At 43.2% G+C, this 144,179-nt stretch overlaps 1 protein-coding gene across 1 annotated transcript; it reads right to left on the bottom strand.

Moving 5' to 3' along the window:
- Positions 1–25,672: 25,672 nt before the first annotated feature.
- tfpi2 (tissue factor pathway inhibitor 2) lies at positions 25,673–93,270 on the bottom strand. The gene is made up of 5 exons (XM_080207980.1): positions 93,100–93,270; positions 39,423–39,602; positions 36,090–36,269; positions 35,804–35,977; positions 25,673–26,770 (listed from the first exon to the last, which is right to left on the bottom strand). The coding sequence occupies exons 1-5, from the start codon at positions 93,170–93,172 to the stop codon at positions 26,664–26,666; spliced, it is 714 nt and encodes a 237-aa protein (XP_080064106.1). The 5' UTR covers positions 93,173–93,270; the 3' UTR covers positions 25,673–26,663.
- Between the last annotated feature and the right edge of the window lie 50,909 nt (positions 93,271–144,179).

Raw genomic sequence — 144,179 nt, 5'->3', positions numbered from 1 at the left:
TTGAAGCCTCTGACTTATCAAAGCCACTGTTGTATCACAGTCATCCATGCTGTCATGTCCAGGGCTTTCCGCATGAACATCACTGTGTTCCCTTACCTCATCCTCAGATGAATGGTGTCTATCTCTGCCCTCACGACTTCTGCATAGCAAGGTTATGGAGGGTGCAGCACACCATGACCATGAGGAACACACTTGATGAAGTGTAATATAAAGCTTCATATTTATAATATGAAGCCCTACTGATCTGTCCAGGCACCTGAACCTTATTTCAATAGCCCAGTTGTGTGTTCCACAAAGGCCCTGCTGCTTATGTTGTAATGACTCTGAGCTATGAGGAGAGGCTGAATAAATTAGGCTTGTACTGAGCTATGAGGAGAGGCTGAATAAATTAGGCTTGTACTCGTTAGAGTTTAGAAGAATGAGGGGAGATCACATTGAGACGTATAAGATGATGAATGGGGTGGATAGGATAGAGGTGGAGAGACTCTTCCTGCTCAGAAAGGATAGTAGGACTAGGGGGCACAGCCTCAAGATAAAGGGGGGGTGGTTTAGAATGCAGTTGAGGAGGAACTTCTTCACTCAAAGGGTGGTGAATCTCTGGAATTCTCTGCCCGTTGAAGTGGTGGAGGCTACCTCGCTAAATATTTTTAAGGCACGGGTTGATGGGTTTTTGATAAGAGAGGGGATTAAGGGTTATGGGGGGAGGGCGGGAATGTGGAACTGAGCCACGACAGATCAGCCATGATCTTATTGAATGGCGGGGCAGGCTCGAAGGGCTAGTTGGCCTACTCCTGCTCCTATTTCTTATGTTCTTATGTTATGTTCTCTCCATGTCTATTCTGGGTGTCCTCACTGGCGTCCTGAACCATCTCTTCAATGGATCATCCTTTCCACTCGGAGGTAATCTATCAATGCATCAGGGTTGCTGAATATGTCTGGCACCAGCCAGTTGCACAGAATGAAGAAGTCATAGCTGCTGTCTGGGTAGCTGGGGGAAAGCTGTATTATCTGTTAATGTTCACAGATCAGCTGGATGTTCCACTCGTGGAAGAGCTACCAGTTAATAAAGGTGTGAAATGTCCAGCAATAGCCTTTATAGTGATGTGTGTGCAGTAAGTGGAGTCCTGTACCTTATGGAATATTGCAATATCCACAAACCCTCTGGCTCTTTCTCATTGACACTGGGTGTCCATTCTGAAGGAGATGTAATTTCCTCTCTGAACATTGTACAAAAGGAAGACCATGATAGGGTATTGTGCAGATGGCTACATTATTCCACTAAGGCCTCCACATGCTGCTTCAAAGGATCCGACCACAAAGAAGTTCTGCAGAACACAGCTTCACAGCTACAGGCATTGCATGACCCCAAACACAGTTGGATGAGATCTCCCCTGTCAGTATGTCACAAAGGAATGGGACTGTGGCTCGTGAGAATCTGAGTCTCCTTTTGCTTTGTGTCTTGTAAATGAGCAGAGAGCTCAGGTGGGGATGGATAAATCCTTGAGCACCTCCACTGGGGACTCATAGTGACCCATATCATCCTCTGGGTCTAGTGCAGTTGTAACACCCTCCTTCTACCCCAATGCTTCTTGGAGTTCCCAAATTGCCCTCCATCCTATCACTCTCCTCCTCACTGAAGGTTGAGTCTCCCACAGGGATGAAAATCTCCAGGTGTGGCCTTGTGTGAAGACTAAGGTGGTGATCAAGGTTGAAATGGGCATCAATTCAGGATGAGTAAAGCCTCCAAACAAGGTCAGTTTTAAATGGAAACTCGGCTTCTTGAATGAAACATTTTCAGTGGTGACAGAATTCAAAAGTGCTGAGCTAAAACTCAGAACTTTTAAACCGATTCCATTAAGCTACCTAAAAAACAGAAAACCCACTTGGAATGAAACACTGTTTCAGAACACCCAGTCAAGTTTATTATCAAATTTACAGATTAACCCTAGACTATAGATTATATCCTTGAACGCACAGGATCTCATATTTGACATGAAATGAGTAACCTTGAAGGATTCCATTGTAGATTCATTTCTTCCTCTTGTCACTTTCATAATCCCACATTAAAGCAGTACCTTCAGCTGGGATTATCTTCATGTCCAGCATTCTCTTGGTTACCTTCCACCTTCTATTCATTGGAGAACATGTGAGGAACATCACCAAGCACACACCTCTCTGCCTGAGAAACATCACAGTATCCAAACATCATCTGCCTGAGCAATATCACTGTGTACACACATCCTCTGCTTGAAGAACATCATTGTGTACATACATCCTCTGTCTGAGGAACATCACTGCATACACACATCCTTTGTCTGAGGGACATCATCATGTACGCACATCCTCTGTGTGAGGAACATCACTCTGTACACACATCCTCTGCCTGAGGAATATTAGCATGTACACACACTCTCTGCTTGAGGAATATCACCATGTACACACATCCTCCGTCTGAGGAACATCACCGTGTACACACATCCTCTGCCTAAGGAACATTATTGTGTACGCACATCCTCTGCCAGGAACTAATCAGTCCAGTAAAAAACCAACACAAGAGAAAAGGACTCCACCAATAGCAGTTTTCCATTCATTTGATAACCTGTTACTCTCCACAAAACTTTGCAAAAGCGAATGTGATGCAACTTCAGCTACTCATCATTGGAAAGTGAACCTCAGGAACATTTCTCCTTCTCCTTCAGGGACTTCTGCTCTCCAGCCAGCTGAGCCACAAGGTTGACTACAAAATGTAATTATTTAGGGAACAGTCCCAATGTGTAAATTCCACATCAACACTTCCTAAATAATTTCCATCAACATTTCTCTGTGATATCAACCAGAAATGCAATTGGGAGTGTGAAGGGATGAATTATTGTTGACTGTAAGAGGCGCAACGTTATCAACGGAGTAAGAAGAAAGTGCAAAACTGCGAAGCTTTGCAATACCTTCTCACCAGCAACCAGCTGAGAAAACTGAGGCTCTGAGACATTGCAGCTCCCATCTAGCTGAGTAACTGTGGGACAACAGGGCACAGAAGTCTCACAACACCAGGTTAAAGTCCAATAGGTTTATTTAGTAGCACAAGCTTTCGGAGCGCTGTTTCTTCATCAGGTGATTGGGAGTTCTGTTCACGAACAGGGTGTATAAAGACACAAACTCAATTTAAAGATAATGGTTGGAATGTGAGTCTTTACAGGTAATCAAGTTTTAAAGGTACAGACAATGTGAGTGGAGAGAGGGTTGAGCACAGATTAAAGAGATGTGTATTGTCTCCAGCCAGGACAGTTAGTGAGATTTTACAAGCCCAGGCAAGTCATGGGAGTTACAGATAGTGAACATGACCCAAGATCCCAGTTGAGGCAGTCCTCATGTGTACGGAACTTGGCTATAAGTCTCTGCTCAGTGACTCTGCGCTGTTGTGTGTCATGAAGACCGCCTTGGAGAACACTTACCCGAAGATCAGAGGCTGAATGCCTGTGACCGCAAGGCAGTCTCCAAGGCGGCTTTCATGACACACGACAATGCAGAATCGCTGAGCAGAGGCTGATAGCCAAGTTCTGCACACATGAAGGCGGCCTCAACTGGGATCTTGGGTTCATGTTACACTATCTGTAACTCCCATGATTTGCCTGGGCTTGCAAAATCTCACTAACTGTCCTGGCTGGAGACAATACACATCTTTTTAATCTGTGCTTACCCTTCTCTCTACTCACGTTGTCTGTAGCTTTAAGACGTGATGACCTGTAAAGACTCACATTCCAAACATTATCTTTTAAATTGACTTTGTGTCTTTATATGATTGTGAACCCAACTCCGACTCACCTGATGAAGGAGCAGCACTCCGAAAGCTTGTGGCTTATGCTACCAAATAAACCTGTTGGACTTTAACCTGGTGCTGTGAGACTTCTTACTGTGCTTACTCCAGTCCAACGCCAGCATCTCCACATTATGAACAATAAGGTAGCATTGACTGGAGGAAAGAGAGATGCTCGCTTCAATTCCAGTAACTGGTTCATTACTGATCTTGACGACCCCAGTGAGTGACTTCTGAATAGCAAGGCAGGCTCTAGACATTTAACCCAGCCCATCTGTTGCATATCGGCTCTGGCGAGATGACATTGTGAACCTGACGGCAGATTATTGCGCTCAACAATACACTGCCACTGGAGCGGAACTCTCCCATCTCGGAGCATATTATTCAGTCCATTGCCTCATTGTTGGATATAATGAGTGTACACAGCGCTGCCGTATATTTCTTATCCTCGACTTTCTGTTTCCTTTTTGGCAGGTGACAGGAAAACAGTGAAAATGAAGGAAGTTCCTGCTGGGCCAGAGAGAATGATCATTAAAATACAATCAAAAAATCAGTTCCTAAAAAATCTAAAGATGGGAAATGAAATGTTGATTATTCTTAGTGAGAAAATCCAGGTCTTGAGTTCTGACATTTTAACCTTGATTAAAAATCCAGACCGAGATGCATTTTTCCTCCACATGTTTTGATCATGAAAAGAGAAAATACAATTGACATCTGCAACTCCTGGTGTATTCACAGAATAAAGATCTTTCCAAATTTTGATTCCATTGACACGAATTTCACTTAGAAACTGTTGTAACAGGACAGGAAATGAGAGAGTTTCAGCAACATTTGTCAGCAGAGTGAAATCAGGGAACTCGAGCTTTGCTTTAAATAGAAACCTTTTCAACAGGAACTCATAGAATCTCTACAGTGCAGAAGGAGGCAAGCCCACATCGACAGCAACCCCACCCAGACCCCACCCCTTCAACCACACACACTCAACCTGCCAACCTCCCTGATACTAAGGAGCAATTTAGCATGGCCAATCCATCTAACCCACACATCTTTGGAGTGTGGGAGGAAACCGGAGCACCTGGAGGAAACCCACACAGACATGTGGAGAACATCCAAACTCCACACAGTTTCCCAAGGCTGGAATTGAACCAGCACAGTTCCATCCTTGATGTTCTTCATTGGTTCAATTATAAAGACTAAAGAACAGTACAGCACAGGAACAGGGCCTTTGGCCCTCCAAGCCTGCACCAATGCCATTGTCCTACCTAGATCAACTACCTGTATGTCTCCATACCCCGCCTGTTCATGTACCTATCCAGGTAAGTCTTAAATGTTGCTAATGTATTTACCTGAACCACTTCACTTGGCAGTGCATTCCAGGCCCCCACCACCCTCTGTGTACAAAACTTCCCCCACACATTTCTATTGAACCTTTCCCCAATTACCTTGAACTTGTGCCCCCTTGTAATTGTCACTTCTGCCCTGAGAAAAAGCTTCCACCTTATTTATGTCCCTCATAATTTTATAAACTTCTATCAGGTCGCCCCTCAGCCTCTGTCTTTCCAGGGAGAACAATCCCAGTTTATTCAATCTCTCCTGTAGCTGATATCCTCTATACCAGGCAACATCCTAGTAAATGTTTTTTGTACCTCCTCTAAAGCCACAACATCACTCTGGTAGTGTGGTGACCAGAATTGGACACGGTATTCCAAATGTGGCCTAACAAATGTTTTATATAACTGTAGCATAATTTGCCAGCTTTTATACTCGATGCCCTGTCTGATGAGGACAAGCATGCCACATGCTTTTTTCATCACCCTTTCCACCTGTGCTGCCACTTCTAAGGACCTGTGGACCTGAATGCCCAGATCTCTCTGTTATGCTCCTGATGGTTTTGCCATTTATTTTATAGCTCCCACCTGAATTGCATCTACCAAAATACATCACCTCACATTTGTCCAGATTAAATTACGTGATTCTTCCAAGATGTCCTCCCACTATATAGCTGTAATATGTTCCCTAACCAGTATTGCAAATCCATGAATGGATTACATTATTGTTTGAATGGTTAGACTCCCTTTAAATCCTATAATTCTTTAAGGGCCTCAGAATTATTTAAGAATTTATTCTTAGAATAAGGGAAATTTGATAAGTGATGCATTAATTTGGAAGATGTTGCCCTGGTGGAATAAATGTTTTATTGCAACTGTTATGAACTTTAATTAAAAAGCATGTAACATATTCTGAAACATTAATAAATTAAAATTGATTGAATTACAAAGGACACGTGGATATATATCTACAGGTTATATGATACATATAACTTAATATAATATTTGTACATATAATAACTCTACGTGACAGTTTTGTCTTTTGGTGAAGTGTTCTCAGTGGTTTCACAGTAGCTCAAATATAGATCTTGTTTCCTGTAAACTGCAGGTTGCAGTTTACTTTGTAATCTGCCCTTCAAAGAGTTCATCAGAGAATTAAAGATTACTTGTGTGAATTGTTCACTGCATTATGAATACTTCAATATTGAAACACGTCAGTTCAGGATGGTATACGTCTATCCCAATTTTACAACAAATCATCTGCTTACTTATAGCCAAGGAGAAAAATAAAATTAATGGCTCAAATACTAACAGAACAATAGAAAATATAAATATCTACTGTTCAACAAAGTTATAACTTGCCTTTAACAGAAATAGTTCAGAAGAAATATGAAAAAGCTTTGAGAGTTTTGTCTTCTCACACCGCTATTATCATCAGTATCTCACTCATGGCATCACTTGAAATCATACCAAGTACAGAATTGAAATAATTTTTGGATTTCATCCATTTAAATCATTTGACTTTAGACAAATTGAAGGACTTAATGTACAAATAGGACCTTCCAGTGAGGATTAGTGTCAAACAAAGGCCTAATCAGGGAATCACGGGTAATACAGTCTATGGTACTTCAAGCTGGTGCCCATGGAATCTTGACTTTTGCTCCCTCTCAATGTTGTTCGTCAATTCTGCCTTTGGGAGTGTCCAATGGCAGAATCAGTCCTTGATTATTTTAAAATCAGAAATACGCAATAACAAACACACATATCAATAAGTAACATAAACAAGCACTGCTTGAATTGGTTGTTGAGGCTGCTTTCAACTCATTGAAAAGGCACATAGATCAACACGTGAAGCACTGTATCCTGCAAAAGGTATGACCAGGTGTTAGGAATCCTGCAGCAATAACACATTCCCTGAATGCCCAAAACTTATCCATCTTCTACAAAACTCAAGTCAGCAGTGTAACGCCAGACTCTTCATTTGCCTGGATAAATGCAGCTCTAACAACTCTCAAGAAGCCCAAAAACCATCCAGGACAAAGCAGCCTGCTTAATTGCTACCCCTTTCACAAACATTCAATTCCTCCATTACCAGGAAATAGTGGCAGCCAAGTGTACAACCTACAAGATGCTCTACAGGAACATATCAAGTTTCCTATGACAGCATCTTACAAACTCATGACCACTTCTGTCTAAAAGGACTAGGGCAGCAGATACATGAGAACACCACCACCAGGAGCTCCCCTCAAAAGTCACTCACCATTCTGACTTGGAAATATATCACTGTTCCTTCGCTGTCACTAAGTCAAAATCCTGGAACTCCCTTCCTAATAGCATTCTGGATGTGCCAACACCTCAGGCACTACAGCAGTTCATAAAGGCAGCTCATCACCATCTTCTCAAGGCCACCTAGGGATGAGCAACAACTTCTGGCCTAGCCAGAAATGCCCACATCCCACAAATTAATAAAACGGATGTGGGAAATGGAACCACTTTGCTGAGTTCTGCAGGTCCGAACCACAGCAGCCCTCGTCTGTCATCAGCAACATGGCAGCAACTCGATCCTCCAGGGGGAGGAGTGTCAGTAAGGGGATTGAATGGGAGTGCAACAAAAGCAGTGAAACTATAAGCCTCCAACAACACACTGTTGCAACAGCATTGACAACATCACAGGAAAGAGTGAGATCTTCACACCGAGTAGCAGTAACACCAGCCTTAAAGTCAAGGTTGAAACTGGAGTCAAGGGTTACGTACTACCAACCAAATGTTATGAAAATTGGACCCCTATATAACACCAGATCCCAGCACTCAGATGCTCCTTGTGGCTTATTTCAGACAGACAATCCAAACCAAATATGTAGCAATCCTCCACTGCACAAAGGGAAATTTCTACTTCCATATAGACTTGAAGCCATTACTAGGGCTTTGAGACAGCTTTGCTCTGGGGCTCATTCAACTTATTCCAGAGGTGCATGCTGTACATGTCCAAATTCCAGACACGAGAGTGTGTAGAGATTGCTTCAACAGTGACATTATTAGTAAGCTACCAGTTGTATCCCACATGAGACTAGACACTTTGTTACCATCAACAGTCTGTGCTCTGAGAGAATACCAGTAACAATGAAGCACAAAGACATCAATGAGCTCATCAGGTGACTGCACAAGGTACATAATTGCTATGAATGAGGCCATGGAACAGGTTTCAGCAATGGTGACCACACAAAGCAAGTCTCAGCCACATCATCATATAAAGACAGTGGAACAGATAATAGCAGACATGCTAAATGCCAAGATGTTCAGCTTTCTCGATGCAAAATGTAGGTTCTAGCAGACCCTGATAAATGAGGAATCCTCAAAACTCATCACATTCATAGAACCATAGAATGCAACAGTGCAGAAAGAGGCTATTCGACCCATCTGCACCGACTCTGTGGAATAGCATCCATGCATGCCGCCCCCTCCGTTGCATTCCTGTAACCCAAATGTTTACCATGGCTAATCCACTGAACCATCATGACTCTGGTTGGCAGATATTATTGACTTTGGGACCTATGGGGCCCTATGGGACCTCATGACAGTGAGGTTTTCCAGCAGTGCATGGAGCAACTCTTTGAACGTTAACCTTGCTGAATCATTGTTAATGACATCCTTGTCTGGGGTCGTGCTGTACAAGAGCATGATGCATTTCTTTATTTCTTTCATGATAAAAATAGGACCATCCAATTAAAGTTTAACTCTGCGATGAGCACATTCAATCAAACAGGTGTTTCGGTCCCAAGCCAGAGCCCCAAGACACATCAGGATGCCAGCTTAGACACAAATAATTTTTCTATTTGTCTATTTATTCATGTTGAAATTAAAAAGAAGGTAGTATTGGGATTCTGGAGAAACATTAAGGTAGACAAGTCCCCAGGGCCTGATGGGATGTACCCCAGAATACTGAGGGAGGCAAGGGAGGGTATTGCTGCGATCTTGAGAGAAACCTTTATATCCTCATTGGCTACAGGGGAGGTCCCAGAGGATTGATGAATAGCCAATGTCGTTCCTTTGTTTAAGAAGGGTAGCAAGAATAATCCAGATAATTACAAACCGGTGAGCCTTACGTCAGTGGTAGGAAAATTATCGGAGAGGATTCTTCAAGACAGGATTTACTCCCACTTGGAAATAAGTGGGCGTATTGGCAAGAGGCAACATGGTTTTGTGAAGGGGAGGTTGTGTCTCACTCAGTTGATTGAGTTTTTTGAGGAAGTGTCAATGATGACTGATAAGGATAGGGTAGTGAATGTTGTCTACATGGACAAGGTCCCGCATGGCAGGCTGGTGCAGAAGGCGAAGTCACATGGGAACAGAGGCTGGCAAGATGGATACAGAACTGGCTCAATCATAAAAGGACGGTAGCAGTGGAAGGCTGTGTTTTTGAATGGAAGATTGTGACAAGTGGCGTTCCTCAGGGATCAGTGCTTTGTTGTTTGTAATATATATGGCTGATTTGGAGGAAAATGTAACTGGATTGATTAGTAAGTTTGCAGACGACACAAAGGTTGGTGGACTTGCAGATAGTGATGAGGACCATCAGAGGATACAGTAGGATATAGATCAATTGGAGACTCGGGCGGAGACATGGCAAATGGAGCTTAATCCAGAAAAATGTGAGGTAATGCATTTTGGAAGGTCTAATAACAATAGGAAATAGACAGTAAACGACAGAACCCTTAAGATTATTGATAGGCAGAGGGATCTGGGTGTACAGGTACACAGGCCACTGAAAGTCGCAACGCAGGTGGGGAAAGTAGTCAAGCCATGTGGCATGCTTGCCTTCATTGGCCGGGGTATTGAGTTTAAAAATTGGCAGGCCATGTTGCAGCTTTATAGGATCTTAGTTAGGCTGCACTTGGAATATGGTGTTCAATTCTGGTTACCACACTGCCAGAAGGATGTGGAGGATTTAGAGAGAGTTCAGAAAAGATTTACCAGGATGTTGTCTGGTATGGAGGGCATTAGCTATGAGGAGAGTTTGAAGAAATTTGGTTTGTTCTCACTGGAACGATAGAGGTTCAGGAGCGACCTGATAGAAGTCTACAAAATTATGAGAGGCATGAACAGAGTGGATAGTCAGAAGCTTTTTCCCAGGGTGGAAGAGTCAATTACTACGGGGCATAGGTTTAAGTTGTGAGGGGCAAGGTTTAAAGGAGATGTACGAGGCAAGTTTTTTTACACGGAGTGTGGTGCTGCCAGAGGAGGTAGTGGAAACAGATATGATAGTAAGTTTCAAGGAGCGTCTGGATAAATACATGAATAGGATGGGAATAAAGGGATATGGTCTCCGAAAGGTTAGGAGGTTTTAGTTCAGTTGGGCAGCATCATCCGTGCAGGCTTTTGGAGGGCTGAAGGGCCTGTTCCTGTCTGTAATTTTCTTTGTTCTTTGTTCTATTTTGGTATAAAGGTAAGGAAACAATGCTTCACTCCAGCAGCAATTCCACTGACAAAAATAAAAAGAAAGTAAAGTTTATTTATTGATCACAAGTAAGGCTTACATGAACACTGCAATGCAGTTACTGTGAAATTCCCCCAGTCACAATAGTCCGGCACCTGTTCGGGTCAATGCACCTAACCAGCATATCTTTCAGAATGTGCGACAAAACTGGAGCACCCGGGAGAAACCAACACAAACAGGGGGAGAACAAGCAAACTCCACACAGACAGTAAGCCAAGCCAGGAATCAAACCCAGGTCCCTGACACTGCGAAGCAGCAATGCTAACCACTGTGTTACTGTGCCGCCCATCTCGTAGTAAAACAAACATTATTTACTAACACAATGTAAATATAACTCTAACGAATGAATCAACTTAACTATTAGCAGTTGAACAATAATTAAAAATCAAAGGAAGCAACTTTACTTTTAATTTATCACTATGTCAGTTCTAATTAAGTTTCATTCCTCTTATAGACTTAAAATGCTACTTTAAATGCAATTAACAAACTCAGGCATACTTGTTTAACATTTGTTAATAACCTTGGAGCTTTCAGAAAGAGGTAGAGTTCCAAAAGCCTACAAAATCCTTCTGGCTTCAACCAAGCCTCAGCTGCAAACTCCAATTCCGTTCTGTAAAAGTTGGTTTTCTCTGCCACAGAACCACAGAAGGCCAACACTGCAGAAAGAGGCCATGTAGCCCATTGAGTCTGCACTGACTCTGTCCAGGAGTACACAAAAACCTCACCTTCATGTAACCCTATCAATCACTCAAGTCCAAAATTACAGAGGAACTTAAGTGAACAAAAATTCATCAACTCTATGAAACCTAATCACTGCAACATTGTAATGAGTAATTATCCTGCTCTCCAAAATCTGAGCTGTGTTCCAGCCAGACATACCAACTCCCTGCAGTATGAAGCTAGATTTTTAAGCATGCCCCTTAAACACAAAAACAATAATGTATATATATGTATCTATATCAATTGCATGACTATCATCACACAGGATCTTTAGGGGAAACATTTATTCACAGCTAATATGTAAAGCCTGACCCATTTAAGACAAGGGCTGTAAGATAAATGGCCATTTCTGTGTACAAGCACACTTTCAGCATCTTCTCAGTATGACAGATTATCTTTCTCAGTTTATCCTACATTATTGTGAGTTCACTGGATCTCTGCATCAATCTTTCCATCAGGATGTCAAATGGTGCTGGCAAGAGAACCACATAGCAGTCTTCAACAGACTCAAACAAGCACTCAGAGCCCCAGCAATGCTACAATATTTTAATGTTCAAGCGCCTGTACTTATATCAGCAGATACTTCCCTGCACAGACTTAGTGCAGTCTACATCCAGGATGGCAGATCAACAGCCTTTGCCTCACTGACACTGATACTTATTATTCACAGATTGAAAAGAAATTCCTTGCTTTACTCTTCGCCTGTCAGAAATTTATGACTTCATTTATGATCATCCTGTAGCTGTTGAAACAGATCACCAGGCACTCACAAGGAACTTAAAGAAGCCTCTCCACACTGTGTCTGCACTGCTGCAGTGAATGGTGCAGAAGTTGCAATTCTGTTCCTTCAGCATCTCCGACAAGCGTGGCGGCGATCTGTACTTGGCTGATGCCTTCTCCAGAATCTTCTTACCCACCACAGATCAGATAGACCGTTAGGAAGACATAAGCATTATGGCAGTTGAGGTCCTCGAATCAAACAGGCCTTAGAGTTTGAGTCATATGCAAGTAACTATATAACATCCTGATAAGGAGTTGGTCAGAATCCTTAAAGGAGCTTCTCCACGAGCTCTGGACAATCCTCACCATCAGAGATGGACTAACAGTACAGGATGGACTGACAATGTATGGCCAGTGATTCATCATCCTGAGGAAACTAACCCTACAGCTGACAAACACACAGATGAGACGTACAATGTTGCTAAGAGTGAAGACACTGGTCATAGAAAGACTACAACACCACCAACCAGAATAATCATACGCTCAGGGAACCTGACCAGGCAAAACACGAGAATCCAGGACTTTAAAAGCCTTTAACTGACTTTTGAAGTACAACTTTCTTGCCAACAGAAAAGGGATTTGGAAATGGAGACACTGTTTGTTATGCTTTAGTTGCTACAGCCTAATCCATGCCTCAATCTATGTAAATAGTTACGCACTATCATTTTGCTTTATTGATGTCACACAACAGTCTGTACATAGTTTACTATTGCGTACACTGGTACATCACATGCCACCTGGCTCTGCCAAATAAACAGACAAGAATTAGATCAAGTTGTCATGTGATAATGTAATGAAACAGCTACATATGAGGTTGTATGGTGGAAGCAAGGGCTTAGCACTGGGATCTCAGGCACAGCACAAGTACTGTATGTAGTGGCTGAGCTTAGGAATAAATGACTGTCCTTGATGTTGATGATTTGAGGGACACACAAAATGCTACATAATCTATGCAGCCAATTATTTTCACATATCTGCATTGTTTTGGAAATTGCACAATATATAAATTACATGAAAGGGATATTTAAAAATTGCTTCAATTCTAGACTGAAATAAATAGCCACAATTAACATCGATAACATAACTGTATAGAGCAAATATAGCTATTTTGTTTAATTTATTTTGTTTTGCAGTAAAAAAACTAGGATTTTAAACATTGCGGAAGTTATCTGCATCATTGACTGCACTTTATTATGGTTTGAGAAAAGGTAACATGGTTAAAGTTGGCGTCTTTGGTTTTCCAGTTGGAATCACACTGAAGCACCTCTGAGCCAGGCTGAATGCAGTGACCAGAACACCCTGTATACAAATATACCAGGTTCGAGCTTCATCAAAGAGTAAAGATTCCACTTGGGTCCGCTAACCTAGTGTAGACTGAAGTCACAAGTGACAGCGAGGAATCGACAGCGAAACAACACAACTCACTCACTCTGTCAGCATCATGAAGTCATGATGTGGAGATGCCGGCGTTGGACTGGGGTAAACGCAGTAAGAAGTCTGACAACACCAGCTTAAAGTCCAACCAATTTATTTGATAGTAAATTCACAAGCTTTCAGGGTTTGCCCTTCATCACCTGAGCTATCAGGCTCCGGTGTGAATAGACCCTGCCCCCCGGGTATTTAATGATATTCCTGATTGTGATCTCTGCATTGCACAGAGTGCGGAGATTCAGGTCTGAAACTGCACTGAAAAAACAGTCTTGATCTAGAACAGTTTTCTCACTAATTCAGCATTTTTGGGACAATCACCCCTTGAATGTTAGTTGAGTAGTGAAATGTGTTAATAACAGAGATCTGCTGTTCGAGGGCAAGAATTTACTGTCAGCTTTGCTGATAAAACTGTGGAAATGAATAATGGACAAAAATGTGGAGTGAATTTTTAACATCGTGAGCTGTGAGCGTTGCCGACAAGGCCAGGATTTGCTGTCCTCCTGAATTCTGCCATTATCCTCATCGGTTTTATTTTATTATAATTTCTGGGAAATGGGAATTGCTGGAAAGGTCAGTATTATTGCTCAGCCCAAATTCTCCTTGGTGATCAGGTGATATCCTGAACTGCTGCAGTTAACATAGAGCACGTACCCTCAGATTTTAACCCAGTGACAATGACAGAATGATGATATAGTTCCAATGTCTGGTGGGGAACTTGCAGCTGATGGTGTTCCTGAGCTTCTCATGCCTTGTCCTGTTAGGTGGCGGAGCTTGTGGAAGGGGTTGCTAAACTCACTGTGGCAACTTGCTGCAGCATTTTTACAGATGACACACAACGCTGCCATTGTCCTCACCACCTGCTGCAGGTCAAGTCTGGTCCACACATGAAACTACAGACCGTAGTTTTAAAGTTTATTTATTAGTGTCACAAGCAAGCTTACATAAACATTGCAATGAATTTACTGTGAAAATCCCCTAGTTGCCACACTGAGGTTCGGGTACACTAAGAGATAATTTAGCATGCCCAATGCACCTAACCAGCATGCTTTTCAGACTATGGGAAGAAACCAGACCACCTGGAGGAAACCCACACACACATGGGGGAGAACGTGCAGACTTTGCAGACAGTGAGCCAAACCCAGATCCCTGGCACTGTGAGACAGCAATGCAAACCACTGTTCCACCCTTCTGCATCCATAGGAGCAGAAAGAGATCATTCAGCCCATCAAATCTGCTACCATGTTCAGTGAGATCACTGATCTAATATGATTATCCTCAATTCCACTTTCCCACTTTATCCCCATAATCCTTGATTCCCTTGCTGATTAAAAACCTGTCTAACGCAACCTTGAGTACTTAATGATCCAACCTTACTGGACTCTGGTGAAGAATTCAACAGTTACACTACTGTCTGAGAGAAGGAATTCCTTCTCATCTCTGTCTTATATAGGTGAATCCTCACTCTGAGATTATGCCCTCTTGGTCCGAGACTCTCCCCCTCTCAGCATCTACCCTGTCAAGATCACAGACAATGTTATATGTCTTAGTGAGGTCAACTCTTATTCTTCTAAACTCCACTGACTACATTCCAGACAACTCAACCTCTCCTCATAAGAAAATCCTTCCATATCTTCTCTGGACTGCCTCCACAGCCAATATATTGTTAAGACCCAGGTCAGAAATTCCAAGGTGTTTTATGAAGGTAGCCTAGACCCTAGGTTTTTACATTTGAATTTGGCATGGGTGAGCATTATCTGTTTCATTCCAGGTAAGATTCAATTGGCCCACTAGGCAGCTTTTATCAAGTAGCATTTATTTATGAACACCGTTCAAATATAATAAAAAGATTTAGCATAAATTTTATGCTAAATTACAAGAATCAAACATAATACAGTGTAAACCTTAACAGCTAGCTATCTATGTTGTTCCAAGTCAAACAACACTCCAAAAAATATATACCCCTTTCTAGACTTGACACTAATAACAACTATGCCCACATGATACTACATTTTGCAACGTTTCAACCACCACTGTGAATTGATCCTTTGAATATCGGATTAAAACTCTGAGACTTCCCTGTCCAAGAACATTCCAAAAACCCTCCAGAGAGAGAGAAACAGAGACTGAAACAGATTGGTTATCAATTCCGCCAGATGCTTGTCACATTGTGAGCCACAGATTCCAATCTCCACCCTCAAAGAACATGCCTTGGAATTCTCTTCCAAATGTCTTACCAATGATCCACCTCGAGGGTTTAAACCTTTCCTTGTGGGATTCACTGCTTTGGATCATCCTGCGCATTCAGGCTTCCTTTCCTCACAATCTGTCAGATATCCAGCTGTGCCACACTGCTGCACAGGCTGCATTCAAGTGTCATCAATCTTCTGATCGCTTTGGATCCCTGACTTCTCAAAAACCTATTGCCTTCCCTCTGCTTTGTGCAGCTTTGCCTCTTAACTTTGGGACCTTTGCTTCACAATCTCAACTTCACTGAAAAGAACCTTTTGTCCAAGATTCCCATTGTTTGTTCCTTTGACTTCAGTTTTCCTGGAATTCTCTTCTGTCCCTTTTCCTGGTTTCTGGGATGTGCTGTTCTTTAGCTTGGGACCTGCTCACTGCTGTCTCTTTTCATGTCTAACATGCTCCAGCAGACCCTTGACAGCTGCTCACTCCTGGGTTCTCTTCTTTCAATGACTCAGATTGCTCTTGCTTTACTGTGTTTCAAAACATTGGTTCTGCTTTCCTCCACAAATGCTGTCAGACACTGAGATTTTCCAACATTTTCTGTTATTGTGCAGCATCCGCAATATTTTTCTATTATCATTTCCAGTTAGCTAGTATAACATCAGACAAGCACCTCTCTGAGTCTTGCCAAGTACACATTCCAGTTTTGAATGTGTGCAAGGCTTATTGGTCCTTCACTCTCTGGTAATATATAGCAACCAACATACACTGGTATCTCACCTCAGCTGACAGGTTACACTAAGTAAGGCTATCACCAGCTTTGCCTGATGTAGATAAACATCCCTCCAAGCGCAGAAAGTTTGAAATGGTAGAAGAGGCAGACGATCCTAGCAAGAGGACAATGGACCTGAAGCCGGCACCAGCATAGAACAAAGAACAAAGAACAACCCAGCACGGGAAACAGGCCCTTCGGCCCAACGAGCCTGCGCCGCCGCATCCTCCTACACCTATTCTACCCTGCGTGTCTACGAATGGAACCCCTAACTTAGCCAGATTCAGGGGAGAATAGTGTCAATTTGGTAAAACCAATCAGCCTAAGAGCACATCTTTGTGAGACAGAGCATGTTGTGAGACAGATCAAGGACACTCTCCTGATGAAACAGCCATGTGGTCAGTCACCTCAAAGAATTAGGACCTGACCAAGTGTTACCACATAGTTAGCAATGATTGCAAAAAATGCTATAGCTTATAGCTGTATAGAAACTAGGAGTAGGAGTAGGCTATTTAGCCCGTCGAGCCTGCTCCTCCATTCATTATGAACATGGCTGATCGTCAAATTCAATATTCTGATCCATCCATATCAACTAATACCTTGAGCCCCATGAGCTATATCTAATCTCTTCTTGAAATTACACTAAGTTTTGGCCTCAACTACTTTCTGTGATAGTTAATTCCACAGATTCACCACCTTCTGGGTGAAGAAGCTTCTCCTCACTTCAGTCCTAAAAGGTTTACTCCTTATCCTCAAATTATGATCCCTTGTTCTGGACTCCCCCACCATTGGGAACATTCTTTCTGAATCTACCCTGTCTAACTCTGTTAGAATTTTATAAGTTCCTATCAGATCCTCTCTCACTCTTCTGGACTCCAGTGAATACAATCCTAACTGACTTAGTCTCTCATTTAAAGCAGAAGTTGCTTGCAAAAACCCCTCAGCAAGAGGAAGGAACTTGAAAAAGAATAATAATATGATGAAAAAATGGATTAATATTTAGGTTTATAACCAGGAGTTATTGCAATGCATGGTTTGATTTTACAGTCTTAAACCCCATTTAATTAGGAACTAGTTGATCAACAGTGTAGCACAGCTAAAATTGCTATTTAACTCCTATCTCACCTCAAAAAGCAAGGTCAGCAGAGCAATTCCAATTTGTACTAAATATTGCCTTTAATGTAGCAGAATGTCTCAAAATGTTTCAAAGAGTGGGAGTTGGACCTGAGCAGGAGATAAAAGATAGGTTAAAGTAACTGAAGATTATGGCGAGGAAGTTGTTTTGGGAGAATGAGAAGAGCTCTTAGTCCAAAGAGGTCTGTGAGGGAGCCAGAGCATGAGGGAGCGCAAGGGAGCCCAAGCACGAGGAAGCCAGAGCGCGAGGGAGCCAGAGTGCGAGGGAGCCAGAGCGCGAGGGAGTCAGAGCGCGAGGGAGCCAGAGTGCAAGGGAGCCAGAGCACGAGCATGATGGAGCCAGAGTGCGAGGGAACCAGAGCATGAGAGAGCCAGACCGTGAGGGAGCCAGAGTGCAAGGGGGTGAGAGGGAGCCAGAGCTCAAGGGGGCATGAGGGAGGCAGACCGCAAAGGAGCCAGAGCGTGAGGGAGTGCGAGGGAGCAAATTTAGATAATTACATGGGTATAGAGGGATAAGGGCCAAATGCAAGCAATTGGGATTAGTTTAGGGGTTAAAAAAAAAGGGCGGCGTGGACAAGTTGGGCCGAAGGGCTCGTTTCCATGCTGTAAACCTCTATGACTCTATAACTTCATATGCCTCATTGAAGTCATTACAATATATATGAGATGGGGTCCAACGAGTGGAGTCTGAAATGCAGTGTGTATAATGTGAAGATTTAGAAACCCACGTGGGAAGGATTTGCTCTCTTATGAAGGCACTAATGTAACAAAGTTTCTGTTCATTTAAATTCCAAATAATTTAGAAGGAAGTCATTCATTGGGTGAATTTCTCTAAAAAATGGCAAAGTATCAGATTCTGTCTGAAAACTCCTTCCCAGAAACACAGCCAGCGTTCACTCCAGATCTTCTGACACTTTGGTCTAAATCTTACCTCTGGTGGGAAAACCAGTCCCCAGCACATTGGGTTTTCACACCAGACCTTCTGTCACTCTGACAAAAAACAAGTATGTTTCATGTTATCATACATGGGGCTTACTTCAGACATGAACCTACATACGTGGACTTGAATAGATTTTAATACAATTAATCCACTTCTCATCAGATAGTGACCCTGTGCCACATATTCACAGTGGGCTGACATCATGTCATGTTGGCATGGTTTAAAACAGGTTCACACAGATGTAAACATGTTGCAGGTGTCTCCCCTGGGTAAAATGACATGGCCAGGCGGTGGCCTGGCAATGTCCCATTGCACTATCCCTTGGCACCATGCCCACACCCACCTTGCACTGCCCATTTGCCTCATGGGAGAAGGGAGGTTAATTTAGATGTGGTGGTGGCCAGAGTGGGTGGAGGAGCAGAAGATACTGGTAATGTCCATTGGGGATGGGGAGGTGGAAGGGGCCGATGATCAGCGAGAAGGGGGGTTGGGGGAGAGAAGTCCTGACTCTGATATGGGTTGGGGAGGAGCCCCTGAAACCTCTGTGGTGGGTTGGGTGGGGAGGGGAGGTGGATTTAGACATTTTACAGAGATTTACACATTTTGTACATATCCTGATCGGGCGCCCTTTAAAGATGGCAGCCTGATTCTGAATGAATGTGCAGCTTCCAGATTATAGGATATTGAATTTCCTGGATTGGCTTGAATTCCCACTCCTGAGTTGAGAACACAGAGTCAGAATTCCCAGGTTTGCAAATCTGACTCCTAAAAAACTACCCCAGAAATCCCAATTTTCATTTTGGCCAGGTGAGATGTAATGGGATTCAGGTCTGGCTTTCAGCCCTCACACTCTCTCACCATGCAGAGATTCTCCATGACTGATAAATGCTAACTTTATGCCCCTCTACCTTAAGAACATAAGAACATAAGAAATAGGAACAGGAGTAGGCCATCTAGCCCTTCAAGCCTGCCCCGCCATTCAATAAGATCATGGCTGATCTATCGTGGCTCAGTTCCACATTCCCGCCCTCTCCCCATAACCCTTAATCCCCTCTCTTATCAAAAACCCATCAACCCACGCCTTAAAAATATTTAGCGAGGCAGCCTCCACCACTTCAACGGGCAGAGAATTCCAGAGATTCACCACCCTTTGAGTGAAGAAGTTCCTCCTCAACTCCGTTCTAAACCGTCCCCCCTTTATCTTGAGGCTGTGCCCCCTAGTCCTACTATCCTTTCTGAGCAGGAAGAGTCTCTCCACCTCTATCCTATCCATCCCATTCATCATCTTATACGTCTCAATGAGATCTCCCCTCATTCTTCTAAACTCTAACGAGTACAAGCCTAGTTTATTCAGCCTCTCCTCATAGCTCAACCCCCTCAACTCCGGTATCAGCCTAGTAAACCTCCTCTGCACTCCCTCCAAGGCCAAAATATCCTTGCGCAGGTGCGGCGCCCAAAACTGCACACAGTACTCCAGCTGCAGCCTCGCCAATGCCCTATACAGCCGCAGCAAGACCTCCCTACTTTTATATTCAATCCCCCTCGCTATGAAGGCCAGCATCCCATTCGCCTTCCTGACCACCTGCTGCACCTGCAAGCTGGGTTTTTGCGACTCATGCACAAGGACCCCGAGGTCCCTCTGCACCTCTGCAGTTTTTCTCCAAGTAAGTAATAATCCTTCCTACCATTATTCCTACCAAAGTGGACCACCTCGCACTTGCCAACATTAAATTCCATTTGCCATTTCCTGGCCCATTCGCCCAGCCTATCTAGATCCTTCTGTAGACTCTCCACACCCTCTGCACAATTTGCCATTCCACCAATCTTGGTGTCATCAGCAAATTTTGACACCATACACTCGGTTCCCTCCTCCAGATCATCTATATAAATGGTAAATAGCTGAGGCCCCAGCACCGACCCCTGGGGCACTCCACTAGTCACCATCCGCCAATCCGAATAGCACCCATTGACCCCCACTCTCTGCCTCCTATTTGACAACCAATCCTCTATCCACGCTAACACCCTACCCCCAACTCCATGTCCCCTGACCTTCTGCAATAACCTCTTGTGAGGTACCTTGTCAAACGCCTTCTGAAAATCAAGAAAGACCACATCCACCGGCTCTCCTCTATCCACCGCCCTAGACACATCCTCATAGAACTCCAGTAAATTTGTCAGACACGACTTCCCTTTAACGTAACCGTGCTGCGTCTGCTCTATCAAGCAATTCCCCTCAAGATGCCTCACTATTTCCTCCTTGATGACGGATTCTAACATTTTACCTACAACAGACGTTAAACTAACAGGCCTATAATTCCCCGCCTTTTGCCTGGCACCCTTCTTAAACAACGGCGTAACATTAGCCGTTTTCCAATCTTCCGGCACTTCCCCGGAATCCAGCGACGTCTGGAAAATAACCACCAAGGTATCCACTATCACCTCCGCCATTTCTTTCAGAACCCTCGGATGCATTCCATCCGGTCCTGGCGACTTGTCCACAATCAGCCCCTCCAGTCTGTCGAGCACCTCCTGTCTAGTAACAGTAATGTCATTAAGACCCTCCAGTCCTACCACCTTTCCATCTCTAACACCCGGCAAATAATTCACGTCCTCCTCCGTGAAGACAGAAACAAAAAAGTTATTCAAGACCTCAGCCATATCCCCATCCCCTACCACTAAGTCCCCCTTCTCATCCTCTAAGGGACCAACGTTCACCCTAGCCAGCCTCTTCCTTTTTATATATTTATAAAAACTCTTGCTATCCTTTTTTATATTAAGCGCTAGCCCAGCTTCATAGTTTCTCCTACCCTTCTTTATCAACTTTTGTCAATCTTTGTTGACATTTAAACCTGTCCCAATCCTCTTCTCATCCACTACTCTCAGCTACTCTAAACGCCTCCACTTTTAATTTAACACTTTCCTTCACCTCCTTCGTTATCCACGGCTTATTACCTCTCCTCCTACAGTCCTTTTTAACCATCGGAATAAATTTCTGCTGAGCACCAAGAAAGATCTCCTTAAAGATCCTCCACTGCTCCTCAGCAGACCTACCTTCTAACGCACTCCCCCAGTCCACATTCGCCAATTCCTCTCTCATCCTACCATACCCCCCTCTATTCAAACAAAGTACGCGTGTCCGGGAACCCACTTTCTCCTCCTCCATCTGCAACAGAAACTCCACCATACAATGATCACTCTCTCCAAGAGGATCCTTCACCGCAAGGTCCCTAATTCTACCCGCCTCATTACATAGCACCAGATCCAAGATAGCTCGCTCCCTCGTCGGCTCCAACACACACTGTTCCAGGAAACTATCCCGGCAGCATTCCAAGAACACCTCCTCGAGCCCACCGCGTCCAACATGGGTTGACCAATCAATATGCAGATTGAAATCCCCCATAATTACGGCCGTCCCATTCCTGCACGCCGCACTTATTTGCGCGTTAACAGCCCGCCCCACCTCCAGATCATTATTCGGGGGCCTATAGACGACACCCACCAGCGTCTTCCTCCCTTTGCTGTTCCTAATCTCTACCCACAACGATTCCACTTTCTGCTCCTTGGCTCCAATATCATCCCCTGCTACCACCCTGATGCTATCCTTAATCAGCAGAGCTACGCCCCCCCCCGCCGTCTTTCCTCCCGCCTATCCTTCCTAAACACTTGATACCCCTGGACATTCAGCTCCCAGTCCCTGTCACCTTGCAGCCACGTCTCTGTAATGGCCACCAGATCATATCCATTTGTGCTGATCTGCGCCACCAGCTCATCCACTTTATTCCGAATGCTTCGTGCATTCAGATAAAGTGCCTTCATCCCAGCCTTCACCTGGACCCTATTTGCCGTAACGCCACCAACCATACTCACGCCCCCTACTCCCTCTATTATTGGGACATCCTCGGCCTCTAACCTCACCTGTACCCTCTCCTTCACTTTAGACCCCGTAATGTCACCTACCCTCGCACCCTCCCCCCCCCAATTAGTTTAAAGCCCTGTCTACAGTCCTCTTTACTCGATTCGCCAGCACTCTGGTCCCAGCACGGTTCAGACCAACCCCATTCCGCCCGAACAGGTCCCACCTACCCCAATACTGGTGCCAATGCCCCATAAATTCAAACCCATTCCTCCCACACCAATCCCTGAGCCACCCATTCACTTCCTTAATCCTATCAACCCTACGCCCGTCTGCACTCGGCTCAGGCAGTAGCCCAGAGATAACCACCTTGTCGGTTCTACTTTTTAATTCCATTCCCAGCTTTTCATACTCCCTCCCCAGATCCTCAGTTCGCCAGGACTCTTCTTATCTTCCTGCCAACATTTAACCATTACCACCCCATGACCCTTTATAACATCCTACGTCAAGATAGAGCCAAATCATGCCAACCAATGCCCCCAATCACCCCCTTTACATTTACACCATCCATTTCAACTCATTCAGTATTCACCATGGGCAAACTTCAGGACCCATGCCGAGAGGAAATATATTTCTCAGTGTTTTTTGATATATTTACTATATAAAAATACTCTCATTGATGAAATCCCATTCACTACAGTTAAGTTTCTTCAGCCACATATTTGCTTATAACAAGTATCTGCATTATGGTCCCACTTCAAACACTTCATAAGCACTTGGAGTTGTCAATCAAATGGTGAACTGACAGTTATCCTACTGCAATAATGAAGGTTTGTGTAATTAATAATGCAGAACTAATTGCATAATGATATATCTCAGGCTTATGTCAACAATCAGCATGAAATAGCAAATTTTTGTTTTTTTTTTAATTTCAGGCAGCTTTTTTAATTTTTGAAGGGAAGGATATTTAAATGTTTGGACTGCTCCATTAACAGCCCTTTTGACAGTCCCAATTAGTTTATCCACTCTATATGCACATTCATGTCTACTTTTAACAATCACAAAGGGACTTCATGGTAACGTACCTTTATCAGAGAGGACCTTATATTCCCAATGATGTCCAAGGATCATATCTCTAGATCTTCTCCTGAAACATGTGCACAAGTTAAATTTTGGATATCATAGAATAGAATTTCTACAGTGCAGAAGGAGGCCATTTGGCCCTTCAAGCCTGCATCAACAACAATCCCACCCAGGCTCAATCCCCATGTCACATATTTAATCTGCTAATTCTCCTGACAGTAAGAGTCAATTTAGTATGGCCAATCAACCTAAGTGTGGGAGGGAACCAGAGCACCCAGAGGAAACCCACACAGACACAGAGAGAATCTCCACACAGGCAATCACCCAAGGCCAGAATTGAACCCCAGTCCCTGGCACTGTGATGCAGCAGTGCTAACCGCTGTGCCGCTAATGAATATTGGATTGAAGACACCTGAACTTTAACATGTGCACTTGCTTCCATGAACCGCATATGTGCACAGTCCAAACAAAGAACAAAGAACAAAAACAGCCCGGGAAACAGGCCCTTCGGCTCAACGAGCCCGCACTGCCATTTTAACATTACCAGTCCCCCCCTCTGCCATTTAGCTGCACATCTACCGCTCCGACCACCACCATGGAAATGGTGAGGATGGGGTTCAGGGAAGGGAATTCCAGATTTTGACCTCTAGCGCCATTTTGGATAAGCTGGAAGCCAGCCTGCAAAAATCAAGCCAAAGGTCAACATTGTTGTAACATTGATCCTTATGCAACTTGGTTAGTTCAAATACTTAAGGAAAACATATCTCTTAAGATGACATATGCAAGTCTCCTGTAAGCTGATGTGAAATTGGTATTACAGAATCCAGTACATCATGAAAATCTGGAGTCATGTTTCACCACCAGTGGAACATGGCTCTTTTCGCTTGATTCTTAACTGAAGTTCTTTTTCAGGCTTTGATGTAGGCGTGGAAAAGTCAGACTACATGTAAAATCCAAACACTTTGCTCACTTCTTTTCCCTCTCCTCATAACTCTCCCTCACCTTCGTGTTTAGAGACAACAGAATTGTTGTGTTGTTGTATAGATATTTTATTGATTGTTGCGAGAGAAATATATATTTTGTAAGAAACTTGAAAAGACAAGGCAATTAAACATATCAGTGCAACTGCTAAAATAAATTGTTTAATTAAAAGTTACCATGGTATCAAAGTTTTGGATTTATAAAATTTTTTGTGAATAATGATTTTCTATTAACTACAAAAATTTCCTAATGCTTTATTGAAACAAAACATTTAAATATGAAATTATACAAATGCTTTATTGAAACATACAGAACAGTTAAGTATGAGAATTACAAATAAATTAAACAAGGCAGAAGAATACTAATGATAAACACGTCAAGATTTTCCGTGGCCCAAAATGTGAACCCTCCTTTGATCAATCTCATGCAGGTATCCAAATCATGGTTCAAGATGTTCTGACCTCTCATCTTCCCAATTAAATTTTCAATTATCATCATCTAAACTAAACAACATGAAAACATTATAACTTTTATAATAATAGAACGCAGATTTAAAATAGTTTCCAGATTTAGAATATTTTAAACTAAAATATACGAACACGTATAAGCATGTATAATGCAGATTTAAATAATAATTTCAAAGTTAAAACAAATAAACATGTATTTATACATATTACTCATGTTCAAATAAGATAAACTTACAGTTTGAGTGAACCAATAACAGCAGTATTAATTGCTTAAAAGAAGTAGCAAAAAAATGAAAACAAGTGTCAACATACCTTTATAACAGCAGGGCAATCCTTCTGTTTTCAATGCAAAACTGTCTTTTGGAAACTGGACCGTCATGGGGCATTCCCAGTTTTACCTCATCATAAGGAGCATGGTTCAGATTCGATTGCATTGCGCTGGGGACTGGGGAGATGGCTGTGCTGAAGGTCAAAGGCTGCTCCTCCATTCGAGAGTTTCTGCACAATTTCTCATCAAAGGTAAATGTGCAAAAGTTTCTTCTATCTCTAGAAGCCCACAGCTTTCCGACAGTGATCAGAGGTTACAGGCCATTAATTTTATATTATCTATGTAAAGGTTATAATGTTACGCACAAGACATTCAGAGCTGTTATCATATAATCTGCAGAAATAAATACATTCACTCAGCGCATCATTTGTTTTTCATTCAATTTTATTATTTTAAAGATTCAGTACATAAAATGTTGCCTGCTTTATAATTACATTTGATAACAGGGAGTTACAATACAGAGTTTATTCCACCAGGGCAATAACATTGAAAGTTACCAGGTTTCCTTATTCGGATAATAAATTCTAGTAATTCATATCTTTAATTTGGCCAATATATAATTAATTTCAAAAAAAGCCCATTAAAATAAAGTAATTCAGTAGCCATTAAATAATTATAGGATTTAAAGTCAATCCAACCATTTGAAGCAGCAATGAAATCTTGCTGACTCAAAAACAATGGTTTTGCAAAGATTCTTCCCTTTGAAGCAGAGCTTAAAATTTGTGTTATATAATTCTTCTCACGAATAGTGCTGACCTCTATGTCCTAGCCTGTCAGTCACAAATAGCCTAAATTCGAGGTGAACACCGTTCAAATACAGTAGCAGAGTTAAATTGAAGAGATAATATGAAAGGAAGAAATTAATCTGTGGTTGTGTTTATTTGAACTGAAATAACTCACTGAAAAGGCAAGAAATGGGTATTTTCCAATTAAATGGTCATTTAAGCAGAAAAAGGTGCACAAATCTTCCAGCAAGATATTTAATAAGATCAACATCTTCAATTCCACTTGAAATATATGGCATTTTGCATCCAACCACCAGCTTCCACTAGAATAGCAGAAAAGTGTGAAAGGAGAAATATTCAGTTGATGCATCAAGTCATTCCTTCCTGAATTTCCTGTCCTTTATACAGTATTTCCTTAAACAAAATTAATGACACCCAAATAAATGTAAACAAAAGCATAATGTAGAAAGATCTCTACTCTAAGAATATTTTGGAAGACTTAAATGTCAATTGCCCCTCCCCTTCTTCCAGGTTCCAGTAATATGAAGAAAAACTTGGCCTCAGTTTGCTTCGTTATTAAGGTTAAAATAAACTGGAAGATTGCTGGATTTGTGCTAAGAAAGGTGAACACTTTAATTATATCTCTTTGGATTTCTTAAGTACTGCTTTCTTCGATTCTTTATTCTCCGAAGCACTGTTGCAGGAGGAGAGCTCTCGATCAGCGTTGGTTTCCTGTCACCTGCAAAAAGGACACAAAATGTCAAGGAAAAGACATATATGGAATCCTACAGTGCAGGAGGAGGCCACTTGGCCCATCAAGTCTGTACCAACTACAATCCCACCCAGGCCCTATCCCTGCATTCCCCATGTATTTACCCTAGCTTGTCCACCTGACACTAAGGTGCGTTTAGCACGCCTAATCCACCTAACCTGCACATCTTCGAACCGTGGAGGGAAATCAGAGAAAATCCATGCAGACACGGGGAGAACGTGCAGACTCCGCATAGTGATCTAAGCCAGGAATCAAACCCATGTTCCTTGTGCTATGAGGCAGCAGTGCTAATCACTGGGCTACCATGCTTGTTTGGTGTCCTTCACAGCTATTTGATCCAAATAATCCTATGACACAAATTTTGTTTTGTTTAACATGGAACTGACTTTTTAAAATTCTATTTTGGTATACGAGGAATGCTGTTTATTTTTTGAAAAATGGTTTCTCCCACAAATGAACAACATCCGAGCAAACTTAGAAACGTGTACTTAAAACTAGTAGGAAAGTTAGTTGTGAACAACACAGAAGGCGGCTGAAACAGGATAAAAGAGTGGCAAATATCTGGCAAGTGGAGTATAACATGGAAAAATGTGGAATTGTCCATTTTGGCAGGAAGAATATGAAAGAAGCATTTAATCCACCAACTGTGATAGATTGTAGAGTTCTGAGATGCAGAGGGATCTTAGTATCCCAGTGGATGGATCACAAAAGGCTAGCACACAAGTGCAACAAGTAATTAGGAAAGTTAATAGAATGTTTTCATTTATTGGGTGGAGAATTAATAGAATTGAGAGTTATAGGTATGTCTAGTAGGTAGGGATATCATCGGTGCAACTGGTGGGCCGAAGGGCCTGTTTGTGCTGTGGTTTTTCTATGTTTTAATTGATTGCAAAGTAGGGAGCCTATGGTATATGGGACATTGGTGAGACGAGGTGTGGAATACTAGATCAGTCTCCTTCTTTAAAGACAGAAGTAAATGCATTGGAAGCAGTTCAGAGCAGGTTTACTGAGCCAATACCTGGAATGGGTGTCCAATGAGGGAAGATTGGACAGATGAGGCTTGTATCTTCTGGAGTTTAGAACAGTAAGAGGTGACTTAATGGCTACATACAAAACCCTGTGACACAGTAGATGTGGAAAGGATGGGTTCCCTTTTGGGAAAATCTAGGAGACTAAGGATCATTGTTTAAAAGTAAGAGATCGCTCATTGAAGACAGGGATGAGACAATGTGCATCTTTGGAACTCTTCCTCAAAAACAAATGGAGGTGATTCTCCCCAAAAAATTCTGAGTGTCAAATTTGTGTAAACACTGGAGTAAATCCCTTGTTTTTTCAGTGGGTGTTTCAAAATGAATCTCCCTCACTCTGTACACTGCAGTGTGCACTAGCCTGATAAACTCCAGAAACTAGTGGGCAGGGCCTATCCCTGCTGGAGAGGCCAGCAGCACAGTGCTGACCAAGCCACTGCGCATACGCCAATCTACCAGCATGGAGATCGGAGCATGCGCAATAGTCCTGCACTGCCAGACTTTTGATCGCTGGCCCCTCTAACATGTCCAGGCCAGCCTGGCCCCCCTGCCCCAATCGTCCCTACCCACAGTCCTGATCTTCCTTTCCACCACCAGCAGCCCTGACCCCCTCCACCTACCCCCAGCAGGCCAACCTCCCCCCCATGCTCTGATTGTTGGCCTCCCTCTCTCTGATTGCTATCCTTCTGCAGGGGTCCCCCCCATTCCCACTGATTGTCGCTCTCCAGAGGCCCTGCCTCCCTCTGGCCCCACCCCCTTGTAACTGCCTGATCATTAGTGGGGTAGTGCTAAGGTACCCCTGGGCATTGGCACTTTGAACTTTGGGCAGTGCCAGAGGGCCCAGGCTGGCAATGCCAAAGTGGCATTGCCCAGGGGCCCCTCCATTGGCGCCCAACCCTCTGGGAGGGTGTCGATTGTCCCCCTTCACTCCAGCGGGATTGGGTCACCAGCTCCCCTCAAGTGAACTACTCCTGGTCGAGGGTGGTGTGGGGGATATGACTAGTGGGCCAGGGGATTTCAGTCCCAGGCCCACTAATGATGTTTAAAATGCGCATTTAAATAAATTATGCAGCATTGTGCCAGAAAGTGGTGCAGAGCTGATGGCGCTGGAAATCTGGCGATGCGTGGAGGCCATGGCACCCAGCATCTGTAAAACAGCCTCTGCTCAAGTCTCCTCACTCACTGACCACAAAAGCAGCACAGCAGAGTGGAAGAATCACTCCCTTTGTCTTTGAATATTTTGAGGCAGAGGTAGATAGATTCTCAATAAGGAAGAAGGTGAAAAGTTATTGGGGTAGGTCGGAAGGTGGATTTGAGGTTAAAATTCTTACTGAATGGTAGTAAAGACTGATGGGGATGAATGGCCTATACCTACTCCAAATTCACTTGTTCATACATCATAGGGTTTAGTCATTTTATTTCACTAGGTGCAGAATTTTACAATTTAATCGCACCGATTTTACTGCTGGAAAATGCCGTAAAATCACGCACGAAGCAACTAGCTGGAATGCCACCGGCTTTCACATCCATTCCCATTTTATCCAACAGAAAAAAAGGCACGATCGGGACCCTACCCAAAATGGGCAAAAAGTCAATTTGCATTTTTTTTGCATTCATCACAATGTCATTAGCCATCATCCAATTATCCCAGCTCACCTGCCTCAATCACCTTGTTCAGCTGGATCGGTTAGGAAAACACCTCAAGTACAAAAGTCTCATTCAGACACTTGATCAATGAGGATAAGTGAGGAGATAAGTCTCTGCTTTCACAATGCTCAGTGTTGCTCAGACGGGGTTGTTTTGTTGCAGCCAAGTAGTGTTTCGGTCAGGACAAGCCTGACAGTGTGTAGTGGGTGCTGGGCTATTGTTTCTCACGGAGTCCAACCTCCAGCACAGGTCCGGGTCAGACCACTGACCTCGGGTCTTAGAGATGACTCTGGGTCCTAGTGCTGGCAGTAGCAGCACTGTTGCTGATCGGGGTTGGGCTGGAAACTGTCTGAAGTGGCAGTTCTACAGCCTCAGTGCTGTCAAGCAGCACTATATGAGGCCACTACTGCATGGGTTCTGGGTGTGTGTTTGTGAGGATGGGGAGTTGTGTTGCCATTCTGGGATCTGTGGGGGGGAAAGTACGGGATGTGCATGTGTTGCTGGCCTGAAGGTGAGCAAAGTTCTTTAACCTTGCCATCTGTCTCTCCCCTTCCCCAGATTCATCCAATAAATTATGTAAATATTGATTTCCATGTGTTTAGTCAGCCTGGCGCTAAATTGTGTGGGCTTGTTTGCCTTTATGGCCTTGTTGGGAGAGGTGTTCTGCGGCAAAGAAACTACCTGCTCCTCATAAATGGGAAACAGTCATGTTGGCCTTACCAGTGGAACCAAAGGCCCTGGAGACCCTCCCCAGGGAGGCCGAGTGAAAGGCCGGGGTGCCCTTTGAGCAGTGGACTGGCAGTGCCAGCCTGGCACCTGGGCAATGCCCACTAGGCAGTGCCTGGGGGCTGCAATCAATCTGAATAGTGAGGACTGGTGGCTGTATCTCTGGCCACTGGTCTCCGTGATTGCAGGGTGAGGGGAACTAGTTGAGGCTGCAATCAGTAGCAGGGGCCCAACTGCTCTCTTCTTGTCTGTTAGACTCTTGCTATAGCTAGTGCACATGTGCAGCATCAGAGGCCTGCACATGCACAATAACTCTATCTATAGGCTGTCTGGCAAGTTAAACCCCACCCACAGCCTCTCTGACTAGCCCATCTTTTCAGGCAGGGTGCATAAAATCGGTTGTGAAAACTTGCCCAAAAAATGCATCTGGAACTCTCCAGATCCTGGCTGGACATTGAGAAAAAATCTTGTAAAGTTTCACCCTATGTGCAGGTTCTAACCATACATGTACCAACTTGGTACATGCATGGTTAGACAAAGAAAGGAATTATAATACTAAAGATATATTTAAAATTGATGTTTTAGGAGGAAACAAATACAATTTGAGCTTGAACTTATCTATGGAAGGGAAAATGACAGTAAGAAATAGTGAGGAAACATCACAGGGACCTTTTGTTTTCAGAGGTTAAGATGTTTCTGCCATGGAATTAATTGGGACACAGAAAGTAATCAACATTGTCGGTAAAACCCATCATCTCGATATTTCAATTGTTATTTTCCGTTATTGCAGAGGATCTAGAGGTCATCTGGAGTTAAAAACAATGTATCAAGCAAAAGAAAGGATTCCCCAAAGGAAGTGGAAGGGCGAGAAAGGAAACAAATTATTTCCTTCTGCCACTGGGAAATTTTACTACTGTATTTTTATAATGACTGGAGCACTTTACAGATCAATGGTATTCACTATATTTCAACGTGAAATCTACATATGGCTGTACAGGTTCCAACACAAGGGGACCCACATGCAAAGGTATATAGTAGGTTGTAAATTTGACCAGAAAACAGTTCACTACAGGACAGCAAGTCGACTGTACCAAGTTAGATATGTTGCAAAAGAAAGTAAAGTATACTCCTGTGGACAAAGATCTTTTCATCAAAATGGGTAGATGGTTTGTCTGTATCTAAAAATTCTTCAAAGGTTAGACTCATAGCATAGAAGGAAGCCATTCAGCCCATTTTGCCAATGATCACTCTTTGCAAGAGCAAGTTGTCTTGACCCACTTGCCTCCTTTTCCCCCAGAACCCTGAAAACTTTTCCAATTCATGTATTGATCCAATTCACTAATGAAAAATTCAAGGTGCCTTTGTCAAGCTTTCAGCTAGTGCATTCCAGATTCTAACCATTCGCTGTGCAAAAGCATACTTCCTCTTCTTACCATTGCTTCTTTTCCGATGACCATAGATCAGTGTCCTCTCATTCTTGATCCTTCCACTGACAGAAAATTTCTTCCCATCCACTCAGGCAACACCCCTCAGGGATTTGAATATGCCAATCAAATCTCTCAACCTTCTCTTCTCCAATCTTCTCACTGCTGCCTCACAGCGCCAGGGCCCTGGATTCAATTCTTGGCTTGGGTCACTGGGCAGAGTTTGCACATTTTCCCCACGTCTGCGTGGGTCTCCTCTGGGTGCTCTGGTTTCTCCCACAGTCCGAAAGACGTACCGGTTGGATGCATTGGCTATGCTAAATTCTCCCTCAGTGTAACCCAACTTAAAAAAAGCCTTTGAATTTCCTGAAACCTAATAATGTGTGCCTACTTCTGTCTTTTTAGCCATAATAATGGTGCTTATTCTCATCTCAATGAGTGTGGGCTAGCCATGTGTATTGAATCTCAATGATCAATTTGGCTATTAAAATCACCTAACCTAACACAGATCGAAATATTACAAAAAATATACAAAAGTCATGATCTTGAATGAGGCAAGTCTACAGTTGGGATCTATTTATTGAGTTGTTCAGTTGCTGCCTCCTGCTTGCTATTATTTAGGGAATAAATAATTAGTTTGAAAAGAACAAGGGCCTAAAAATGTGATTTTCCCCAAAGAAAGGCACAAGGATAATGATATGCAATTAATTTGCATTCCTCCAGACTTCAAGCTGCCTGCTAATTTCAATGGTAGTGGTGCACAGTCCACAGTTAAACATCTCAGCAAATAGCCCAAGTTCCTCTGAGTCTAACACCATGTACAGCAATCCTCCAAATCTTAAAAGGCAGATGAATTCTGGCTGCACTGAGTGTTAAAAGTCATTAACAAAAAGTTTATGAGCAGAACAAATGGTGCAACAGACCAGACAGCAAGCTCAAAGGTTCTTTAATTTCAATCCTGGAGGTTTTGTTTCAGTAAGCGGACGGAAGGAGGGAGGTTTCCATTGCTCAGGGAATCACAGATGTTCCAGCCAGACTCTGCAAGGATGGGTGGAGCAGATAACCATTGTGAATAATGCCAGCAGTCTAACCCTGAGGGATTGGATTTCAATCAATGCTCAAGGAACATGAATACATTTTCATATGGAATATCCTTACAAGTGAGCCAATAGCTTCATGCACTACTCGCATTCACAATCTCCTGCTTCACGCACCTCCTACAATCAAGCACCATTCAAACCCAAACACTTCCTGCCTCACATTTCCCTCACACTCAGCAATGTTACAAACGTCACTGTCACACCTTGCACACACTGCCAACAACTGGCCACATTACCAAAATCCATTGTACCACAGTTGCTAACATAGGCAAGACAAGGTAAGCGTAATAGGTGAGGGGGGGAGGAGGCGGTTGGTCGGTGGCAACAGCACTTAACAGGCAGGGACTGAAATTAATGCATTTCCTTAGTGTAATAGAATCATAGAATTCCTCACCTGCAGAAACAGGCCATTTGGCTCCTCAAGCCTGTATCGACAACATTCCCACCCAGACCCTGCTAATCCCCCTGGCACCAAGGGTCAATTGAACTTGGCCAATCAACCTCGCCCGCACATTTTTGGACTGTGGGAGAAAATCGGAGCACCTGGAGGAAACTCATGCAGATAGTTACCCAAGACTGGAATAGAATCTGAGTCCTTTTTGCTATGAGGCAGCAGAAGTAACCACTGTGCTACCCATAGTAGTGTGGGAGTTCTGTACAAATTGCATATTTGAGAGAGAGTGTGTGTGTGTGTGTGTGTGTGTGTGTGTGTGTGTGTGTGTGTGTGTGTGTGTGTGTGTGTAGATAAGAATGCAAGAAGCAAAAAGTGGGAAGAAGGGAGAAGATGACACAACTGGGGATCAGTCCATGTCCTGGACAACTGGGTGCTCCATCATAGCAGTGCCATTCTGGACACATCAAAGGAACAATGCAATGTGAAGTTGACTATTTATTGAGAAACAAATCTTAGCGTATTACTGGAAAATCTGACAGTCATTATGGGGAAAGTTTAGTTCCAGTAACAGGTGGGTTGAGGTTGGAGATGGAATTTAAAATTTAAACTAACCCAAACTAACTGGAGTCCATCCATTTCCAGATTTAACGGTGATGTGAATAGGGCAAGTGGCCAATCTGCTGTCAAGGGACAGCTCAGTTACTAACAGCTTTCAAGGAAGGTTTGAGCTTCTGAATTTTTTTTAAAAAAACACTGGCTTTTAATTCTTAATGTTTTTCAGCTGGTTTGAACCTTACTGAAGCTGGCAGGTAAGGGGAGATGAGATGAGATGTGATGTATATTGACAGCTGAGGCTTTGAGTCAGGAGAAATAGAATTGTTTCCTCGCCTGCTTCCAGCTCTACTACTGCCAACTCTCATCATTCCCCACGTTCTTTCCCTCCTCCAACTATAATCTTTTCTTCCCACCCTGTTTTCGCTGCTCAGCAGTGGCCCTGTATCATAGCATTACTGGCTAACAAGTCAATCAGACAGGAAACGTGAAGAAATAAATGGAAACGATGCCACATATCTACATAAAAAGCAGGACAAATCCAACTTGGCCAATTACCACTCCATCAGTCTACTCTCGATCATCAATAAAAAGATGGAGGGGATCAACAACAGTGTTATCAAGCAAACAGTTGCTCAGCAATAACCAGCTCAGCTTGTGTTCTGCCAAGGTCACTCAGCTCCTGACCTCATTTCTGTCTTGGTTCAAACATCGAGGGAACAGCTGAACACCAGAGGTGAGGTGTGAACGACTACTCTTGACATCAAGGCGACATTTGACGCAGCATGACATCAAGGAGTCCTAGCAAAACCAGAGGCAGTGGGAATCAGGAGGAAACATCTCTGCTGCTTGGAGTCATACCTGACACAAAGGAAGGTGCTTATGGTGGGTCAGTTATCTCAGTTCCAGAACATCACTGCAGGAGCTCTTCATTGTCCTAGGCCCAACCATCTTCAACAGCTTCATTAATGACCTTTCTTCCATCACAAGGTCAGAAGTGGGCTTGTTCATTGATGAATGTACAATTAGTGACTCCTTAGATACTGAAGTAGTCTATGTCCAAATGCAGCTAAACATGGAAAATATCCAGACTTGGGCAAGCAAGTGGCAAGTAACATTTGTGTCACTTAAGTACCAGTCAATGAACACCTCCAACAAGAGAGAATCCAACCATTGCCCCTTGTCAATGGCTTTACCATCACTGAATATCCCACTGTCAACATCCCGGGGGGTTACCATTGACCAGAAACTGATCTGGACTAGTTATATAAACACTGTGGCTACAAGAGTAGATCCAAGGCTAGAATCCTGTAGTGAATAAATCATCTCCTGACACCCCAACCCTATCCACCATCTGCAGGATATGATAAAACATATTCCACTTGCTTGGATGAGTGCAGCTCCAGCAACATTCAAGCAGCTTGACACTATCCTGGACAAAGAAGCCGGTTTGGCGCCCCTTCCACAAATATTCATTTCATCTACCACTGACACACAGCGGCGGCAGTGTGTACCATCTACAAAATTCACTGCTGTAACTCACCAATGTTCCTTCGGCAACACAATCCAAACCCATGACCACTACCATCTAGAAGGGCCAAAGCAGCATGAGAACATAATCACCTGGGAGTTCTCTCCAAACCACTCACCATCCTGACTTGGATATATATTGTCATCCCTTCACTGTCAAGGGCAAAATCCTAGAAATCCCTCCCTAACAACACTCTGTATGGACTGCAGCAGTTCAAGGCGGCATACCACCACCACCTTCTTGAGGTCAATTAAGAGTGGTGAATAAATGTTCTTCTAGCCAGCGACATCCCACAAGTGAATAAAGAAAAATACCAGTAGAACATCCGGAAAAGCCATACTTTCACATTTCCTGTCCGGAACACCTCTGCCTGCCCACTGCAGCACCCCCCGTTCTCCAAAGATGTGCGGTTTAGGTGGATTGACCCTCGTATCAGGGGGATTAGCTAGGGAAAATGTGTGAGGTTATGGAAAAAGGGCCTGGGTGGGATTGTGATCAGTACAAACTCAATGGGCCCATTGGCTTCCTTTTGCCCTGTAAGATTCTGATGATATATGCACATTTTCCCAATATGAGTGCCCATGATCATGTGACATACCTGGCTGACATATTTTTTGGCAAAGATTAAGGGAAATAAAGTTATTGTCATTTCCACCACAGCCAGAGTAGCTGAAAGTCTCACAAGTGCCGCTCTGTTCATTGAAGTAAAAACGCAGGATATCAGCTGAACAAGATCCTCTGTCTTTGGGCTTGCTACAGAATAAGGGTACAGCTGTAAAGAAATCAAGATCATAATTTTGAAAGTATCCACATTTCTGCAAGGAAAACTATTATTTCATTTTACATAACTTAAAACAAAGAACAACACATTTTAAGTTAATTACCTGATGATGGTTTGCACACCTTCTGGCAAGTTGAAATGTCGTTGAAGTTGTTATCATTCCCAAAGCAGCCGCCATATTCAAAGTCCTCACACTGTTGCGTTGTAAAGTTATAGAAATATTTGGTAAACATACCACGGCATGGTCCTGCATCGGCCTCCAACCTGCATTTTTTAGGAACCTCTGCAATTCAAAACAGAATGTTGTTAAATGTGTTATACGATGCATTTATCCACACTGCTTCCACCTATAAGAAATCACGGGCAATATTACTGTCAGCTATATAGGTAAAATGTAGTCAAAAGAAGCATTGTGAATTTTTCTTACCCCAATTCCCTGATGGATATCAAGGAATATGGGGATAAGAAGATTTCAAAATATCAACATACATTTATATAGTGCCTTTAGTGCAATGAAATGTCCCAAGCTCTTCAAAGGAGGATTACAAAAATAAATCAGTCAGTGACCCAGTAGAACCAGAAATTTTCATCAGAAGTCAATCTCCAAATTTCCAATTCTGCCCATGACATTTCCCACCATTTGAAAAATCCTGACCATAAGGATGGTGGCAAAATCTTATATAGAGAAGTCAATGAGATTCAAGATGTATAGAGTGACAGTGGTTAGTACTGTTGCCTCACAATGCCAAGGACCCAGGTTCGATTCCTGGCTTAGGTCACTGTCTGTGTGGAGTTTGAACGTTCTCCCCGTGTCTGTATGGGTTTCCTCCGTGTGCTTTGGTTTCCTCCCCCAGTCCAAGATGCACAGGTTAGGTGAATTAGTCATGCTATATTATCACTTATTGTGATAATTACGGTGACTGGCACTGTGATTAATCACGATGACTAGCAGAGTCAATACAGGGATAGATGGTGGGATTGTGGTCGGTGCAGATTTGATTGGCTGAATGGACTCCTTCCCACTGTAGGGATTCTACATAATTACTACAAAACAAGTTTCCTTTTATTGAATTTAGTACTTGGATAATTTGAGGAATAAAATGGACAGGATTCTCTGACCTCCCAGCAGCAGGTTATTCATGGTGGGAGCTGGCATGCCATTCGAAGATAGCGGGATCTTCTGGTCCCATCATCGTCAAGGGGATTTTCTATTGACTGCACCCCAAATCGTCAGGAAACCCACAATGCAACAGAACCAGAAGAACCTGCCAGATTGAACAGCCAGAAAATTCCAGCCATGAAATGAGGCTGAATCATTTAATCACTGACCATTTTGTTCTGGCTGGATTTGCTTTCTTTTTAAACATATATTATTTTCGAGGATTATATACTGAACTATGCAGGGCATTGGGAAACAACATCTCGAATACTGTGTGCAGTTTTGGTCTTATTTAAGGAAGGATGTATTTGCATTGGAGGCGGTTCAGAGATTTGTTAGATTGACAGATGGAATGAGTGTGTTGTTGGACAGACTTGGCTCATTTCCATTGGAGTTGAGAAAAGTGAGGAGAGACATGATTGAAGTATATAAAATCCTGAATGATATTGACAAGATGGATGTTGAAAGGATGTTTCCTCTTTTGGAGGGGCCCAGAAATATGGGACACTGTTTTAAAATTAGGGGTTGCCTTTGTAGGACAGAAACAAAGAGAATATTTTTCTCTGAGGATTGTGCGACTTTGGAAGTTTTGTGCTTCAGAAGGCGATGGAAATGGGTCGCTGAATATTTTTAAGGCAGAGTTATGTAGATTCTTGTTGGGCAAAGGAATCCAAAGGTTATTGGAGGTAGATTGAGGAATGTGGAACTCAACACAATCAGATCAGCCATGATCTTATTAAATGGTAGAGCAAGCTCAAGGGGCTGAACGGCCTACACCTGTTACTATTTCATACATTCATATTATTCACACCATTACCAGACAGGCTACCAGAGGTGTTCACCCACAAAGCATAAAACCAAATGATCACTGTTTCCTACGATGTTTATAAATTTCTCAAAAAAAACGTGTAACTTTTGAACGGTCCCATTGACTTTCCCTCGCAGTTAGGTCAACCACAGTCTTTATTTTCCTCTTTACTTAAGGCAAAATAAAATAGCTTTCACATAGCAATTTATTAAAGGGCTGACTTGAATTTTTTGATGGCTTTGTTGGCAGATTAACAGGCCAAATCACATGCAATCACATTTTCCACTTTTGTTTTGAACATTATTAATTAAAATTCACATGACCCCCAGATTCCTTCTTTCCTCAGTGTTAAATTGCCCCAGGTGGAAATAGGGGGGCTATAATTTCCGTCAGTGAAAGGTGACATGCACCGGAAAGATAGAATGCCATGGTTCTCACTCTGATTGTTATCCAGTTACGAATGTACTATTGCAAAGTGTTTGTCTGGGAACATGGGGTGAGGACAAGATCAATCTCATTGTGAAGATAATGGTTATTTATTTGGACACGATCCCCGAGAGCATCTGGAACCTGCCTCAGCAAGTGTCTTCAGATTCAGAGAAAAAAATTCAAATGCTGCAGAAAAGAAATGGAGCATTTTTTTATAACTGGCTTTGTGAAAGCACTTTGCAGCATCAGTTTAGGTAAAGTTGGTGCAAGAGACCCCATTGACAATCAGTTCCATTGAAAGAACAGGATTTTTGAGTCAATCTAAAAGCATTTTTTTTTAAAAAGTAAAATAAAACCGCATCAATAAATATAACGGCCGGGATTCCACCAAAAGACGTCCTCACTTCACCTGAAAATGGGAGTAACTCCTGCCGATTTTTTAAGTGTAATTTTTAAATAGAATCTCCCACATTCTGTGCATCACAGAGTGCTCAAGCAAGATTCCCTCTAAAGATCAGGGAGCGGCAGCAAGGCGCTGAATGGGCCACTGCACGTGCGCCAATCTGTCATAGCGGAGATCGGTGCATGTGCAGTGGCCCCGCACTGCCAGCCTCCCAATCGCTGGCCAGCCCCGCAAACACCCAATCGCTGGCCTTTTGACCCCACCCGGCCACCGTCTGATCGTTGGTCCCCCAGACTTCCCTATGGCAGTCCCGATGTGCTGATCCCCACACCGCCCTCCACCCATCCCACCCAGCAGTCCTGCGCCGCTAATCATATTGAAATGCATGGAGCTTATTACCCTGGAAATTTTTGGCTGGGAGATGGGCAGAAACTCAGGCACCCAGCCTAATATTTTATTAGCCTAATGGATAATTTGTAAGTGTCAGTTGCATGGTTCAGTTCTTTTCAAATTCTATTTAAAACTGCTTCAATAAACAGGAACCGTCTCCCTTCCTGTCAAGTTTTCTTTCCTCAGTGAATGTGACCTGTTGGTAAAGTTGCACATTACTTAAAAAAATCTTTGAGCAGAAACTTACTTTTAATTCCTTGGCAGTGCAGTGTACATTCACTCATGGATTGAAAGTTATTTCCATTACCCCTGCAGCCACCATATATAAACTCCTCACATTTCTGAGTGTATCTGTTGTAAAAGAAGCGACGGGTTGTGGCCCTACAGGGTCCAGGGTTTTTAAACAATAAGCAGACGTCTTGGCTGCCTGGAAAAATAAAATGTTGCATGTAACTTCTATAAAATTGCTTGATAACTTGAGTTAGTGAACAAATGATTTGGCACCTAGAAACATGAAACAATGGAATACCAAACCATTGCTGACTGGTGAAATACCCCTAGAACGCAGAATTCAGAAAGATGGCAACTGACCATTGCCAGTGCAACATTTAAGTGTGCTATTACTGCTTCAGCGTCCTGAACTGAAAGGAAGAAAATCAGCCGGCTTTCCATTTCTGATCATCTCTGGCGACAACGTGCATACGTAGCCTTTAGGGCATGAATAGATTGAGTATGTCATGATACTGCTTTCCCCTGTGATTGAATCATTTGTCAACACACAGTGACACAAATTACGGTGGTGGAGGCAGGTGAGCCCAAGGGTGGATGATGCTGGGTTTGAGCTAGTAGCTTGGAGAAGATGAGTTGTAAAGCTGAATAAGATTATTTTGGTCCTTAAAGTGTTCAATAGAAGGAAGTACCTCACAAACCCAAATAAGGTCATTGCGTTGAGTGACTAGCTGGAGAAAGAGTGCTGGGCAAAATAAACAACTTGAAATCCTGTTGTGGCAGAATAACTGAAGCACAATTTAAAAAATAGCTTTTGACACTGAAGTGTGGGGGAAATTTGCACAACAATCACAAATGCTATGCAATGGTTTAGCATAATCACAAAACATGATAGCAATTCACATAATTCCTCTTTTCATAAAGCTTCATGAAACTAGACACTTTTCTACAATATTTGAAAAATAAAATGGTGCTGCATTTTTAAAACATCTAATTTGGTAGTACAACAACATTAATGTAAGTCTCAAACTATTGCACACAGTAGCAAATCTAAACAAATATGGATTCCAGAAAGCAGTGATGCATCCAACCAAATGATTTCAACTGGACTTCATGCACATTTGGATAAATGTTAAACAAACCTTTCAGAGTAAAAATATGTGCTATGAAAGTTAGCAATACTATATTCATCCTTTATTTTATTTCAAATTCAGAATGTATCATTGGTAGTAACTTAATACATTTTGCCAAGATGTGAAATAAATCCAGCGGGCTTGATTATAACCTCAGGGAATATTTCATTAGGGTGTGATCTCTGAAAGTTATAGCGGTCTTCTTAATTGAAGTGCTGTTTTTGTTTATCCCGTTAGGGTTGAAAGTAGAAAAGTACAACTGAATTTTAAGCAGGCACGGTGGCACAGAGTCAAGCACTGCTGCTCACAGCATTAGGGATCCGGGTTCAATCCCTGTTTTGGGTGAATGTGTGGAGTTTGCACATTCTCCCTGTGTCTGTGTGGGGTTTTCTCCGGGTGCTCATGTTTTGTCCCATAGTCCAAAGATGTGCAGGTTAGACGGATTGGCCATACTAAATTGTACTTAGTATCCAATGATGTATAGGTTTGGAGAATTAGGGTAAATATGTGGGGTTACAGGAATAGGGTCTGGGTATGATGCTCTGTTGGAGAGTAGATGCAGACTCGGTGGGCCAAATGACCTCAAAATGATCTCCTTCTGCATTATAATGATTTGATTATACTATTCACAAATTTACCCTCACATTGGTTACCTCCAGGTACCATTGCTGCAGTGCTTTCCTCACCACCTGTCCACATCCACTCTATATACTCAACAACTCACCCAAATCTTTTGCCATGCACAGACTGCTTATGGAGACACTGCTGCCTCAGAGCCAGGGACCCAGGTTCAATTCCAGCCTTGGGTGACTGTGCAAAATCCACACATATATTCTCCCTGTGTCTGCGTGTGTTTCCTCTAGGTGCTCTGGTTTCCTCTGACAGTCGAAAGATGTACAGGTTAAGTTGATTGGTCATGTTAAATTGACCCTTAAAGACACGGGGTTACGGGAATAAGGCCTGTGTGGGACTGTTGTCAATGCAGGCTCAATGGGCCAAATGCTCTCCTTCTGCATTGTAGGGATTCTATGTATTCAATGACTCTCACCTACCATCCTGTCTTCACTAGTTCTTCATTCTATAAAGAATTGAATTCAAATCTTCATCCTCCTGCTGAAATGCCTCCATAGCCTTTACTCCTGCCAATTCTATAATCCAAACACAAATCTGCGTTGTCGCCCTATTCAGCATTGAAGTTGCATGTTTTACGTCAGAGTGACAATAACAAGAACACTGAGAACATTAGACTATCTAGAATGCAAAAAACAAAATAACCATACACTTTAGAACTAGTGCAAACATGTGTCAGCTGTACTGTGATCAGATAGAAGGTTGTGGGCTCAAGTTTCACTTCAGAATCTTGAACACAAAATTTATCTGACACTTCAATGTAGTACATGTGGACATGTCTACAACAGGGTTTCATAACAGCCTAGTAATATTCCATCTACAGATGGCCAAGACAGGAACAAGCTAATCCAGCACATGGATGGTCCATTACTATTTACATAGATACCTGAAAAATATATGGAGTCACTGAAGGAACTCCAGTTTACCTTCAAGGTTAAAGGTAAACATTAAAAAGGCTTGGATAAAGCAAAAACAGGAAAATTACATGGAGACTGTACTGAGACCAGCTCAGTGGGTCTCAGATGAGGTAAATGAGGTGAAACAAGCGCTACCAATGCTGGAGGATATTTTAGCTTTTACCGACAGGATATTGCTGTGAGTTTCTAGAGAAATAAGCAGGTGTAGCTGGATCATTCTAAATGCTAATATTGTAACTATTTTCTGGCAATCCCCAGCTAGAAATGTTTCCTTCAATAAGGTTTTTATTGTGGTAAGGACAGTATGTATCTTGCATGTAAACTCCTGTTAGTTGTTTAATTGTCGACCACCATTAATGATTTACTGTGGGGAGGGTGGGGGCTGAGTGAGGAAAACTGCTGGGCTGAGATTTGATCTGTTGGTTGTGGGATCACTTAGCTCTATCTATTGCATGCTGCTTTTGCTCTTTAGCATGCAAGCAGCCTTGTGTTGCAGCCTTATTTGAAGGCAGAACTGAGATGGGAAGGAGAAGTGCCTTGGGATCCCTTGGAAAGGATGAGAGAAATAGCAACAATGCCAGTTGTTGAGGCACTGAGTGTGAGTGACCTCTTTGGAATGCAGAACGTACAGATCTACAACTGTTATCATAAAATCCCTACAGTGCAGAAGGAGGCCATTCTGCCCATTGAGTCTGCACCTTAGAGCATCAGGGAGATGTTACTCAAACTAGAAAAGGGAACAACTATTGAGGAACTCTATGGATGTTTAAGATTGAAAAATAGACAGTGCCTACAAACCAGAGGGAAGATTTTCTCAATTAATACATAGGGCACCAGGAGAAAGGCACCCAGATGAAACAGAGATTGGAGTAGGACAGAGCGAAGATGTGAAGGGCTTTTTCCATAATTATATGATTTTTGCAGCTATTAATGTATATCATAATCCACAATCCTCAGAATTGTAGAAGATGTGAAAAGAAATCTAAAAGACACAGGAAAAGATTGGATGAAGAAGAGAAGAAATGGAATGAAGTGTTACTTGCATGAGAAGTATTTCCCTCCATGTTCGTCAATACCCTATCCACTTCCAAAATGTGACAACAAGGAAATCTATGAGAACATCAGCTCACCTCTTCATACCTGCTCTGACTGAAAGACAGGAGCAGCAAGTAACTCAAAATAAGTTTGCGATAGACATACAGAAAAAGAGTCGAATATATAAATTGCAGGCAATAATGGCAGAAAACATTGTGCTAAAAAAGTGTATCCAAGGCCACACAAACCATGGGAATAGGACAAAAGAGGTCAGGTGATAAGTAACTATGCTCGATCAGGAAAGTTCAAACCACTTTATATGGGACTGTGTAATAGAGAGGAAAAAGTAAGTCTGATGTGATGAGAGGTGCAACTATGCAGAAAGATAAAACAGTTCCACAATCAAAATAAAACTGTATAAACACAATAAGAAACATCACAGCCAGAAGGGATAGTTGGGAGTATGGTAAAATGGTGGGCCATGGATAATGAGGTCATATAGCCACAGAAACCAGAAACCACCACAGGAGTTCACCACTGTCAGTCCCAGCCTCTTAAAAAAAACACATTGAAAGGTAGAAACCAGAAGAGAGACAGTCCTGAGGATGTTGGTCCTGAAGGCCCAAAATATATCTTGAGAAGTTATAAGTGCCAAAAGCATGTTGGTAATTGAATAAGTTGCTATTTAATTAATTGGATCTCTGTAGCTCAGATAGTACAGGAGGAGATAATGAAAAGTGAATATTTATGTTTTCAGGAAAAGGAGGAAGCAACTAGGTTTGAGTCAGCACTTTCATTGATAATCATTTGGTGCAAGACCATGACTTTGAACGAGATTGATGTCCTCAGCCATCAACCACCTTCAGAAAATGGAAGAATTTGTTCATAAATTTGTCTAAGACCCAAACTCCAGACTTAAATAACAAACTTTTGAATGATCTTGATGTGACCTAGTGTGTATTGGGAGAATTTAAACTCAGGCAATGTGAGGTGGAGAAAAAGATATACAAAACATTAAAATGATCCCATTTGGGGAACAATTGTGGATGAACTATTGAGACAAATCCTTAGATAAGAATTGTGTCTCATGTGTTAGTCATCATCCAGCTGACCATTGCTATGCTTGGAAATGATGGTGAGCAGAGGTTGAAGGAAGAGACAGTGAAAGTTAATAGCTGATGTCTTAGTTCAGCAAGAGTAGGAGAAATTGGTTTAAAAGTGACTGACACTCAGAAGAGTCAAAACATCAGTCATTTGGAAGTTGTAGTAAGAACATATTCAACTTAAAATAAATCAACATTTAAAAACACAAAGATGATACTGCAAAAAGATCCTTTGAAATGGACGGAAATTGACCAAACTTTTGTCTCACAGCAATCCCGGGAATTGGACCTAAAAAAAACCCTCTCAAACTTGGCACAGACACGATGGCCAAGATCTGCCAAATTTCCAATGGGTTGGAGATAAGATATACCTCTAAAGATGTGCTGCAGTGCCCCCTCAGAAGCCCCAGTGCCAAAACTCTGGGAAATCCCCAAGAGGTTTGACCCTGAAAAATCTCCAACTCTGAATTGGAGTCTTCTGGATGGTTGACTTAATTACCTGAATAGCTACCTTGGAAATGTTGGACAGAATAGTCCTAGGTCTCACTCATGGGTAACAACATAACTAACTGCAACTCTTCCCTCCTGATTCCCCTTTGCACCCCCCCCCCCAACCATTCCACTACTTCTCTGATTGCCAGCATTGCTGTGACTGAACCTTACCAATCCAAGGGACTCCAACCTCCTTGGTTCCCCTGAATTCACCATGTCTCCCTCAAACCCTTGGCCCCTCCCCATTCAACCTGAGCAGACTGCAACCTGAATGGCCCCCAGCCTCTGATTACACTCCCACCCACCGACTAGCTCCGTGAGCCACTGCGGCTTGACAGCCCCTCCCTACCCAATCATTCCCCGACCCATTCACCCACCAGCCACCCTATCCATCTTGCCCACCTGGGCACATCAGCTACCATACTCCCTTGTGAATTTTACTTTCCCTAACTTATTCCCCACTCACTTACCTTTTCTCCACAGCTTCTAAGAAGCTTGGGGTAACAGTTATTCTAAAATCAGCAATAAATCATTAATGTTTGTTGCGACTTGTGTGATTAACAAGACCAAATGTGAAGGCAAATGTCGAATTATAAAATTTGATAGTATAAAAGTGATGCACTGTATCTGAATAATTCTCACACACTGAAAATTCTGGGAAACAAATAGAAACAGCGGGCCAAAAGATCTGTGTTTTTTTCATCGTAATAACTTGTGGAATAAATGCCAGTATTCTTGTGGGATAAGTACTGAGTACAGGGTTTCCAGTCAGTCACACGTGATAGAGGTGGAAAGCACAACAATGACAGGTTTGCGGATACAGGGACTAGTATCGAGCTGTAGGGGTTAACACTTTCAGCATTTCATGCCCTAACCCTGACATAACTGTTGTCTTTATGCCGCTAAGTACATGGACACCAGTAATCACTTCCCAACTGGAGATTTCTGCATTGTTTAATTAAACATGTCCATTCAGGAAACCACAATGTTGACTACATCAGCAACTTTCTCCAAACATTTAACAAAAAAAACGTAAGTGGTGATGCAGGCCCACAATCTTGAAGGCAAAGCTCACCAGCGAGCTATTGTTCCCCATTTTTCAACACCCCTCGCTCATGACATGATGAGGTTCCCACCCTTGAAATTCCAATGTCATTACAAGGGCTCCCCCCCATTATTGAATATTCAACCTTGCCGATGTGACATTACAAATCTGTTAATAACAGGTTTTGAAAAACTTGAATTAGTCACAGGGAACCCACGAGGAGCGCAGAAAATAAGTACAGCCCCACACCCTCCCACTCAAGGAAGAGAGACATTCCTGGGCTGTGCCCCACCTCTGCCCCTGACTGTACCGGGGTGAGCCCTCTGAGCAGCCCCATTGTGGCGGCTCTCTTGTGTGTGGTCAGGGTGAGGGGGCCCCGATGCTTGTAGGATGAAGGTGTCCAGGTGCAGACCACCAGAGTGATGGTGACAACGACACTCCAGATGTCTATTTGCATAGAGTGCAGCAGAACCTGAACAGCGACCACACACACACACACACACACACACACACACACACACACACACACACACACACACACACACACACACACACACACACACACACACACACCCCCCCCCCCCAAAAGATTATCTCCAAACTAGCCAGCTTGGTGGATGAACAAGCTCATTTAACACAACAGCAAGAACAAAACTCTGATTTTTATGAAGATGAAGCTCTTTGACAAACTATATACTCCACATTTCTGGAGAAGCCAGGATCGGAAGTCCCAGCCCAGAATGCAACTCTCCAGCTTGATGGAGAAAAGAAGAAGGAGTGATGGCAATTGTCAATGTGTGGCTCTTTCAAAATGCTAGTCAAAAGATGATAAAGGCAATTAAACCAAACAATGCAAAGTTTCTGTTTAAGGATTTGTCTCAATTATCATGGCCACTGTTGAGATAACAGGAGTAACAGAATTGCACCACATGGAGCTTCTTAGAAAACAAGCTGATAAAGAGTATTTGACAAACTAGAAGGGGATCACAAAGCTAAAGGAACAACAATAACAGAAGCAGCTGCTTTTCAAGGATTAATAGTGTGAGTGCAGCTGAGAGGTTATGTGAGCAACATTTGTGAATACAGTACTGAGTTGACTTAAAAAACAGCAGAGAACTAATCTTAGTAAGTTCATCCTTGATTAATAAACAATCAAATATAAGAGTTGTGCACTCGGCCACTTTCCCACCTAAGTGGAATTAGACTAACCTGGGAATTAGGAGGTTTGTGGGTGGGATGTGCAAATCCATCTCCCCATCTGCCCTCTCAGGTAACCATACATTTATTTTAAAAAGTGTGGCTGCTTCCTTTACTGAATGTCACCAACTGAATCTGAAAGACGCTAATTGCTTCAATCTGAGTTTTGATAAAGGATTTGGGGAGGGCTTTTGAATGTGAACTGTAACAAGTGCAAATTTGGATGCATTACTTTCTCTTAAAAATCTTGACTTGGTCATGTTGCGAAGGCGTTCAAACTTCCACTTTCAGCAATTCACATTAGTCACTTCATATTATGAAGTATTGTCACCAAATGCTTTGGTAGAATAAATTACAACACTCGAAGGAAAGTCATGGTGTTTTCATGATGACGTGTTGAATATTTATCCCTCATCCAACATCATTCAAATAGCTTATATGACCACAACCTCACTGGGATGTCCTGAGGTCATGAAAAGCATCAATTTTCTCTATAAATTGTGCATCTGATGTTCACCTTGGTAACACGCATTTGTGGTTTGAAAGCAACCATTAATGAAGTAGAACAAATTCCTTATTCACCTCAAAGTTGTGAGATCTTGTTATATTAGGGTTGTTACGCCTGGTCCTCTCTTAAATAGCACAACATCACCAATATAGAGCTATTTAACTTTTGTTGGCTCTAATCATTTCAACTCCATTGACACCTACAAATAAATGGGCATCAGTTGGATAGTATTATTCGATAAATCGCAATGCAATATCTGGCAATCAATATTTCATAAACCCAGAGTAGTATAGTGACACTATAGCTAAGAAAGCCCACCAATGCCTCTACTTTCTCAGGAAACTAAGGAAATTTAGCATGTCAGCTACATCTCTCACTAACTTTTACAGATGCACCATAGAAAGCGTTCTTTCTGATTGTATCACAGCTTGGTATGGTTCCTGCTCTGCCCAAGACCACAGGAAACTACAAAAGGTCGTGAATGTAGCCCAATCCATCACACACACTAGCCTTCCATACATTGACTCTGTCTACACTTCCCACTGCCTCAGCAAAGCAGCTAGCATAATTAAGGACCCCATGCTCCCCGGACATTCTCTCTTCCATCTTCTTCCTTCAGGAAAAAGATCCAAAAGTCTGAGGTCACTTATCAACCTACTCAAGAACAGTTTCTTCCCTGCTTCTGTCAGACTTTTGAATGGACCTACCTTGCATTAAGCTGATCTTTCTCTACACCCTAGCTATGACTGTAACACTATATTCGGCACAACCTTGTTTCCTTCTCTATGAACAGTATGTTTTGTCTGTATAGCATGCAAGAAACAATACTTTTCGCTGTATGATAATACTTGTGACAATAATAAATCAAATCAAATCAAAATCAGTGCACATCATGATTTGCCAATTGTAAAGCATAAAATGATCTCTGCAGTGAAAAAATACTGATCTATCCAGGTACAGCATCTACAAATCAAATATATTTAATATTAGGTAGAAATTCCTATGTTTTGCCACTTGAAAATTCTCTGATAAACCATTTTTTTTAAATGTAGGAACTTATTTAAAATTACAAATTACAAACAAGTTTCCATTCGTTCTCTATTTTAACCTGCTGCTTTGAATGTTTTTGTTTCCAAAGCAAATAAACTCGAGGAAAGATTTAAAATCTGAAAGATCTGCTACATCTGGAACCAGAGTGAATACAGCTACCAAGTATTTTCTTGATGAATTGGACAGAAGGATTGTGAAATCAACAGCATGAAGACTGAGAAGAAATTCTAACTTAGATTTTACATAAATTAAAATCTCCAGCAGCAATTAAAATCTGAAGGAATGATACACCACACTTTTCATAGTAAGTTTTCAGTGCCAGAGAGATTCATTGGCAGTCATTAGTACTTACTGTTGAAAGTGTACCCATGCATTAAATTATAACTTAACTTTGTAGGGGTTTAGCTTGTATCTGCTGTACAAATACAGTATCTTCACAACAGTCAGTGCTGTTTAGTGGTAAGGCAGACAGCAAGATACAGTTTTCTCAAAATTTACAGTGGAGATTTGTAATCCAGACAGCAACCTTTGGGTTTTTGCATTTTATTATTATCTGCCCCTCACCTGAAGTTGCTGTGCTGTTTGCACATTAATGACAATGACAATATTACCTTCACTGTTACTTTAAAAAGTTGCTCTGGCCAGTCAGAATTAAGTATGTTTGACAATAGGCAGCTTCAATGAGCTCCACTCACTGCCTCCAATTGTGAGTTGGAACACTGTACTTATCTGGCATTTCCCTTTAATTACACAAAGGTTAAATACATGCAGGGATAATTGCTAAATACTTAGAATACCTTTGTGGATAGGATTAATTGGATTGTTCAGCAACATTTTTATATAATAAAATGAATTTAAATATAGTTATACTACTCATTCTCAGATCTCCTAACCCAGTCTGGTACAGCATGGGCGGTGATGATTGACAGACTTCTGACTGAGTCACATCCAAAGCTAACAACATGAGGCAGTTTGAGCTAGATTCTGCTATGATAGTTGCAGTTTCTGGATGCAAGATACACTTAATATTCAAAATCATATGGGTCAGAGTTTTGTAAATACATATCTGTTAAAACTCAGCTAATAACGCCATCAAAGCCATGCTTTCAATCTAAATTGCATTAGTTCAATCTGCTAACACTGCATTAGATGTTAAAACTGCTAGTAATGGACATAGCCGCTTGTTTGAAGTTATTTAAAGCTGCATCTAAAGCTAAAAAATGTCTCTCCAACTCCTACTTCTTAACACCCACTCTGGAACAAAGTATTTCCAGCACGGAAAATATAGGAGAAATTATTGCAGCAACCGCAATGAGTGCTTTAACTGCAATACCAACTACAAACGATAAACAAGAAGTCTTGTCCAAATGTGAACTAAGTTTAATCGTATTCCCAACTGTGGCTGTAATCTCCACTGTTTATGGAGATTTTTTGAACCATTGTTCAGATGAATTTCACTGTGAATTCAAGTAGACTCTCTCCTGCCTTTACCAATCTCCCAATATTCTGAGCAAATCTCGGGAATGGAGATGACAGACCTGAGCTGATGTGAAAACAATCTCTGCCTGTTCCCCCACCCCACCCGTGTAACATCCCAGATGCCCCTATCCTATTCTGTCGAAGACAAACAAGACTCTCCAGGCTTGTAAGTTATCAATAAACACTAGTTCGTCATTATTTCGCATGTTTGTCCATTTCTGTTGCTTTACCCGTAAAGCTGACGGCAATTCTAGCCCTCCAGAAGCGGATCCCTGCTGTTAACACTGGAGGTTGTAAGAAACCTGACTTACCCAGCTAAAGTTCCGACATTTATTACTTGGGCTCCGACTTTAATCTTCAAAGATAGATCTCATTAATTTTTCAATAACTTTGTTCCTTCCCTGGCTATTTCAAAATAAAGCATGTAAGTAAACTAAATTTCTAAACATTAGACTATTTTGAAATGATTACCTGTCTGCACAAAGCCAAACTGTGGAACCAGCAGCAAAATGCTGCAGATCACAGTGAAAAGTTGCAAATCCATGATGCTGACGGAGTAGTGAGTTGTGTGTTTCGCTGTTGATTCCTCGCCGTCACTCGTGACTTCAGTCTGCACTGGGTCAGCTGAATCAAGTGGACTCTTCACTGTCTGATTGAAGCTCGAACCTGGTACATTTATACAGTGCGTGTTCTGGTCACTGCACTCAGTCTGGCTCAGAGTTGCGTCAGTGTGACTCCAACTGGAAAACAAAATGCACCAGCTTTTAACTGTTAACATTTTTTCAAACCATAATGAAGTGCAGCCAATGATACAGATAACTTCCACAATGTTTAATATCACTGATGAACGTTTTATGTCAATCCATAATAAATTGTCATTTTTTACCAAAATAAATATTCTTTCCCTACGCTGGTGTGTAACCCATGCTGAACGTAATTGTATATTTCAATCTGGCGTGTATATATTGAAAATCCAGTTGTAGAGTTTAAGTAGCAGTATAACGCAAAACCAGCTGGCATGTTGAAGCAAAGGGTGATATAGATTATGTAAATTAAGCTTTAGAAATACTCCAAAATAAAACACACCAATAAATATCCGCTGTTTGTATTGGAATAACGTATATAAAGGAGACATAGGGAAGATCTCCATTGAGAATGGCAATTTAAACGTGATTTTTTAAAAATATAAGAAACAGCATTTGGTTGTTTTAAATACGAGGGTAAATAATGAACCACACAGACTCTTACTGATCTTTATTGCATGTTCTTCATTCATTATGATTTTGCCATGTTTAATGGCAAGTTTCACAAACTCTCAGCTAATCATTTCAGAAGGATCAGGTTAAAGCAGCAAAGAAGTCCTATCTCGAAAAAAAACCTCATAATTGCTGCAAAGCTACTTCACCAGTTGGATGGTCGTAGAGTAGCAATGATGTTAATCAAATTGTAAAGCCAAATCCATGGCCTCATATCTTCCTAACTGAAGGATCAGATGTGATGGGCGGTGGAGAATATATCCTGAGGAAAGATGTTGAAAATGGGACAGCATTCAAGTAACAATGCATTAGACTCTTTACTCCAGAAACTTAGACGTGTTGCTGACTTGACTTGCTTCCAACAATCAGAAAAAGAGTGAGACTTTATCTGTAAGCAACAGTGACATTCTTCAGCTGTGATGCTCAAGGAACTAAAACACCAGATTAGCACACAGAGACCAGAGCTGCAGTTGGGTTTTAACTTTGTCTTCTGTGTATACCTGGAAGGGGGAAAACCATAAACATGTCTGGCATGAAACTCACGATAGCTGTAGTTTCTGCTGAGATCATAGTTAACTTCCATTATCTCCGAAGGAGATTACAGTTCAATTTATGCATTGCCTCTTCATTTAAAAGGTCTTTGCCTGAAAAAAAGACATTCTATTGTGTCACTCAGGACTGATTGTAATTCATATAGGAATTCTGGCAAATGGTTTCTTTACCATCTCAGCCTGTTTTGACTTGCATTTCCTTTTAAAAGCATATGCCTTATTTAAAAGTTCAACATGTCCATCAGTAACTCGGAGCTGTGGTCCATTGTTAAGGCTTTACTCTGGGTGTTGGAAATTTGAAACCAGAACAAAATGTGCTGGAAATCATCAGCAAATCAGAAACACGGTTGATACTTCAAGTTGAGATGACCGTCCATTTATATCTGGGTTTATCCACAATGCCATTAGGGAGGGAATTCCAGGCTTTTGACCCAATGACTATGAACGAGTGGCGATATAATGAATGGAGAGATATGCCAGGCCAGTGTGACAGGGTGGATTTCAAAGGGGAATGCTTGATCAGCTTTATTAAATTATTTGAAGAGAAATACAAATCATTTACAAGTCAGGATGGTGAGTGGCTTGGAGGGGAACTTGCAGGTGGTGATGTTCCCATTTATCTGCTTCCCTTCTCCTTATAAATGGAAGTGGTCATGGGTTTGGAAAATGCAGTCTAAGGAGCTTTGGTGATTTTCTGCAGTGCATCTGATAGATAGTATTCACTGCTGCTACTGAGCATCGGTTGTGGAGGAACTGGATGTTAGTAGATGTGGTGCCAATCAAGCGGGCTGCTTTGACTGGGATGGTGTCAAACTTCTTGAGTTTTGTTGAAGCTGCACCCATCCAGGCAAGTGGGAAGTATTCCATCACACTCCTGACTTGTGCCTTGTAGATGCTGGTCAGGCTTTGGGAAGTCAGTATGTGAGTTACTCACCACAGTATTCCTAGCTTCTGACCTGCTCTTGCAGCCACTGTGTTTATGTGGTGAGTCCAGTTGAGTTTCTGGCAACAGTAACCCCAAGGATGTTGATAGTGGGAGAATCAGTGATGATAACACATTGAATGTCAAGGGACAGTGGTTAGAGTGTCTCTTATTGGTAATGGTCATTGCCTGACATTTGTGTGGCACAAATGTTACTTGCCACTTGTCAGCCCAAGTTTGGATATTGTCCAGACCTTGCTGCATTTAAACAAGGACTGCTTCAGTATCTGAGGTTTCGCAAATGGTGCTGGCATAGTTTTGTCCCTCTGTGAGATCACTTAGCTTTGTACATCACTTGCTGTTTAGCATGCAAGTAGTCCTGTTTGTACCTTCACCAGGTTGACACCTCATTTTTAGGTATGCCTGGTGCTGCTCCTGGCATGTCCTCCTGCACTCTCCATTGAACCAGGGTTGATCCCCTGGCTTCATGGTAATGGTAGAGTGAGAGATATGCCAGGCCAGTGTGACAGGGTGGATTTCAAAGGGGAATGCTTGATCAACTTTATTAAATTATTTGAAGAGAAATACAAATCATTTACAAGGAAATTGCAGGAGACAGAGATGATGCAGTGAGTATGTTCATTTTGAATTTTCAAAATACCTTTGGTAAGTTACCCCACAGTAGCCTCATGGCTGAGGTCAGAGTAAGTGGAATGAGCCACTGGGATGCAAAATGGAATGCAGGCTGGCTACCAAACAGCAAAATGAACATAATGGGTTAAACTATGACTTAACCTGACAAAAATTGGAAGTTGTTTTTTTCCCATGGGATGTGGGCATCTCTGGAAAGGCCAGAATTTAACCCTACTGGTCTATTTGGAGGATGATGGCAGGCTGCTTTCTGGAACAGGTCACAGTACTCTTAAAAGTTGTGTTCAACAAGGGCTGGCATTGCAATTATAATTGTTCATTATTTGAACAAGCAATTTAGACTCATGAGTGATTTCAAAATTGTGGATGGCACCAAATTAGAAAATAACCTAGAGAGTTATAGAAAGGCAGACTTGTATAATCAGCAAATTAAATGTAATTTTGGTAAGGGCTCCCTTTTTGAAGGGTAAGTAAGGACAAGTATTCATTGGAACATAAATGTCTAAATGGGGAAACGAGTGAGGGGATCTGGGTTACCAATACACAAATTATAAAAAGTACCCTCGTAGGTTAATAAGATCATAAAATACCAAAGAAGTATCTCGGATTCATTTTTTGGCGGGATAACATTGAAAAACAATGGGTGGGATTTTACATAAGAACATAAAAACATAAGAAATAGGAGCAGGAGTAGGCCATCTAGCCCTTCGAGCCTGCCCCGCCATTCAATAAGATCATGGCTGATCTGTCGTGGCTCAGTTCCACATTCCCGCCCCTCCCCATAACCCTTAATCCCCTCGCTTATCAAAAACCCATCAATCCGCATCTTAAAAATCTTAAAAATATTTAGCGAGGCAGCCTCCACCACCTCAACGGGCAAAGAATTCCAGAGATTCACCACCTGAGGTCAGTCAATGGACCGTTGCATGGTCTGCCCCCTGCATGTTACAATTTCCATGGCAGGCAGGATGGGAAATTTCCACCATGCCCCCCACCCCCTCCCCCTCCCCATTGTGTCAATATAACTTTGGTTAGATCTGGTATGGACAAACTGTAGAAAGTGCAAAAAATGCTTCTGGAGGTGATACCAGAGATCGGCACTATGCCGAGTATTTGAGGTGAATAGAATGCATGTATTTAAGGAAGCTGTAAGTAAACACACAAGAGAGAAGGAAACAGAAGGGTAAGCTAAAGGTGTTAAATGAAGGATGGGAGGAGACTTCTGTGGAGCAAAACACTGACAGGAATTTGTTGGATCAAATAACCAGTTTGTAGGGAAATAACTTTTGTTAGTTGATATTTGTTCTGGAAACTTTTCAGGATTAATGGCCTTGCTAAATATTTACCATTTATTTTATCTATAAGCTTCCTCTCAGGATATTTTAAAATAGTAGATAGTACTATTATCTAATAGTAGATCAACTTTGAAGTTAAAAATGTCACTTAGCATTTTTGACAAAAATAGAACATGCTTGGGAGGAGAGTAACATTTGGAAGATATGTGTACAATTTTATTTTTTCTTTCTATACTCCTGAACAGGATTACAATGTAGTTTTAAAAAATTATTTTCACACCCAACAAGCTAAGGAATCTCACTATTGATTCAGACACAGATGGGCAGACCATTGAGAGAACTTGGTTGTACATATAAATCCTTAGCCCAAGTTGTTCATAGTTTTTCCATCAAGTAAAACTCAATTCAGCACTGAAAAGGAAAAGCTAGCTCCCAATAACAGAATCAAATACTTTCAAAGCAGATTATGAACAGCTGGATGTAAAGCTCCCTCTGCCTTTCCTCAACAATATATCCCAATCCGAATCACAGATGTGCAAACTCTGCTGCACTAGTGTGGCAGTTTATCATTTCTCACATCCAGTTATCCATATGAAAACTTGAATGATATTGCCAATTAGTGCAGAATTGGTGAACGTTCTGTGCTGAAAAAATCCATGTCCACCAGGGACTTGGCACACACTGCTCAACATTTTTCACATTGGACCCTGTAGCAGCAGATTAACACATTTTTTTAATTCTTTAAAGAATGTGGGCATCATTGGTTTGGCCAACATTTATTGACCATCTCTATTTGCACTTGTGAAGGTGGTGGTGTAGTCCATTGGGTACAAGTATAGCCACAGGGAGTACCAAGATTTTGACACAGACATGTGGCTATGATGTCCATTCCTGGAGACAGAGACAAACGTGGGACCCTAATATATTTTGGATACTGCTGTAAGTGAGCAGCCTGGGAGACAATTGAAAAGTAGAATGGGTATGCTGTGCCTGTGATTCACTTACACCTGTGATTTATATGCACTTCGTCATGGAGCAACTTTTGTCATCAAACCTTTTCTGTTGCACATTTTTGTAGGGCTACAGTGATATGAAAGTGAAGCAAAAATGGATATCACTGCTTGTTCTGTTGTAAGACAAAACTTTCTGTTATCTTTGTTTAAAGGTATGTTATGTTAATGTAAGTGTGCTGGCTGTTTCCTAAGTAAATTACGAGTGGAGATAATCAGACTAAACTCAGTGACAGGGGAGTAGCAAACCAAATCAACTCCAAAAACATCACGTTGTGTTTCTGAGATTCTGTTCATTTTGTACTTTATCATACATGTTTGGAGGTGTGCCAAGGATGAAGATAGGCACGAAAAGAATCAGGGCCAAGTGTTCTCAAGCTCTGCTGCAGTGACATTAATCTAGCATTCTAGGCTTGTTTTGAAAAGACAATGTTGCATTTATACAGCTTCTTTCATGACCTCAAGACATCCTTAAATGCTGCCACGAAAGCTCACTTGGAAGTCACTGTTGTAATTTAAGCAGAGGGAAATAATGTTCCAAAATGTTCATTGCAGATTTTCATTAGCTGATTAATGGAAAATGTAAACCAACACATCAGAGAGCACATTATTAATTCATTCCATTTCTTGAATGTATATCAACGCATGTAGATAAGCATGTTTGGAGTTTGCGTGCTGGTAGAAGATGGAACAATGCAGTGAAAGCAGCACCCAGACTGAGATATGGAAGAACAATGCAGTGTGCGTATGGAGCAAGACCTGATGGTTCACTGAGCCATGACAAAGCCTTAGTAGAATTAGTAAGTTCTGCAAAATGAATTAAATTGCCGAATTGCTTGCATCAGGAAAAGATATAGGAAGGCATTCCCTAGCTGCGCTGGCCCCAAAACCGGAAAATCCCTTCCAGTATGATTCCTGCAGCAGGCGAGACAAGAAACTTCATCCCAGAGAGTGGGATTTTCCATCCGCCAAAAGACATGCGCTGGAATTGTATCGCCTCACCACTATAGGAAACGGAGTGAATGAGGGGTAAATAGTCGGAAGGTCCGCTGTCCTTGAGCAGAATTTTATGGTTTCGGGACGAGCGAGGCGGTAAAATCCATAATTTCAGGTGACGGAGGCAGCATAGTATTAACATTAAAGGAGCTGTGTGGCTTGCCCGTTGCACTGCTGGAGAACCCACCATTGAAGGGGGGAGTGGGTCTCACCTCTGGGGGGACCAGAAGTTCGCACTGGCAGGAAGGAACTGCCCCCTCTAAGATTAAAAAAGTTGCCTCCTTCCCTCAGCTTTGGAGTTTTATAACAGTGGTAGAGATCACAAAGCTCTGCAAAGCCAGCTTTGTTGCTTCAATTATTGCTAGGGGATCGCTGCAAGGAGTCCAGTCGGGAAACACCCGGAGAAGGAATTCTGAACCCAGAGATTTGTATTGCGAAGGGCAGTGAGGTAATTACAGACCAACGGAATGGATTATTTACCTCTTATGGCACAAGGCAAGAGCTAAAAGATAGAATAAAGAAAGAGCTTACAAAGACATTGTCACTTAAGCGGTTAAGGTGACCTGATAAGCCTAGAAGCCACATACGGAGAATTTGTCAGTAAATTGACCACTGGGGCAGATTCCAGTCACTAGAAACTAAGCAACTGGAATTACCACGAGTGTAAGAGGAGTGCAGAAATAGGGAGATACGTGGTTAAATATAATATTGCTATATATGCTATTATACTATTGTTTCGTCATTTTGTAATGGTGTGCTAAATATAGTGGAATAATATTCAAGCTGTTGCATGCCATTGATACCCAAAGTAAAGACTAGAACTTTAGGGGAGATCTTATAAAAATAATACAATAAATGCCAAGCTGCACGCAACACACATCAACTTATATTTACAAAAATAAGAAACATTCTGGCCAGAACTCTACCACTTCGCCCGCCACGGAATCGGCACTTGTGAGGGTCCGACAATGGAAATCTCACCCAAGCGAGACTGTAAAGTCCCACCCAATAGCACTTACTTTGACCAACAGATGTGTCAAATCACTTCACAACCAATTAGAGCACTTTATTTTGAAATACAGCACTGTGATAATATAGGAAACATGGCAGATAATTTGCACTCAGCAAACTTTTACATTCAGCTTAATGACCAGTTTGTCTGTTTTGTGATACTGATCGAAGGGTAAATATTGGCCAAGATACCAGGGACAGGTCTTCTGATAGTCTTTGAAACCCTGCCATAGGATCTTTTACATCCACCAGAGCAGGCAGACGGGGCCTTGGTTTAATGTCTCACCTGAAAGATGACACTTTTCACAGTGCAGTGCTCTCTCGGTGCTGCACTCAAGTGTCAGCTGAACATTTGCGCTTAAGCCCAAGAGTGGGACTTGATTGCAGAAACAAGTCTTGTGCCAACAGGGCCACAGCTGACACCAAAGACAGGAGCCATATTAAAATAAATATGACACTCATGATCCCCCACCCCCTTTCTAGGGTGTGCCAGACTGGCTGTGGGCCCACCCAATTCACCTCTTTTCCAGGGCTCCCTTGTTTTTGCTGCTCCAGGGCTTTCTTGAGTACCAGCAACTGCTACTGGTGCTGTTGGGGCTGAAGAGCTGCCATCTGTCTGATTAACCAGCAGCTCGGGAAACAGACTCCTAACAGGCAGGGATCCTAATGGCAGACAGATAACTGACTGAAAGGCATTTAATTCCATCACAGCTCCCAGAAATGGCTACAGCAGAATTGTTGCCATCATTCTGGCCATGGACGACACTGTAAGAAGTCTCACAACACCATGTTAAAGTCCAACAGGTTTATTTGATAGTAAACGCCACAAGCTTTCGGAACGCTGTTCCTTCGTCAGGTGAGTGGAGAGTTCTGATCAGAAACAGGGCATATAATTTGTGATCAGAACTCCCCACTCACCCGACGAAGGAACAGCGTTCCGAAAACTAGTGGCGTTTACTACCAAATAAACCTGTTGGACTTTAACCTGGTGTTGTGAGACTTCTTACTGTGTTTACCCCGGCATCTCCACATCATGACAATGGATGATAGCCATTAAATCAAGCCACACATCTCCCTATTCCTGCACTCCCTTTAATATGCTGAGTATATTATGTTAGACACATCTATCTGCGCATGTAGGAACACCAGTGTAGGAGAAGGCTATGACAGTCCAAGCAGACAGTCACAGGATTCTGTGTCATTGTGAAACATTAATAGGTGTCTGAAACCAATAGCCAACTTCATAATCAATGTTACAGTAACCTTAAATTATTTTGAGACTAGTTTATTCCAGGGCTCTTCAGCAGATTCATGCAACATCTCATAAGCAGCAGCCCTCCATGACTACAATTACAAAAGCTCTTTTTGTGGTTGGCATGCACTCCAATGGCTGACACTTGTGGCTGAGTTGGCCATTCTCGCAAAAAACTCATACACTGTGACATGGACTTATGAGCTTGCATCACCTTCAGGAATTCTACCCAGTGTCTAAACATCTACTGTGGATGCTCCAAATACTGAGCCCCAAACAGCACCCCACTCACTAATGTTTCTCCATTATCCACGTGGTGCTGTGGATTGTAACACGAAGCAAATACACTTATTGACCCCTGTGCTTTGTTTGTTCCCATGCCAGAATATCCGGAAGGAGGTCATTAATGGAGAGCCAGGTGTCAACTGCATTGCAGTTCAGTGACTAGGACCTAGAGCTCCTGATGCTATCAAAGAATGACTTGAGGGACATCTAGCACCCAATGAATAGAAAACTTCACAGAGCAGATCACACCTAAATTACACTTCTGATCGCAACTGCTGCAGGGTACAGACACTTGCGAGAATGGCGGGTACAAGAGGCAGCCGTGAGTCATTGTGCAACAGTCACATAATAAAGGAGGCAGCCAGATATACAGTTTGTTGAGTAGACATGCTTATTAATTCCAATAATTAGATGTTGAGGAAGAATGAACCCAAAGCTAGATTTTAAACAACAAAGTCACAGACTTTCCCAATTCCTCCTCACCTCAGTAGTGTTCTTGCCGTCCTCACTTAAAAATGGACGAATACCCACCAGCTGTTTAACAATGCAATGGCCTTGACAATGTAATTGTCATTTAGCCTGAACAATATAATTACTAGGAGATTGCCAGTACCAGGGAACTTTATCATGGTTAAAAACAAGTTGCCGTGGGCCAGCCACAGAGTTGGTGCAGGCCTTTCTATCAGGGCAATACAATGAGCCTGCCTCTGCATTGAGCCCATTTCTGACTCCAGGGACCCTTCAGCATTGGTAAGCCTGTTTCCATCACAAACTCTTCTCGTCAGCATGAAAATAGAGCAGGCAGGCACCTCCACCACAGACAGGATCACAGGGTTGCGAAAATTACAGACTCCAGTACCTGTCCGGAAGATGAAAATCCAAACCGAAGGGTCTGCAAAGAGATTTGGATAGGTTAAGTGAGTGTATAAAATTTGGCAGAAGGAGTATAGTGTGAGACAATGTCAGCCTCTCCACTTTGGCAGGAGGAATAGAAGAATGTTATTTAAATGGAGAGAGAATGCAGAACACTGCAATACAGACAAGTCTGGATGTCCTGGTATTCGAATGATATAAAAGCTAGCTGGTACACCAAGTGATTGGGCAGGCAAAAGGAATATCTGCTTTCATTGCAAGAGAAAGTAGCAAGTGTTGCTGCAGTTGTTCAGGGTCTTTGTGAGGCTGCATCTGGATGGAATACGATGACAGCTTTGTGCTCCTCATACTGACAGAGTGATGTAATTGTATTAGAATTATTTGAGAGAAGGTTCATCAAATAGGCCTTTTACCCAGCCTGCCTCGGCATCCACCCACCAACTGCACTGCCTTGGTCTTACCTTGAGACGCCCATCTTCCCTGCCTACCTATCACTGAAATGAAAATGCTGAGGGGTTGGAAGGAGGTGACAGATTCAACATCACAAAGTCTATTTGCCCCACTTGCATTTCTCGAATGACAGGGGAAGATCCAGCCTCAGACCTACACTGAAGCAACTGTGAAATCAGGGGGAACACTTCTACAAAAGTTAAAATTGTAATGCAGGATTAGAAATGTTGTATAAAATTAAGAGGTTCAGATTTATAGATAAGATATAGATATAAATCTATTTATACATTACATCATTTGCAATTCAATCAATTTTAATTTTTTTAAATGTTTCAGTACATAAAATATTATGTGCTTTCTAATTAGAGTTCATAATGGTGAGTTGTATTGCAGAATTTATTCCAACAGAGTAATATCATCAAAATGTATGCATAGTTATCAAATTTCCCTTATTCCAAGAATAAACTCTAATAATTTGTACATCTTTAAATTCATATTCTATGCACTTTCTATGCATTTAATCGTCCCAAAATGGCTGTTATAATAATTCAGTAGCCAAGAAGCAACTACATAATTTATAGGGAGTCTCAAGTTCTCTGTGTATAACTCTGCTCACAAATGATGTTGAGCCTCTATTTTCTGCTTCCACTCACATCAGGGGGGCTCGGTGACAGGAGTAGAAAATATTGCGAGAAGGTCAACGTTGCGTTTCACGACGATGTTTAACCAGGATGAGATTGTCGCCCAGCACTGGCAGTTATGGGCTGCATTTGCCTGATGTTGAACATTGGAACCTCATTATAATAAAGTTACATATCATTCACAGGCCCATACGTCAGAATACGCAACCCCCCCTTCACACCACCCCACATCAAAAACCCCACCCATAATGGTGTGATGTTTGAACAGTGCAAAGCACGACTGATCTCAGAAGGTGAACAACTGGTACACAGCACTGCTAGGGGAGCTCATGGGGGGTGAGTTCTGAACTCAGGGTGGGGGAGTGCCCAGTTGGTGCCAGGGGATTCCAGCTTGATGCAGATGTAATGCCAGGGGTTCAAGGGTAGTGGTGGGGATGTCAGAGGTGCCTGCTTGATACCAGGGTAGTGGCATTGTGGTGCACCTGGATTATCTGCTTGCAGTGAGCAGGAGAAGCCTTTAAAAAATGATGTGCTAGACCATTGACACATCAGGGAACCCGTGACATTAAGTTTTTTTCAAGTCCTGCAATTTGTGGATAAAAATGGCTTCAATGCTGTTTTTCCCGTCTTTGTTGACATCAGAGTAAACCCATTCCCATGTCCTAGTTATAAGAACATAAGAACATAAGAAATAGAAGCAGGAGTAGGCCATCTAGCCCTTCGAGCCTGCCCCGCCATTCAATAAGATCATGGCTGATCTGTCGTGGCTCAGTTCCACTTTCCCGCCCTCTCCCCATAACCCTTAATCCCCTCTCTTATCAAAAACCCATCAACCCGCGTCTTAAAAATATTTAGCGAGTTATGGCACTAACAGTCACAAATAGCCCAAAATAGAGGCTAGCACCATTCAATGGAGTGAAATTGCTGATGTTCTGGAACTTAAGAAATAATTAATGGAGGAAATAAATACTGAACTTTATATTTACATGAACTCAAAAAGTCACTGTGTAGAAAGCAAGAAATGGAGTACGAGGATTGTCCTTTCCAATTAAATGATCATTAAAAAGTTACATCTCGCAGCAAAATAAGTTACGTAGAACATAGAACACTACAGCACAAACAGGCCCTTCGGCCCACAAGTTGCGCTGATCATATCCATACCTACCAGGCCTATCTATAACTCTCAATCCCATTAAATCCCATGTACTCATCCAGAAGTCTCTTAAAAGACCCCAACGAGTTCACCTCCACTACCACCGACGGCAGCCAATTTCACTCACCCACCACCCTCTGAATGAAAAACTTACCCCTGACATCTCCTGTGTACCTAGTCTCCAGCACCCTAAACCTGTGTCCTCTCGTAGCGACCATTTCAGCCCTGGGAAATAGCCTCTGAGAATCCACCCGATCTATACCTCTCAACATTTTATAAACCTCTATCAGGTCACCTCTCATCCGTCGTCTCTCCAGGGAGAAGAGACCGAGCTCCCTCAACCTATCTTCACAAAGCATGCCACCCAATCCAAGCAACATCCTCATAAATCTCCTCTGCACCCTTTCAATAGCTTCCACATCCTTCCTGTAATGAGGTGACCAGAACTGCGCACAGTACTCCAAGTGGGGTCTGACAAGAGTCTTATAAAGCTGCAGCATTATCTCCCGACTCCTAAACTCAGTCTCTCGATTAATGAAGGCCAGTACACCATACGCCTTCTTGACCACATCCTCCACCTGCGAGGCCAATTTAAGAGTCCTATGGACCCGGACCCCAAGGTCCTTCTGATCCTCTACACTGCTAACAGTCCTTCCCTTGATATTATACTCCTTCATCCCATTGGACCTGCCAATTTGGACCACTACACATTTATCCGCATTGAAGTCCATCTGCCACTTCTCCGCCTAGTCTTGCATCCTATCTATGTCTCGCTGCAACTTCTGACATCCTTCCAGACTATCCACAACACCACCAACCTTCATGTCATCAGCAAACTTGCCAACCCATCCCTCCACTTCCTCATCCGAGTCATTTATGAAAATTACAAACAGCAAGGGTCCCAGAACAGATCCCTGGGGCACTCCACTGGTGACCGACCTCCATGCAGAAAAAGACCCATCCACAACCACTCTCTGCCTTCTGCAGGCAAGCCAATTCTGGATCCACAAGGCAACAGCCCGTTGGATCCCATTCCCTCTCACTTTGTCAAGAAGTCTTGCATGGGTGACCTTATCGAGCGCCTTGCTGAAGTCCATATAAACCACATCCACCACTCTTCCTTCGTCAATGCGTCTAGTCACATTTTCAAAGAACTCAACTAGGCTTGTAAGGCACGACCTGCCCTTGACAAAGCCGTGCTGACTACTTTTGATCATACTAAACTTCTCTAAATGTTCATAAAACTTGTCTCTCAGGATCCTGTCCGTCAATTTACCAACCACTGAGTTCAGACTCACTGGTCAGTAATTTCCTGGGCCACCCCTGTTCCCTTTCTTGAAAATAGGAACCACATCTGCAGTTTTCCAATCCTCCGGAACCTCTCCCGTCTCCATCGATGATGCAAAGATCATCGCCAGAGGCTCTGCAATCTCTTCCCTCACCTCCCACAGTAACCTGGGGTACATCCCATCTGGTCCCGTTGACTTATCTATCTTGATGCAATTCAAAAGTTCCAACACATCCTCTTTCTTAACGTCCACATACTCAATTTCTTCAGTCTGTTGCAAATCTGCAGTACAACCATCCAGATCATTTTCCAACATGAATACCAAGGTAAAGTATTCATTAAGCACCTCTGCCATTTCTGCCAGTTCTGCACAAACTTTTCCCCCTTCACCTTTTGTAGGTCCTATTCCTTCACATCTCATCCTTTTACTCTTCACATATTTGTAGAACGCCTTGGGGTTTTCCTTAATCTTACCACCAAGGCCTTCTCATGACCCCTTCTAGCTCTCCAAATTTCCTTTTTAAGCTCCTTCCTACATCCCGCATACTCCTCTAGATCCTTAACATCGCCTAGCTCTTTGAACCTTCTGTACGCCTTTCTTTTCTTTCTGACTAGGTTCATTACAACCTTCGTGCACCACGGTTCCCGTGACCTACCAAAACCTCCCTGTCTCATCGGAACGTTGTCGTGCAGAGCTCCAGACAAACATCCCTTGAAAATCCGCCACCTTCCTTCGGTACTTTTCCCCAAGAACACCTTCTTCCAATTTACTTGTCTAATTTCCTACCTTATGGCTTCATATTTCCCCTTACTTCAGATAAACACTTTCCTAGCCTGCCTGATCCTATCTCTTTCCAATGCTATTGTGAAGGAGATAGAATTATGATCGCTATCCCCAAGATGCTCTCCCTCCAAGAGATCTGACACCTGATCTCTTAGTAAATTACCCGTTTTAAATGTATCCACGTTTTACACTTATCAACCAGGCTTCATTAGAATAATTAAAATAAATAAACTGGAATGAGAAATTAACAGTTGGCTCATCAGATCTATTCATTAACCTTAATTCGAGCTCTTTTTGTCCCTTTTACATTTGCTCAAATAAAATTAATGTCATCAATATAAGTGTAAGAGAAGCATAATCCCAAAGATCTCTACAAATGGGAGGCTCAGATCGACTGCATCACCTTATGTGTTGTGTTCAAAGATAACAAAGAAAGGTCTAACCTCAGGCTAAATTTTCAATCAAGTTTTTAAAAATGTAGGAACTCAAGAGTTAGAATTTCTTGCTAAGAACCTTAAACATTTAATTTTTCATCTTTGGATTTTTTAATAACTGCTTTTATTGATTTTTTTTTATTATCATACGCACTAGTATAGCAGGAACCTCCTTCTTTACCCTTCTTTATCCTATTTCTCTATCACCTGCCAAAAAAGGAAACAAAAAGTCATAAAAAGGATATCACAGAGTTCTGTACAATTGTTATGTACAATAATCCTGTGACACATTGACCTGTATCTTTTAATACAGAATTGACTTTTAAAAATTGTGTCACAGTGTATTGAGATTTTTTAAATTAGAAACTTCACTCACAATAAACACAAGAACACAAATGAAAGAACACAAACATTAGGAGCTGCCTGTTGAGCCTGTTCTATAATTCGATAAGATTGTAGCTGATCTGGTTGTAGCCTCCCACATTCCTGTCTAACTCCCACAACCCTGGAGTCCAGTGTTGATAAAACATCTGTCAAACTCTGCTTTGAATCGATTGAATGACCCATAAAACCACAAGATGTAGGAGCAGAATTAGGACAATCAGCCCATCGAGTCTGCTCTGCCATTGGAGACCCAGTCTCCAATGATGTCTGGGGAAGTGAATTCCATAGATTAACAACCTACTGAGGGAAGAGAAAAACCTCCTTAGCTTTGCCTTAAATAGAAGAGCACTAATTTTTAAACTGTGTCCCCTCATTCTAGACTCTGCATTTACCCTGTCAAGTCCCCTCAGAATCTGGTATGTTTCATTAGGATCACCACTCATGGGTATAGGTCCAACTTTCTCAACCTGCCTTCATTGGATAACTCCTCCATCTCAGGAATCAGTTGAGTGAACCTTAATCAAGATTAAGTCTAGACTCCAAAACTGCACTAAGGCCTTGTACAGCTTTAGGAACATTCCCCTACATTTATATTCTATTCTTTCATACTCTTTGCCTACAAATCTGTCTAGTTTGTACAGGTCCCATCTTCCCCAGGATTGATCTCAATATCTCAATGCCTCAGGAATCTAAAGCCCCTCCTCCTGCACCATCTCTTCAGCCATGCATTTATCTGGCCTATTCTCTTATTCCTGCTCTCACTAGCACGTGGCACTAGGAATAAACCTGATATAAATACCTTTGAATCACCGAATTGTTATGGTGTAGAAGGAAGAAGGCCATTAAACACATTGCGTGGGATTTTATGGCTTTGCTTGACCCAAGACTGGAAATTCATGCCCGAGGTAAACGGACCTTCCTATTGTCCACCCCTCACCCATTCTGATTCTGTGGTGGGCAGGCAGTAGAATTCCAGTGATTGTATCTGCACTGGTTCTCCAAATGAACATCATGACTTATTGTCATTCTCTTGCCTTTAGCCTGTACCCTGCACATTGTTTCTATTCACATATCATCTAATGCCCTCTTTAATGCCTCAATTGAACCCACCACACTTCCAGGCAGTGCATTCCAAATCAGTGGAAACAATCAGTTAGCATTCATTCTATCAAACCCCTTCAGAATGTTTCAATGAGATCACCTCTCATTCTTCCAAACTCCAAAGAAAATAGAACCAATTTTTTCATCTTAGAGATCTCCCCCACCTCAGGAACCAGTTTAGTGAACCTTCATTGCACTGCCTCCAATGTAAGTACAATTTTCTTAAATGTGGAAACCAAAGCTGCAATCAGTACTCCAGATTTGGTCTCACCAAAACTCCGCACAACTCAAGCAAAACTTCTTTATTCGTGTATTCTAAACCCCTTGCAATAAAGGGCAATATGCCATTTGCCTTCCTAATTTTTTGGTCACACACAGTCCCTTTGAACGTCAATACTTACACATTTCTTACCGTTAAAAAAAATTCAGTTCTTGTATTCTTTTGACAAAACTGAGTAACCTCTCACTTCCCTATATTAACTGAATTCTCTGGCTATTCGCACTTCACTGCCGCTGCCAGTGAGAGTGGAGAATTTGGGGCTCAACCAAAACCCCGTTCACTGCAGTGGGACTGGAGAATCCCAGCTGCAGACGAGATTGGAAAATTTGGCTCTTTATAATCCATCTGCCATCTTCTCGCAGAATCACATAAATATGGGGGGAGAGTTTTTTATGCCCCCACCACCACCATCACCTCCACCTCTCCCCACGCCACCACTCCCCCCCAGCCCCCCACCATTCCTGCCCACCACATCATGTTTTGAAGAGGTAGCCCGCCATTGGTAGGTGGTGGGCAGTTCTGATGTCATAGCTGTCTACCGGGTTTCCTGTTGTGTGCACCGGAAAACTGACAGTAACAATTTGCCATTGGAAGGACTGGAAAACCCTGCCAGCAGAAATGGCTGGAAAATTCCACCATATATTTCTTCGAGCTCCTGTGTCCCCCACGCAACTTATCTTTCCACCTAGCTTTGCATTATCAACAAACTTTGATATGTTACTCTCTGTCTCTTCATCTCAGGTTATTAATATAGATTCTAACTAACAGAGCCTCCAGCATTGACTCTTGCGGACTCCATTTTTCAATAACTGCCAATTTGGAAAAGTCTCATTTATGCCCACACTCTGCTTCCTATCTGTTAACCAATCCTCTGCCATGCTAATATATTACCCCCAACTCTATGTGTAATTAGCTTGCCTATCAACCTTTTGTGTGTCACCTTACTAAATGTCTTTTGGAAATCCAAGTATGTTACTGATTCCACTTTATCTACTTGTTATTCCATAAAAATGCTCCAATAAATGTGTTAAACTAGATCTCCCTTCAGTGCAATTATGTTGACTTGTTCTAATCACAGTTAGATAATCATGGTGTCAGTGCCAGGGTGTAGTGCATTGTTGACACTGCCATGGCACATAGCCTGAAGGTAGGCCTGAGTGGGGGTCTGAGGGGGATGGGGGTGTGCTAAAGAGGGTCAAGTTGGGTCACCCTCATGCTTGCATGATGTGCGTTGGGTGAGAAGGTGCCCCTCTTTGCTGAGGGGTTGCTGGTGCTCCCTGGTCCCTCGGGGTCTAACATGCCAGTTCCACGATTGTGAGGACCTGTAAGAAAGCCCACCAAGTGGAAATTCCACTGGGGACATGGGCGAATAATGAGAGGGAATCGGGTTCAAACCCACTAATCAGATATAAACTAGTCAACTTGACCAACTGAAGCTGGTGTGACAGGCCAGGAGCATCACAACAGGTTTGGCACCTGGTCCAAAACCCGTTTCTTGCCCGACACCATGTTCTCTGGGCCATCGCAATTCTCGCCGGCAACTAACGAGCCTGGATAATTCCCCTCCCCCCCTCATATACTCCACTGCAAAGAAAAAAGATGGTAATTACCTCTGATATAATTAGATCAATTCTGTCTGGGCCTACACTGCAAGATTTCATCACATGATCACTCATAAAAGAACATTAGAACTAGGAGCAGGAGTAGGCCATCTGGCCCTTGAGCCTGCTGCACCATTCAATAAGATCATGGCTGATCTTTTTGTGGACTCAGACCCACTTACCTGCCGGCATACCATAACCCTTAATTCCTTTACTGTTCAAAAATGTATCTATCCTTGCCTTAAAAACATTCAATGAGGTAGCCTCAACTGCTTCACTGGGCAGAGAATTCCACAGGTTTATGGCCCTTTGTGTGAAGAAGTTCCTCCTCAACTCAGTCCTAAATCTGTTTCCCTCTTATTTTGAGGCTATGCCCCCTAGTTCTAGTTTCACCCACCAGCGGAAACAACTTCCCTGCTTCTATCTTATCTATTCCCTCATAATCTTATATGTTTCTATAAGTTCTCCCCTCATTCTTCTGAATTCCAATGAGTATAGCCCCAGGCTACTCAGTCTCTCCTCATAAGCCAACCATCTCAACTCCGGAATCAACCTAGTGAATCTCCCCTGCACCCCCTCCAGTGCCAGTATATCCTTTCTCAAGTAAGGTGACCAAAACTATACACAGTATTCCAGGTATGGTCTCAGCAGCACCTTATACAGCTGCAACATAATCTCACTGTTTTTAAACTCCATCCCTCTAGTAATGAAGGACAAAATTCAATTTGCCTTCTTAATTACCTGCTGCACCTGCAAACCAACTCCTTGAGATTCCTGCACAAGGACACCCAGGTCCCTCTGCACAGCAGCATGCTGCAATTTTTTTACCATTCATATAATAGTCCATTTTGCTGTTATTCTTACAAAAATGGATGACCTCACATTTACTAACATTGTACTCCATCTGCCAGACCCTTGCCCACTCATTTAGACTATCTATATCCCTTTGCAGACTTTCAGCATCCTCTGCACTCTTTGCTCTGCCATCCAATTATCTAGATTAGTTCCTGCCCCAAATGTCTCAAACTGAAGTTCATCATCCTCCTTTTAAATCCCTTCACAGCTTCATCCCTCTCTAGCTTCATCTAACCTTGCCATGCATCCCTGACAAAGCTACCTCTCCATTCCAGACTCCTGACTCCTGCATTTGCCTCTCATTCACTCCATCATTGGCAGTCATGCTTGAACCACTTAGTCTCATGTACTGTAAATTCCTGGTGAAACTCCTCCATCTATTTCCCTTTCTAAAAATCCACTTTGTCAACTACTCCAGACAATTCCTCCTCCTTGAGCTGGCATTCAGGATTTCTGTGAAGCAGCTTGGCACTTTTTTTTAAAATTCCCAACTCTTTTTCTTTTAAACAGTTCATCCAAATACATTATAAATTGCAGAAATCCATTCATCAGCCTCATCAAAACAGGCGCTAATGAAGCATGGGTGGGATAGTTTCCCATCCTCCACCACGGGAATTGGAGAGAGTGGCAGATCATGCAAAGGTCCATTGACCTCAGGCAGGAATTTCCAGACTTGGGGTCAGCGTGGCTGGAAAATCACGCCCATGTTTAGAGTGAAATATTGACAGACTGGCAGACTTGGCCCAACACCTTTTCAACTTAATTGAGAATTGGCCACTTCCCATTAACTGTCGCCTGTATTAAACCAACTGCCACAGTCAATCTTGGCACAAAGCCATGGCAAGGTTGCTAGCCAGCCAGCTGCCTCACACTCACTACAGACAGAATAAACATCATTCCCACTGACACACTAACTACAGGCAGAATAAACATCATTCCCACTGACACACTCGCTACAGGCAAAATAAACATCGCTTCCACTGACACACTCACTACAGGCAGAATAAATATCATTCCCACTGACATACTCACTACAGACAGAATAAACACCACTCCCACTGACACAATCACTACAGACACAATAAACATCACTCCCACTAACACAATCACTACAGACACAATAAACATCACTCCCACTGACACACTCACTACAGACAGAATAAACATCACTCCCACTGACACACTCACTACAGACAGAATAAACATCACTCCCACTGACACACTCACTACAGACAGAATAAACATCACTCCCACTGACACACTCACTACAGACAGAATAAACATCACTCCCACTGACACATGCATTACAGCCAGAATAAACATCACTCCCACTGGCACACACTCGCTACAGACAGAAGAAACATGGTAGACAGCCAGAACCACTCTCTTTTCTACAAAGGTTAATAACTTGGGGAGGACTGACTAAAATAATTTGGTGTCTAAAGTTGTAATAATAATCTTTACACCTCTCCATCTCACTCCAATACACACACTTACTTGCTTGAATGTTTTTATACATTGATAAACTTTTAAAACAACAAGTTGATATAATCACAATGTCAGCAGCAATTATATCTCATACAATGAAAACAGTTCATATTCATGTACATTAATTATGTAAACTGGTTAATTGAAATATTGGCCGCGAATCTCCCAAAAGTGCTGAATTGGCAGGAAAACTGTTCTAAACCCTGACTGTTTTCTCACTTCAGCTTCTCACCTGAATCTCTACATTCTGTGCACTGCAGAGGTCCCAGTTGTGAATCTCATTAAAAGCCCAGGAGGGCGGGTTCTGTTTTCATCAGAGTTTGACAGTTCTGGAACTTTGCGCATGTGCAGTGGTCCCGATCTGTCAGACTCCCCATTTGATGGCCTGCCTGATCAATGGCCAGCTCCGCACCACTACATTGCTGCCCCTCCAGCCCCCACTCACAGCCTGATCGCAGCCTGCATAACAATTCCTGGGTCAGCCCTGACACTCCCCCCCACCCCTGTCCCACAGTGTCCCGAGGCACAGCCCACCCCTCCTCCCAGCAGCGGTGATCTCCCCACCTCTCGCACACTAGCAGACTCCCCCCTGCTGATCTTCCCTTGGGGTCAGACCTCCCGCTGGGAGGCAAGCCTTCCCAGCAGACCAATCGCCCCCAACCCACTCCAATTGCTGCCGTCCCTCCATCCCAGACCAAATCCATTGGAAGTTAAGTTGGGATGTGCATTCTGGAATTTTGTCTTCCAGGATTTTGCCTTCTGAAATTTTGCCTCTCGGAGTTTAGCCTTCCGGAGTTTCACCTTCTAGAAATAAAGAGTCCCAACCAAGTTAAAGGCATAAAATAAATGTGAGCAACTATAATTGGTGCACAGAGCCTTCTTGTCCTACTACGACTGTTATGCCTAGGCAGACCTGAATTTGTACTTGAAGTCAAAACAAAAATTGCAAATCAGTTAGACCAGAAAACTGAATGGTATTTGTACTTGAGATTTCACTTGATTTTAAAGCAATGCAAACCTGAGGACAATAATCACTTATCAGTATACATTTCATAAACTAAAACAGTTAAGACGTGTTTACTAACCTTGAAATGCCCTTACCTTGTCAGTTGTCACCCTGATTAATCAATGTCCTATGCAAGGAAAGAAGAAATGTTACAAATTGATTCATATAAATCAGTTAAGACCTTTTATGAGTCAAATGTAAATCAGCTATTAGTAGCAACAAAGAAAATAGGCATCAATTTGATGTGCTAGAAGCAAGAGATTTAAATGTCCCAAATGACCAAGTGAATCAGCAATGCTAATACCCAGCCCTCCATCTGGAGTCCCGTTATTGCAAATTCTGGGTGCACTCATTATTGAGTCAGTGTCTAAATGAAGCTACATTGTGCTAGACCCCAATCCATCAGTTGCTAAGGCCTGGGAAAGGATGCTGAGACATTCTCACAGGAACATAACAGGATTACATTGAACACATACTATAACTAAACAGATATCCTCCAGGATTCTACATTCAAATAGATATCCTCCAGTATGTTGATCCTGGGAAGTATTAGCTTGTTGGGCTTCCATCTTTGCAAATGTGATGTTTTGTCATCTGTTTACACTGGCCATCGTATAATGGTAATCATTCTCAGGATTGATATAGTGTTGATTCAGAGAGAAAACCTCCGTCCACTCAATCTTCACATGAATTGGAGTCCTGAACTTGCTTTCCATCTTCAACTTCATCTGGTTAATGAGAAGGAATTGAAAGTTGCTGACTTCCACCATGCACAGAAGATGACTGCAACTAATCCACTTATTGTGTGACAACAAGACTTAACGCCAGCACAGAAGAAATCAAACTAATTGCATTGCTTTTTCTTTGAGGAAAGAGAGGTCAGATCTGGAATCTGCAACCAGGGTCACTACAAGAATCCAAGGGTTTAGATACACTGAGCTGAGTCTTAACTCCCAAGGGCAGATGGTATGGGACTTCAGAGTGAGTTAAAATGACTGAATTTGAAGATCATGAGCTCAAACCAGCTCCAAGCTCTGGATTTTAAGAGTGTTTGGATACTCATGAATAACCCATTTAATGTAGGAGCTTTCATTAGTGCAGATAGGCAGGTGCCTATCATAGCTTTAATATACATTGGTGACGTGAATAAGGTATTTTTGATTTGAATTTTACTTAGTTTTAAACTGAATGTGCCTAATACAGATTTTCCAGGGTTTGGGAATCTGAGCAGGGAAACAGAAGAGAAATTCAACCATAGTTCAGGTGGGTGCTTAACTTTTGATTGTTCCACCTGAATGAAAGCTCACTTATTAAAATCGGTCTCATTTCTAGCTGGCAGATTTAGGCAGAGTTCTTGGGCTAAATATGAAGACATGGCACTATTTGGGCTAAGACATCTGATTTGCAGCTTGGTGCAGTCAGCTTCTACTTCTTAAAGATAGTCTGTCCATCTTTGTAGGAAGCTGCACATAAGGATCACTCTAAGAAAGAAGTAAATGTAAATAGCAAGAGAACTAAATGCCAGAATTTGGATCAGAAGTCCAAATCTCTAGTGGCTTTGCAGACTTGGTTAAGGTCCATAAACACATCTTCATATGACATTCCCTACCCATCGTAACATCAATCTCTCCCTGTGTTCAATGTCCCACACCCCAATAACTCCTCCAGCAGCACTCCCCAGCACTCACAACTAACATTCAGAGACTCCAATAACCTTTGCCTCCATGCAAACACATACCAATGTTCCGAATGTTAATCCACGCTCATTGCCTCTACATACATCTTGTTATTTAGCTATGGTAGGCATATCATTCAACCTAGTCCTACACAGTCACTGAGTTTCTATCCTCTCTCTTGAAAAACAAAGTGGAATACATTAGAAGAGAGAAGAGGAGAACTGGCAGTAGATAAGTACAATTGCATCTCCTGTATACTATGGAGGGGATGGACACCAACACCCTGGGGTTGCCTTTGGCATAACTGAGAACATTGAGAATGATGGTGTGTTCCTGCCTTCTGCCCTGTCTTAACTCCCAGCTTACCCACATTCTGATAAACAAGCTGCTGATGGTGTGGCCAATGGATCTATTGCCCCTGCCACATTGCTGCTTCCCCCATTTCAACATCCCCCTTCTGATCTTCTGCTTTCGGACAGCCAGAACAGCTACAAACAGAAAACCAGAAGGAATAGGGAAAACAACATAACAATAACGAGGAAGCATTGTTCACTGCTCAAATACTTAGGGAGCAGTCTTCCCATCCCACCACGGGAATCGCAGTGGACAGGACACAGACCATGCAAAGATCTGTTGACCTCGTGCAGGATTTTCCAGTTTTGGGGCAAGCATGGTCAGAAGATCCTGCCCTTAGAGTCACCAGCTCAGCTTTGGCACTGCAAAGACCTTGGAGTTTGATATAGAGCTAATTTCAGCACATGGTGAATTACTGAGCATGAGTGGGTTACAGCCACATTTAGGGTGAAGGATAGTTTTCTGGGTGAGAAGCCCCGTGGTGGCATGGCATAGAGGAGAGTTCTGCATGGATACACACATCGAGATGCTGGTTTGAGTAACTCAACTGCCAGACAGTCTCTTGTTATATCAAAAAGCATTGTAGTTTCTGGCTGCAACTTGCAGAGTGTTTCTCCAAGGCAACTCCTGCTCCATTTCCCTGTCAATGACCACGTGCAAACCTGTTGCAACCTTTGTGTGGCCAGTTTACCGATATTAAACTCTTGAGAAGGCAGAGACTAACAGTCAATCTTTACTTGGATTTAGATTATAATGGCTGCCACTAGAGATAAGAGGACATAATGTTTTCACCCATATAAGTTTGTCTGTAAACAATATCTCAAACAATAATGGACATATTTCAATATAACTTGGTGCACGTAGGGTAAGGCCCAAGACAGAACTGATTCATTCCTGGAATTTGGTTTTTAAGTTATTGCTGGGAGAGATGGTGAACTGATTTGTTTTTTGAGAATGTTGTTGATTGCTTTGTGATGTTGTGGATTGTTTAAGAGGTTGTATGTGATTTCTGAAAACCTGAACAAAGTTTTCAGAGCAGATTGTTCGATGTGGCCAAAGGCTCTTCAGTGAGTTGGAAGCTCTTAATGAACATTTTTTTCAGTTTTCTAGTTACAGAGCATCAAGCAGACAGGGAAAAACATCATGGAGGATCCATGTAATTGTAATAAGATCGAACTAACCCAGGTACAGGCTTTAGGAGTGCCCTCTAACCTTGTTCACAAAAGGAAACATTACAAGTGTCTTGCCCCAATTCTACTACTCAACTGAAGTATCAGAAGTATATGCTTAACCTTACTTTACACAATTAACTATCTATCCTTTGCCCTCACTGTGAGGATTTGGCAACACCTTCTGGAAAATTCAGAAAGCCACCATAACACCTCAAGAAACAATCCAGTATATTTTCACACAATTTTCAATAGCAGAATTCTTGAGAATTATCTCAACTATAAGTTGGGTACCTGTGCCTTTAAATAACTTAGGATATGGGACACAATTTGTACCTCAGTGCATATTCTATGCAGAGTGATTCACAGATTTGTTAAAAGGACCTGTACGGTCCAAATTAGAAAGCCAGGACATCAGGATAACATCACTTCATAAGCATCCTGTTCTCAATGGGAGTCCGTCCCCTGCTCTCCAGAAGCAGCTGATACTACAGCATACACTTAGTAGTATTTAATCAGGCACTGAAACAAAATTCACATCCCTAATGTGAATATGGCTTTTTCTAAACTAAGAAATTTGAATGGGAAGCGTGTTGAATATGTTTACAGTTTATCATCACCATCCATTGCAATTACAACATGCTATGTGGGACCAGCACATGTCACAAGAGGGAGGTGAACAGGAAATGGGCTGCAGTCACAGGAGGCACTATCCACGTCATAGGATCTGCAGACAGAAGGTCAGTTTCCTTCACTTCTTGGAAGAGCAGTCCTTCCACAAGAGGAAATTTGCATGTCAGATGACAATGCATATTTGCAGTTTCCCGTAGGAAAATCTGTTCCTTCTGGACCTAACAGCCTGACTTTAGCATTGGCTGTGAAAGAGAGGCTGACCTGAAACATTATCTCCAGGTATTACTGGATTTAGCACAAGGAAGGAAGAGTGCTGATTTGGTAAATTTCCTCTTCATTGCCAATAGCCAGAATGACTCAGCTTGTCGGCTGCCATGAATGAGATGTTGGCATGTCTATGGTAATCTGAGCACTACCACAGCAATCTGGAATTTGTTTTTAAATAAATCCCAAGTGTAATTCTCCTTTTGATGCCTAACTCATGGGCAACCACAAGCATGGCTTCATACAGGTCAGCACCAGATACCCGGGAGCTGTCAGCTTGCATTCACATTTCAGCAAGCTTATTTCTATTCCAAACTCAAACCAGGAAGAGGATTTAAGAGCTGCCTCATCGGATGCAAGGCTTACTTGTTAGCTCTTGACACCTTGGAGGAGTTAATAAGATGCATGATTGCTACAACCATAACCATTCAACTATGAGGGACTAAGCCGGTGGAATGTTGAAGCTGTGCTGAGATAGGTCTGGATGTGCTCTTCGTGGACAAATATCCAGAATGCAGAGCAATAGTGGTAAGCTGGATCCATAGACATCACGCAGGAAACAAAACTTCAGGTAAAAGTGGACTAAGCGTCTCTTCACCCATCTTTGGATGTGAAGGATGACTTCAGAGGAGTATTGCCAGTCCAACTGTGTACATTGATTTTGGTTCGCTCCAGTAGCACAAAGATTCAGTTAATGTTGACTCGCACAGGAAAACTGAGGCTATCTCCCACCAGCATCTCCAACCTCCTCACCACTCCCACACCCTTTGCATTAAAGTGTTCTGTAACCATTCATCCACCCATGATATATCCATTCAGTGAGTCCCATCATGTATCTGCATTCTTCATAATACTAGTAGAAAGTTGAGTTGACCATCAGGATGCAATAATGGGCAAGTTGTGGCAGTAAAGCAAATGTAAAATTATATTTTCCACACCATTACAAATAAAAGGGAACTGAATGTGATACATTGTAACACATTATGTAAAAGAAGTTGCGTACCCTTAGTGAATTACTCTATGCTTCTTATATTGCTGCGATCTGGCTGCTGCCAGGGTGCTCTGATCCCTGTCTTGAATACTCAGATGACCTTGGCTGATATCCTTTGGATTTTATGGCCCCAACGAACACTGCTCTACTTGCATAAATACAGGGTCAAGTTCCACCAGCAGGAAGAGAGGCAACATGTCAGCTGCTAGCTGAGAATGGGGCAGCGTGGGAGAAGTGGGAGCATTTTTACTGCAATTCCTGATTCGATGTCCACTTTCATCATCACCCTTCTGCTGAGCTAGCCTCATTCCTACCAATCTGATACAGACAAGATTGGTGAGGGTTAAGACATATTGTAAAGCCAGTTTAAGAGAGCCACTAAGTTGCCATTGCCATGATTCTGGACCAGATCCCCAATGTTTTGGTGCAATCTGTTTAGAGACCAATATTGATTAGTCTAAACTGAACAAAGTTTGAGATTCAAATAACTGAGTAAGTGAATAAATCCTCAAAACTTTACAAGGTCAGAAAGATAATATAATTTGCAATATCAACCTATATTCTAAAATTCAGGGTTAGCATAAGGTACATGTGAACGAACAGGCAAACGATCTTTGAACACACCACATAATAAATGGCATATGTGACCATGAATTCCAAAGATTTCTCAAGAACATATCCACACATCAAGAATCAACGAATCTCATTGAAACTCTTCTGGGATTTTCTGGCCCTTCCCATCATCAGGATCTTCCAGTCCCGCTAAAGGTAACCTCCTGTGGCAGGTTCGCAGGCAGTGTGGCTGGCAAGCAATGCAAATGGCTATTGACCTTCAGTGGGTCTGGAAGATTCCCACTGGTGGCCAATGGCAAGCTACCTCTGACCACCAGGAAACATGCCACAGTGGAGTTGGAAAATCCCAGCTGCAGTCTCTTTCTCTCTCACAAGTGGTTATATTCTTCATCTTCAAAGATCTTGCATTGGAATTTCCTCCAAAAGCCATTCCATCTCAGACAACATCAATAATAACCTATCCTGTAGGGTTTCAGTCCCTGCTTCCAAAATTCTATTCCCCTAGGTCCCTGAGTACGTACCTCAAGCACCATTTACAAGCACAATTTCAATGCTTTGGCCACACCAACCAGAATGCGACTGCTCCAAAGCAGTACTTCCACCCAAAAGATACACAGCATGAAGTCTTGGATTATGCTTTCTTCTTGGATTACTAAAGGTTCTCCTGAGCCTTCTCCAATCACCAAGTATTCTCTTGAGCCCTGTTTGATCAACAGGGCTTCTTCTGAGCCCTCTTAAATCACCACAGCTTATTCTTTTTCACTTAAGGTCTGCTAACTGCAGCTCTGTTTCTGGTTGGAGAGGCTTTCTCTGCTCCACTCCTTTTACCTTCACTGGAATCTGACTCTGTGTCCTGTGTGGGGCTCCTCTTTTAGGACCTCTCCTTGTTCCCTCTCCCTTTGGGACCATTCCTTTTCTTCTTCCTGTCCCCTGTCCTAGTCCTCTCCTTGAGACACTGGTCTGCAATGGAGACTCTGTTCCCAGACACATGATTTGGCTTTTCATTAGGTGCATCCTTGGCCCAAAGAACCTAAAATACTGAACTGCAAATGCAAGCCTTGGTCTTGGTTTGCGCATGTGCAAAAACTCCAAGGTCTGTCAGGACTTTGGGTTACCAACCTCTGCTCTTGAATTTAAGGCAAGCTGATAATAGCATTCAACACCTGTGCTCATGGCCTGCATGACATCATTTCAGAGCTCTGCTTGAAATCCCAGAAAGGCAGTCTCTCTGTCTCTCTCTCCACAGCAGATATTCCCACAATTCCCAATGTCACCTATTCATTTGCAATTGAGTTGTTCTCCTGACACTATTGTGAAGAGCGGGTGTGACTTGCCTGTCAGTACTTGACTAAGTTGCTGATGCATCTGGAGCATTTTCCTTCTAACAAGGCACCCCATGATTAAGCTTCTTTGTTTACCGGAACAGAGGATTGAACCCACCAACAGAGACTCTCCACAGATCTCCCTGCATTAATGTCTGTTCAGACTCATTGATGTGTTGTGAATTAGCAAGGAAAGACCTGACTGCTTTAGCAAATGTACAACTCTTCTTAAGTACGTTATAATGTGGGCACTCCAATTCAAGCATGGACCTCACTGCTTTTTAATCCAGTGACTCCAAAATCAGGAAATATCCTTGGTGTTCAATTGTGCTACAGCTCCTAGCAAAGACTCTCTTTGCTTCTCATAGTAGTTCCCAGGTTGACCAGGTTGGTCCAGATGAGGGTAGCAGAGTGGCAAAGGTGATTGGCAGTTGCAGATCACATTTGCATAAGTGCAATAACTGTGACCAGAAGGTGAGTTTCTGGGAGACATCTTCCTACTTTGAGTAAAGGCAAGGGTTCAGATGAGGTCAGCAGAGAGGTGAAAGTGATTGGTAGTTGCAGGTCACATTTGCATAAGTGCAGTCACTGTGACCAATAGTGGTTTGTGAAGGAGCTGCTGTGAAGGGACAGTGAAATGCCAAACACTACTTCAGTTTTTCTCTCCCTCCCTACCCCCACCACCCCATTTAAATTGCTTCTTGGTCTTTTGGTTAGGATCAAGTGTAGCATCAATATGCTGTGCTTGGTTGAAGTCATTAGGTTACATTTTAGCTTTATTTGAAGCAATTTTTAAAAGAGGCATCTTGGCCTTTTGGCTAAGATAGAAATGCGATCAAACCTTGGAAGAGGAGCTATGCCTACTCCAATCAGCTTGGATCATGTAGACCAAGCCCAAGACAGGAGGTGACAGCCCTGTCTTATCAGCTTAGATCGGGAATGTCTCAACTTGTTGAGACTCTGAATTGGACTTGATTGGATTGAATTGGAATATAAACAAAAAAAAAGTTGGCAGGAGGACCACAAACAAGGGCGAGGTGAGTTGAGATTTTTTTACCTGGATAAGGTCAATATGGTAGCTAGGGCATTGGCATGCTCCTCTTGCCAGATGTGGGCAACTAGGGAGCAATCTAGCCTCCCTGACAACTTTGCAGGAAGTGTGTCCAGTTGCAGCTCCTCGTGGACCGCATTGTTCCGTTGGAGCATCAGGTGGATGCACTATGGAGCATATCGGAGGCAGAGAGTGTGACGGACATGAGTTACAGAGAGATTGCCACACCACAGGTTCAGTCAGGTAGATGAATGATTGCCAGGAGGAGCAGGCAGTGGTGCAAGAGCCTCCTGTGCCTATTTCCCTTTCCAACAGGTATATCGTTTTGGATACTGTTGAGGGGGACAGCCTGTCAGGGGAAGATACCAGAAGCAGCAAGGCCTGTGGCACCACACCTGGTTTTGCTGTGGGACAGGATCAGACAAACAGCAAGTGAGCAGTAGAAATAGGGGACTCACTAGTTAGAGGCACAGACAGGCATTTCTGTGGCCGCAATCGAGGCTTCGGGATGGTGTGTTGCCTCCCTGGTGCCAGGGTCAGGGACATCTCTGAGCGGTTGCAGGACATTCTTAAGGGGGAGGGGAAGCAGCCAGAGGTCGTTGTATATATTGGTACCAATGACATAGGTAGGAAAAGGGATGAGGTCCTGAAATGTGAATATAGAGAGTTAGGCAGAAGGCTGAAGTACAGGACCTCAAAGGTAGTAATTTCTGGACTACTGCTGGTGTCACATGCTAATGAGAGTATGAATAAGAGGATTACGTAGATGAATATGTGGCTTGAGAGCTAGTGCAGAGGGCAGGGATTTAGATTTTTGGATCACTGGGATCTTTTCTGGGGAAGAACTGACCTGTTCAAGAGGGATCGGTTATATCTGAACTGGAGAGGGACTGATATCCTGATGGGGAGATTTGCTGGAGCCACTTGGGAGGGTTTAAACTAGTTTGGCAGGGGGGTGGGATCCAAAGGAATAGGAAGACAGAAGAGAGGTGCGAGGACAGCACAGAAGTTAAACATAAGAACATAAGAAATAGGAGCAGGAGTAGGCCATCTAGACCTTCAAGCCTGCCCTGCCATTCAATAAGATCATGGCTGATCTTTCGTGGCTCAGTTCCACATTCCCGCCCTCTCCCCATAACCCTTAATCCCCTCTCTTATCAAAAACCCATCAACCCGCGTCTTAAAAATATTTAGCGAGGCAGCCTCCACCACTTCAACGGGCAGAGAATTCCAGAGATTCACCACCCTTTGAGTGAAGAAGTTCCTCCTTAACTCTGTTCTAAACCGCCCCCCCCCTTTATCTTGAGGCTGTGCCCCCTAGTCCTACTATCCTTTCTGAGCGGGAAGAGTCTCTCCACCTCTATCCTATCCATCCCATTCATCATCTTATATGTCTCAATGAGATCTCCCCTCATTCTTCTAAACTCTAATGAGTACAAGCCTAGTTTATTCAGCCTCTCCTCATAGCTCAACCCCCTCAACTCTGGCATCAGCCTAGTAAACCTCCTCTGCACTCCCTCCAAGGCCAAAATATCCTTACGTAAGTACGGCGCCCAAAACTGCACACAGTACTCCAGCTGCGGCCTCACCAATGCCCTATACAGCCGCAGCAAGACCTCCCTACTTTTTTATTCAATCCCCCTCGCTATGAAGGCCAGCATCCCATTCGCCTTCCTGACCACCTGCTGCACCTGCAAGCTGGGTTTTTGCGACTCATGCACAAGGACCCCGAGGTCCCTCTGCACCGTCGCCTGCTGCAGTTTTTCTCCACGTAAGTAATAATCCTTCCTACTATTCTTCCTACCAAAGTGGACCACCTCGCACTTGCCAACATTAAATTCCATTTGCCAGTTCCTGGCCCATTCGCCCAGCCTATCTAGATCCTTCTGCAGACTCTCCACACCCTCCACGCAATTTGCCGTTCCACCAATCTTGGTGTCATCAGCAAATTTCGACACCATACACTCGGTTCCCTCTTCCAGATCATCTATATAAATGGTAAATAGCTGAGGCCCCAGCACCGACCCCTGGGGCACTCCACTAGTCACCAACCGCCAATCCGAATAGCACCCATTGACCCCCACTCTCTGCCTCCTATTTGACAACCAGTCCTCTATCCACGCTAACACCCCACCCCCAACTCCATGTCCCCTGACCTTCTGCAATAACCTCTTGTGAGGTACCTTGTCAAACGCCTTCTGAAAATCAAGAAAGACCACATCCACCGGCTCTCCTCTATCCACCGCCCTAGACACTTCCTCATAGAACTCCAGTAAATTTGTCAGACACGACTTCCCCTTAACGAAACCGTGTTGTGTCTGCTCAACAGGCAGAGAATTCCAGAGATTCACCACCCTTTGAGTGAAGAAGTTCCTGCTCAACTCTGTTCTAGACCGCCCCCCCTTTATCTTGAGGCTATGCCCCCTAGTCCTACTGTCCTTTCTGAGCGGGAAGAGTCTCTCCACCTCTATCCTATCCATCCCATTCATCATCTTATACGTCTCAATGAGATCTCCCCTCATTCTTCTAAACTCTAACGAGTACAAGCCTAGTTTATTCAGCCTCTCCTCATAGCTCAACCCCCTCAACTCCGGTATCAGCCTAGTAAACCTCCTCTGCACTCCCTCCAAGAGGGAGCACATTAAGTAGTAAAGGCAGCGTCAATAATCCTAATACCAGTTAGATCAGGCAAAAGCAAAAGAGAGCAAAGCAAGTCCAGATTAAACTGCATTTATTTCACTGCCAGAGGCCTGACAGGCAAGGCGGATGAACTCAGGGCATGGATGAGTATGTGGGACTGGGATATTATAGCGATTACTGAAACAAGGCTAAGGGAGGGACAAGACTGTCAGCTCAATGTTCCCAGGGTACAGATGCCAGAGGAAAGATAGAACAGGAGGTAAGTGAGGATGGGGAGCTGTACTTTTGATTAGGGAAAGCATCACAGCCGAGGGTTCAGCCACTGACTCTATATGGGTTGAACTGAGAAAAAATAAGGGGGAAATCACTTTGATAGGGTTGTACTCTCGGCAGGAATTGAGAAGCAAATATGTAAGGATATTGCAGTTAGCTCCAAGAAAAATAGAATGGTAATAGTCAGAGATTTTAACTTTAACATTGACTGGGACAGCCATAGTATTAAAAGGTTGGATGGAGAGAAATTTGTTGAGTGTATTCGGAAAGAATTTCTCATACAGTATGTGGATGGCCCTACTAGAGAGGGGGCAAAACTTGACCTCCTCTTGGGAAATAAGGAAGGGCAGGTAACAATGAGGAATCACTTTGGGACTAGTGACCATAATTCTATTGTTATTAAGATAGACATGGAGAATGATAGGTCTGGCCCAAAAGTTAAAATTCTAAATTGGGGCAAGGCCAATTTTGATGACATCAGGCAGGAAAGTTAATTGGGGAGTCTGTGAGAAGGCAAAGGATTGTCTGGTAAGTGGCACACTTTCAAAAGTCTCTTAACCAGACAAGGTTCGGGGTAAACATATTCCTCTTAGAGTGAAGGGCAAGGCTGGTAGAAGTAGGGAATCCTGGATGACTCGGGTTATTGAGGCCCTGGTCAAGAAGAAGGAGGCACATGACATGCATAGTCAGCTGGGATCAAGTGAATCGCTTGAAGAGTATAGGGAGTGTAGGAGTAGAGTTAAGAGAAAAATCAGGAGGGCAAAAAGGGTACACAAGATTGTTTTGGCAGATAAAGCAAAGGAGAATCCAAAGAGCTTCTACAAATACATAAAGGGCAAAAGAGTAACAAGGGAGAAAGTAGGGCCTCTTAAGGATCAATAAGGTCATCTACGTGCGGATCCACAAGAGATAGGTGAGATCCCAAATAAATATTTCTCATCAGTATTTACTGTTGAGAAAAGCACGGATGTTAGGGAACTTAAGGAAATAAATAGTGATGTCTTGAGGGGTGTACTTGTTACAGAGAAGGGGATGCTGGAAGTTTTAAAGCAAGCCAAGGTAGATTAATCCTCAGGACCTGATGAAGTGTATCCCAGGACATTGTGGGAGGCTAGGGAGGAAATTGCAGGTCCTCTAGCAGAGATATTTGAATCATCAATAGTCACAGGTGAGGTGCCTGAAGATTGTAGTGTGGCAAATGCTGTGCCTTTGTCTAAAAAGGGCTGCAGGAAAAAGCCTTGGAACTAAGGCCAGTGAGCCTCACTTCTATGGTGGATAAATTGTTAGAAGGTATTTTGACAGACAGGATCTCCAGGCATTTAGAGATGCAAGGACTGATTAGGGACAGTCAGCATGGCTTTGTGAGTGGAAAATCATGTCTTACAAATTTGATTGAGTTTTTTGAAGGGGTAACCAAGAATGTAGATGAGGGCAGTGCAGTTGATGTTGTCTACATGGACTTTAGCAAGGCCTCTGACAAGGGACCACATGTTGGTTGTTGCATAAAGTTAAATCTCATAGGATCCAGGGTGAGGTATCTAAATGGATACAAAATTGGCTTCTTGACAGAAGCCAGAGGGTGGTTGTAGAGGATTATTTTTCAACCTGGAGGCTGTGACCAGCAGTGTGCCTCAGGGATCAGTGCTGGGTCCATTGTTATTTGTCATTTATATTAATGATTTGGATGAGGATATAAAGGCATGGTTAGAAAGTTTTGCAGATGACCCTAAGATTGGTGGCATAGTGGACAGTGAAGGAACTTATCTCCAATTGCAATGGGATCTTGATTAATTGGGCCAGTGAGCTGATGAATGGCAGGTGGATTTTAATTTAGACAAATGTGAGGTGATGCATTTTGGTAGATTGAACCAGGACAGGACTTACACGTTAATGGTAGGGTGTTGGGGAGAGTTACAGAACAAAGTGATCTAGGGCTACATGTTCATAGCTCCTTGAAAGTGGAGTCACAGGTGTCAGAGTGATGAAGAAGGCATTCAGCATGCTTGGTTTCATCGGTCAGAATATTGAATACAGGAGTTGGAATGTCTTGTTGAAGTTGTACAAGACATTGGTAAGGCCACATTTGGAATACTGTGTGCAATAGGTCATCCTATTATAGAGAGGATATTATTAAACTAGAAAGAGTACAGAAAAGATTTACTAGGATGCTACTGGGACTTGATGGATTGAATTATAAGGAGAGGCTGGATAGACTGGGATTTTTTTCTTTGGAGTGTAGGAGGCTGAGGGGTGATCTTATAGAGGTCTATAAAATAATGAGGGGCATTGATCAGCTAGATAGTCAATATCTTTTCCTAAAGATAGGGGAGTCTAAAACTAGAGGGCATAGGTTTAAGGTGAGAGGAGAGAGACACAGAAGTGTCCATAGGGGAAATTATTTTCACACTGAGGGTGGTGAGTGTCTGGAACAAGCTGCCAGAGGTAGTTGTAGAGACAGGTACAGTACCGTCTTTTTAAAAGTATTGAGATTGTTACATGGGTACGATGGTTATAGAGGGATATGGGCCAGTTGCAGGCAATTGGGATTAGCTTAGGGGTTTTAAAAAAGAAAGAGCTACATGGACAGGTTGGGCCGAAGGGCCTGTTCCCATGCTGTAAACCTCTATGATTCTATGACCTGAATGGAAGATCCCAGCCACCATTTTGTGGGGTGGGGGGCATCCTGTCTCTGAGTGTGGAGATTGGAACTGGGAGAGCGGGGCTAGCCGGTGGGTTGTCCACTATGCATAAATGATTCCCCCACCTGACAGTCTGTGCTAACACCAGTAAGAAACAGTGGCACACATTTCTCGCTGACATGGGCACTTAGTCCCAATCCGGGAGACTCAGGGCCAATATCCATAGGCCAAGTAGAACATTTTATTTCCACATCTGCCATTCAGAACTCTTTCACCACATCCCCTCCCCACTGCTCCAAGCACACCGCCCTGTTACTATCTGGGATAATGTACGTTACATATTATGTTACTTACGTGTGGAACAAACCCGCTGGCAAATTTCAAGCGTAAGAAAGTTGTTGTCATTTCCACCACAGCCAGAGTAATAGAATGAAGCACAACTACAGGTTGTTTGCGTGTGATAATACCGTATCATTCGACCTGAACAATGTCCTGTGTGTCTGGCCAGGTTACATAAATGTGGCACAACTGTAAAGAAATCATAGCTTTCAAACCAGCTAACTTCCTGCTTTAAAATATTATTCCATTTAAAATGAATTAATACAAAGGAAATACATTTTAAAATAGTTACACAGTACGTCTTTGGGCAAGGTGACTTGTCTCCAAGTTATTATCACTATAATAACAGTAGGTGGCTCCATGCTATTATTGTGTGCTCTTCATTTGGGTCAGGAAGGTCTTGGGTCGCAACACACACACAAACACACATACACACACATATATATACACACACACAGATACACACACACATACACACGCACACATACACACACACAGATACACACACATACACGTACACACATACACACACATACACACAGACACACACACACATGCACACATACAAACACACGCACACATACATACACACAGACACACACATTCACATACACACACATACACATACAAACATACACACACACATACACACACACGCACACACAGACACACGCACACATACATATACACACACATGCACACGCACACACATACACACACACGCACACACGCACACAAACACACACACACTGGGTTTTTGTTCTGGTTGACTGCAGTGAGCACCCACCCCACTGCTCTCCCCCATGATTTTCATACAGTGCTGCAGATTTTGGGAGGCATGAAGAAAACCACTGAATCATGAACACTGATGAGAGACTGTTGAGGAGTTGGGATCATTCTGACAGATAAGAGTGGTTAGCATTGCTGCCTCACAGTGCCAGGGACCCGGGCTTGATTCCCGGTTTGGCTGACTGTCTGTGAGGTGTCTGCACGTTCTCCCTGTGTCGGCATGGGTTTCGTCTGGGTGCTCCAGTTTTCTCTCTCAGTCAGAAAGATGTGTTCTGGGTGCATTGACCATGCTAAATTCTCCCTCAGTGTACCCAAACAGGCACCAAAGTGTGGCGACTAGAGAATCTCACAGTATCTTCATTACAGTGTTAATGTAAGCCTACTTGCATCATAGAATCCTACAGTGCAGAAGGAGCCCATTCGGCCCATCGAGTCTGCACCAATCACTATGCCACCCAGGCCCTATCCCCATAACCTCATGTATTTATCCTATTAGTCCCCCTGACAGTAAGGGGCGATTTAGCATGACCAATCCATCTAATCTGCACGTCTTTGGGAAGTGGGAGGAAACTAGAGGAAACCCGGAGGAAAGCCACGCAGATATGGGGAGACTCCACACAGTGACCCAAGCCAGGAATTGAACCCAAGTCCCTGGTGCTGTGAGGCAGCAGTGCTAATCACTGTGCCCTACTTGTGACACTAATAAATAAAATTTAAAGTGTTAAATATTTTTACAACTTTAAACATCATTAGTAGATGTTGAATTGTAATGGAGATGTGTTGCAGTTGCAATGCTTCATCGTAAGACCCTGTCCTGAGAAGATAATTTGACCATTAGATTGACAAGCATTGCTTAAGTGATTATATATTAAAGAAATTACCCAATTGAAAAAGTGGCATATTACATTTAGAACTACAGAAACATACTTGTGTGAGGAATGGGACATTTGTTTAAATGCCAGACATATTTCCCTTTGAAATGAAAATGTTCTGCTGTTGAAAATGTGAAATGTGAAAAAAATCTCCACTTGATTGATTGAGTCAGCCATCTCTAGATTTTAAAACGTTGACCTGGTTTTCAGATTCAATGGACTCTATTGATTTCATTTCTCAGAGTTTGATTCGATAGCTGGGCCTTTTATTAATGCTTGGATGGTTGCAAAACATCAGAACCATTTACTTCAGCAAAGGACAATGTGCACAGATTGGCTGACCATTGTATTATGTTCTCAGTTTGATATGGGAAGCGATTAAGCATCTGTATGCATTTCAACAGATTAAACACCTGAGGGGATTTTTGAACAGCTTTTATGAATTAGTTTTGTCTCAATGTGAAGCAAGATCTTAAGATCATAAGACATAGAAGCAGAATAACAGCTTCAATAGATTGTTCATGGTTCCTCTGGTCTGAATGCAGCGTGAGTGGCTAAGGATGATACATGGGGGCATGAAGGGTGAGTAGGGGCATTCAGCGTAACGTTTAGCAGGTATACCAATGATGTTGTGAGCTTGGCTGCTCTTTCTGAGAACTGAGAAGCGTTTTCACACTAGCCTGTCTTCATAGCTATTCTTCTCCTGCACTGCTTTGTGGATCTGAAAAGCCCACCCTTCCCTACCCACATCTCTTAGAGCCGGAAATTCGGTGGGGATGGAATTTAGAGGTGAACCTGCATTTTGGCAATCAGGAAAGGGCCCAAATCCTGAAAATCTGGGCTCTGGGGTCCTGAACAACGAACCCAACTCACTTATTCCCTCCCCATTACTGCCTTTATTGTCAGAGGCCATTGCTTTGAGCATCAGGACATGTGCTGCCTTTACTTGACATATATCTGACAGCCTGGCATCATTGGCATCAGTTTGAGGTAGAAGCTGGACTTTGTATATTTAAGCGAGGCCTGTAAGTTAAAATAAACTCGGCTCCATGTTAAAATCAAGGCTTGACTTGGAGGTCCTGATATTGAGAATGGTCAGATTATCAAAATCGGGGTGAGTGGTGGCGTTTTGCATTGGAAATTTGTGATTAAACATGTATGTAATGATAAAACTCCCTCCTGGAAATGAATGTAGATAACAGACAGATTAACCAGTTGAAGCTGCGATTGGGAGGAAAGCCTGGGGGGGCCTGGGGGTTGGTATTGGGGTTGAACCACACCAATCCCTGATCAGTGAGAGGGTGGGCAAGTAAGGGCTGTGTTTCTGAACTCAGAGAAGAGTTGACTGTGGGAAGCATTCCTGCTCCTCCTGATCCATAAGCAGTGCTGTTTTAAAGTTTAAGGTTTATTTATTAGTGTCACAAGTTGGCTTACATTAACACTGCAATAAAATTACTGTGAAATTCACCTCGTTGCCACATTCTGGCACCTGTTCAGATCAATACACCTAATGCACATATCTTTCAGACTGTGGAAGGAAATCAGAGCAGCCGAAAGAAATCCACGCAGACACGGGGAGAACGCGTAAATTTCACACAGACGAACCCAGTCCCTGGCTTTGTGAAGCAGCAGTGCTACTCACTGTGCCATCGTGCCACTGTGAAAGGCACAAACCTATCGCCAGCCCCGAACCCCTCCAGGCAGGGCCAACCCCCTAGCATGCAGAATCCCCCCCAGTTCACCCCGACCTTCAGCCCCCTCCTCCTCCAGTGATGTGCCCTTCCCCACTGTGCAGACACTCCCTCTGGCAGTCCCACCCCCACCCCCTGGCTGAACCCCTCAGCCCACCACGATTGCTGGCCTCATTCTTGCCCCAATCAGATCCTAATGCAGAGTGGCAGCGGGCCCTTCACCCCCACTGTTCACCCCCTAAGCCCTGCCCCCACCAGGCCTCACCCCCATCAGGCTCCGCCTCATTGGCACAGTGGCACAGAATGCCTGATGCACAGTGCCAAGGTGCCTTCTGGGCATGAGCATTTTGCTCCTTGGGCTGTGCCAGGGGCACAAGCTGGCATTGCCAGGGTGCCAATGCTCAGGTGGCACCACTGCTGCCTGACCCCCTGGGGGACCCAATTGCCTTCCCTTATTCCAGCGGGGTCAGGCCGATAGTTCCTCAAAAGTGGGGACCAATATAAACTCCTCTAGAGTGAACCACTCTGGCTGGGTAGGGAAGCTAGAGGGTCTGGAGAATTAAGTCCTGGACCCGCTAATTACATTTAAATTACATTCAAAACAGATTAAAGTTACCACCTGCCTTCCCAACGGTTTCCAGCGCAGTCCTGACAGCACCAGAAATCCAGCAGTGGGAAATTCATGCATTGCAGAAACGTATGTGCGAATCCTACACACGTCCGGCCGCAAGATTCTCCCACCACGCAGCGTTAGAAAATTAGCGTGGCAGGGTGGGAGAACCACCTTTTATACTTTCTTACAAGTGGTTTTGTGAAAGCACTTTGAGCAAAAATATCCTCCAGGCATTATTGATACAGGTGGAGTTGGACATTAAGGTTCCTTTTGAGAATTTCCCAAGATAAAATAGGATTTTTCTTGGAAATGTGCTTCAAGGAAAAACTGCAATTTAAAATTAATTTTGTTTTTAAAAAATCTTAAAGTTTTGATAGAATGGTTTTGAAAAATATTTTACAGATATGTTTTAAAAAGTGGGAAATGGCCCAGAATCCCTACAGGAAGTGGTTAGCACTGCTGCCTCACAGAGCCAGGAACCCAGGTTCGATTCCCAATTTGGGTCACTGCCTGAGCGGAGTCTGCATATTCTCCCTGTGTCTGTGTGAGTTTCCCCTCGGTGCTCCGGTTTCCTTCCACAGTTTGAAAGTCATGCTGGTTAGGTGCGTCGGCCATGCTAAATTTCCCCTCAGTGTACCCAAACAGGCGAGAGTGTGGCAACTAGGGGATTTTCACAGTAACTTCACTGCAGTGTTAATGTAAACCAACTAATAAAAAAACTTTAACTTTAAAGATTTAAGCTTCAAAATATTAACAGAAATCCACATTGTGAGAATAAGTGCAAACATGTATTTTGTTCTTCTGGGAGTTCATCAGTTCCGGTTACACAGTTTGGTTTTTCAACTATTCAGATAATTTAAAACAGTTCCAATAAGCAGGAATTCTCACCGTTTTTGTCATGTTTTCCTTTTCTGAAGTGAATATGTCCTTGTGACAAAGCTGCACATTACTTAACAGGATGAAATACTTCCACATAAACTTACTGTTAACTCCACCGCAAAAGTCTGTGCATTCATTGAGGGTGAGAAATTTGTTTCTATTGCCCCCGCAGCCACCATATGTGAACTGCTCACAAGTCTCAGTACTCCTATTGTAAAAAAAACGGGGCATTGATGCCCTGCACCTTCCTGGGTTTGGTAAGGAATAGCAGGCTTCTCGTTCATCTAGAAAAAGAATGCAAATTGCTGCATATATAAAATTGCAAAATAACTGAGTCAGTGAACAAATGTCTTGGTGCCTAGGAATATAAAACAACAGAAAACCAAACAATTACTGACTCGTAAAAATATCTAATGCAGGAGGATAGTGGTTGATGTTTGCCAGTACAATATCAAACTGCTGTTGCTGAACTGGGAAGAAGAAAATTAACTCGGTTCCCACTTCTGACGGAGACTTATCACTCCTGATAGACACTGTTTACGTGCATAGTCTTTGTGTAAGGAGGAGATTGAGTTTATCATGATGCTGGTCTCTCCTATTGAATGATTCATTACCATATGAAGAATAGTTACTTGGGTGGCACAGTGAAGGGGACTGATAAGTGTGAAACCAGGGTGATATTTTGCCTCCCCAGAATCAAGGATGTCACTGAAAGGCTGCAAGACATTCTGAAGGGGAAGGGTGAACAGCTAGAGGCAATGGTCAATGTCAGTACCAACATCATAGGTAAAAAGAGGGATGAAGTCCTGAAAGCAGGAAGCTAGGAAATAAATTAAAAAGCAGGACCACAAAAGTAGTCACCTCAGGATTACTCGCAGTGTCAAGTGTAAGTGAGATCAGGAACAGGAGAATAATTATTGTAATGCATGCTTTTGTTCCTTAAATATTAGCCATTGTCTCTCCACCATCATACCTTCCAATGAAGTTCCTCAATCTATCCTTGCCAATTTATGCTTCATAACTTCTTGGTTCCTTTGATAGATTTAGGATGCTAATTTTGGATCAGATGACTTCACCTTCTATCCTAATGAAGAATTTTATCATTTAATGATCACTGTTCCCAAAAGGACCCCTCAACACAAGCTTAGTAATTAATTCCCTCTCATTGCACAATACCAAATCTTGAAAAAATAGCAAGCTTGAGGATTGGGAGCAGTTTAGAATTCAGCAAGAGCTTGATTAGGGGAGTATGAGAGTAAATTTGCTAGGAACATAAAAGCAGACTATAAGAGCTTCTATAAATATATAAAAGATAATGCTTCGTGAGGACAAATGTAGGTTCCTTACAATCTGAAACAGATGAATTTACAACAGAGAAGAGGGGAATCTCAGAGAAATTAATCAATTACTTTAGCTCTGTCTTCATAGAGCAGAGGACAAATAACTTCCCAGAAATATTAGGGAACAAGGTTCTGGTAAGAGGGGAAATTGAAGGCAGTTAGTATTACTAAGAAATTGTGTTGAAGAAATTAATGGGACTGAAAGCTAATAAATCACGAGGGCCCGATAGTCTATCTCTCAGGGTACTGAAGGAAGTAGTATGGATTTAGTGGATGTATTAATTGTCATCTTCCAAAATTCCATAGAGCCTGGAACAATCCCAGCAGATTGGAGGGCAGCAAATGTAACCCCACTATTTCAAAAACTGCGGAATGGATAAAACAGTAATTACAGACAGATTAATGATTTAGATGTAGGAACCAAAAGTCATATTTCAAAGTTTGCTGACTACACAAAATCTGATGAGAATGTGAAGGGTGAGGAGGATGTGAAGAGGCTTAAAGTTATTTAGACAACTTGAGTGAGTGGGCAAATACATAGCAGGTGGAGTATAACGTGGATGGGTGTGAAGTTACCCATTTCAGAAGAAAAACAGAATGATAGAGTGTTATTTAAATGGTGATAGATTGGAACATGTTGATGAACAAAGGGGCCTGAGTGTCCTTGTATACCAGTCACTGAAAGCAAGCATGAAGTTGCAGCAAACAGTTAACAGGCAAACAGTAGGTCAGCCTTCATTGCAAAAGGACATGAGTCCAGGAGTAAAGATGTCTTCCTGCAGCTGTGCTGGGCCTCAGTGAGACTACACCCGGAGTACAGTGTGCAGTTTTGATCTCCTAACCTAAGGAAAATGATAAGAGAGCATGGGGAGAGCAACAGAGACACCCAGATGTGAGAGAGACTCATGGCCAGCCACACTTGATGCTGAGTGCCGCCCTCCAACCTATAAGCCTCTGACAACAGACTAGTAGTAACCTGTTCCAGGAATAACTAGCCATGCAAACTGTTGGAAGTCTGCCTTGGTGTACCACTAATGGTGGGAATTGAAAAAAATGGAAACAAATCCCATATGCCAAAAATAAATATAACATAAAGACGACAAGGACAATGATGGAATTCAGCAAAGAAACAAATATTGGCTTTGCCAGCAATGTTCACATCTGGAAATGATTAAAGGAATAAACAACACTCCTCATGTTTGTCCAGTTTTCATTTCCGTTGCTTCACTGGCGAAGCTGAGAACAAATTTTAGTTCTCAAGCAGTAAACCTCTGCGGTTAACACAGGAGGTTGCATTGAGCCATGCCTTTGCACTTTGAAGGTGCATCACAATTATTTTTGTCAAATGTCAGAAATGTTTTTAATCCTTGCTATTTAAAACAAATGAAAATAATCTCAATTTCCACAAATTAGACTATTTTGAAATGATTACCTGTCTGCACAAAGCCAAACTGTGGAGCCAGCAGCAAAATGCTGCAGATCACAGTGAAAAGCTGCAAATCCATGATGCTGACAGAGGGAGTGAGTTGTGTGTTTCGCTGTTGATTCCTCGCCGTCACTTGTGACTTCAGTCTGCACTGGGTCAGCTGAATCAAGTGGACTCTTCACTCTGATTGAAGCTCGGACCTGGTACATTTATAAAGTGGGTGTTCTGGTCACTGCACTCAGTCTGGCTCAGAGATGCCCCAGTGTGACTCCAACTGGAAAACCAAAGACATCAACTTTAACTATGTTACCATTTTCTCAAACAATAAAAAAGTGCAGTCAATGATGCATTTAACTTTCACAATGTTTAAAATCCTGGATACGTATTTTATTTCAGTCCAAAATAATTTAAACTAAATAGAAATTTTTACTCTGTATCATTAGAACGTTAGAATTAAGTATGGCTGTATTTTTCAGCCTCAAGCTCTTAATGAATTATCATGTCATAAAGCTTAGCAGCTGTACAAGTCCAAAACAGCGTAGACATGTGGAGGCAAGTGCTTGCATCAATTATATGAATTAAGCTGCAGAAATACACCCGATTTCTGTGTTTGTAATGGATTAAAAATATAGAGATGCATTACACTGAAGGGAAAATTTCCATTAGTAGTGGTGATTTAAGAATAGATTTTTAGATGGGTTCTTTTAATTGAGGAAATGATATTTGAAAGGTTTAAACACCAACTGATGGTCTCAAGTGGAGCGATGCAGCAAAATGAATGGTTTGGATCCATGTCCAATATTCAGCCTCATTGCAGTTTATGGAATTGAAGATCAGGCCATGTGGACATGGGGAAACTGATATCTCTTGTCTTGTACCATGGCCAGAGACAAATATCTATTCCAATAAGGCATAGGTGCTCATTGTGTTAATGTTAGTAGATTTCACATAACAAGCATCACTTACCATTGTCAAAGATGAGTTATGCATTTAATATTAGTGCAAGGTCACTTAAGTCATTAGGAGAATCATTAGACACATCTTAGCACATAAAGAGTAGTGGAAACATGGGGCGGCATTTTCTGATTTCTTTGCAGAATGCTGCAGCAGGCAGGAAAATTGGAGTGGAAGGCACCATCCCAAGGAAGCTTCCTCATCAGTAATTTCAGGAAATTAGTGAAAAAAAGGAAGGGGTGGGTCCCACAATGTAATGATTTAAAAAAATAAAAATGGAAAGCTTAAAGTGAGTGAGTGGCACAGTACTTAGCACTGCTGCTTCACAACACCAGGGATGTTCAAATCTGGCCTTGGATGACTTCCTGTGTGGAGTTTGCATGTTTTCCCCATGTCTGCATGGGTTTCCACCGGGTGCTCTGGCTCGGTCCCACAGTCCAAAGGTGTGAGGGGTTAAGTGGATTGACCATGCTGACTTGCCACTTAGAGTCCCAAGGTGTGCAGTTTATATGGATTAGTAATGGTAATTGTGTGGGGTTATGGAGGTCGGACAGGGGCAGCAGATGGTTGGGTTGCTTTTCTGGAGAATCAGCGCAGATTGATGGACTGAATGGCCTAGAGTTCTGCGGTATTTACACTGAAATGTTCTACAGGGATTGGTACTGGACCACTGTTGTTCCCTTTTCACCTAAATAACTTGGATTGGGGAATCATAAGTACAATTATAACATTTGCAAATGGTACCAAGTTAGCAGATAAAGTCAATATGGAGAAGGGCTGTAGCAAAATCCAAGAGTAATAAACATTTACAACTGGTGTATAATTATTCACAAATGTGAGGGGGTACAATCTGATAGGAAAAGTAAGGAAATCACATTATCCTTGGTGCTTGTATGGCTAAATGGGAAAGAGGAATAGGGAAATCTAAAGGTACTGAAATACAAATATTAAAAACAGTAACAGCTGTTGATAAAAAAAACAAACAAAACTCGAGAATTTAATTCTTGAGAGATGAAATTGAAAAGCTGACTGTCTGTGTACAAAACTTGTATAGAATTTTTATTGACCTACAATTACAATATTGTGAATATTTCCGGTTCTCATATCGTTAAAGGATATGTTTGTATGGGAGAAAGTGCATTAAAAATAGGACAGAGATGATACCAGAACTTACCACTGCAAGGAATAGTTCTGGCAAATAGCAGAAGCTAAATGTACACATGAAGCAGAAAGGAACAAAAGGATATATTAATGGTGTTAGATGAAGAAGAGGGGGAGGATGCTTTTGTAGATCATTAACATCGATATGAACCAGTCAGACCAAATGATCTGTTTATGTAGGGTAAATGCTAGGGGAAGAATTGCCCCAGAATTTGGCAGAGATTACGGTAGCGCTGGGAAAATAAATTTTAGCCTGCTTATGGTGGTGGTGTGTTTTCACACTATAATTCTAGCTGCTGTGAAAAAAAATGTTCTCCACAGGTTTCACGCCACCTCTGTGGCAGACAGTCTCAGATTGGTCTGCCCACCATCAGCTGAGCATTTCCATCAGTGGGGCACTCCATTAAATGCCACCCCAGCATTCCCCATCCACCTTTTCATGGTCCAACACAAAGGATGGATGCAAAGGCATCTGTGTTTAGATTCTCAGAGGCTTCCATCACTGGAATGCTGGATACAGTGTAATTGTACCATGACATCCTCCTCCCTTACACAGGAAGGAGACCAGCATGTGAGGAAACTAACCCAGCATGGGAGGTGGTTGCACCATGCTCAGCATCAACTCCCTGCAAAGAAAGACAGGCATCCAGTGCTGTAAAATGATGAATGAAGGGTGGGTTTATTCTCCATCCTCTGTACACCTCCCAACATGTTGAACAAAATATGAACAAAATCTCAGAAATGCTACCACTTTCTATGTTTGGAATTGGTGGTTTGTTATGCTCCTGTCAATCCTTCTGCCATCAGACTTTTGAATGGACCAACCTCCCATTAAGTTGAGCTTTCTCTACACCCTAACAATGACCGTAACACTATATTCTGCACCCTCTCCTTTTCTTCTCTATGTATAGTATGCTTTGTCTGTATAGTATGCAAGAAACAATCCTTTTCACTGTATACTAATACATAATAATAAATCAAATCATATCAAAAGAATTTAGTCTGACTATCTCCACTCACAGTTGATCCAGAGAACATTACATTAACAAGTCCTGGCCTGCTTTCAGAGTGCGGCTGTGCGGCAGTGGCACTCTCTTCAGTTTGTGGAGCTGGGGCTAAAGCAGTCTCAAGAAGAAGAGGCTCAGATAGTCTGGACATTGCTGAAGTCATCAGGATGGATAAAGATCAACTCTTCCTGTCTCCCTCTTAAATCGGCCTCACAGGTGGAGGATGTGGTCAAGCAGGCGAATGGTGTACTGGCCTTCATCAATCAAGGGATTGAATTTAGGAGTCGGGAGGTAATGCTGCAACTTTATAAGACCCTTGTCAGACCCCACTTGGAGTAGTGTGTGCAGTTCTGGTCACCTCACTACAAGAAGGATGTGGAAGCTATTGAGAGGGTGCAGAGCAGATTTACAAGATGTTACCTGGATTGGGTGGCATGCCTTATGAGGATAGGTTGAGGGAGCTCGGTCTTTTCTCCCTGGAGAGACGAAGGATGAGAGGTGACCTGATAGAGGTTTATAAGCTGTTGAGAGGTATAGATCGGGTGGATTCTCAGAGGCTATTTCCCAGGGCTGAAATGGTCACTACGAGAGGACACAGGTTTAAGGTGCTGGGGAGTAGGTACAGAGAAGATGTCAGGGGTAATTTTTTCACTCAGAGGGTGGTGAGCGAGTGGAATCGGCTGCCGTCGGTGGTGGTGGAGGTGAACTCGCTGGGGTCTTTTAACAGACTTCTGGATGAGTACATGGGATTTAATGGGATTGAGGGTTATAGATAGACCTGGTAGGTTTGGATATGATCGGCGCAACTTGTGGGCCAAAGGGCCTGTTTGTGCTGTAGTGTTCTATGTTGTAGAGTGAGACAAGCTGGGAATAGAACCTGGCTCTCTTACACTGTGAGGCAGCAATGCTAACCACTGTGCCACCGTGCCACCATTTGTGGATGGTGAGTAGGAGCAGTGAGGTGATGAGGAAGTAACCCACAGGTGAGATGAAGATACGTATAGGAGAATGAGTGGTGATGTCTGCTGAGCTGGCAGTGAGTGAGCTCCCTGTGGTTATGTTATCGGTGTGTGAGAGTGATTGTTGATAGTGATGGGAGGAATACCCTAGACCACTAGTATTTTTGATCTGACTCTACAAAAGGAACATACATTCCTTTTTGCATTTATCCAGCTTCTTTCATTATTTGACATGCTTAAATACTTAATAGTCAGAGAAGTACTTTTAAAGTCATTGTTATAATTTGTAAGAACTCTTGTGGCACAGTGGGTTGCACCGGTATCTCTCAGCAGTAATCAAGGCTGGCTTAACATCTAATGTCACAAGTAAAGGAAGGTTAGAAATAAAGAACCAAATTGTACTTCTGCAGCTTCTTTCATGACTTCAAGTCATCTGTAATTAGTTCATAGCTGAAGAAGTTCTTTTGAAGTCACTGTTATAATTTAGGCAGAGGGAAATCTTTGCTGTACCCAATGTCCACTGCAGATAAACGTGCTGATTCACGTTCACTGTTTAACAGAAAATAACACTGCAGGGTAAATATTTAATTATTGTATTCCACACACAACATCAACATCATGTAATTACAGAATGATGCAACACCAACAATGTGTATGCGTAGAAAATGAAATATTTGTGTTTACATAGCACTGCACACCTGAGGCAGGATTTTCTGACCACACTCACCCCAAGGCTGGAAACTCCCACCCAAAGTCAATGGATATTTTTGCATGGTACGTGTCCCACCTGCTACATATTGCCATGGAGGGCTGGATGGGAACATTCCACCCCAGATGTCTCAAAGTGCTTTACAACCAATGAAGTACCTTTTCAAATGCAGTCACTGTTGTAATGTAGAAAACACGGCAGGAACTTTGCACAAGCTCCCACAAATATTAGTGCGATAATAACCAGATAGTCTGATTTGTGATGTTGATATCAGCTCGGACACTGGGGATAACTCCACTGCTCTTCTGTGAAATAGTGCCATAGAATCTTCTAGATTCATAAGAGCAGCTTGGCATGACTTTGGTTTAAAAGTACCTCCATCAGTGCAATGTTCCACCAATACCACAAACAATGTGCCAACCTTGATTTTGTGCTTGAATCCTGAAGTGGAACTTGAACTTAAAACCTTGACACTCACAGATGAGGGTGACACCCGCAGATGAGGGTGCAGCCAACTAAGCTCCAGCTCACACCATAACAGCTTTAATGTCACAAAACATCTCAAGGTGCTTCACATGGGCATTATAAATGAAAATATGACATCGAGCAACAGAAGGAGACAAAATGTTTGACCAAATGATTGGCTAAAATCGTAGCTTTTCAGGGTAAAAGTGAGGAAGATTTAGGGTGTTGGGTGTGAGAGCCCTCTTGGAGCCTTACTTAGGTTCAGAACCATACTCTGGACATAGCAAGAATGTTTCAGAATGCAAGTAACGTGTTAAAACAACAATTTGTTTTTGAATATTGAATTATTATAATGTTAATAAGACAATCAAAATTGATAATATAAAAAAGAGAAAAGTAGAAAGATAGATTATTCTAAAGCAAAAACAATAACTCCAAATTAGTCTGTTCCACAAAAAGAATAACCACAACTTACCCTGTTTGAGGAAAGCCCCCGAAATTGGTGCATATGTTATCATCCCCTCGGTACCTACATTATCAAGTCACTGAGTAGTCTTATATGGGGTGGCACAGTGATTAGCACTGCTACGTCGCAGCACCGGAGACCCGGATTTGATTACCGGTTTGGGTCACTGTCTGTGTGAAGTTTGCATGTTCTCCCCAGGTTTGCATGGGTTTCCACTGGGTGCTCCACTCCGGTTTCTTCCCACAGTCTGAAAGACATGCTGGTTAGGTACACTGATCCAAACAGGCTCCGGACTGTGACGACTCGGGGAATTTCACAGCAACTTCATTGCAGTGTTAATGTAAGCCTTACTTCGGACTAATAAATGAACTTTAAAAATGAGGGGGCTCTATGGTCAGTCAGTGCATTCTTGGCCCTTCCTCTCATTTTCAGTGGTGACCATTCCATTAGGGGTTCAGCTTTCAGTCCAGAAAGCAACATTCTTTGCAGCCAAATTTCTTGCTTCAGTCTAACCTATTGAGGTTAGACATATAGATGTTCTCAAAACAAGCCTCAGTCCTTATCAATTCTCCTTATAACAAGGCCACACAAACTTCACAATATTCACATTGATGTACATATCTGTTGACGGTGTCTTCTCATATCTACCATCAATCAGGTGTTTTGTCAATACTTAGAGAAATCTCCTCATGCGCTGTCAGATTGAACAAATTCTGATATTGGAGGAAAGAAGTTGTACTCACATTTGTTTTGTGAAAAGGCTATCAGAGCTTGTGTTTGATTTTCATGAAAATTACCAATCACATACTTGTTTCTCACCACAGAAGCATTCATTTCATTCTTCAAAAGAATCTCCTTGATTATGTAGACATTTTCACACTAGGACACAGATAGTAGAGCAGAGACAGCTGAATTTATGTTCTATCGTCAGTCTTTCTTAGACGAATTGTACTTTTCTCAAACCTATTGCAACCACTTTAGAGATCCCCTGATTTAGCATCGACTGGGTATTGAACCCAGGCTTGTATATTAATTGTCTTTACCAAATGACGCATAGACGCCTTATGGGTGCACAGCTCTTGCCAATTCGGGATCAGCCCGAGAATGACCTCTTCATTGCCATGCTTATTCTGTTCTGGGGGCAGTGCCCACACTTTTTGAGAAAAAGCTGTCCTGTTTTTGGACAATTCCAGTTTTCAGACAGATGGATTTTAGATAATTTAACTGTAGTAATTTATTTTTTTCCCTTTCCACTATTTATCCAGCTCTTTTTTGAACATTAATATTGAATCTGCTTCAACTGCGGCAATGCATTCCAAATCACAACCAGTCACTGTGTAAACAATCATTCCTCATTTCACCTCTGAAAATAGTTTCTTCTTGTTTAGTCTATCAAGTCATCACGATTTTGAACACCTCTATCAATCTTCTCTTAATCTACTCAAGTAAATCTATTCTGCATCCTTCTAAAGGCCTTGATGCCCTGCCTTAAATGTGTCGCACAAAAGAATACAGTTCACCAGATGAGGCCTAATCCCCTTGTTTTTTTTATCCTATTATTTTATTAATAAAGTCAAGTACCCCATTTGCTGTGAAAGCAACCTTCTCAACTTCTCCTGCCACTTTCAAAGACCTGTGTGAATGCATCAATGGGGGAATTTAGTGCCCAGCCCCAGGAGCATGCTGGAGGTGGGCTGGGCCATATAGTCAGGCAGAGCTTCACTGGGTTGACAGCTTTCTGACTAACCCCCTCCCCTCCCTACCCCCCACCAATTTCCTCATTGAATTAACTCAGGATGGCAAAGTTTGAAGTCAACCTGCCTACTTCGGGATCAATTGGGGCCCTGAAGTGGTCAATTACAGGCTACTTAAAGGTCTCATTCTGCCACTGCATCTATTTGGCTGTGGGGATTGGAGGCCATCAGGAAGACCCTAATTGCCCTCTTGCTATCCCAGAGTGGGGACCTCATCACTAGGAACCTTGTGAATATTACATGAGAACATGAGTGATAGGAGCTGGAGTAGGCCGTTTGGTCCTATGAGTTTGCTCTGCCATTCAATATATCATGCTTGGCCTACATGCGACCTTAACTCCATTTTCCTGCCTGCCTCTCTGTAACCATAACTCCCCTGTAGATCACAAATCTGTTTACTCAACTCTCAATATATTGAATGACCCAACCTCAACTGCTGTCTGGGGCAAAGCATTCCAAAAAATGTGGGCACAAATTAAACAATTGTCGATATACTGGGCAACGTCATCGTGCAGTTCAGGCCACCAACATAATTCTTTCAATCACTCGGTTGTTGTCTCTATGCCCTGATGTCTGTCATGGTACTGGTAGATGAGCTGACTTCTGTCCTGGGTAGGGACTCCGAATTGGATTGCCTTTAATATCAAACCATCCTGATTCTGTATTTTGTCCTTCCAGTTCTCATATGGGCTGGGTAGACTCCTTCTAAAATTTGTTTTAGGGAACTGTCAGTGCGCTGTGCCTGGGTCAGGTCGGCTATATTAGTTTGGCAAATGGCCAAAATGTTTATTTACTCTCCTTCAGGTGGCTGCCAAAACTGTTCCGTACCGGCAGCAGTGTTGGCTAGTGTATCAGCCTTAGAGAAACCAAGTGGGGAGGTCCTGTGGAGGCTTCTAACCTTAATAATTCCATATGTGCGCCCTTTGGTGGCCTGCAGAACGTATTTTAATAAGAGGGCTGATGGTAGGGGTTTTCCATCTGCAGATACGAAGCCTCTGTCTTCCCATAATGGTAGGAACTCAGTCAGGCCATTACACACGTACATACTATCGGAATGTATGTTGGTGGGGGTTGGAAATAGGTCTGGGTGACTCACTACATATGCGACTGCTGTTAGTTCGGCAGCTTGAGCACTCAAACGGCTGGGTAATTTAAGGGCGAGTTCTATTTGTGGCTGTCCCTGTTGATTTTTCACATAAATGCCACATCCTGTGATTCTGGTCCCGTCCTCTATGGTTGACGAGCTGTCTACATAAATTCTCATGGCTGAGTCTGTCCGTTGGGTGGCTGGCTATTTTGTCCCTGATCATCTCTCCTGCTGTTTCAGGATAAACGGACCTGTGGGGTCCTTTGTGGCTATAGCCTGCCACTCATGTGGATCTCCCCCATAATTTAAATTATCTGCCAGGAACGTGGGCACTTTGGTTCTCTTTACAGTGATGGCCCTATCCTGCAGTAGTAGTGTCCAATGGGCAGCGCGGACTTGGCTTACTGAGCTGTCTTTAAGGCACCATCCAGCAGAAGCTGGGTTGGGGTGTGTTCAGTGAGGATGGTCATTGCGTTCAGTCCGGTGATATAGGCGAAATGCTGCATGGCCCAAAATACCACAAGCAGATGTCGTTCACACCCAGAGAAACCTTGTTCGACTGGGTCCAATACTTGTGAGGCGTAGGCTACTGGGCCCGGTCTACCATGTCTTTCTTGTAATAAAACTGCTGAAAATGTGTGGTCGGTGGCTGCAACTTCTATGGCGTATGGTAGATCTGGGTCGGGGACTAGTAAGACTGGCGCTGTGGCGAGGCCACGCTTTAAGTCGGTTACTGCAGCTGTGTGCTGCACAGTCCACTTCCAGGTTGCATTTTTCTTCAGCAATTCGAAAAGTGGGGCTGCCTTAGTGGCAAAGCCATCTATATGGTCCCGATAATACCCTACTAGACCTAGGAAAGATCGGAAGGCACTCACATCTTGGGGCAGTGAGAGGTACACTATGGAGTCTATCTTTTTCTGTTCGATCCCCCTCTTCCCGTGGGTAATCACTGTACCTAGGTATATAACCTTGGGTTGCAAAATTTGGATCTTTTTCGGGTTGACTTTGCAGTCTAATGCAGCCTGGAGCAGTGCAAGTAATTCATCCAGCAATGTTATATGCTCCTCTTTGATGTAAGCCTGTAACAATAAATGATCTATATATTGGACCAAGCACTCGGGTCAGGAAAACTTTTCTAGCCCAGTAGCTAGTCCCTGTGGAAGATGGATGGGGAATTATGGAAACTCTGTGGTAGGCAAGTCCAAGTGTATTACTGTCCTTAGAATGAAAAGACAAACTTTGGCAAGACCAAAGTAAACGGATGGACCAGGAACCGTTACTGATATCTAGTACCATGAAAAACTTTGCCTGGGCACCCTGTCTCATCATGGTGATGGGGCTTGTGGCTACTGTGGGGGCCATATTTAATTCACCTTATTTAAGTCCTGATAATTGACCATTAACCTCCATGATCCATCTACCTTCTTCATGGGCCATATCCGCGCATTATTTGTGGATGCCACCCATCTCAACACCCCCCTATCAATTACTTTGGCCACCTCCCCCTCTTCCTGTCTGGGGAAACCATATTGTCTCTGTGGTTTTGGGTCCAACCCTTCAATTAACACCTCCCCAGGTATCTGGCCACACTCATGTTTATGCCGCGTAAACACCACATTGTTTGTTTGGAGCACCTCCCTGTTGGCTGGATCACTGCTAATCATTAAAGGATCAAACCAGAATTCCCCTATTGTACTAGCCCTATTAGCATATGTCCCAGCTGGAATGATTGATGGCGCTCTGCTAATCATAGCCATCTGCCAATTGCACCGATTAGCTGGATCAAATGAAAGATTACATTTATTCATATAATCGGACCCAAGGATGTGTTCAGCGTTTGGGGGCAGGTCAACTAACACCACCAGATGGTCACACACCATATTACCTAAGCGGACCTGTACAGGGGTTGTAATGTATCCCTCCTTCATGTGTCCTGTGAATCCACTGAGTGTAATTGTGCCCGTAGTTAGCCAAGGGATGTCCGTTTTTAATTTTGATACATCCCAAAGGAATTCAATGAGGTGGCCTCTTACCTCGCCATAAACCAGGGTCTCCCTACACTAACCCACCTGGTGCTACAGATCCAGGCTGGGGAGGCCGGGCACCATCAATCCAGGCTTCCATAGGCGGGGACAGTTGGATACAGTGGTAGGCTCGTGCTTAAGGTATGCATAGGGTGACCAGGACATTCTATTGGTGGTGAGCGGCACTCTCCCTCGTACCTAGGAGCTGGCCTAACTGGTGGAGCTGGTGGTCCTGGTAGTCTTGGGGACCGTGTATATGGTGGCGGGGGTCTCCTACAATCTCAGGCAAAGTGTCCTGGCTGCCTGCAATTAAAACGTGTCCCTCTATCTCTCCCCGGGGCGGCCATGTAAGGTGGAGCTGTACCTCTGTGGTGTCGGTGGTCCCCTCTACTCTCATTTCTCCATACTGGACCCTGGCTAACCCTCATCGGAAGCTTTCTCGCCTCCCTTTCTGACCGTGATATTGGGGCTCCCTAATCTTCCTGTTCCCAGACTCGAGCTAAGCGTCTGAGAACCTATGCCTCATTCTGTGTGGTCTCTGCAGGGTCAAAATTAGCACAGGCTTTCTTGCCTTCCTCTGTGGTGTGCGGGATTAATGTCCCTTTTTATTGGAATAATTTGGATGGATCAGTCTTATTTAATCTAGCCCGACCTAACTCCCCATATACTCACGTGAAGTAGATCCATAAATGATCCTTTCCTCTGTCTACATTTATTTAACCCATCTACTGGATCCCCTTTATTAAACCCTAGTGCAGACAACATGGCTTCCTTAATTTAGTTTAAGGTGCATTCCCCAACATTCTGAGAGGCTGGCAGGGCAGACCTTACAGACTTGCTTAAGCACATGACTATCAGCTTCACTTCTTCCCTTTCATCTAGCCATGATTATCTTCTGCTGTCCAATATCCTCATTGAAACTGTGTGACTCAAAGGTTATGATTTTATTTGTGATCTCATCCAATTGTGCCACGCTATATCAGGCTGTGTGTGTAATAGCTGGGCCCTGAGACTCTCCTACCTGATCTTCAGTCGTCACTGGGTGCATCAGTTGCCGAGGTGAATCTGGAGGCGCAGTGGGTATGACTTCTCCTAGGAAAGATGGTGGTGGACCCCAATCCTCTGTTTGCGTAATGTAAAGTTTAGCATTCTCCTTTAACTCTCCCCAATCTGCATTCTCTATCTCCTCTTCCTCTACAGTCCCGAAGGTAAACATAAATCTGTTTTGAGTTGATAATAGGGATTCCAGCTGAGAAATTTCTCACTGGAATGGTCAGCAGTTGCCTGTCTCTGATCTTTACTGGCTTGATGTAGTATTTTATTGCTGCTTGCAGATCAGTGCACTTAGCTTCCACTCGTGCTATTACCCATTCGGTTTCATCTTTGGCCAAGGCAGCACGCTGGGCGTCCTGGTAGGCTCTCTCATACTGGGTTTGAAAATTGCCCAGATGTAATAAATTTGCCTGATTGGTTCTCTTTAATGCATCTACCTCTCTTTCCTTTTCGGCTCTTATTTGCTTTATTCTCTCCTGCTATTGTTCCTTTAGTTTCTTAATCTCCTCTTTCTCCTCCCGTACCTGCTTCAATTCCTCCAGCTCCTTACGAACTGTGTTTAATTCCTTTTCTGTTCCTAGCAGCTGTCCTAAGCAGCTCACAATGGCAGTTGCTTTCTCACATTTGGCTGCCCGTTTTCACTGAACTTTCCTCAGATCATCCCAATACTTCTGTCCTCGGGCTCCCGATCCCATCTCAGTATTGGCACAAGATTCTGCCCATAGGGGCCACCCTTTCTTCTTAATATATTCCCTGATTTTTGTTTCCATATGGGACACTTCTCTGTCTCTATGCTGTCCCCTGCTATTCTATATTCAACAACAACGGGTCGGGATTTGATCGGACTGCGGTTATGGCTTTGGGCTATGTTCCAGTCTTAACCCCTCCAGATGTTAATGTAAACCTACGGAGTTTACCCTATCCTCCTTGTTAGTAACAATGAATGCACAATAAACAATTTCCTGAAAGCAGTTATTTGTCCAATGAGGAGTTTGCATCTGTTGACTCTGAGTTTTAAATAATCATTCAATATAGATTCTGCAGGATTCGATACCAGAGCAACGAAAGTTACTTTTTGTTGATGTCCCACCAGACTTGCCAATGGTTGTGCCTGCCGCACAGTCTGTTTTAACCCTCATACAATGGACAAAGAATTGCAAGTAGACTTCTTGTTAGTACAATTAAAATTTATTTAAAACTCACAAACAATAACCAACAATTAGTTATCTTATAGAAAAATACTAAAGATCAAGTCCAATACGAGACCTTGACTTAACTTTGCGTGACTGACAAGTACCCTAGCAGATATTGACCTTTATCTGTGCACTGGTCTCAGTCGTCCTCTGCACAGTCTGGTCCTTTGATCTGGTCTGGAAGATCTGTCTTCCTTTCTTCTTGGGTGTGATGGCTCTCCTTGTGCTGGTCATTGCTGACAACAGTCACCATTGTTGTAGTTCACTCGTGGGGTCAGAGAGAGAGGGAGAGATTCTTGGTTGCGCAGCACCTTTTATACTCCATTGGGTTTTGCGCCCCTTTTGGCCATTGCTAATCAATCGATCAGGATTTGATCACTCTGATCGATGAAGTCCAATTGGGTGCTGCCACACCAATCTCTGGGCGCATCCCCACCGATGGTAGTCATGATGTGGAGATGCCGGCGTTCGACTGGGATAAACACAGTAAGAAGTCTCACAACACCAGGTTAAAGTCCAACAGGTTTATTTGATAGTAAACCCACAAGCTTTCGGAAACGCTGTTTCTTCATCAGGTGTGTGGAACCTTCTGAGTTGTCTGAGTTGCAGCTTGTTTATCTCTGTCCTTCAGGCTGCAGCCTGCTGTTTTAGTTCTTGCCTAATTGTCCTAGAGTGCTTTACAAATCACTATTTTAGGTGGCCCATTTGGCCACACATTCATTTAGCATCTTGCCTGTTAAGCTCCCTTGCAATCTTGCTTCAATAACCTTTCATTCTTCCAAACTCCCATCAGCATAGGCCCAATTTGCTCGATCTTTCCTGATGAAAACAAAAGCTTCTTTCTCCAAGAATCAACTTTGTGAGCTTTCTCTGCTTTGAATGCAATTAGCTCCCTCCTTAAATAAGGAGACCAAAACTGTAAATAGTACTCTCAGCATATCACCGACACCTTGTATAGTTATAGTTAAACTTCCCTACTTTTATACTTCACCATTGATGATATAAAGGTCAACATTCTGTTAGCCTCCCTAAATACTTGCTGTACCAGCACGCTGACATTTTATGATTTATGTAACAGGACACTCAGTCCCCTCTTCTCTCCAACAGTATGCTGCAATCTCTCACCATTCACATACTATACTGCTTATTTATTCTTCCATCAAAGTGAAAAATGTCACATTTTTCCACATTATACTCCTCCTACTAAATGTTTGACTCTGCACTTAACCGATCCATATCCCCTTTCAAACTTGCTTTATCCTCCCCACCACTTGCTTTTCTATTGAGAATTGTATTCAGCAAATTTGGCAACTTGGCCCCTTCATCTATCTTATACTCCCCTTATAGCCCTCTATAAGATCATCCCTCAACCTTCATCCAGGTCATTAATATAGATCGTAAGCAGTTGTTCCCTTGAATTTTTTTCCATCCATGTGTGGAATGACTTTTTTGTATGGACCATTATCAAAGTAATGTGTGAATGCTTCAAAAAACCTCTAGTATATTGTGCAGTATGCCCTAAACGTGACTCCAGACCCCAGAAATGAGATTGGTTTTTAATATGTTCTGGAATGGCCTTACTCGACAAGAACACGGCTCACCATTACCATCTCAAGGGCAATTGGGGATGGGAAATAAATTTGCGATGCCCTATTTCAATGAATAAAGAGAAGTACTCTTTCATAGAATGGTTACAGCACCTGGACAAGACCATTTGGCTGGTTGTGCCCATGCCAGCTATCTGTAAAGGAATTCTATTGTCTCAGTCTCCTGTATTTTCCGGCAACTCTTTTCTCTTCCAATAATGATCCAGGTGTCTTTTGAAAACAACAATTGAATCTGCCTCCAACACAATCTCAGCATTGGATTCTGGTCCTAACCAGTAGCTGCATAAAAGAGTTTTTCCTCATGTCACTATTGATTCCTTTGCCAAACAAATTAAATCTATGACCTCTGGTTCCAAGCCATTTCCCCAATGGGAACAGTTTCTTTCCACCTACCAAGACCAGATTCATGTCATTTTGAACACCTCTATCAAATTGCTTCTTAATCGTTTCTTCTCTGAAGAGACCGGCCTCCAGCTTCTCCTAGCTGTTCATGTCAGTAAAGATCCTCATCTCAAGAACCATTCTTCATTTGCTCTGATTGGCAGTGACGTGGCATTACTGACGTGTGCACAAATTTGTAGGTCAGAGCATTTTGTCGTGTTGGCCTGCACAGTTACTATTCCTGATGTCATTCACATTTCATCTTCTCATATTGAGTAAAACATTTTTTTTTATGGAGACGGGTTTTTGTTCCTTATGTTTGAAGACCAATTCTTAAAGATTCACGACTATCTGCAAAGGAGAATGATGCACCATATTACAGAAATGAAAGAATGGAATAACATTTACACCCACCCCCATCAACACCCTCCCTATCGAGTCATAGAGATTTACAGCATGGAAACAGGCTCTTCTGCCCGTCTTGACCATGCTACCTTTTTTTTAAACCCCTAAGCTGGCATTTGGCCCTTATCCCTCTATACCCATCTTATCCATGTAATCATCTAAGTACTTTCTAAAAGACAAAATTGTACCCTCCTCCACTACTACGTCTGACAGCTTGTTTCAGATACTCAACCCTCTGTGTGAAAAAACTGTCCCTCTGGATCCTTTTATATCTCTCCCGTCTCACCTTAAACCTACGCTGTCTAGTTTTAGACACCCCTATCTTTGGGAAAAGATATAGACTACCTAGCTGATCTATGCCCTTCATTATTTTATAGCCCTCTATAAGATCATCCCTCAGCCTCCTACGCTCCAGAGAAAAAAGTCCCAGCCGATCCAACCTCTCCTTATAACTCAAACCATCAAGCCCTGGTAGAGTCCTAGTAAATCTTTTCTGAATTGTTTGTAGTTTAATTATATCCTTTCTATAATAGGGTGAACAGAACTGTACACAACAGTCCAAGTATGGCCTTACCAATGTCTTGTACAACTTCAACAAGACATTCCAGCTCCTGTATTCAATTTTCTGACAATGGAACCAAGCACGCTGAGAGACTTTTTCACCACTCTGTCCACCTATGACTCCACTTTTAAGGAGCTATGAACCTGTATCCCTAGATCTCTCTGTTCTGTAACTCTCCTCAACGCCCTACCATTAACTGAGTAAGTCCTGCCCTGGTTCAATCCACCAAAATGCATTACCTTGCATTTACCTAAATTAAACTTCATCTGCTATTCATCAGCCCACTGGCCCAATTGATCAAGATCCTGTTGCAATTTGAGGTAATCTTCTTCACTGTCCACAATGCCACCAATCTTGGTGTCATCTGCAAACTTACTAACCATACTTCCTATATTCTCATCCAAATCATTAATATAAATAAGAACATAAGAACATAAGAAATAGGAGCAGGAGTAGGCCATCTAGCCCTTCGAGCCTGCCCCGCCATTCAATAAGATCATGGCTGATCTGAAGTGGATCAGTTCCACTTTCCCGCTTTACATAAGAACATAAGAAATAGGAGCAGGAGTAGGCCATCTAGCCCTTCGAGCCTGCCCCGCCATTCAATAAGATCATGGCTGATCTGTCGTGGCTCAGTTCCACATTCCCGCCCTCTCCCCATAATCCTTAATCCCCTCGCTTATCAAAAACCCATCAACCTGCGTCTTAAAAATATTTAGCGAGGCAGCCTCCACCACTTCAACGGGCAGAGAATTCCAGAGATTCACCACCCTTTGAGTGAAGAAGTTCCTCCTCAACTCTGTTCTAAACTGCCCCCCCTTTATCTTGAGGCTGTGCCCCCTAGTCCTACTGTCCTTTCTGAGCGGGAAGAGTCTCTCCACTTCTATCCTATCCATCCCATTCATCATCTTATATGTCTCAATGAGATCTCCCCTCATTCTTCTAAACTCTAACGAGTACAAGCCTAGTTTATTCAGCCTCTCCTCATAGCTCAACCCCCTCAACTCCGGTATCAGCCTAGTAAACCTCCTCTGCACTCCCTCCAAGGCCAAAATATCCTTACGTAAGTGCGGCGACCAAAACTGCACACAGTACTCCAGCTGCGGCCTCACCAATGCCCTATACAGCTGTAACAAGACCTCCCTACTTTTATATCCAATCCCCCTCGCTATGAAGGCCAGCATCCCATTAGCCTTCCTGACCACCTGCTGCACCTGCAGGCTGGGTTTTTGCGACTCATGCACAAGGACCCCGAGGTCCCTCTGCACCGTCACCTGCTGCAGTTTTTCGCCACGTAAGTAATAGTCCTTCCTACCATTCTTCCTACCAAAGTGGACCACCTCACACTTGCCAACATTAAATTCCATTTGCCAGTTCCGGGCCCATTCGCCCAGCCTATCTAGATCCTTCTGCAGACTCTCCACACCCTCCGCACAATTTGCCGTTCCACCAATCTTGGTGTCATCAGCAAATTTCGACACCCTACACTTGGTTCCCTCCTCCAGATCATGTATATAAATGGTAAATAGCTGAGGCCCCAACATCGACCCCTGGGGCACTCCACTAGTCACCAACCGCCAATCCGAATAGCACCCATTAACCCCCACTCTCTGCCTCCTATTTGACAACCAATCCTCTATCCACGCTAACACCCTACCCCCAACTCCATGCCCCCTGACCTTCTGCAATAACCTCTTGTGAAATACCTTGTCAAACGCCTTCTGAAAATCAAGAAAGACCACATCCACCGGCTCTCCTCTATCCACCGCCCTAGACACATCCTCATAGAACTCCAATAAATTTGTTAGACACGACTTCCCCTTAACGAAACCGTGCTGCGTCTGCTCTATCAAGCAATTCCCCTCAAGATGCCTCGCTATTTCCTCCTTGATGACGGATTCTAACATTTTACCTACAACAGACGTTAAACTAACCAGCCTATAATTCCCCGCCTTTTGCCTGCCACCCTTCTTAAACAATGGCGTAACATTAGCCGTTTTCCAATCTTCCGGCACTTCCCCGGAATCCTGCGACATTTGGAAAATAACCACCAAGGCATCCACTAACACCTCCGCCATTTCCTTCAAAACCCTCGGATGCATTCTATCCGGTCCTGAGGACTTGTCCACAATCAGTCCCTCCAGTCTGTCGAGCACCGCCTGTCTAGTAACAGTAATGTCATTGAGACCCTCCAGTCCTACCACCTTTCCATCACTAACACCCGGCAAATTATTCACATCCTCCTCCGTGAAGACCGAAACAAAAAAGTTATTCAAGACCTCAGCCATATCCCCATCCCCTACCACTAAGTCCCCCCTCTCATCCTCTAAGGGACCAACGTTCACCCTAGCCAGCCTCTTCCTTTTTATATATTTATAAAAACTCTTGCTATCCTTTTTTATATTAAGCGCTAGCCCAGCTTCATAGTTTCTCCTACCCTGTTACAAGTAACAGTGGACCTTGCACTGATTCCTGAGGCACACCGCTGGTCACAGACCTCCAGTTTGAAAAACAATCCTCTGCAACCACCCTCTGGCTTCTGTCATCAATAAAAAGTCTGACAACACCAGGTTTCAGTCCAACCGATTTATTTGATAATAAATTCACTAGCTTTCGGGTTAGCCCCTTCGTCAGGTGAATGGAGAGTTCTGGCCTCAGACAGAGCATATAAAGCACAGACAGTTTAGAGATTACTGATTAGAATGCGAATCTTTACACCTAACCTGCTGTTCAAGTCTTAAAGTGGCTAACGATGTGAGTGGAAGGAGCACTGATCACAGGTTAAAGAGATGTGTATTGTCTCCAGACAGTACAGTGAGTGAGGTTTTGCAAACCCAGGCAAGTCATGGGGGTTACAGATAGTGCGACATGAACCCAAGATCCCTGCTGAGACCGTCCTCATGTGTGCGGAACTTGGCTATCAGTCTCTGCTCAGCGACTCTGCACTGTCGTGTGTCGTGAAGGCCGCCTTGGAGAATGCTTAGCCGAAGGTCAGAGGCTGAATGCCCGTGACCACTGAAGTGTTCGCCAACAGGAAGGGAACAGTCTTGCCTGGTGATAGTCAAGCGATGTTCGTTCGTCTGTTGTCGTAGCGTCTGCATGGTCTCCCCAATGTACCATGCTTCGGGACATCCTTTCTTGCAACGTATCAGGTAGACAATGTTGGCCGAGTTGCAAGAGTACTTACCATGTACCTGGTGATGGTATTCTCATGTGTGATGATGGTATCCATGTCGATGATCCGGCATGTCTTGCAGAGGTTGCTGTGGCAGGGTTGTGTGGTATTGTGGTCACTGTTCTCCTGAAGGCTGGGTAGTTTGCTGCGAACAATGGTCTGTTTGAGGTTGCGTGGTTACAAAGAACAAAGAACAAAGAACAACCCAGCACGGGAAACAGGCCCTTCGGCCCAACGAGCCCGCGCCGCCGCATCACCCTACACCTATTCTACCCTGCGTATCTACAAATAGAACCCCTGACTTAGCCAGATTCAGAGGAGAATAGTGTCAATTTGGTAAAACCAATCAGCCTAAGAGCACATCTTTGGGGGTGTGGGAGGAAACCGGAGCGCCCGGAGGAAACCCACGCAACCACAGGGAGAATGCACAAACTCCCACAGACACAGGCCCAAATCCATGTATCTGCACAGCTAGCAGTGATAGTCACTGAGCTGTTGCGGCGCCCGTCTACCGGTCCAGGATCAAGCACACACACCGACACGAAGTACTAGGCCACTCCCGGAACCTCCAAGAGCAGCCCACGCACGACCCACCGTGTGCATGCCCCTCGTTTGACACGAGGTGGACCTCCTCCTGCGGAATAAAAAGACAAAAACGTTAATCTTACAAGCCTGCTTTTCCGGTGTCTCCCGAGGTTCTAACATTATTTAATAGCCCCTACCATAACCCTCCATCCTCGTTTCACTCACGTGCCTATCTAACTGAACCTTAAACGAGTCCAACGTTCCCGCCTCCACCACCCTACTCGGTAGCGCGTTCCATACCCCCACAACTCTCTGCGTAAAGAACCTTCCTCTCACTTCCAAATTATACCTCTGCCCCCTCACCCTTAAATCATGACCTCTTGTATTTGTAACCAATCTAGGGAGCAGTCTCTCACTATTAACTCTATCTATTCCCTTCAGTATCTTATATACCTCTATCATGTCCCCCCTCAATCTCCATCTTTCCAAGGAGAATAGTCCCAGTTTCTCCAACCTTTCCTCGTGCCCCAGCCCCTCCATGCCAGGCAACATCCTGGTAAACCTCCTCTGCACCCTTTCCAGAGACTCCACGTCCTTCCGGTAGTAAGGTGACCAGAACTGGACGCAATACTCCAAATGCGGTCTAACCAACGTTCTATACAACTGAAGCATTAGACGGCAGCTTTTATACTCTATACCCCTTCCTATAAAGGCTAGCATTCCATAAGCCTTCCTGACAACATTCTCCACTTGTGACGCAACCCTTCATGGATTTGTGGACCTGCACTCCCAGGTCCCTCTGTATGTCTATACTCCTAATCTGTCTACCTTTTATCACGTAGCTCGTCTCTGCATTATTCCTTCCAAAATGCATCACCTCGCATTTGTCAGGATTAAATTCCATCTGCCACCTATCTGCCCAATGCACCAACCTATCTATATCCTGTTGTATCACCTGACAATCCAGTTCAGTACCCGCCAACCCTGCCATCTTGGTGTCAACCATTTCATTTTGCCCTTAAAAGCCTCCCACTTGCCAACCGTGGACTTGCCAGCTAACAGTCCCTCCCAATCAGTGTCCTGCAGCTCCCTCCTAATCCGGCTATAGCTCGCCTTTCCCCAGTTCAGCACACTCCCATTCGGCCGACACTCATCCCTTTCCATTTTTATCCTAAAGTAGATGGACTTGTGGTCACTGTTAGCCACATGTTCGCCCACCTCGACCTCAACCACCTGCCCCGGCTCATTACCCAACACTAAATCCAGTATAGCCCCTCCCCTAGTCGGGCTAGTTACATACTGCTCCAGGGACCCTTCCAAAACACATTTCACAAACTCCTCTCCCTCCGTACCCCCAGCTCTAGGCCCCCTCCAATTCACTCCAGGAAGATTAAAGTCATCCACTACAACCACTCTATTCTTCCTGCACCTGTCCAAAATGCCCCTGCAAATGCCTTCCTCCACTGACCTCGGGCTGTTGGGTGGCCTATAGTACACCCCTAGCAATGTAATCTCTCCCTTTTTATTCCTCAACTCCACCCACAGTGACTCAATCCCTGTCTCTTCCATATTGTCCTCCCTCTGCACTACTGTGATGTTTTCCTTTACTAACAGTGCCACCCCTCCACCTCTCTTCAACCCTCCTCTGTCACACCTAAAACACTTATACCCAGGAACATTCAGCTGCCAGTCCTGCCCTTCCCTTAACCATGTCTCTGTTACAGCCACCACATCTAACTGCCTCACAAACATCAAGGCCCTAAGCTCATCCGTTTTCCCTGCCACACTCCTAGCATTGAAACGGTACCGTTCAACCCACAAGTGTCCCTCGGAACCTCCTTCTCCCTGGTAATTTTCTTTTCACCCGACTCTCTCCCAGCCACCTCCCCACCCCCCTTCCTTATTAGTTTAAACCATTCCTGAACACCCCAGCTAACCTCCCCGCTAAGACACTAGTTCCCCTCCCGTTCAAATTCTCCCCACCCCTCCTGTACAGTTGCCCTTCTCTCCTAAACACCTCCCAGTGATCCACAAAAGTAAAGCCCTCTACCCTACACCAATCCCTCAACCATGCATTCAACTGCATGATCTCGTCATTCTTTGCCCTGCTAGTACTGGGCAGCAACCCAGAGAGTGCCACCCTGGAGGTCCTGCTCTTTAGTTTGGACCCCAACTCCCTAAATTGCCTACGGACCTCTACCCTACTCCTCCTTCCTATGTCCCCCTCCCCTACGTGTACTATGACCTCTGCCTGGGTCCCCTCCCCTTTCAAAATTCCCTCTACCCTTTCCGTTACATCCTTTACCCCTGCTCCAGGGAGGCAGACCACCATCCTGGAGTCTCGCCTCTGTCCACAGAACCTCCTATCAATACCTCGGACCCTCCCATCCCCTACCACTATCACCTTGCCAGCCCCCTTCTGTCCCTCTAAGTCAGTCTCCCCTTCCTGCCTATCTTTCTGTGCCCCTGTCGACGAACCTTGGGGGGCCTCCGGGGAGGCCGAGGGACCCTGACTACTCTTCTTCTTCCTCTTTCTCCTCCTAACAGTCGTCCACCCTTCCTGCTCTTCAGCCCTTGGGACCTCTTCCTGCTCGTGGTTGTCTGAAGGCAAGAAGGGGGGATGTGGGGATGGCCCTGGCGAGATGTTCGTCTTCATCAATGATATGTTGAAGACTCCGGAGAAGATGTCGTAGCTTCTCCACTCTGGGGAAGTACTGGACGACGAAGAGTACTCTGTCCATTGTGTCCTGTGTTTGTCTTCTTAGGAGATCGGTGTGGTTTTTCGCTGTGGCGCATTGGAACTGTCGATCTATGAGTCGAGCGCCACCCCACCATCAGACTCACCATGGACTATTCCCCAGAATCAGTTGCATTCTTGGACACACGCATCTCCATCAAGGACGGTCACCTCAGCACCTCACTGTACCGCAAGCCCACAATCTCTCAATGCTCCACTTCTCCAGCTGCCACCCTAAACATGTTAAAGAAGCCATCCCCTATGGACAAGCCCTCCGTATACACAGGATTTGCTCAGATGAGGAGGATCGTGACAGACACCTCCAGACGCTGAAAGATGCCCTCATAAGAACAGGATATGGCGCTCGACTCATAAAGATTCACATTCTAATCAGTAATCTGTAAACTGTCTGTGCTTTATATGCTCTGTCTGAGGCCAGAACTCTCCATTCACCTGACGAAGGGGCTAACCCGAAAGCTAGTGAGTGTACTATCAAATAAATCAGTTGGACTGAAACCTGGTGTTGTCAGACTTTTTACTGTGTTTACCCCAGTCCAACGCCAGCATATCCACATTCTGTCATCAAGCCAATTTTGTATCCATTTAGCTACCTCACCCTGGATCCCGTGGGGTTTAACCTTGTGCAACAGCCTACAATGCAGTAGCTTGTCAAAGGCCTTGCCATAGTCCATGGAGACAACATCTACCCCCACCTACCTTCTTGGTTACCCCTTCAAAAAACTCAGTCAAAATTGTGTTTCATGATTTTCCACTCGCAAAGCCGTACTGACTGTCCCAAATCAGTCCGTGCCTTTCTAAACGCCTGTAAATCCTGTCTCTCAAAATATCTTCCAACAACTTATCTGTTCCAGATGAGAGGCTCACCAGCCTGTAGTTCCCAGGTTTTTCCCTGCAGCCCTTTTTAAACAACGGCACAACATTTGCTACCCTCCAATCTTCAGGCACCTCACCTGTGATTATTGATGATTCAAATATCTGTGCTGGGGGGACCTGCAATTTCCTCCCTAGCCTCCCTAGCCTCCCACAATGTCCTGGATACACATCATCAGGTCCCAGGGATTTATCTACCTCGATGCACTCTAAGACTTCCAGCACCTCCTTCTCTGTAATATGTACACTCCTCAAGACGTCATTCTTTATTTCCCCAGTTCCCTAACATCTATGCTTTTCTCAACAGTAAATATTGATGAGAAATATTCATTTAGGATCTCTCCCATCTCATGTGGATCCACACATAGATGACCTTGTTGATCATTAAGAGGCCCTACTCCTTCCCTAGTTGCACTTGTGACTTTTATGTATTAGTAGAAGTTCTTTGGGTACTCCTTTGCCTTATCTGCCAAAACAATCTCATGTCCCCTTTTTTCCCACTGATTTCTCCCTTAACTCTAGTCCTATACTCTTCAAGAAATTCACTTGATCCCAGCTGCCAATGCATATCATCATGTGCCTCTTTCTTCTTGTTGATCAGGGCCTCAATATCACAAGTCATCCAGGGTTCCCTACTTCCACATGCTTTGCCTTCACTCTAAGAGCAATGTTCTTACCTGAACCCTGGTTAAGACACTTTTGAAATCCTCCTACTTACCGGCCATCCCTTTGCTTTCCCACAGACTCCCCAATTAACTTTTGAAAGTTCCTGCCTGATATCATCAAAATAGGCCTTGCCCCAGTGTAGAATTGTAACTTTTGGGCCAGACCTATCATTCTCCATAGCTATCTTAAAACTAACAGAAGCATGGTCACTAGTCACAAAATGATCCCTCACTAACACTTCTTTCACCTGCCCTTCCTTATTTCCTAAGAAGAGGTTAAGTTTTGCCTCCTCCCTAGTTGGGCCATCCACATACTGAATGAGAAATTTCTCCTGAATGCATTCAACACATTTCTCCCCATCCAACCTTTTAATACTATGGCTGTCCTAGTCGATGTTGGGAAAGTTAAAATCCCCACCTATTACCACCTATTTTTCTTGGAGCTGTCTGTAATCTCCTTACATATTTGCTCCTCAATTTCCCACTGACTTTTTGGGGGCCTATAGTACAACCCTATCAAAGTGATTTTCTCCTTCTTATTTCTCAGTTCAACCCATATAGACTCAGTGGGCAAACCCTCGGATATATCCTCCCTCAGTACTGTGTGATATTTTCCCTAATCAGAAAATAAAACAAAAGAACAACTGGAAGAGTTGAATTCGATTCAACAGCTCTTATCTGCTAAAACTTATTGTCTTTGGTTGTTAGACATAAGAAGTAACGTGTAAATCAGCCACGTTTTCTGGCAGCCTCTTTGTTCTGTACTACAATGCCTGAGAGAGCAGGAACTCTGAAAAAATTTAAATGCAGTTTCTGATTTTTATTGTTTCTGTTGGGTTCATTGCACAGAGCTTGAATTTGTTAATCTTTTTGGATAATGTCATTTTTTTTATCATTAAACTGAGCTCCCTAAAACCTGTTCAACTGCTAAGAAAGTTGCACAACAAAAGCAGGCAAGCTGAAAGAGGCCTGGATCTAGTTTTCTGATCTCAGCCACTGCAGTTTGCTCACCAGATAGAGAGAAGGAAAATCTGACAAGATCCCCATCTGGGATTGGTGCAGGAACAAGATTAGGCTGAGATGAGCATTGCTGTATCGTGGGTGCCATCACTTTCATTCAGTTCAAATATCCTCTCTCCTCACAGGCTGACTGACTATAAGGGTATTTTCCCCTGTTTCTTCCTGCTGTTGTACAACCCTTGAACTGTGAATCTGAGCAGTCTCACCTTCTGAAACTCAGGGTGGAATTTTACGGCCTCGCTCGTCCCAAAACCGTGAAATCGCATTTGAGAACAATGGAACTTTCCATGGTCCGCCCCTTGCCCGCTCCGATTCCAGTGGAGGGGGAGGGGGGAGGAACAGGAAAATTTTGACCTCAGTCTATCACAAGGGAGAGGAACGGGGTGCACTGAAACTTGGTCAGAGTTTTACGAGCCTTCCCCAGCAGGTTCTGCAGTGGAATCGGGGATAGGGGAAAATTCAAGCTCTTGTCGAGTCCACTACTTTCCAATCTTCTCACTTCAGGACATAATTTCTCCTCCCTCCAGTTTGAACTTGCTGCTTTTCTAATCCAGGCTATGCTTTCTTGCACTCTTGCATTTACCCAATCAGGTCCATCTCCCTCGCACTCTTGAAGCTCCTGCAATCACAGCTGGAGTTTTTCCTGTTTTCTCTGTCTTTGCTGGTTGCACTTTTGCAGTTGGGGTTTCACACTCAGCCTCGCTCGCTGCTCTTCCATTTGAGCTTGTTGTTATGTGCAATCTATTTTTACAATAAAACTAGCCCTTTGATCCTGACTCTCTTCCTACTAGTTATCCAATCCTCTATCCATGCTGGCATATGAACCCCAAATCCACAAGCTCTTCTTTTATATAGTAATCTTTTGTGTGGCATCTATTCACATACCTAATGGAAAACCAAATACATCTATTAGTTCCCCTTTATACACTCCGCTTGTTACAGAACTTTAATAAATTTGTCAAACATGATGTCCCTTATTTAAATCTAAATTGGCTCTGCTTGACTATATCATGATTTTCCAAATGTCCAACTGTTTCTTTCGTAAGTAGCCTGTCTAGATTATTAATATATATAATCTAAAAAAGAGGAGTGGCATAGTGGTATTGTCACAGGACTAATAATCCAGAGATAATGCTCTGGGAATCTGGATTCAAATCCCACCATGGTAGAAATTGAATTCAAAGAGTCTGGAATTAAACGTCGAATGATGACCATGAAATGTTTGTGGTTAAAAACCCATCTGGTTCACTAATGCTTTTTGGAGAAGAAAATCTGTCATCCTTGCCTGCTCTGGCCCACATTTAACTCTAGATCCACAGCAGTGTTTTTTTCTGAAATGTCTTCAGAGGTGAGCAATAAATGTTAACCCAGTGAGTGAATAAAAAATAATACCGCACACTGAAGAATGTCACTGCACAACTCACTCCTCGGTAACAAGCACAGCTTGCTAGGAAGCCTCAGAAACATCAAATCAAAGTTGTGTGCACACACTGGGGCTGGGCGCATAGCTGTGTAGAATAGAACCCCCTCTCCCTCCCAGATGAAATTGACATCTCCTCTCTGTCCGAGGATATCAAGGGGTCTACTCTCACCTGAAACTTCTGACAGGGTGAAAGAAAATCACAGCTGTAGAATGGAGTGCTGCGATGATTTAAAAGCCTGAGACATGACCAGGGGACATGGAGATCAGACCGTCACTAGAATTCTACCGCCCCACCTGCAACAGAATAGGAACAGGCCAGGGGCGGGCAACAGAAATGTCTGTTGACCTCGGATGGGAATTTTGGTCTCTTTCGAGCAAGACAGTAAAATGTCACCCATAAGACCATAAGATATTGGAGCAGAATTAAGTCATTTGGCCCATCGAATCTGCTCCGCCATTCAATCATGGTTGATAAGTTTATCAACCATGTTCTACTGTTTTTTCCCATAAACTTTGATCTGCTTACCAATCAAGAACCTATCAACTTCTGTTCAATGAATTCCACAGGTTCACCACCCTCTGGCTGAAGAAATTCCTCCTCATCTCAGTTCTAAAGGGTCATCCCTTTATTCTGAGGCTGTGCCTTCAGATCCTAATCTTGCCTACTAATGGAAACATCTTAAGAACATAAGAACATAAGAAATAGGAGCAGGAGTAGGCCACCTGGCCCTTCGAGCCTGCCCCGCCATTCAATAAGATCATGGCTGATCTGTCGTGGCTCAGTTCCACATTCCCTTTCCCATGTTCACTCAATCCAGGCCTTTCAGTATTCTGTGAGTTTCAATAAGATCCCCCCTCATCCTTCTAAACTCTATCCAGTATAGATCCAGGATGGCATTTTCCAGCTGCACTTGTCCCAATACCGGAAAACCCCGCCTGAGGTCAACAGATCTTTGCAAAGGTCCTGTCCCATCTATTATAATTCCTGTGGTGGGCAGCACAGGAAAATTTTATCTCCAGAATCCTCAAACACTCATCATACATGAGACTTTCCATTCCTGAGTTCCTGAGATCAAGCTTAGATAGAACTGAAACAATGATAAGTTAAAAAGTAAATCTGCATCTTTTCATATTTAGTTGTTGTTCAATTGTCAATAGTTAAGCTGATTCACTTGTTAGAGTTATATTTAAATTGTGTTATTAAATGAAGCTTGTTTTACTATAAAAGATCCTTATCTTGTCAGTGGAATTACTGCTGGAGTGAAGCATTCTTTCCTTACATTTATGCCAAAATGGAAAAATTGTTTGAGTCTAATCTGGTGTCCTAATGTGACTTGGGGTTCTGGTCGAGGGTGCTAATACTTGATTAACCCCAAATCTGCGAATCGCAAGGTGAAGTTTTAATGTCCTGATTTTGTCAACAACGAGCAAAGACATGCATCATGTTCTTGTACAGTACAGCCCCTAACCAGGATGTCATCAAGTTTAAAGTTTTTATTTATTAGTCACAAGTGGGCTAATGTTAACACTGCATTGAAGTTACTGTGAAAATCGCCTAGTCACCACACTCTGGCATCTGTTTGGATACACTGAGGAAGAATTTAGCATGGTCAATGCACCTAACCAGCACATCTTTGGACTGTGGGAGGAAACCAAAGCATTCAGAGGAAATCCACGCAGACACGAGGAGAGTGTACAGACAGTGACCCAAGCCAGGAATTGAACCTGGGTCCCTTGCATTGTGAAGCAGCAGTGCTAACCACTGTGCCACCATGCCACACCTTCAATAGTGATTCCACCTTGGCTTTTAGCATGTCTGCTACATCTGTTCCATTGTCTTTATATGATGATGTGTCTGAGCCGCGCTTTGTTCAATTTCACTGGATCAATGCCGATCCTAAACTTGTCATCTTTCTTTACAGTGGTCACCATTGCTGAAAGCTGTTCCATGGCCTCATTGATAGCAATTATACACCTAGAGCTGTCATCCGATGAGCTCATTGATGCTTCATTGTTACTGGTATTCTCTCAGAGCACAAATTGTTGATGGTAGCAAAGCGTCTAGTCTCATGTGGGAGACAACTGGTAGCTTACTAATAATGTCACTGCTGAAGCGCTGATGTCTGGAGTTTGGAGATGTACAGCATGCACTCCTGGACCAAATCGAACAAGCCCCAAAACAATTCTGTCCCATTCTAGTTGACTATATGGAAGTAGAAATTTCCCTGTGTGCAGTGGAGGGTTGCTATACCTTTGGTTTGGATTGTCTGTCTGCCATTAGCCACGAGCAGCATCTGGGTGCTGGAATCAGGTGCTACATAGGGGTCCAATTCTCATAACATCTGGCTGACAGTACATAATCCTTCACTCCAGTTTCAATATTGATTTTAAGGGCCCGATTTTACCATCAAGTTGTGCTTGTTTTTGGGCACAAAAACTTGGTAAAGTCGAGCATGAGGTGAGTAGCCTGCCTTTATCTAGTTCCCTCTTTACCATGCCGGAAAATGGCAGCGATCGGGACTGCATTGTTAAGCTTTGTATGCATTTAAATTGACTTACTGGGTTGCATGCCCAAGCTAACCAGCACTTCCCCCTTTCCCACTGCATTTGCCAAACCAATGATGGCCATCTACATGGCGAACAATCCAAAATCCATCTTCATGATGGGGTTACAGAAAGAGATAGAGAGTGAGAGAGTGACACATTTCTTTCATTTGTTCATCCCCAGACCCCACTCCCTCCCAGTGACCAGTGTCCCCACATGTGGACGCCGGCAATCTAACATCATCCAGTCATCACCTGAATGGTTTGCCTACTATTGACAGCTTGGCCATGGCAGGCAGGGAGAGAATACACGTGGGTGTATGGGATTGTCCACTGCGGACCCTCGAGCCATTGTCATTGATGCTATTACTGCATTGCCTTCCAGGTATGCATTGTAGTTCAGCCACACGGTGCCTGTCCCTGACTATCACAAGGTGGGCTCTCATTCATCGAAGCATTGCTGAGTCCATGCAGTATGAGGGATTGTGTTAACATCTGGTCAGCTCTCTCGCTTAAGGCAGCAGCTGCCAGACCTTGCTGCCTGTTGCTCTTAGGGGGTCAAGGGATGTAAATCTGCAGTCAGCGAGAGTGCATGTCCAGCAGATGGATAGCAGTGAAGCAGGTCAATAATCATGAGCTTGGTGGTGGAGCCCATGTGGCACTCCTCAGGGGTCTCTGTGCAACCAGACTAATGGAACATTCCTGTGCCTAGGAACACCTCCCTCCCAACCTGTGGAGCCCTCAAATGGCAGGTTGATCACCCCCCAAACCGCAGCACACATTGGATTCCCCCAGTTCACCCCACAACCAGGCCAATGCAACACCCCTGGACCTGACCACAGCAGCCCTCGCCCTTGAGTTACTCCTTCGCTGGAACCGGGGCCTCCTTTATCAGCTTGAGAGACTGCTCCAGCCTCGCTACTCATGAACAGATTTACTCCCTTAAATAGTAGGCCTATGATTCAACTTGTTTTTGCATATCCAAAAGCAGATAAGAAAAACTGCCTTTCTATGCTCCATTGTATTAAAGGAAGTTGGTCTGTCCACCATTGTGTTTCTCACTATGCTGCATTCGGGACAAGGTTGGCCAAGGCATACAATACATATGTATTGAAAATACAATTTAAGCTTAGAATACTTGGTTAATTTGTGGTTGAACAGTTTATAATACCTTTGCAGTTTATAATACCCTTGCTTATTTTGTTCCAGGTGCATTGTGAATTCTCACTATATATATAAGGCACTTTATAATTACCCTAACCTAGTCTACTTGTTATAGTAAAATAAAATGAAGGGCCTCATACTAAGAATTCTATACTACCTCCCATCAATCATCATTTACACTTCCTTTGTCCAATTACAATCCCCCCCATCACCACCCCCACCCCCACATTCATAGTATAAACCTTTGCTATTAGTTCTGACAAAGGGTCATCCAGACTTGAAACATTGGCTCTATTTTCTCTCCACAGATGCTGTCGGATTTACTGAGGTTTTTCAGCATTTTCTGTTTTTGGGTCCAAACAGCAGTTAGTTAGAGGCATGGAAGAAAGATTCCAAAAGGAATGGTATTCCCAGGAGAAGTTGTTAAGCATGTTTGGGGTTTCACAGATAAATCAGAAACAAAAATAACTGAATTCACTGAAGGAGTTGCAGAGCTGAATGAAAAGATTCATGAGTTTGATCCTAATATTCCTCTTCTGAGTTGTCACTGGATTTGTCATCTGAAGATAGCTGGTGGTCCAAATATTCTCATCTGCCTTTTCTTCTGGCCAACACCCCCCCAGGACCCTTGAAATGCCAAATTATTCAGTGCACAACAAATAACAATTATCAAATAAACTAGTACGTACTGCAAAGTGCTAACTGATTGGGCAGCAACATTTCATTTTAACAAACCACTGGTGCCTTGATTCGAATTTTATCTCTGATTCAGAACGTGTCTGAATTAGTGGCAAATGTCCGATTAGTGGCAAAAGCAGACAGCTTTAATAGCAGAGATTTAGTGCATTGGGGTCTTCGTATCCTGGGCATTTGGGAGTACATGAGAGCTACACCCAGTATACTGCATACATACCTGCAAAATGTGCAACTTGTAAAATCATTCTAATTGCACACACAGGCAATGACATTTTTTCTGATTCACAAATATCCCTAACTTCCCAATAGGCGTCTTTATGGTCACCTGAATGTATTTGTTGGTTCCTTGTGTTTCAGTGAATCCCATGATGATCCCAAAGTCTTTTGATCACTTGGTATGGCTGTCATTGTCAGTGGAAAACTTTCTGAAGTTGTCCCTCTCCTAGTTTTCAGAAAATATTTAAAGCAATATCACTAGATATAAACTTTTCTGCAGAATGATCCGGCAAAATATTTTGAAGAATTTCTTTTAGAAAGCAGGAAAGATCGTATTGACAAAAATCCAATTAGTATGAAAATAAATGCAATTTTATATTTTGTTCTTCTAATTTATAATTTGTAAGTGTTGTTTTCACAATTCAGTTATTCAGCTATTCCGATTCTATTCAAAACTGTTCCAATTAGCGAGAACACTCACCCAGCCTGTCACATTTTCTTTTTCTGAAATGAACATGCCCTGTCGACACAGCTGCACATCACTTAACAGGAAAATATATTTGAGGAATAAGTTACAGTTAATTTATTAGTCACAAGTAAGGCTTACATTAGCACTGCAATTAAGTTACTGTGAAATTTCCCCAGTTGCCATAGTCCAGCATTTGGTTGGGTCAATGCGCCTAGCCAGCACATCTTTCAGAATGTGGGAGGAAACAGGGCGACACAGGGAGAACATGTTCACTCCACACAGGCAGAGACCCAAGGCGGGAATTGAACCTTGGTCCCTGGTGCTGTGAGGCAGCAGTGCTACTGTGCCTGCTGCCCCTAAGTTACCTTCAAATATTCAGCAATACATCCAGTAGCCAGGAATAGCATCACATATTTTTGCAAAAAAGATTGCAATCAGACAGTTCAGCAAACTTGTTTTCATTACCATAACAACGACTAAATATAAATTTCTCATAGATACGGAGCTGTTTGTTGTAATGATAGTGTTCTAAGTCAGCCTGACAGGCTCCTGGATCTAATGGCATTATGCAGATTCTCTTGTCTGGATAAATACAAATCGTTGCTTGTAATGTCTGTAAAATTGCACAACTGAAATAGCAAAGCAAAGTCTTAGTGACGGAACAGATAACAAAACAACAGCAATTTTAATGTTTTACCTATGTACAGGGTTGTGGGTTTTAAACAAAAAGAAAATCTGTGGTTTGCTCACATCGAGTCAAACTAACAATGGCAAATTTATCCTCAGATCTCTTGCCTGTACTGAATCCAAACTGGAAGTAAAACAGCAACTTGTGGCAGTGACAAACCATCAAATTTCCATCAAATCATGTGATCAGTTCTTAAAACATTCATGCTACCCTTTTCCCTATACACCAGGTTAGTAAACTCTCTCCAGAATGTGGAATTCAGAAAGGCAGCTGAGCTTTGCTGGTGCTGCATCAAGTGTATGAGAACTGTCTTAGCTCCCTGAGCTGGGAAGAAGAAAATCAGTCCAGTTTCCAGTTGTGATCACCTCCAGTGACATCAGGTAGACAATGTGTGTGTGTAGACTTTGCGTAGGAACTAGATTGAATTTGTTATAGGATTGTTCTCCCCAGGGGCTGAATGACCCATCAGTGCTCACTGACTAGGATCACATATAAAAAATAGTCACTCAGGTGTAGGATAAAAATAGCAGAAAATAAATATTTAACCTGTTAAGCATTAAAACTATTATTCTGCAGCTTAATTTCAATTTGAAGATATATATAGCAGACAACCTTTGAATATCACATTCACATTTATTTAATTGTTGATGATATTTTCTAGCTAAAGTTTATTGTCTCTAATCTTCCATGTTCTGCTCTGCTGAAAACGTAAACTGCTGCTGAGGTATGGTTTCTCACATGAAGTTTGCCCCCAGTAACTCATTTCCTGACTCCACACTGACTGTTCACTATCTACAAAACACAACAGAGGAGCGTGGAGCAATACTTTCCACTTACATGAACGAATGCACCTCCAATGACAGTCAAGGAGCCGTACACTTTCAAAGCAAACCACTTGATTATCACCTTAAACATTAATTCCTTCCACATAGACACACAACGGTAGCAGGTTGTACAATTTGCCAGGTATGCTGCACTAATTCATGAGGTTCATACCAGCACTTTCTGCACCAACCACCCTATCACCTCAATGATTCCTAAAGAACATAAGAAATAGGAGCAGGAGTAGGCCATCTAGCCCTTCGAGCCTGCCCCGCCATTCAATAAGATCATGGCTGATCTGTCGCGGCTCAGTTCCACATTCCCGCCCTCTCCCCATAACCCTTAATCCCCTCGCTTATCAAAAACCCATCAACCTGCGTCTTAAAAATATTTAGCGAGGCAGCCTCCACCGCTTCAACGGGCAGAGAATTCCAGAGATTCACCACCCTTTGAGTGAAGAAGTTCCTCCTCAACTCCGTTCTAAACCGCCCCTCCTTTATCTTGAGGCTGTGCCCCCTAGTCCGACTGTCCTTTCTGAGCGGGAAGAGTCTCTCCACCTCTATCCTATCTCACAACTGAGATATCTTGTACCCAAAAGAGAAAATGCTGGAAAATCTTAGCAGGTCTGGCAGCACTTGTAAGGAGAGAAAAGAGCTGATGTTTCAAGTCCAGATGACCCTTTGTCAAAGCTTTAGGCAAAGTCGTCTGGATTTGGTTTCAGATTGCAGCATCCACACTAATTTGCTTTTATCCTTGGTATCTTGCAGATGAAAAGAGACAGTATGAAGCATGGAGTTCAAGTTTCCAACTGAATCGATTTTGTCTGATTTGATTTATTTATGTATATCTACAAATCACCTCAAGAGGGTGCTATAACATATCTCCCTCCTAAATGAAATACAATGTTCAAATTCTGTACGAATCTACATTTCTTGTTCCTCAATCATTTCAATTATATCCGCATCCAATTTAGTCATTTATTTCCTATTCTTAAGAGGATACCTCTTTCCTTAATGCAAACTTTCAAAACTTAGAGAGGACAATGATCCAACTTGGTTTAATTCTCCAACAAAGATTGACTTTGCCTTTGAACTTCAAATTAATTTTCCACTTCATCCAGCTGACTCTGACTCAAATCTGAGCTAGTTTCAAAAATTATTTGTGCAGGAGTAACTATTGATAGTCTACTTGTACTCCTACTACCCAATTCATCAGACTCATCTGATTTTTCCCAATTTTCTTTCTCTTTATAGCCTCTGCAGGTAAAACATGATCTATATGTACAAGCCTGACCTTCCCACAACAAAATATCAAGACCAAATATATGTGAGGATCTCATATATTCATGACATTTCCTGGTAGCCACTTTAATCATTTCTAATGTTGATTTTTCACCTTGACATTCTGGTTCCACTTCAGAATTCTTTCTCACTCTACACAAATATTACTCTTTTCTGCCTGGATAGTTGTTCTCCTACTGACGATGCTAAATGTGTGTTTAGCGATGAAATCCGTCTTCCTGGCTGTCATCCACAAGATAATGCAAATAGTGTTCTGCTGGTCGTGTGTGGGGTATGGTCAGATGACCCATGACCTCCAGGATTGTGACAAAAATATTGATTTTTTTTACATAAGCTTTGATAAAATCTCAAAATGGAAAGTGAGTTCAAAATTAGCTGGACTCTGCAATTTGCAAGCTGCAGGGATAGACAGAATCCATGCAACCATGCCTTGGGCAACTATCTTCCCATCTGACAGGCCTAGAAATGCCTGGCCAGGTGGTAACAGCCACATTGTTTCAGGATGAACCATTGTTTACACCTCCAGTGAACCTGCTTTGTTTGAAAAATGCTACGCAGACTTTGTGGCACCCAGCTCAGTAGGAAGCCAAAGGCATAATGTGACATGGACAACATTTAACAGTTGAATATTCAAAACCCTGTTCTCCACCACCAAATATGGAATGTAGTCACTTCATTGGATCTTCCTGCCCCCACCTGATCTTAGTATTGGACACAGGTCACAAAATCTTCAAGCAAGGTGGAAAGAGACGGGTAAAACGGGCAACCTGGAGCCCCAGCTCTCTGTGCTTTTGCACCTTCTTCAATGGCATCTCCAGACAGCACCTTTGTCTGATAGCTGAGTGGCAAGCATCTCCTGCTGTCTTGTACCTCATAACGAGCATCATCAGACTTACCAGACCCATAAGACCACCCAAGTGAGAAGACATAAAGACCAAAGCCAGTCCTAGAGAGGAAGACCAAACAAGAATTGGAGAACCTGAAACATGATCCAATCCTCAAAGACCAAGGACCAATACAGTTCAAATATAGTGAAAGGGGCCAATGAACAGGGTGTAGTGATACCTCAGAGGTGTGTGTCAGAAGTTAATAGCTCATATAGGTTGAGACTAAAGATTTAAGGCTGTTTACTGAAGAGTCCTGTGAAGGCATTGGTAGAGTTTTTTAGAGTTTAATTGAAGTACAATGATAGAGTCTGATAAATGTTATTTTTCCTTAATAAAGCATTCAGTAAAGTTGTGTTTCACCTTCATCTGACTCTTGTTCCCTTTGTCTATCACAATATATTGGAATTAAAAAGGGTAATTGCAATTTGTCAAGATTAGTCAGCATACACTTACCCACCTTTCACATTACAACTTTGGCATCTCTAAACTGTCTGTGCTTTATATGCTCTGTCTGAGGCCAGAACTCTCCATTCACCTGACGAAGGGGCTAACCCCGAAAGCTTGTGAGTATATTATCAAATAAATAGGTTGGACTAAAACCTGGTGTTGTCAGACTTTTTACTGTGTTTACGCCAGTCCAACGCCGGCATACCCACATCATCCTTGGGTGGGCCAATAAAAAGTACCTGAAAGGATACTCCAGTGAATCGGACCAGAAAGGAAAGATACACCAAGTGCTTACATTGTGAGGTACACAAACCATAGATTTTGATGCACGAGCCCTAGAGGGGAAGATTCAGTATCGGCAGGAGTATGAATTTGGAGAAAAATCTAATGAAATATTCAAATAAGAGGTGGCCTGAGTGGGTAAAATTTTGTGATAAACCGGCATTGGGTCTGGGATTTGTGTGTGTGTGTGTGTGTGTGTGTGTGTGTGTGTGTGTGTGTGTGTGTGTGTGTGTGTGTGTGTGTGTGTGTGTGTGTGTGTGTGTGTGTGTGTGTGTGTAAAAGAGAGATGTGGGAGTGTGTCAGAGATGAGAGTGAGTATTGGTGTATGAGATGAGTGTGATTGTGAGATGAAAGTGAGTATGAGTGAGAGAGATATGTGTGTGTGTGCCCAATGTGAGAATCTAGCATTCCAGTGGTACGCTTCCCATTAAAATGACAAAAACTATGGCCTGAGTAAGATTTTTAACAAGAAAACTTTTTGATTATACTGATTTATGCAGGTGAAAAGCACCTGCATAAATTTTTTTTATTGTTGTCAAATAGAACCTAGAAGCAGGAGTAGGCCATTCAGCCCTTCAAGCCTGCTCTGCTATTCATATTGATCATAGCTGGTCATCAAATTCAATATCCTGAACTCCCTTCCTCCCATATCCCTTGATCCCTTTAGTCCCAAGAACTATATCTAATTTCTTCTTGAAATCAGACAATATTCTGGCCTTAGCTATATTGTTTGGTAGTGAATTCCACACGTTCACCACCCACAGGTTAAAGAAATTTCTCCTCACCTCAGATCTAAAAGATTTACTCGTTATCCTCAAACTAATTCTGGACTCCCCCACCATTGGGAACATTCTTTCTGAATCTACCCTGTTCAATCCTGTTAGAATTAAGTTTCTATGAGCTCCCCTCTCCCTCTTCTAAACTCCAATGAATATAATCCTAACTGACATAGTTTCTCCTCATATGACAGGTCTGCCGACCCGGAATCAGCCTTGTATACCTTCGCTGTGCTCCTCTATAGCAAGGAGCCCTTCCTCAGATAAGGACACCAAAACGACACATAATACTCCACGTGTGGCCTCACCAACACCCTATACAACTGCAGCAAAACATCCCTTTTACTCAAATCCTCTCGCTATGAAAGCCAACATACCATTTGCTTTCTTTACAGCCTGCTGCACCTGGGTGCTGACTTTCAGCAGTTGGTGAACGAGGACTCCAACATCTCATTGGGCATCCATCTCTCTCAATTTATACCCATTTAAGTAATAATCTGTCTTTCTATTATTGCTACAAAAGTGGATAACCTCACATTTATTCACATTATGCTGCATCTGCCATGCACATGCCCACACACACTCAGCCTGTTCAAAACGCGCAGAAGCATTTCTGCATCCTCCTCACTGAATTTGTATCATCTGCAAATTTTGACATAATATGTTCAATTCCCTCTTCCAAATCATTAATATCTCCTACCATTATGTTCCTTCAGCGACCTTACTGTAATTGTCTCATCCCTGTTAAGGCTCACACACATCTGCCTCACACACAAATCCCAAACCCAATGCTGCTTTATCACAAAATTTTACTCACTCAGGCCACTTCTTATTTGAATATTTCATTAGATTTTTCTCCAAATTCATATTCCTGGCAATACTGAATCTTTCCCTCTAGGGCTCGTGCATCAAAATCTACGGTTAAGGCTCTGTGACAATTTATTAAATCAAACAGGCAGTGAGAAATCATGGTCATTTGGCAATTTGATTGCCACAGTGATTTCAATATGCTGCAATGTATCTTCAGGATATGCTGCCTGATCGCCTAGGCTTAAGAAATGTATTTACCAAATCCCATATGAGTGATTAATGTCTTGTGCCTTATGCAGTAAATAAGCCCAGGGTATTATATCGTTACAATAACACAACACGTAATAGGTCTGTATTGGAAGGCAGACAGACCTCCCACTTTCACCCCTGATCTCCTTCTGTAATATTTGAATCGGGTATGATGGCATTGGGGAGCAGACTCAGTGTCACCAGGCCTGATTTATAGCAGTGGGAGATATGAAATATAAAATGTAAAATCTGGGCATCATCAATACAGATGGAGCTGGAAGCAGATTCGCACTTACAATCATTCCCAATGAAAGGATGGGAATTGACAAATTTGAAATCATTCTTGGATATGTGAATTCAGAAACAAAATGTAAAGCTAGTTTTCAGAACAAAAATGTTAACAGAATGAACTGGCAGAATGTTTTGAAGGTTCTTATTAAAAAGCCAGAAAGATCAGATTGACAAAATCCATTTAACATGGGAATAGAAGCAATTTTATATTTTATTCTCATAATTATTCTCACCAGTTTCACAATTCAGGTTTTCAGCTATTCAAATTCTATTTAAAACAGTTCCAATAAACAGGAACCCACACCCTTCCTGTCACCTTTCCCTTTTCTCAAATGAACATGCCCTGTTTACAAAGCTGTACATTACTTAACAGGAAAAATTGTTGTAACAGAGACTTAGGGCCCTATTTTACTATTTTGATTCTTAGTGCTAGGTGGACTTGAATCTGGGAATGTTTCAGATCTGATTTTTAGACCTGTTTTCAGGGGTTCCCATACACACTCTGCCTGAAAATATATCAACAATTCTGAATCATGCTGCAGAAGCCTGTGCGTGGGGCTTAACATACCCAAAATCCTGCAGCTCTGATCAGTGCCTCCAACTGCGCACGCGCTGAACAAAAATGATAAAAAGCGGCTACCTTCCATACTGCTCCCGGGCCAGATAATGTCTCCCCCGGCCCCCATAGACATTGCCCCACCCCCACAACATTACTGACCCCCCCCCTTCCCCCTCGCTGACCTTAGGCAGAGTGGCAGCAGACCCCCCTTCCCCCTCACTAATCTCAGACAAAGTAGCAGCAGACCCCCCCCCCCCCCCCCCCCGCCTCACTGATCTGAGGCAGAGTGGCAGCAGACCACCTCTCCCCCTCGGCCTGCACCCCCCTCCAGAATATAGAATTCAGAAAGATGGCTGACCTTTGCTTCATAGAACATAGAAACACAGAAAATAGGTGCAGGATGAGGCCATTCGGCCCTTCGAGCCTGCACCACCACTAAATATGATCATGGTTGATCATGCACTTTCAGTAGCCTACTCCCCCTTTCTCTTCATGCCCCTTGATCCCTTTAGTCCCAAGGGCCACATCCATCACCCTCTTGAACATATCTAACAAATTGGCCCCAACTTCCACAGGTTCACAACTCTCTGAGTGAAGAAATTATTTCTTACCTCAGTCCTGAATGGTTTACCCATTATTCTCAGACTGTGACTCCTAGTTCTGCACTTCCCCAACACTGAGAACATTCTCCCCCGCATCCAGCCTGTCCAGTCCCATCTGGATTTTATATTTTTCTATAAGATCCTCTCTCATTCTTCTAAATTCCAGTGAGTACAAGCCCAGTCGATCCCAGTCTCTTCATATGTCAGTCTTGCCATTCCAGGAATCAGTCTGGTGTACCTTCACTGGACTCACTCTATAGCAAGAATGTCCTTCCTCAAACTAGAAGACGAAAACTGCACACAATACTTAAGGTATGACCTCACCAAGGCCCTGTATAACTACAGCAAGACATTCCGACTCCTACACTCAAATCCTCTTGCTATAAAGGCCAGCATGCCATTAGCTTTCCTCACTGCCTGCTGTACCTGCATGCAAACCTTCAGCGACTGTTCCACCATGACATTCAGGTCACATTGCACTTTCCCCTTTCCTGAATTGCCACCATTCAGATAATAACTTTCCTTCCTGTTTTTACTACCAAAGTGGATAACTTCACATTTATCCACTCAGTCAGTCTGTCCTGCAGCCTCTTAGCATCCTCCTCACAGCACACACTGGCATCCAACTTAGTGTCATCTGCAAATTTGGAGATATTGCATTTATTCCTTTGTCTAAATCATTAATGTATATTGTGAACAGCACTGAACCCCTGTGTTACCCTGCTAGCCACTGCTGCCACTCTGAAAGGGACCCATTTATTCCCACCCTCTGCTTCCTCTTCATCGAGTGTGTGAAAACTATCAGCTTCCTGAACTGGGAATAGGAAAATCAGCCCACTTTCCACTTGAGATCACCCGCAGTGACACCAGGTGGACAATGTGGAGGCAATTCTCCCATCGCGCCATAATCATTTTTAGCCTGGCAGGCCAGAAGAATCACGCGTCGGAGATTCATGGGATTCGTGCATGTGTTCCCGTCGCACATGCATCTCTCAGCACCGGATACCCGGTACTGTCAGATCTGTGCTGGAAACCAGTGGGAACACCTGGTAAGTACTTTGCATCTGTTTTTGATCTTAGCAGGCCCGGGACTGAATTCTCTAGGCCCACTGGCATCTCCCACCCTGTCAGGAATATTTCATCACAGCAGGGTTCAGACTAGCTCCCCACTTTTGGGGAACTAGCTGGATGACCCCGCTGGAGTGAAGGGGGGAATTGGGGCCTTTCAGTGGGTTGGGCAGAGGAGGGTGGTGCCCCCTGGGCATGGGCACCATGGCAGTGCCAGGCTGTGTCCCTTAGCACTGTCCAAGGCACAAAGTGGGGTGGGGTGGGGGAATGGGGGGATGAGGGGATGGGCGTGTGGGGTGGGGGAGTGGGGGGGTTGGAGGTGTGGGGGTGGAGGGTGGAATTTGGGTTGGGGAGTGAGGCTGTGGGGGGGGTGGGCATGTGGGAGATGTGGAGATGGGAGAGTGGGGACTGGGAGGGTGGGGGTGTATGGGTGTGTGAGCTCAGGGTGGGGAGGTGGGAGGCTGGGGTGGGGTTTGGGGTCAGGGAGTGGGGGAGTGGAGGTGTGGTGGGGGTTGGGCCAGGGATGAGGTTTAGGGTGGGCAGTGTTGGGGGTATGGGAGTTGGGGGTGGTGAGGGTGGGATTTGGAGTTAGGCTGGGGGGACAGGGTTTGGGGTGGGAATGGGGGGAGTGTGTGTGGGGGTCATGGGTGGGGTTTGGGGTGGGGGGGGTGAGGGTTTGGTGAGTGTTGGGGCTGTTCGCAGTAGCTGCCAAGTTATTTTGGGATGTCAGCTTTGTGGGCCTCAGGCAGAAAACAGACAAAGAGCAATCAGGGTGATGGGATAGACGGGTGAAGGGGGCACAATGTGGTTGGGTTTGAGCCTTGGGCACAATGGCAGGCAGAGTGAAGGTGATTGGTGGAGAAGTATGCTGTGTTGGATGTGGTCATTTTCTCACACTCGGTCCTGAGGATGTGTTTGGCCTGGTTCTGAGCTGCAGATGGGATGGCTACGGTCAAGGGAGGCATCCACACAGCCTGTACATGGGGATAATGTTCAAAATGGTGATGGGTACATTGGAGACAGGGGTGGCGGGTCGGGTCACCTCTGTATGTCATTGTGCAGACAGCTTCAAAAAGGAAAGAGGAGAGGTCCACATGGCACCCATGTGTCATCCTCAATGTGTATCAGAAGAAAGATACAACACAGCACAAAGCTTAACAAGATCCATCATAGGGCAGACCTGTGGCTGATGCATCAGTAGCAATGGTAATGGGTAACTCTAAGTCATAGTGAGCGAAAATATCAACTGATGTAAACATTGCTTTGACTTTCTTAAAAGACTTCTGTTGTGCTTTCTCCGAGCACCTTGTATTATCCAGTCACCAGATCTGTGAGTGTAAGGGCTGAGCCTGCTGCACCACAATTCAGCCTCCTCCTTCTCAGCTCCAGTAGCAACCAAAGGAACTGCAAGATCAATGGATTGCACTGTAAAAGACGTTGTTAATCTGGAGAGTGTTGGGGGGAGGGGTTTGGGGGAAGGATTGAGGAAGTGGAGAGAGAGATGGAAAAGTTAGAGGATGCTGCCCTCCAAACCTCACACAAGTCACACACACTCCCCACACACCCCCAGCACCGTCCCCCCCCCCCCCAGACAAGCCACACACATCGCCCCAATCCCCCCCTCACATCCCCAGATAAGCAACACACAGTTTCCACTTCCCCACCCCTGCACAATACACACACACACACATACACACCGCCAGAGTCCCTGTGGTAATGTCCTGAGACAGTGTTGTTTTACAAGTCCCGTGGATTTATAACTGCTGGTTCTGAGACTTTCTATGAGAGGCATGGACAGAGTGGATAGTAAAAAGCTTTTTCTCAGGGTGGAAGAGTCAATTACTAGGGGACACAGGTTTAAGGTGCAAGGGGCAAGGTTTAAAAGAGATGTACAAGGCAGATTTTTTACACAGAGAGTAATGGGTGCCTGGAACTTGTTGCCAGGGGAGGTAGTGGCAGCGGATAAGGTAGTGACTTTTAAGGGGTGCCTGGACAAAAATCACAAATAGGATGGGAATGGAGGTTAACAGTCCCCAGAAGGGTAGGGGGTTTTAGTTCAGTTGGGCAGCATGGTCAGTGCAGCCTTCGAGGACTGAAGAGCCTGTTCCTGTACTGTAATTTTCTTTGTTTGTTGTTCTTTCCAGCCCATCCTCCCACCACCAACAGTGCTTGCTACTACCAGCACTAGGGTCCTAAGTCAGCACTCAGACCAGGTCAGCGCTGAGAAGCTAAGGTTGGAACCCATGAACAACAACATCCCCCCACCCCCTCAACACACAACATACAGCCCCCTTCACACAAAATGCAAATGTCCACCATGATTCAAACTGCCCACCCCCGCAGCACAGAGCCCTTTGCAACCAGCAACCGCCAATCTCACTCACCCTCAGTGCCTGAAGCAGACTTTTATAGAGCAGGTGTTCTACTCATCTGTTGCAGCTGCCACAAACGAGGTCGTTAAGGCAAGTAAGGTGAGTGAAGATTGAGATTGAGATGAAAAATGCTCATTGATGTCTTGCCCATTTTGGGTGAGCTCTCGATCGCTCCCGTATTTTTGGTACGATGGGAATGGGCACCATTCCTGCTAGTCAGGTCACTCCCATTTTGTAATATTTTCTCACTGAAAAATAGGCTAATGAGAATGTAAAATTGATCCCTATGTCTTCAGGTATTCCATGGATGGAAAAATATTGGAGTAGTTTCCCTCAACTATAGCACGTGATGTCGGGGACTTCACCTCAAACACTTATGCCTATTTTGAATGTGCATCGACAAGGAGCAAAATCATTGTGCCCATGAATGGACCAACATAATCAATGTGGACTCTTACTCATGGCCAGTCTGGCCACTCCCAAGGGTGCAGTGGGGCTCCAGCAGGCAACCTTCGGTGCAATTGGCACTTGACTGGACTCTTAATGTTGGCATCAATGCCAGCCACTACACATAACTCTTAGTGGGCATCTTCGCCTCAGATGTACCTGGATGTGCCACTGCATAATTCAGCTAGGAGCAACTCTCTTCCTGGTACAGGGATGAATATTACTGCTCCCCAAAGTATGATGTCGTCTTAGCAACTCAACTCATCTTTTCATACAAAATATGGGTTCATCTCTTCAGAAACTGGCTCTTTAACCTAATCCATTAGCATCCTGTGCCTCACTTTGGGGAACAGTGGATGTCGACTGATCCAGTATTTGATCTGATTCACTGAGACTGGCAAAGTATCAAGAAATTCAACACTGTGACAATTTCCTGCAGTACTCTGGGAGATGCAACAGTCTCGCTGCAAATTTAGAGAGCTAAGTGCATCCAAATTCACTATGTGTGTACAGACTGGTGCTTGAAGATACATTTGTAGGTGGAGTGGATTCATGCCCAATGCTGAATTCTTGCTGATGAGATTGGTGAAATAGTTTTGTCTTCCTTAAAAAGACCCAAGAGTGTTTTGTGGTCAGAAACAATGATAAAGTGCCAATCATTCAAATACTGATGGAATTTCTTGATGTCAAAAACTATTGATAATGCTTCTTTCTCAATTTGTGATTAGCTTTTTTCCTGCTTCTGAGAGGGTTCTTGAGACATACACCAGCATTTTACAACCTCGCTTGGGCGAGGCTCATAAAGTCCTGCCCGAGGCCAACAGACAATTCCATTCTGCAAGCCGGTTAAAATTCCGGCCATACTCCATTGGCCTTTCAGATCCACCATCCACCTCATGGAACAACATAGCGATGCCATATGGTGAGTTTAACACCAATTCCTTAAACAGGTCAGAGTACACCAATAAACTCAATGAATGCAGCGATTGCTTTAACCTGTTGAAAGCTTCTCCCTACTGCACCTTCCAAACCAATGTTGGAGCTTCTTTAGTAGCATATGCAAGGAGGCAAATAGCATTAACAAATTAAGTAAAAACCCACAATAATTGACCATTTCTAAAAATGACTTGAGCTCAGAGTATTTTTTGAAGCAGTGCCTCCTTTACGGCTCTGACCTTGTCTTCCATGGGGTGTAATCCTTGTGCATCTACATGATACCCCAGATAGGCGACACTGGTGGCTTGAAAAGTAGATTTCTCCTTCTTGAGGCAAACTCCAGCCTCCTGAAATCTCTTTAGCACCTTCTCTAAGTGAACTAGATGCTCAACTTTTGTTGATCCAGGAATAAGAATTTCATCAAGGTACACTGCAACTCATGGTAGTCCCTGCAACAGACTTTGCATTGTCCTCTGGAAAATAACACATGCTGGCAATACATCAAAAGGTAGACGTGTACACTGGAACATTCATTTTTATGTTTTTACCTTGGTGTAACCTCAAGAACTGTGTCTAATTCAAGGCACTGATATGTGTGATTCATATCTAGCTTTGTATAAGAGTGACCTCCACTCAGTATTACATATAGGTGTTCAATCTTCGGGATTGGATATTTATCCAACTTGGTAACATAATTAATTGTTAACTTGTAGTCCCCAGAAATGAAAACAGGTTTGTATTTCTGGGCACTACATGAAACGCAGTCCCCAGAAGTGTTGAAGTATGGCTTCAACACAGGGACTGTGAGTGTTGTCCATTCCACGAATTGAACTGGCTGGATAGTACCCAGTTCTTCCAATCTCTTTAATTCAGTATCCATCCTTTTTCGTAAGGCACTGGTCTTGCCCTAAGCAATCGAGGGGTCACCTCTGGATTCACATAAATCATTGCCTGCAGGTCTAATATCATCACTGAAGATGCTGTCATATTTCTTCATCAGTTCAAGTAGTCCTTGTTCCTGCCTTGGAAAATCTTGGTCCAATTTAACTTGATGGGTGGGATTTTACGGCCTCGCTCGAATCGAGACTGGAATATTCTACACAAGGTCAATGGATCTTCCCGTTGTCCACCCCTTGCCTGCTCCGATTCTGTAGCAAGCGGGGCAGTAGAATTCCGGCAGATTTCCTTATGACAATTGCAGTCCAGAAGGCTTGGTCATTTGGCTGACACTATTACTACTGGAAGCTGGGTAGACTGCTGTCCATAACTTACAGGTACTGTTGTCACATCCATTACTTTTAGGGTCTCTGCTGTGTAAATTGTTATCTTTGCCGCAGTACTCTTTAAATTCAACGGCTGGATGCCTCCTCCAAAATGTATTTTGACCTATCACTATTTCAGATCTCTTGTTTCAACATCTATCTTAAGCAGCTTTCCATTTATTGCAGTAATGGGGGCTATCTTGCCGCTTTCACATTAAACAAGGGGTGAAAATTTAAAGCGTTGGTGCTATTTTCTTCCACATTATATACATTTGACACTTTACTGAATTGGCTACTGGGTAGACTTGACTTGCTTTTGCACCAGTGCCTTAAATGGCCCTTAGAAAAATCCTTCAACCTCTTTATACCTGCAGGGTTCAAGGGAGTGGTCACACCCACAACAGTAAAATTCTACTTTAATCTTTGCCAATTGATTTTCTTTATTAAATCTCCTTGCTTTATTTATGGATAAATTTGCTTTCCACTGCAACACCACATCTTCGTTTATGATGCCACTACTGATGTTAAGTGGAAAATGGCATCATTTTGCACACTGTGTGCCATTTTCAGTGCTCTCCATTGCCAGTGCTACCTCCAACACTACTTAAAATTTATATCCACTTCTGCTAATAACTCCCATTGAATCACCTCATTATTCAGACTAAGCTGTCCAGCAGCAAATTATTCAAAATGGTCTCAAAGTCGCAGTGCTCCAAGATTTGCTTCATAGAATCATAGCATTCTATGGTGCAGAAAGAAGCCATTCAGCCCATCGAGTCTGTGCCAACCATAATCCCACCCAGTCCCCAACCCCAAATCCCCATGTACTTACCCTAGCTAGTTTCCCTGACACTAAGGGGCAATTTAGTATGGTCAATCGACCTAACTTGTACATGTTTGGACTGTGGGCAGAAACCAGAACATCTGAAGGAAACCCACACAGACAAGGGGAGAACGTGCAAACTCCACAAACACGGTGATCCAAATCAGGAATCAAACCTGGGTCCCTGGTGCTGTGAGACAGCAGTACTAACCAGAGTGCCACTGTGCCACCCTATATGCTCCTTCAAATAGGGATAAAGCTGCAGTAGTTTCGCCTGGGGCTTCCCATCTTGAATTAAACTTAAATCTGATTAATACAACCAATCACTTTGGATGGAAATGTGACTTTACCAATTTAATGATCTCGCTAAATGACTTGGAGTGTTTAGGGTTGTGAGACTGTAGATCAAATTGTAAGCCTCGGTCTGACAAGATGGATGCCTTTCTCTCCTATTCTATTCCATTCCATTGGGTAAAAGTAAAAGCCCAACATTTCTGGGCTGGATTCTCCAACCTCCCTCGCCGCCAGGATTCTCCCATCCTGCTGGTGCGAAGGGAGATTTGGCTGAGTGCCAATTTTCTGTCCTCGCTGTCATTGGCAGCTAGTTATGCAGGAAAAGGCAAGGATCACTGGGGTGGGGACACAAGACCAGAGCCACCACGATTGTGGACGGAAATCCGGGGAAGCTGCATAGGAGAATGATTAGTGGATGGGCAGAGATACAAGTCATCTCAACTGGATAACTGAAAGGGAAACCCAGGAGATGATAATAACACCATAAATGACATGTAACACATGCAAAGTGAAGGCTTGGCTTGCACAGAGAGTGTTTGTACATGGCTCACAAGGGCCCTGACACATATCCTTGAATCCCTGCAAATTGTCAGAGTGCAACAATTTCAGGTTCAGAAAAGTTCAATCCTAGAAGAAGTTCAATTCCCCTTATGGGACATCTCGTCATTAAAACATGTAGAATAAATCCAGTTTAACTTGAGACTGTATTTCACACTATCATCAGAATAAAGGGTAATTCTATGTTCCATGTGGAATTATTTTGCTGTTTTCTGAATCAGGTTTTTAAAGTACATTCATCCTTTCTATATCTGCTTGATTGAGGATGATTGATCTTTGGATTCATCCTAAGGTCATGACATTCTGCATTACTTGAGCAGCAAAATGAGTGCCTTGAGCCAATTCAATACAACGTGAGAGTCTCTAGTAAATACTTGTTGTACTGGGGTATCAGTTGTCACTTTGACTGTATAACTTTGGGAGGGAATGCGTTAATCCATTTATTGTAAGGGTAAATTATTACTAGGATATATCTATATCCTGTCTAACATGGTGATGAAGGACCAACATAATCTATCTGAAAATTAGTTGATAGTCCTTCAACTGGTCTTGTGTGCCTCAATTTCCATTTACTTGCGTAATTATTAGGATTATTTTGAGCATGTACTAATCAATTGTCCACAGGTGACACTGTAGCACAGTGGTTACCACTGCTGCCTCACAGCACCCGGGACCCAGGTTCAATTCCTTCAGCTCTAAGGCTCACCTATACATGAAACGTTGGCTCTACTCTCTCTCCACAGACGTCAGACCTGCTGAAATGGCCATGCTAAATTATCCCTTAGTATCTCAAAGTGTGTGGGCTGGATAGATTCACCATGGTAAATGTGTGGGGTTATGGTATAGGGCAGGGGAAGGGTGTGGGTAAGATATTCTGTCAGAGAGTTGGTGCAGACTCGATGGGCCAACTGGCCTGCTTCTGCAGTGTAGGACTCCTATGATAATGCTTTGTGTTGTTATCCACATTAGGCGTCCCTTAATTCATACAGCAGTTGTTTCTGCTCCCTGATGACCTTGAACATCATGGCATTGATAAATGATTTGATTGCATTTGGCACCAAATATCATCCATTTTTAAGAAAAAGTCTATTCTGGAGTTGTAACTTACCTTTCCTTCTGTCATAAGAAACAGAATAATCTCCGTCCTGCAACTGCTTTAAATAGTCAGCACTGCACTGAGCCTGTTTGAGATCTTCCACTATAACCTGCTTAACATAACAGCATTTATCTGTTCACCCATGAGAGGCTGCCGAGATTCTCCCTCTTGAGCACCCTCTTTTGCCAATTTATCTGCTCAAGAATTCCCAACAGGAGAAGATATATGATATGCCCTACCATTAATAATCCTATATTCCTGTCCTTGGGCTGTTTGTAAAACATATTTCAGCACTTATCTCACTAGGTAATTTTAAATCTAAGCCACATATCTAGGTGATCCTCTACATGTATTCCTCATCCTTTCTTTCTATTGTCATCCAGCACCATAGAGGGTCTATCAATGAAAATATTTAGATGCCATTTTGTAGTTTCCCTTTCTACAAGCATGTCAGATATATATCCAGATCTAACAGACTTTAGGGTCCTTCCCCCTTTTGTTTTGGAACAAATCCCTTGGGATCGTTTGTTGCCATGATTTGACACTCATTTGACTCACCACTGTAATTTAGATTATCAGCTGAGAAAGTGGACAGTTAAGTCCATTTAACTGTAATATCTTGACCCTGAAGCATTGAAGTCCAATGTATTATGCAAATTTGACTGATTCTACCATCTTTAATTTGTCCATCTAACAACAATTGAATGGGAATATGTTCTGTCACTGTGGTCAAAGGATTGAATTCAACTATATAGGAAAATGCTGCATCGCTCAGAAAATTGTAAGAAGATGTCTTTCACACATTGTAAGGCCTTGCTCAGTTGAGCTCAGAAGCTTGGAAGCATACATCACCTGTCCAAGTCTCCCATGGTGTTCCTGCAGAAGCATCACCATAATAGTTGCATCTATTGCAATGGCCTCCAATGCAAAAGGGATTTCTGGTTCTGACACTTGCAGTACTGGAGCCATGGCTAAAGCTTGCTTTAATTCCAAAACAGCCTTTGTGTGCTGCTTGGCCCACTATGAAGGAGTATTCTTCTTCAAAAGATCTGATAATGGAGAGGCTTTAGTAGCAAACCATCAACATGATTTCTGCAATACCCCACTACTCTTAAAAAATATTAGAGCAAAACCATATCTTTTGGGAGGGACAACTGCACAATTGTAGGAGGCTATAGAGGAAATTGTGGGTCTCCTAGTCAAGATATTTGAATCATTGATAGTCACCGGTGAGGTGCCTGAAAACTGGAGAGTGGCAAATATTGTGCCTTTGTTTAAAAAGGGCTTCAGAGAAAAGCCCGGGAACTACAAACCAGTTAGCCTCATTTCTGTGGTGGGTAAATTGTTGGAAGGTATTTTGAGAGACAGGATCTACAGGCATTTAGAGGCGCAAGAACTGATTAGGGTAAGTCAGCATGGCTTTGTGAGTGGAAAATCATGTCTCACAAATTTGATTGAGTTTTTTGAAGGGGTAACCAAGAAGGTAGATGAGTGCAGTGCAGTTGATGCTGTATACATAGACTTTAGCAAGACCTTTGACAAAGTACCACATGGTAAGTTGTTGCATAAGGTTAAATCTCACAGGTCCGGGGTGAGATAGCTACATGGATACAAAATTAGCTTCTTGACAGAAGCCAGAGGGTGGTTGTAGAGAATTGCTTTTCAAACAGGAGGCCTGTGACCAGCAGTGTGCCTCAGAGATCAATGCAGGGTCCACTGTTATTTGTCATTTATATTAATGATTTGGATGAGAATATAGGAGGCATGGTTAGTAAGTTTGCAGATGACACTAAGGTTGGTGGCATAGTGGACAGTGAAGGAAGTTATCTCCAATTGCAACAGGTTCTTTATCAATTGGGCTAGTGGGCTGACAAATGGCAGATGGGATTTAATTTAGACAAATGCGAGGTGATGCATTTTGGTAGGTTGAACGAGGGCAGGACTTACTCAGTTAATGGTAGGTGTTGGGGAGAGTTACAGAACAAAGAGATCTAGGGGTACATGTTCACAGAACAAAGAACAAAGAAAATTATAGCACAAGAACAGGCCCTTCGGCCCTCCAAGTCTGCACCAACCATGCTGCCTGACTTAACTAAAACCCCTTACACTTCTGGGGATCATATCGCTCTATTCCCATCCTATTCATGTACTTGTCAAGACGCCCCTTAAAAGTCACTACCGTATCTGCTTCCACTACCTCCGCCGGCAACAGGTTCCAGGCACCCACCACTCTCTATGTAAAAAATCTGCCTCATATATCTCTTTTAAACTTTGCCCCTTGCAGCTTAAACCTATGCCCCCTAGCAATTGACTCTTCCACCCTGGGAAAAAGCTTCTGACTATCCACTCTGTCCATACCTCTTATAATCTTGCAGACTTCTATCAGGTTGCCCCTCAACCTCCATCGTTCCAGTGAGAACAAACAAAGTTTCTCCAACCTCTCCTCACAGCTAATGCCCTCAATACCAGGCAACATCCTGGTAAATCTTTTCTGTACCCTCTTCAAAATCTCCACATCTTTCTGGTAGTGTGGCAACCAGAATTGAACACCATATTCCAAGTGCAGCCTAACTAAGGTTCTATAAAGCTGCAACATGATTTGCCAATTTTTAAACTCAATACCCCGGCTGATGAAGGCAAGCATGTCATATGCCTTCTTGACTATCTTCTCCACCTGCATTGCCACTTTCATGATCTGTGTATCTGTACACTCAGATCCATGTGTATCAAAATAGCTTCTTGAAAGTGGAGTCACAAATGGACAGAGCGGTGAAGAAGGCATTCAGCATGCTTGGTTTCATCAGTGAGGACATTGAGTACAGGAGTTGGAATGTCTTGTTGAAGTTGCACAAGACATTGGTAAGGCCACACTTGGAATACTATGTGCAATTCTGGTCACCCTATTGTAGAAAGGATATTATTAATCCAGAAAGAGTGCAGAAAAGATTTACTAGGGTGCTATAGGGACTTGATGGCATGAGTTATAAGATAGACTGGGACTTTATTCTCTGGAGCATAGGAGGCTGAGGGGTGATCTTATAGAGGTCTACAAAATAATGAGGGGTACAGATCGGCTAGAAAGTCAATATCTTTTCCCAAATGTAAGTGAGTCTAAAACTAGAGTGGTTGGTTTAAAGTGAGAGAGATATAAAAGTGTCCAAAGGGGCAATTTTTTCACACAGAGGGTGATGAGTATCTGGAACA

The sequence above is a fragment of the Carcharhinus amblyrhynchos genome, chromosome 2, assembly GCF_965287045.1.
Source record: "Carcharhinus amblyrhynchos chromosome 2, sCarAmb.v2.hapA, whole genome shotgun sequence".
Classification (NCBI taxonomy): Eukaryota; Metazoa; Chordata; class Chondrichthyes; order Carcharhiniformes; family Carcharhinidae; genus Carcharhinus; species Carcharhinus amblyrhynchos.
Note: the sequence above shows the minus strand (reverse complement) of the source record. Positions and strands in the feature narration are given on the sequence as shown.

Excerpts from the sequence above, each read along its gene's own strand:
- tfpi2 (XM_080207980.1), bottom strand. The coding sequence starts at position 93,172 with ATGGATTTGCAGCTTTTCACTGTGATCTGCAGCATTTTGCTGCTGGCT. Across the intron at positions 36,270-39,422 it reads GCACTGCCAAGGAATTAAAA|AGGTTCCTAAAAAATGCAGG; the intron begins GTAAGTTTCTGC and ends TTTGAATTGCAG. Across the intron at positions 26,771-35,803 it reads CCAAAAAATATGTCAGCCAG|GTGACAGGAAACCAACGCTG; the intron begins GTATGTCACATG and ends TCCTTTTTGCAG.